Source organism: Diuraphis noxia, unplaced genomic scaffold, assembly GCF_037042655.1.
Source record: "Diuraphis noxia isolate RWA-SAM2 unplaced genomic scaffold, SU_Dnox_SAM2 contig0001, whole genome shotgun sequence".
NCBI classification, from domain to species: domain Eukaryota; kingdom Metazoa; phylum Arthropoda; class Insecta; order Hemiptera; family Aphididae; genus Diuraphis; species Diuraphis noxia.
Window position 1 is genome coordinate 18,331,466 of NW_028301711.1, and position 144,179 is coordinate 18,475,644.

A 144,179-nucleotide genomic window follows, 5' to 3' on the forward strand; every position below is an offset into this window, starting at 1 on the left:
TATTTGTCATGAAATATATTTATTTAAAACACAAATTTTTTTTTATTTATTTTTTTTTAGATTTGTATTGGTTGGTGGAATTGGATACAAAAATGATCATTATATAGCCTATGTTAAGAGAGCAAGCGGATGGGAAACACACAATGACTTAGTAGCTAAAATAAAACTAAATTCATCAACTATAAAAATTCACCCTCATGTATTGATGTATGTTAAGATGTAATCGTACATCATTACTATAATTATATTATATTATTAAAGTAATGTAGTATAAGGTAAATACTATAATACATATTAACTTATTTTTTATATATATAAAAAGTAATTTTCTTTCTTTATTATAATTTAGTTTTAGCAGTGATTTTTTAATATGCAATTTTAATTTTGTGTCCGCTGCCCAGCCACATTGAGTATTTTTTTTTTATTAAAATTTATTTTTTTTATATTAAAAATTGTTTAGTAGTTATTGAACATTGAATATTATACTTAATTGTATTCACGATTTTTATTCTTTTTATTATATATAAATTAACCATATGTATAATTTTTTGTTTATCAAAATCCTACAGTATACCTACCTAATCAATTACAATTGTATTACATACGATCATATACACAATATAATATTATAATGTAGTTTTTATACGCAAACGTTGAAGTAAGAGGTTGTATTTTGTATAGGTATACGCCGATTGCTTCCGACGCACGTAGGTACACCATTGAACACTCAAAATAATTAAAATATAACACTTTATTACTATAAGTGATCAAATGTAAGTTTTCATTTTTATTAGCAACATTTGTTACATTCATTTCTTCTATTAATGTCGGTATTTTATTTGGAATTACACCATAAGGATAAGTGAGTGGGTAGGCAGGTAAAATATCTATTATATGAGGTATATTATTTAACATTTTTTAAATAATACATTGTTATAATACGTATTATTACACGCATTATTCATAGTCTTCAATTCTGTGAAAAATATGACATAAAAAAATTTTGAAAACTAGTTTTTAATTAGGTTTCAAATTATTTCCAAATTATTGATTAATTCCGAATAAGTTCCAAAATATTAGCGAAGGATCAAGGTCGATACGACAGAGTGGGGGGGGGGGTAGGTTAGGTTAGGGGTGAAGTTGCCCCCCCCCCATCGAAAAAATTGTTTGCTGGTAAAAATTTTAGGTTCCAAATTTCGAAAACAAGGTTCCAATTAGTTCCAAATTAGTTCCAAAATATTGGCGCAGGTTTGAGGTCGATACGACAAAGTGGAGGGGCCGCGTGAAGTTGGCCCCCCCCAACCGAAAAAATTCTGTGCTGGTTAAAATTTGAGGTTCCAAATTTCGAAAACAAGGTTCCAATTAGTTCCAAATTAGTTCCAAAATATTGGCGAAGGTTTGAGGTCGATACGACAAAGTGGGGGGGCCGCGTGAAGTTGGCCCCCCCAACCGAAAAAATTCTGTGCTGGTTAAAATTTGAGGTTCCAAATTTCGAAAACAAGGTTCCAATTAGTTCCAAATTAGTTCCAAAATATTGGCGAAGGTTCGAGGTCGATACGACAAAGTGGGGGGGCCGCGTGAAGTTGGCCCCCCCAACCGAAAAAATTCTGTGCTGGTTAAAATTTGAGGTTCCAAATTTCGAAAACAAGGTTCCAATTAGTTCCAAATTGGTTCCAAAATATTGGCGAAGGTTCGAGGTCGATACGACAAAGTGGGGGGGCCAACTTCACGCAACTTGGAACATCAGCTGAAATGTTGCCACGTCATTTAATTGAGGCATGGTATCGATCTATCAACAGGCAAGATACAATTTTTTTAAAAATTTTAAGCGATGTACAAAAAGTGTATTGCCAAACATAATTTAATTTTATTCATTTTTTTTTTATATTGATATTCTGTAATAGTGAAATAACCTAATTATATAATTTTTAATTGTAACTATTTTTAAATTAATTTTGACTGATATTAAATATAATCCGTAATTTGTAATAATAATATATTTTGACTGATATTGAATATAATCCGTTATCTGTAATAATAAAATAACGTCTAGTTATATAATTTTTAATTTGTATGTTTTTAAATTAATTACCGGACCGGTAGGTCACGCATACAAAACGTTCACCCTATACGGTAGGTCACGCGACCAGTAGGTCACATACTAAACGAATACCGACTAATATTTTATAGCTAAAAATATAAAATAATTAAGTACATTTTAATTTAAAACTTCAATATCTGTTATTCATATTGTTTAGATAATAAAACCCATTTAAATTCATCATAATATTTACTTAAGATTAAATTAAATTATAATTTCATATTGAATTATAGCAGTGTTTCTCAACCTTTTTTAAGTTACCGCCCCCTTGAGTGTCAAAAATTTTTTTAACGGCCCCTACAATGTGAGAATTCTATAATAAGTGTTAGGTTAAGGGTATTTGGAAAATTTAAAAGAAAAAATTGAAATTATCTAATAACTCATGTTTTTATTTATTTTTTATATTTGATATATTTTTTATTTATAGTTCTAGTATTATGGTAATTAATTAAAAAAAATAAATATTGATAAATAAATAAATAAAAATTAAATTAATTATTTAAAAAAATATAAATATAAATACATTTTTATGCGCGGGTCAAAGCAAACGGTGTACTAAAAGGTTGGTTAATATAGGTACCTATAATAAAGTATAATGTCAACGCACAATCGCTAAAATAATTAAGATAATAAATTTGTAGATAAGTTATTGTGTATTGCATAGATTGAGTAGTGACTGATAGTTATTATATGGATTATCAAGTATGAATTATTTTTAGGTCACACCGACACCATCTACAACGTTTTTGCGTGAACCGTTTGCCGCCCCTCTACCACCAAAAATTAGTTCACCGCCCCCCTACCACCCAAAACTAGTTCATTGCCCCTCGGTGACACTTTACCGCCCACTGGGGGGCGATATTGCCCCCGTTGAGAACCACTGAATTATAGTTTAAAAACAACAACATTTCCACCTTTTCACTTTTGAGTCGACAACGACGATCGTTCAAAATAAGTCCTGCATTCGAAAAAATTCGCTCACAAGGAACTGAATTACCAAGACAACATAAAGTTTGCTTAGCCAAAATATGTAAGTATGGATAGTTATATGTTATATTTATGTTCTTTCCACCATTTAAGTGGATCCAAATTTCATTTTAGCATACCATCTTCTAAATACCTCCGAACCTCAATTATTGCATGTGACTTTGACGTACCTGAAGGTATTAATTTGGCTATGCTCGTGTCAATAGATTCCCAAATCTATGGACTATTTGATGTGGATGGAGTGTTTATACTTATATAATCAGGTTGGTCTTGATTTTGTTCATCAATTACTATATTGTAATTCTGATTCAACTTGTATCTTAAGTGTATGATCGAGTGTGCCTTTACCAAGTTTATCAGATCTCACAACCCAATCGCGAACGGCATTTAAATGGGAAATACTCTTTTCGTGTTCAGATACTTTTGAATGAACTTTTTTCCAATTGTTAAAACCTGTTTCGCTAAATTGCGAACGTATACTAGAAAAAATTCTACATGGGCCACAAAATAAACTAAATATTGATTTTGAATAGAGTAACCAATCATGAAATTTTACTTCATTATTTAAAAGTTTTCTTTCAAAAACATCAGGTGTAAGACGTCTCATTACTTGACCACATAAACGAGCAGTTTTTGAAAAATCAATATCGTTAATATTTGTTGAAACATTTTGTGATAATATTATGTCAATTGATCGATCATTCAATTTCCATAAATATGGGTCTAATGATATAGAATTAAGACATGAGTTATCTACAACATCTTTAAATAATTCAGTACATTTAGTGTTTGTAACTTGACTCACCGTATTATTTTGTTCTTCTATTTTTGTTTCATTAAAATCAACATTTTGTTCATGTTCTTGAAGAGAGGTGGTATCAATAGAAATGTTAGAAATTGTAGTAGGAGTAGAAGTGATATTGACATTGATCATAGGTAATGGAGGTTGAAGAGGTTTAATTAGAAAAAAATTATCCAATTTTTGTGTTTTTTTTTAAATTTCACTCTCGCGCTCTTCTTTTTCAAGTCTTATTTTCTTGAAAGCACTACCACTTAGTTTTTTCGCCATGGTATTAATATATTTCAAATATTATATTTTATATCGAATAAAAAAATACTAGTAAAATAAATAAAATATAGGAAAGAAAATCAATATGTTAGTACGAACGGTTGACAAAATAGCAGTTAAAAATAACAAAACTATGACATCGATCGACTTAATATTATTGTCTGCGCTCGACGAAACGAATGAAATGATTGTGGTCGAGATACGAACGAATTTAATCGTTCACTCGTACTGCGTTATCGCGTAAGCGGTAAGATGGATAATTCAATAATTTATAATCTATTTTTATACGTTTGAATAATTGGTCGCAGTTGTCGGTGGAAATGTTATCTATATCGAAGAGTCTCGCTAGAGACTCCTTTCTGTGCATAAGTAACACCGACCGATAAGAAACAGCACACCGACCGATAGCGTGACTATTATACATTAAGTTTCGTCTCGGCGCTCGGACCTCTCACTCGCACGCGTTGGTTGAATGTGGAGTGCGAGAGAGACAGAGCTAAAAACTGCAGTTTTGTGGGTCTTTTCTTTCGTTCCGTCGTACGGCGAGAGGAGGGCCGTAAAAACAGGAAATTATTTTTCAGGAAAATTAATATCAGAACGCTATTTTGTATGAACGATATTTTTCATGAACACTATTCAACAAGACTTTTATTTAATGGAATTATTTTTTATCAGAATGTTATTTTTTTGGAACAATAATACCATGGAATATATTTATCAGGAAATTATTTTCTCGAAAACCGTTTACAAAGGAATGGTATATAATAGTATTATACTACACAGAATCGTACGAATCGGGACAGTTTTTTATAGTACGGTAAAAACAAAAAATTATTTTCAACGATTTGTAATTACAATTTATTAATTAAAAAATAAAGTATTTTACAGAATCGTACGAATCGGGATGATATTAAAAACAATATACCAACAAACCATGGTCGTAGTAAATAGGTTATAACCATTATACTGTTATCACTTATCAATTAGTGTTAAATTTACCGGTTTAAATTAATTTGTGTTCTAATTTTAGTTTGAACATAGGTGCAATTAGGGAGTCAAAGCCACAGACAAAATATTATTAATATTGTGTTTTAATGTAGGTATTGTTAATAAAGTTGAGAACACCGAACAATACGCTCAATTTTTGGGAATTTTATATTGGAAGTCATACGATCTGATGTCAGTAAATAGTAATATTTAAGTGTTCAAAGTTCATTACCAGAAATTATTATTTTTCTCTCGCGCAAATAAGTTTTTGCAATGTTTTACATTTGTAAGACGGAGACAACACATGCGGGTATAGCGTTCTCTTAATATACGGTCCAAAAGACCGTGTGCCTGATCGCGAAAAATCAACTATAGGTTATATTTTTAAATTGTGTTTTCCAATAATTGCTGCTGAATAGACGATATCGATAATGGATCAATAAACTATTCAATAAAGAATATTATTCAGTCCTAATATGTCTAAATAAGTACTAACCTAACCGTAACTGTAACTGCTAATATATTATATGAGTTTAGTATTTATATTTTATTCAACGTATGAAGACTTTTAGATCAAGCTTTTCGATTAATTTTGTTTGAAATTAATAAAATATGAATAAAAACGGTTTTGTATATAAAAATAATGGAGGCATCCATAAAAACAAGAGTGTTCGGTAAGTTTAAATAAAATCATCTTATTATTGTATTCAATTTTTATGATTTTATATTTTAATATTAATCAGATATTTGATCTGCAAAACCAAATATTGCAAAGGCTCTGCTAAAATGTTAGCGAATGGGACAATTGTTGAGTTGGAGAAACATACGCATGACCCTGATGACCACAATCACGAAATTTTGAAAAAAGCATTCAGGCAAATACTGAAAGACCGTTCTAAAAACGAGACAACAAGACTCCGGACCATATATGATGAAGAAATGATTAGGTAAACATGAATTTAAATATTATTTATTAGTTATATTTTTGGCATAAAATATGCAATTAAGCTCCCTGCAAGCGTTTTTTGGAATTTTTTTTTTTCAAAGTGTGTGTTATTTCATGCCTAATTTGATGGTACTTTCAAAAAAAGCCGGTCAAACTTATTTTTGGAGTTATGGTAAAAAAACTTATTCAAAAATCGTGTTTTTGAATTTAAAATTAAATGTTTGTATTTACATGTTCAAAATTTTTGTGGAATCAGAATTTTCCTAATAGTTGCGAACTTGTGTCTTGTGTACTATGCCTATAATAACATGCCTCTCGATTTTATTGAAATTTACGAGCTTTTTGGGCGAAAACGTCAAAACGTCAAGGGGATGTTTCTATAGTAGTGATTGAAAAATTGCAGTCTTGGACATTAATTGCCAAAAACAATATATTAAAATGTGATCACGGGCATTATCTTAAATTCTTAAATTATGTTTGAGAGCATATTGTTTGAACGGATATGTATGGAGACATTGTAATCGTTCTATTAATTTACCCATGCCCCCACATCAGGGTTTTTTTTATATTACTTTGTAACGTACCTCGGGTCGCCCTTGTCAACCATACGTAATTTTGGCGCGGCGACGAATATGCAAATGTTTGAAATAACTTTATAATTCAGTTTTATGTGGTTTATTAACAATAACATAAAAAGTAAGTACGATAGGCAAATTCTGATTTCACTAAAATGTCGAACATATAAATAGGTACAAACATTTCTAAAAAAAAAAAATTCTAAAAACTTAAATTTTTGGTATTTTAAATTCAAAAACGCGATTTTTTTTACTATAACTTCCAAAATAAAAGTTTGACCGGCTTTTTTTGATTGGGAGCTAAATTGCATTTGTTCTCATACTATTTATATTTATTTGCACCCCTTATATAAAGAAAAGACATAAAATAAACAAATTAAAATATTGATCTAAAATTGTAAAATTATATAAATTAAGATTTAACTTTTAAATAATAATACATATTTAAAATAAATTTTATTAGAAATGCAGCTGCTGCAACCCTATACCCCTGGCCAGTGGCTGAGATCTCGATGAGAAAAGCTAGGAGAACAACTATGCCAGTTTTACCGTCATCATTGAGTGAATTAGCAAACTTCCTAGATTTCAATGTGCAACGTTATATGTGCTGTCAACAGCCCTTCTTTCAAGATAAGGTTACAGATACACATGGGAAATGTTCAATCATTTTTGCATGTAGTACACTCATTAGAAAAATTGTTATTCTTGGTAGTAATGAGTTGCATGCTGATGCAACTTTTAAAGTTGTGCCTTCAACTCCACCAAGCCGTCAACTTTTTATTATGCATTTAATATACCAAAACCACGTGAGTTTTGTTAATTAAAGCTAACCATTTTTTAGTAACTATACATTAATAATTTCTAATATTTTATTAGTCCATACCGATTGTTTATGCTTTGATGGAATCAAAAACTGAAGAGGCATATACTATATTATTAAGCAAATGCAAAGAGTTATTTCCGTTTATAATGCCAACAAATATAATGACTGATTTTGAATCTGGGTTGCTGAATGCTTTTAAATCTGTTTATCCAGATGCAGATCAGCATTCTTGTTTTTTCCATTATGTACAGGTATTTTAATGATAATTTAAACATGTAGTCATAATTTATTTATTTATTGAAATGCTCAGAAAAATATTTTGTTTTTGAAAATTAAATTAAAATTACATGTTGTCATTCAAAAAAGTAAAAAACTTAAAAATATAATTTTTTAATAAAAATGTTGTTTTTTAACAACTTGAAACTATGTAAAAAAATAATTTCTTAAACATTAATACATTTTGAAACAATAAGTGACAATGATAAAAAAATCACCTTGTATATTCATAATTACAATTTTTTTTTCCATATTTATTACTGGCATTTAATGGATAAATGGAAAAAAAAAATTGAATAAATAATCTATAAATAATTCATTGCCAAATGTTAAACTTCTTAATTAGATTATTTTTATTTTGTTTGTATGGTATATCTTAAACAATATTGTTTATTTTCACTTGTTATTTCAGGCACTAGTCAAAAATATCAGAACAAGAGGATTAACGCACTTTGTTAAATCTAATTTGAATGCACAATTTTGTGTGCAGATGTTTTGTGCATTGGCATTATTGCCTACAAATAAAATTGATGAAGGGTATACAGTAATTCGCCAATATGCCAGGGATAAGAACATATTCATGGATATGGCACCATTTTTTAGTTATTTTTCAAGGTGTGCCACCTATGTGTATAATAATATGTTAATAGATAAATTTTATATCTTAAATTAAATTGATGTTGTTTTGTTTTAGGTATTGGTTAAATAATCAAAATGGAGGTGAGTATTTGTTTTCAGTACACGGAATAGCAAGGCGTACCAATAATAATATTGAATCGTTTCATGGACGTCTAAAAGATAAATTTCAAGTGATGCATCCAAACCTTTGGACATTTTTGAGTAAGCATGACTAAATTCCAATTTTTAATTATGAAGTTTTTGTAAAATAATATAATTTACTCCATGAAATGTTTAGAATTTAATTAGTGCAACCTGAATTATATTAATAATACCTCTATTAATTGTTTTATTCGTCTATTTTAACCAGGGGCATCATTTGAGGGGGCCAAGGTGTGCAATGGCACCACTAACTTAAAAAATTTTAACAATTTGCCCACCATTAATACTCCAAGCGCCGTCATAATTAACTGATACATTATGTTTTCATATATAGGTAATATAAATAAAATATATATATTTTTTAAGTTTTTATATTCATTATAGGTACTTTATTTGCCTTTTTTTCCCAAATAATAGTGAAATTAGCTGGTTGCTTTAATTGCTTATAAGCTTTTAATTCTTTGAATTGATAGCTATTTAAAAGTTGCATTAGTCGTTATGAGTTTCAATTAGAATTATAAAAGGGAAGGAAAGAATATTTACATAGGTTTGCATAGGTTTCCTACATTTATATAAATAAGTTTATTTTTTTTTGATGGCCTGGTGAAATGTCAAAATTGGCCTGCCTAAAAGTTTGCACACCCAGAAAAAAAACTGAAACGACGCCCCTGATTTTAACATTAAAATATTTACTACTTTACTAATAAGAATCTAAGTTTGCATACTTTTATGAAATATGTTACCTAATATTTATTAAGTAATTTCTGTTTTGTTTATAGCACATTTAAATGAATTAAGTAAAAAATCACACATTATAATTGATCAATTGGAACAAGGGCGTTCAGTAACTCGGCCAATAAAAGTTAAATACATAGCGAATTCACAACGTATTAGAATTGCTTCATCTCAATTAGACCTAGGTATTTTAAAAGTGAATGAGTTCCTTTTCCAGTGCTGTCACACAACTGAAAGATACTTAAGAGAAGAGCTTAATTGGCAGATAAATGTGTTAGGAGGTATATTTAATTCAACAAATTTGAGAACAATGAAGGAAACTAACCTTGTTTATTACTTATTGGTATTGTAAATAATATATTATAAAATATGTATAGAAGTTACATCGGAAAATGATGACAATGACCATGATCCCAATACCCATTCATCAATTGAATAATTCAACAAGCATGGATAATAATGTGACAAATGAACATATCCCTAATAACATGGTGGACAGTGATGCAACGGGAGATGAGATTTTTGTAGTTGATTTTAATAATATTTCAATTTATAGCAATGGTACAATACAAAATTAAATAGTCTTATTTTATTTATATAACTGAATTTAGTAAATATGTAATATTACATAACATAATTTTATTAAACTTTAATTTTTTTAGATTCAGATGGTTCAGAAAGGTTGAGTCACGTATCAGGCCAGCAGAAACAAGAACCACTTGTTTTGTTAGGTATAGTTTTAATATACTTATTTTAAAACATAAAACTTATATTCAAGAAATGTATTGTATTATAGACAATGAAAATGACTATGCGATTCCAGAAGATATGGACCCAATTGAAACAGAATATGTGGAAATAATAGCTGCAGAAAGGGAGGAAGACAGACAGCATTTATCATATTATGCACAATACAATCATAATGAACCATTGCAACCAAACCACCAAACTTGCATAATTTGTAACCAAGCAAGTACACATGTTATAGTGCCTTGCGGACATAAAGTTGTATGTGGAAGTGAAGAATGTTTGGCTGGAATCCAAAATAACTGTCCAATTTGTGCAGTTCCTCTCACTCTAATTATGAAAGTATATGATTAATTAAGTTAATTAAATTAAGTTGGTAGGATTTTTTTTTGTATTACAGTGACAAATTATAGTACAATTTGTATTATGATGAGATTTTCAATGTAAAGTGGTAAACATATTTATATTTGTTGCATATTTGCCACTTAGTTAATAATTATTATTTAACAATTAATAACTATTATTGTTTATTAGTTTTTAGTAAATATGATTTATATTATGTGCTATCAGTATTTAATATACTGATAATGTACAGCAGCTGTTTTTTGATTATATTTTCCCGATTAATACCATTCTGTAATAGTAATTTCCTGAGAAAATCTGTCCTGGAAAGTACAGTTCCTTCCCAATATTAATCCCAACAATTTTGTATCCCAATTTATATAATTCATTTAAATGATACTTCCCACGACTTATCATTCATTCATCAAAGTTATTCCTATATAAATTCTGTCCAGAATAGTACGGGTCCCAGTAATTATTATCCTGATTTTTACGCGGGCCCCGGCGAGATGCGGCCGCCCAAACTTCCCCTTCCAACGCCGTAGCAAACGCCACGCGCAGTACCGCTACCGTACCGCGAACCTTATACACAACAACAGCTATTCACTCTGCGAACGCCGCGGAACATTCAACATACTACAACTGTGGACTCGTCGTCTCGTGCATTGTACATTATTTTACGCGGTTTATTGTTATACAAAACAACAGCTACATGCGGTGCAACTCCTTATGTTATAGGGAGCTATTATATGTACCTATTATAACTATTTTAATACTATAATAATAATAATTATTATTAAATAATTGTATTATTAATATAAAAAAATATTATATTCTGTGCATAAGTAACAACACACCGACCGATAACGTGACTATTATACATTAAGTTTCGTCTCGGCGCTCGGACCTCTCACTCGTATTATATATTATAAATTGTCCCGAGATATCAAAGTAAAACGTACTTCGAAAAAATAATTGAAATCCTCAAAAAATCTACTTCGGAGAAGTAAAAAAGGCTTTCTGTGCGTAAGTTGAAGAGATTGGGAGAAAAGATAGAACTTTGGTGTTAATAAAGATGTGAAATCAATCTCATAGTTCTGTGCCAAAAAGGGCCACGGTTGAAAAAATAGAATTTGGAGCTTATTAAAGAAGTGAAATCAATACCCAAATTATGTGCCTCAACTTGAAAAAATATCTTATTCAAAAAAATGTCAAGATGTTCAACTGTACAAACATTGAAAAAAAATATTAGCACAGAACGGCTTACAATAATAATGAATTACCCATAAATCGGAGTTGTTGACTTGTTTAGTTGTTTACGAGTTTAACTGTCTGACTAGAACTTTTGTTGATTATCTGTAATTCACGCCGTTCTGTTCTCCGAAGTAGATTTTTTGAGGATTATATAGACGTTAAATAATTATTATTATTACCTGGACACTGTGACTAGTTATTACTTGTAATTCAGATATCGGTAAATTTGTGGAAACGCTTATGTGAGTTTGCGCGCCGTGTACACTGTCGTAATCGCTAATAGTTTTTTCACTCTAAATCTACAATATTTCAAAACTTTGCGCCTTTAAAATCTTGCGCCCGGGGGCAGATGCCCCCTCTGCCCCCCCTTTAATCCGGCCCTGGGTCAGCAGTTCATCATACATAATGTTAAGTGTGTAGACGTGTAGTACATATATATATATTTAGGTATCATGTAACATATTATAATTGTTACATTACTCCCTCCCTTAAAAAAAATGAAAAAAAAAATGACTGAACATGGTGAAGTTTTTCGTGATTTTCCATGTTTTTTTTTTTTACATTTTTATACATCTATCTATATAGTACTCAAAAATGAACATTAAAAAAAAAAAAATTATAATTTAATACAATAACCTTAATCCATAAATAATTTGAATATTGTTGGTTCTTTTAGGTTGATTATCCCAGCTAAATTGGTGTTTGACATCTGCTATATCTGAAACTCGACTTTTATGTTAACATTATAAAGAGATAAACCGGCACCAAGTTGCACTGATTTTTACTATAATTTTTTGTTTATCAATTATCACGTAATATATTTAAGTTTCGACAATTTCTTCAACTGTTATATAGTTATCTTTTTGTATTTTATTCTTATCCACGTGATATACTACATTGACTTTATCCTTGGTTTTGCTATAAGTTTTTTTACCCCTATTTTTTACATACCTAATTATTTTATATGTTATTACCACTATTGTTATTATTATTAATGCTGTAATTCCGGTAGAGTGAATATTTGTTGTTTTTTCTTTAGCATTATCTCTTAAAAGATTTTCTATTTCTCTATTTAAAACTGAAAGTGATTTAGCATGAAGTTTTAAGTCATTGAATTTTCTGGGTATTTCAATCGTATCTACGTTATCGTGTGGTACATTTTGTTTCATGATTATCTTATTTAGGTTTTTGGTAAAGTTAGGTAGATGGAATGGAGGTAAGTAGTCTTTTGAAAAATGACTTTGGTTTTTATATTTTGAAATTATGAGGGTGTTTTTTGTAAATGCTTTGCAATTAGTTTTTAGGGACAATAGGCCTGTTTGATTAATAATCGTGTTTTCCGTTTCTTCTCCACAACTAATAACTATTTCCATCGGTCCGGGAGTGGCATATAACCATTGGTTATTATTTTTTAAGTGGTACCAAATATTGTGGACCATGTTGATCGTCTTAACCTCACAGTTGGATGGTATAATGTTACCCTTTTTAAACATTTGGAATTCACAATTCGGCTTAATTGCGTTAGATAACGGGATGCTTACACTGCAAATCGTATTCATTCTAATATATTTACACTTGTCCACCTGATCTTGAGAAAAAAATGTATAGTATTGTTTATTATTTTCTACGACTAAATATTCTTCAGGGGATTGTATAAAAATAAACCTATTCTTATTGATGTTTACCGGGAAGCTAATGATACGATATAAATTAAAATTTAGATTTTCTATTAGTGGTACATTTATTGAATAAATAATTAAATTATTCTGATAAAATATATTTAACTCTATAATTTTCATATAATCAAAGTAATTTTTAATGTTTATTTCAATTGGCATGTTTAAATTTGAAGGTAAATTTATTTTTACGTCTTTAAATTGATCTAATAACTCAGTTGGTTTATCTGCCCCCTGTGGGCTGTTATTACTGTGTTTAATAAAATTGAAGTTTCTTTTGAAAATTGAGTGATAAGCTCATTGTATATTGAGTTATATAACATAATATATTCCTTTATATTTACTATCTTTAATTCTTCCTTTTGACTATTTACTTCGAAATTTATTTTATTTATATAGCCATTCAAATTATTTTTGATTTTAATAAAATCTGATGAAATTGTTGTCACTGAATCAAGAGTACTTTCAAAAATTTTAATTTGATCTTTCTGTATTAAAAGTGTTTTTAATTGTTTTTCTTCCAAAATTCTAATTTTATTTTGGTATTCTTCACCCTCTTCCTCAGTCAAAACTCCAAATAGGGCTCGTTGTAATTTTCCAATCCCCCCGAAAAATGAGCTTCGTTTTGTTCTATAGTCCTTAGGGTTTACATAATATTTTTTATCGATATTTTAATATTGTTGTAGAACATATCTTTCCTCATTAATTGTGTCTAATAGTACTGCGTTAATTTTTTTTTTAAATTTATACATATACCATTAATGTCTGTAGATTTATTTTCAAATTTTTGGCAAATTAGTTTAAATCTATTAAAATATATATTTATGAACTCATAACTACTTTCGTAATTCGAAATATTATAAAACGTCAAAAAATTCCATTGAGAAATAGCTATGTGTAGTGGGGATATATTCTCGAAATAAATACCTGGGTTGGTAGTGAATTGTTTATTCTCAAAAAAATTTTGATCTCCCTTAGTTAACTCAAATACCATAAATGTAATTATTATTAATTTCATGTTAATTGCTTTAACTTTTTCTGGTCGGTAAATCATGCTTAACCGTAACAAAGAATAGATAGGTAAGTAACTAAATAAAACCCTGAATAAATAGAGAAATATACTAGTATTTATGATAAGCTATTTTACTCACCCAGTTATCGAAAAATGATTATTCTATGTTGCTTGTATGGGTGTGTAGTTTGAAGACTGTTGTATGACCGTTTCTATACTATTCATTATTAAGACTGATTCTTGTCTATACTATTAAAATGCTTCAGTAATCGGTAGTAAGTTTTTTTTGCTGTTTTAGATTCTGAACGAAGTGATGAATGTATTGATTTTACAATGATGTGTGTTTTTTTTTTTTTTTTTTTTGTGTCTGTGTACAGCATAACTAGTCGAAATAATGCTTCGATTTCAAACTTTGGGGGTGGTTTCCGATGTAAAATTGAAGATCCTTGGTGCATTACCAACAGTTTTCAAAAAAATCGAGAAAAACAAAAAAAAAATGACAGAAAAACGGGAATTTTTACGCAAAATCAGTTTTCGACCAAATCGATTTTTTTATATGGTTGTAATTCAAAAAATAATCACTTTAAATACTTGAAATTTTCACCAAATGTTTATGTTACTGTTCTCTATATACAGTTTAATTTTCAAAAATTTTTGACTTTTTTTGAGTTATTTATAGACCACTGAAATTTACACTTTTTTTGAGAATTTTTTTTTGAAGTGTCGGTAAAAAAATGTTGGACGACCAAAAAAACTTTAAAATTTAATACAAGGTTCCTTATGAGTTTTTCTTATTGTAGCTAAAAAAAATTAAAAATCGTAAGTCACAATTTTTTTTAATAAGCTTTTATAGTTCAAAATTTTACGAAATCTGTCGAAAACGCGAAAATTTGCAAGTAATTTTGAAGTTGAAAAATCATAAAATTTTTTGCGTTTATAACTAAGGATTAAAAATACAACACTAAGTTCTCCATAAGTTTTCCTTCAAGTAGCTATAGAGAAAACTCGAAGTATCATTATAGAAAAAATTTTAAGTGCGTTTGAATTTTAAATTTTTACGAAATAGCGTAACGATAACGATTTATCCTGAAACGATTTTAAATATTTGTTATTATTCAAAAAGTATAAGTCCTAGATACTTGAAAATTTTACCAGTTATTAGGATTGGTATTTTCTTTACATGATTAAATTTTCAAAATATTTTGACTTTTTTTGAGATATTTATAGACGACTGAAATTTTCAATTTGTCTGAAAATTTTTTTTTGAAGTGTCGATAAAATTTTTTTGGCCCTATCAAAATACTTGAAAATTTAATACAAAGTTCCTCATAAGTTATTCTTAAAGTGATTAAAAAATTATAAGAATACATAGGTACAATTTTTTTTTATAAGCGTTTATAGTTCAAATTTTTACGAAATCTGTCGAAAATGTGAAAATTTGCAAGTAATTTTGAAGCTGAAAAATCATAAAATTTTTTGTGTTTATAACTAAAGATTAAGAATACATCACTAAGTTTTCCATAAGTTTTACTTCAAGTAGCTATAGAGAAAACTCGAAGCGTCATTATAGGAAAAATTTTAATTGCGTTTGAATTTTAAATTTTTACGAAATAGCGTAACGATAACGATTTATCCTGAAACGGTTTTAAATATTTGTTATTATTCAAAAAGTGTGAGTCCTAGATACTTGAAAATTTTACCAGTTATTAAGATTGGCATTTTCTTTACATGATTTAATTTTCAAAATATTTTGACTTTTTTTGAGATATTTATAGACAACTGAAATTTTCAATATTTCTGAAAATTTTTTTGGAAGGGTCGATAAAATTTTTTTGGCCCTATCAAAATACTTGAAAATTGAATACAAAGTTCCTCATAAGTTATTCTTATAGTAATCAAAAAATTATAAAAATACATAGGCACAATTTTTTTTATTAGCATTTGAAGTTCAAATATTGACTTAATACGTAAAAATTACGGCAATGTTCAAATTATCTTAGATAGAAATTCATAAAAATTTTTCTTTTTTGATCTAAGATTTGAAAATTTAATACAAGGCTCCTATCATATTTTTACAATAGCAGTTGAATAATAAAAGAAATGCGTAGTCACAAATTTTTTTTATAAGCATTTAAAATTCAAATTTTGACTAAATACGTAAAAATTACGGCAATGTTCAAATTATCTTAGATAGAAATTCATAAAAGTTTTTCTTTTTAAATCTAAGATTTGTGAATTTAATACAAGGCTTATAATATATTTTTACAATTGCAGTTGAAAAATAAAAGAAATATATTGTCACAAATTTTTTTTATAAGATTTTACAGTTCAAATTTTGACCAAATACATAAAAATTACGGCAATGTTCAAATTATGTTAGATCGAAATTCATAAAAGTTTTTCTTTTTAATTCTAAGATTTGAGAATTTAATACAAGGCCCATAATATACTTTTGCAATATCAGTTGAAAAATAAAAGAAATATATAGCTACATTTTTTTTTTACATGCATTCAAATTTTAATTTTGACAACATACGTAAAAATCACGAAAATTCGTAAATTATTTTATTCTATAAATTCATAAAAAATTTTCCTTTTATACCTAAGATTTGAAAATTTAATACAAGGCTCCTTACAAGTTTTTCAATCTTTATCACAAAAAAAATGTCCATCGGAAATTCAAATTAAATTTTTATTAGCATTTGAATTTCAAATATTGACAAAAATTCGTCAAAACCATGAATATTTGCAAATTATTTTGTAGTTCAAAATTCATAATATTGTTTGTATTTATATCTAAGGTTATAAAATTTAACACCAAGTTTTCCATAAGTTTTGCTTCAAATAGCTATAGAGAAAATTTGAAGTGTCATTATAGGAAAAATGTTTTGAGCGTTTGAGTTTTAAATTTTTATGAAATCGCGTAATGATAACGATTTATCCTCAAACCAGGTATTCGTATATCTATGATAATATAAGGTATTATGAATTATGATAACTACACTAATTAATTAACCGTGCCTTATGCAAAATGCGTCTTAACACGTTAACCGCCATATGCCCGCCGGCGGTCATACTACAACGTTCAAATTCTATACTTTTATGCCCGCCGGCGCCCATAGTAAGTTGATCATTACTACCACGCCACATGACCCGCCGGCGACCATAAATTCATATTTGATCAAATGCTTATAGTTTTTGTGGCGTTACGGTAATGCATTTTGAAACATTACCATGGCGTAGAGAAGAACATGACGATTCTTTTGGTATAAAAAAACACAACATTTTTTTAATTTTAAAGATTATTATGTTATAACAAACATATCATTTGTATAGTTAAATTTGGAATTAAATTGGTGCTTATGAAACATTGACACAAGTAAAATACTGTCATTTTTTATAACCTGTTAATGTTTATTGTAAATAAATAAAATAATACTATTACAAAAGCAGTTTAGTTATTACTAAAAAGTATCATAAAAAATGTTTAAAAACAAATAATTGTCGATTAGCTGATAAATTAAACACAATTAAATTTTAGTTTAAATAAAACACATAATTATATTATATAAAATGAAGATAATAATTTTATCTAATAATTAATTCACATGATTTTTATTAAAACAATCAATGCATGTATACATTTTGCATGTTGAACAAAGCGTATTTACCTTTTTGGTTGCAAGTGCAGCTGACTTTGAACCTAAAGCTGTGGTTTTCTGTGAGTAGCAGTGAAAGCATCTTTTTCTTATTTTCCTGTTCCTATGGTCCCTTTCTACAGATTCTTCAAAAACATGTTTGACTCTTTTACGTTTATTATTTGAACTAGACGGCTCTTCAGATATGTCGGTTGATTGATTTAACCCTAACAGTTCATCTACCAACATTTCTCGAAATTTTGTAATATAAATTTTTTCGTTTGGAAGTTTCTTCATATTATACACAATTAAAGCATTAACCACCGATGTACCTAATAAAATTTCAGTGGCTACTTTATGGTACCATCGTATTGATTTACGTATCGGAGAACTATAACTTGATAGTTGGTCGGATAAGTCTATCCCTGCCTTTCCAGAGTTGTAGTCTATAATTATTTTTGGTTTTAAAATCGGTACATCATTTCGATTCTTTTTGCCTGTATCGATCATTTCAATACCATGTTTGGTAGACAACATTGCAACATCCCGTTTGTCGTGCCATTTCGCCACTACCACCCCATCTGTACTTTCTTTTCCAATTATTTGTCCTTTTTTCAATTTTGTTTTTAAAACTTCAGGTAACTTCACACGATTCGTTCTCAATGTTCCTACCAGATGTGTGTTGTTCTTCAATAGTTCACGAGCCAATGGCATGGATGTATAAAAATTATCTGTAACTACAGTGCGTCCTACATTTAAATAAGGTCTAATTAACTCCATTACAACTCTAAGTGCTAAACCTTTACAATCTACCTGATTTTTACCAGCATATACTTGTAAATCATGTGTATATCCATTTTTTTCACATATTTTAAATAGTTTCACTCCATATTTATGAGCCTTCCCCGGTATGTATTGCTTGAATTTCAATCTTCCACGGAATGGAACCATTGACTCATCTATTGCTAAGTACTCATCTGGTTCCATGACATTTTGAAAATTTTTTACAACACGTTCAAGCAAATCACGAACTTTATAGATACGATCATTGTCAAGGGTTTTCTCGTTATCCGCAAAGTGCCAAAATCTTAAGAGTAATTCAAATCGATTTCGGGACATTATTTTAGGAGCAACATTATTTTTGTATCTAATTTTGGTACTCCAATAACTTTCTAAACTCGGCATTTGTACTAAACCAAACCACAAGAGTAAGCCCATAAACTTTTCAATTTCATCTAAATTTGTTGGTGACCATTTAGAGAATCTACTGGACTTGGTTAGCCTGCTCTTTGATAGAAACTGTTCAGCGTTACGATTAGTTTCAACTACCATAAGCTCAAAAATATCTGTACTACAAAATAACTTAAAATAATTTAAAGCTGAGGCATTATCAGGAATATCAATTTTGAAACCTGGAGTCTTATTGAAGATAAGTGGTTTTTGGTATGTTCCTGATACATCGAACCAAACGGTAGCAGATGTATTATGATTATTTTCAATATTGACATCGTGATTATTCTCTAAAATTTTAAATAATATGTCAACTAGATTAAAATATTTGATTTAAAATTATGAATAAAAATTCCCGCGATAAAAAATGTGTCCCGGCCCAAATTATGATTATAAACGTCCGTATTGTAAAATACAATAAAATAAAATAAAGTAAAAATAATCATTTAAAATTTAAAAAAATTAAAGTAAAAATAAATAATAAGTATTAAATAAAAATAAATAAGGTTTTCTTACCTGTATTAGTCGAATCTGCTACTGAATTCTCTGATTCAGAAGGAAAATAATCACGATCAGCATCTGAATCGTCAATTTCACTTAAATCACTAAAATCACTCAATTCATCACCAAAAAGTTCATTAACTATCTCATCATCATTGATACGCTGCCTCTTTGGCCTACTCGAGCTAGCCATTTTGATTTAAAAATTAAATTAAAACAAACACAATTCAATTTGGAAAATAAAGTATGTTTGCCGTTTGGTCGCCGGCGGTCATATGGCGTCAGAAGTAAAATCATATTATCACCACGCCACATGGTCGCCGGCGACCATACAAAGTTATAACAATATTTAAAATTAGAACTTATCGCTGATAATTTTACTCTTGGAATCAATTTAATAGCTACACTAGAGCCAAAGATATAAATACATACAAATTAGTAATAACTTGGGAAAACACACTTGGCGTATCAATAAACGACCGCCGTATGACCGCCGTATAAAATATTTGTTTCAAAATAGAATATATGACAATATTTAAATATAATATATCCTAGACTGACAAATCATCTACGTTCAGAATCGTTTTTCGTATACAATGGTCAATGATAATAATCCCATCCATTACAGTAACCTACTGTACAGCAGAGCGACATCCACGACTTACCCGCTTTTTTTTTTTGTTTATTTTTTTATAAATATTGAGCCTACGTTTGTTAATTATTATTATTATTCTCATTCATTTACATATAACAGTTCATATTACTATATTAGTCATATTATTAAATATTAATTTGATATTTTATAGTCCTAAATTGTGACCTCTTTAGCATTATGATGTATTATGAATTCTTGGATATTACATTTCAAACAACAAAAAAAAATTATTAATATATCAAGTGCGATCTCCTTATATTCTAATCAATTTTGTGGTTATATATTATATATCTAATATTAATTACTATATACCCAAAATATATATTTATACTAATATGCAATATATCAAACTTAAAATATATATAATGCGTTTAACTGTTTTTCTTACCTATGTTATTTCTTTATTTTCTCGACTTTTAAATTTTTTTAGTTGACTAACGTGTTTATAGTAATGAACTAACTGTCCATTCTTGGTTATTTCCACTATATATGTAACCTCTGATATTTGTCGTATAATTTTGAATGGCCCCCCGTATCTATATGCAAATTTCGATCCTTTATTTTCTATCTTAACTAAGACTTTTTCATCTATTACAAATTTTATTTGTTTTTTATGTGAATCATAATGTTTTTTATTTTTTAGAAACTTTTCCTCCAGTAATTTTGGTAACTCGTCTCTTATGTTATTTAATTTTTCTAATTCGTTTAAAATTTCTGGTGCTGTATCTGTGCTAATAAGATTATAATCGAAAATTGATTTTGGGTGATAACCGTGCAATAGATAAAATGGAGACTGATTTGTTGTTTCATTGACCGATGTGTTGTATCCGAAGAGTACATATTTTAAATATTGATTCCAGTGATTTGTTTTTTCCTGTACAAAATGACTTATCATATCGATTAAAGTACCATTAAATTTTTTGGTTTGTCCCTGACTCTGGGGGCGGTAAGCTATGGAATTAGTACTTTGTATATTTAGTGATTTTAACAGGTCTTTTACCAATTTATTTGTAAAGTGAAGCCCTCTATCTGAATGTACTTCCCCTATCGCCCCAAATTGTAGTATTAATTCGCCGCGAATGTACAGCGGCCGCCCCTATGGGGCCATATGGCCGATGCTTAGTACGTTAATGCGGCAAAAGTAATGGCACAGAGAGGAGGGGACCCGCGTATGTCGTCGTCGTCGTCGTCGTGGTCGAAATTATAGAATAATTTGAGCAAGCACCCAGTTCTTTTCTTCGCGCGATGACGTCATAAACGGGCGGCCATGTAAAATAATGTGATATAATATCGACTGCCCCAACGAAAAAGGTCGTAACTCGATTTTTTTCAATTCCGAGTTATTACCGCCATCGGATAGCTGATTTTTTTCTGTATCCCCCACGAATACAGTCGTATCTTAATTCACCCAAAGACATTAGAAATAAAATAATTTTTATAACTCACTGAAACATTGATACCCGACGAAAACAGCTGTATGTATAGATACGACCATGGTTTATAATCACGGTCCCGCGAATAAAGTCTTATCTATTATTTTATTTTTACGTGATAAATTAATAATAATATTATGATAATAATTTTCATGATTATAAACGAAAATTACACCTGAAGACTTTTTACTTCGAAAACAGTTTTTTTGATTAAGTGTGAGACGTGTTAATTGTTTAACTTTAGTTATATAACACGGCTGTATTCACTGCTAAGAAATGAATAATGTAAGTACAAAATAATATTATTATCTATGATTATAAAAAGTACATAATAGTTCCAATATTTTAATCCAATTATATTATTACTTATTTAAGAGTGATGATGAATCAGTCGGTTCAAGTAGTGTTCTTGACTTTTATGAGTATGGGCAAATTAGTAGCTGTGACAATCTTAGTGACTTCTACGACAGCGATCAGGATCCGGAATATACAACTCATGATAATAGATCAGTAAATTATTCAAATGATATTTTATTAGATCCTAATCATAATGTAAGTTATGATTTAAGTATAAGATACTGAATTTTGTAATTATAAGATAAAGCAAACATTTTTAAAATATATACAATAATAATATTAATATTTTTATTTATTTGTATTATGTTATCACTTTTATAAATTTTTTAATGTAAAAATATTTCTTAAGACAATATAGTAATTATTAATACTTGTCTTATTTAATTTTAATTTAAGGATGCTTCAACAGCTAATGAGTTAGTAGAAAATATTACTGAAATTAATTCAAATGTTGATCTAGATAATTATGATATTGTATTAGTTCCCAATCATGAAGTAAGTATAAATTTAAGTATGAAATAATGAACTTAGTAATTATAATGTTAAATACAAATTACAAGACAAGTAATCAATTTGTAGTAAGGTACTCATATTGAAAACCCTAGTAATTAAAACTGTAGTCAAATTGTTGACTCAAAATTTGATTATACAATAATATTTATTGTGTAATATTATATTTTAACCAATCAATAATATTATATTTTTTAATTTGTTATTAAATTAAAATATAAATTACTATTGAATAAATTGAAAATGTATTATCATTATAAAAAGTCATGAGGAAATATTATATTATAATAATATCACTATGCACAATGGGACTTGTTCCATCAACATACCACGACTTCTATAAGTCTCTTGAATCAACATAACAATATTATATTATTATATTTTGTTTTAATTATTTACTATTTATTATTATAATTTTTTGAATATTATGTTGTAAAAAGTTTATTTTATTTTATTCTGTTATTAATCTCTGCTAAAAGTTATAACTTTTTTTTTATTATCATTATTTAACTATAAGTTTAATTGTTTTGTTATTAATCTGTGCTAAAAGTTATAACATTTTTTTTATTATCATTATTTAACTATAAGTTTAATTGTTTTGTTATTAATCTGTGCTAAAAGTTATAGCATTTTTTTTATTATCATTATTTAATTATGTTTAATTAAAAGTTTAATTGTTTTGTTATTAATCTATGCTAAAAGTTATAACATAATTTTTTATTATTTAATTTTGTTAAATAAAAAGTTAATAATATTGTGTGTATTGATTCCCTTAAAGAATAATAATATTATGATAAATATGTTTGTTTTCTTAATAATTAAAATTATTAAAATTCAAGTATTTCACGTCATTATTCCCAAAACATATTTTTATGTTTATTCTACTTTTTTTTATAGCTGTCCACCCACGATAAAGCTCGTAAGTATAGATACTACTTTTTTTTATATAGATACCAGGCCACGAAAAAGGTCGGAAGTATAGATACTACTTTTTTTTTATAGATGCCAGGCCACGAAAAAGGTCGTAAGTATAGTTACTACTTTTTTTTTTTGCTTGTCATCCGCGAAAAAGGTCGTAAGTATAGATACTACTTTTTTTTATAAGTAGTAAGTCTTAAAAAACCCTGAAGTCATAATTTTTTTTAAAAACATTAAATAATATGTTTATGACGTCATCGCGCGAAGAAAAGAACTGGGTGCTTGCTCAAATTATTCTATAATTTCGACCACGACGACGACGACGACGACATACGCGGGTCCCCTCCTCTCTGTGCCATTACTTTTGCCGCATTAACGTACTAAGCATCGGCCATATGGCCCCATAGGGGCGGCCGCTGTACATTCGCGGCAAAAGTAATGGCACAGAGAGGAGGGGACCCGCGTATGTCATCGTCGTCGTCGTCGTGGTCGAAATTATAGAATAATTTGAGCAAGCACCCAGTTCTTTTCTTCGCGCGATGACGTCATAAACGGGCGGCCATGTAAAATGATTATAAATTAATGAACCGGTGATATAAACGATCAGTGTGTTGTCCGCAATGGCATCTGCCGGTTTAACTATGTGTACCGGTCTTTTGGGTCAGGCACCCGTGGTTGGAAGTAAAAATGCAGAAACCTATGAAAAAATTCGTAATCAAGAGACGGCGTGCGATAATGGTGGTATCACGTGGTTTGGCAGTTCGTACACAGGACCGGGTAATAAGTTATATGACGCGAACAATAAATTTATCGGATGTTCGTTACCAAAAACTGAAATGGACAAGGTCACGTTCCAACACGATGTCGATTATAATAATATGACCAACCCGACAAAAGATCAAGTATGGGAGGCAGATAAAAAATCAATGTTGGCTGCAATGAATACTACAGATAAATACTATGGTAACGTTGCCACAATTGTCGGCCTTGGACTCAAAAACATAGCAGAACGTACACACGAAGCGATTACTGGCAGTAATAACGCAATATATCCACAGTGCGGTCGTGAACAACCAGGTAAGCATGCGTTATATTTCAGTAAACGTGTATAATATAATCTAACTCTGTGGCGTTTATTCGTAGAACAAAAGGACAACGACGCACAAGGAGCAGAGTCCAAGGGTAATGCAGAACCAGCTGATACAACAACAAAATCGACAAATAACATTGACTCGAGCCGACAACTGCGTACTGATCACCAGCACGTCGATAATTTCGATAATAATTTTTCAACTAGCGGTAATAATATGGAGACACCTACGTCGTCGTCCAAGAGGCCTGCTGATTCCCCAGCGGGGTTTTCATTTAGCAAGAAATCCAATATGGTTTTACCTGGTACTGCTAGCGCCACTGCTTCTGACAGTGATACGGGAAATCCCAGTCCTGAAAATGCTGTACTACCTAGACCCACACACATTACAACAGGCTATACTATGGTATTCAAAAAATGTCATTCATTTATATCATACGGATTGGCTTGGAAAATGTTGGACTTATCTTCTACGGTAAAAGGATTGCACGTAGTAACAACGTCGTTGAATCACATACCGGTTGAATATCCATTTTTGTATTTATCTCCCAGCGAATACAAGCTAGTGAGTAATACACCGGGTTCGTTGTGTAAACACGTAAAAGTAAATGTCGTAATGCGTAATCCGCGAACGGCATTCGAGACAAATGCAACAACGTCTAGTTTGGCAACGCTGAATCAAAATAAATTTGCCGTTGTCGCGCATAATTTAACTAACATTACTCGTGGTGTGAACTACAAATACGGTTTTGGAACTACAGATGCGATGAATCCGACATCGTGTACCGATGACAATGGTAAATATCAAGAAGAAACTATACAAGCGATGTACGGGTGTAAGTACGACGGAAAACCTATTTTTACCGGTGAATTTGACGGTATACCAAACACGCGACTTTATTCGCGGGACCGTGATTATAAACCATGGTCGTATCTATACATACAGCTGTTTTCGTCGGGTATCAATGTTTCAGTGAGTTATAAAAATTATTTTATTTCTAATGTCTTTGGGTGAATTAAGATACGACTGTATTCGTGGGGGATACAGAAAAAAATCAGCTATCCGATGGCGGTAATAACTCGGAATTGAAAAAAATCGAGTTACGACCTTTTTCGTTGGGGCAGTCGACATTATATCACATTATTTTACATGGCCGCCCGTTTATGACGTCATCGCGCGAAGAAAAGAACTGGGTGCTTGCTCAAATTATTCTATAATTTCGACGACGACGACATACGCGGGTCCCCTCCTCTCTGTGCCATTACTTTTGCCGCGAATGTACAGCGGCCGCCCTATGGGGCCATATGGCCGATGCTTAGTACGTTAATGCGGCAAAAGTAATGGCACAGAGAGGAGGGGACCCGCGTATGTCGTCGTCGTCGTCGTCGTGGTCGAAATTATAGAATAATTTGAGCAAGCACCCAGTTCTTTTCTTCGCGCGATGACGTCATAAACATATTATTTAATGTTTTTAAAAAAAATTATGACTTCAGGGTTTTTTAAGACTTACTACTTATAAAAAAAAGTAGTATCTATACTTACGACCTTTTTCGCGGATGACAAGCAAAAAAAAAAAGTAGTAACTATACTTACGACCTTTTTCGTGGCCTGGCATCTATAAAAAAAAAGTAGTATCTATACTTCCGACCTTTTTCGTGGCCTGGTATCTATATAAAAAAAAGTAGTATCTATACTTACGAGCTTTATCGTGGGTGGACAGCTATAAAAAAAAGTAGAATAAACATAAAAATATGTTTTGGGAATAATGACGTGAAATACTTGAATTTTAATAATTTTAATTATTAAGAAAACAAACATATTTATCATAATATTATTATTCTTTAAGGGAATCAATACACACAATATTATTAACTTTTTATTTAACAAAATTAAATAATAAAAAATTATGTTATAACTTTTAGCATAGATTAATAACAAAACAATTAAACTTTTAATGACTAGAATAATTTGAGCAAGCACCCAGTTCTTTTCTTCGCGCGATGACGTCATAAACGGGCGGCCATGTAAAATTAATTGCTCCACGTGGAGCCGTTATTGTGTGTTAGATTAATTAATAAACATCATAAATATATTATGATAAAAACATATCATAAAAATATCATTTTAAATCGACACTATTGACCTTGCATTAAATTGCAATATTATGCGTTTATAAAAAACATGATACGCTGGTCTTAGAATTGCATACGATACGGTGATAAAAATACGTATATTATGCATTTTATCTAATTTTTTTTATAAGTATTCTACTTAAATGAATTACTCGCGTCCGGTATGAACAGTAAAAACGCATATAAAATAGCGTAATGTTCAATGCATCTTCAGTACAACGTTGACACACTATACAGACCTACCCAGGCTGACTGTAAGTATGTTGGACGGAGACAAACCCGAATGTTCGGCAATGGAATCTACATGCAAGAAGAGGAAGGTGGAGAAACCTGTTGTACCGACGAAGAAGACCAAGACGACGTCAACATCGTTGACCAACATCCCACTATTACAGATTCGGACAGCCATGGAGACAGAGAAGTTGAGTGTGGACAATTTGGTTCACGTCACTCAACTTCTGACGGATTTCAAACTGAATGTGGGCACGCAATATCACATTTCAGTTTGGATAGTTTTGATATCGCTATGGCACCCAGAACATTTTGCAACAATGATGAACCCGAAGAAATGGATGACTACGAACCTGGCACGCGACGAGAGACTGGAGGAATGCAATATGGAGGATATTCCTATGAGGGAGAGAATCAAGGCCATGTTGCTCGTGGCTCGCCCATTTATGAGCACTTGCTTCGAAGAGTTGTCGATCGACTTTGTGACATCGATTTTCGAGGCAATGATCGATACATCAGCGACGTTATTGTCCCCCGTGGACCTGACAGAGTTGATGAAGTTGCTAAAGAGCTACAAACTATGTTGCGACAGTTCCCTCCAAAGCTCCCAGTCATCGTCACAGCCCATGGCGACCATGTCCATTGCGTCCACGTCTGCCGACAGTCAAACTCGGCTTGTCGGTGTATATGGTTGCAACGATCCGTCCTCTATCGCCAACATGGACGACGACGCCTTCGAAGACGCGTTTGGGCGATACGCCTCACGTCGTCGGACTGGGAAAGCATCCTGCGATATTTTTCTACAGACGGCCGGGAACCCAAACAAATTGACGGCGTCGGTTCCTATGGAGGATTACGTGATGGACGCAATTTTATACAAGTATGTGGTAAAAAGTTATTTGCAATATGTTCGTCATTCGTATCTAAAAGAAGTGTTCATGTCGACTATGGTTAAAAAATATGGGTCATCGTATTGCTTTAATGCCAATCATTTAAAAGAATATACATTTAGGACCACAGAAATTGACATTTTGTATAACAGACATTTGCCCAGTGTACGAAATTACGAAAATAAATTTCAAATTTTTCAAAATAATAAAAACTATTACGAACTGTTTGAAGCAACTCCTTTTTATATTCATTTCAATGACCTTGTTTATAGCATGTCAGATAAACTAAAAATTTACGAAGGTACTAGAAAAATACCTGCGCCGAAAAAATGTCAATTTTGTTTATACCAACACTATAGGGAAAATACACGTCATAATAGAAAATTGGTGAAATTATGCTATCCGTTATTAAACCAAGCTACTTATGACCACATATTCGACCACATGTACGATCCTAATTATATGGATAATATTGACTTTTCGTAAATTTAGGAAGTCGGATCTCGAAGGACTCAGGGACATGAAGGAAATGTGGAAATATGCGTCAATGAAATGCCGAACGACGTTCCCAGAGAACTCAGTGCATTTGCAGAACATCAAGACGGCAATGCGAACCACTCTCCCGTTGATGAAGAACTCGGATACGATGAGGGAAGTTCCAATATCAAATCAGTATGCGTGTACCCAACGTCGTTAAAAAATTTGCTGTACCAGTATCCTTGTTGTCCGCCCGACGCTTTCGCGAACATCAAAGAATTTTATTTGAATAGTCGATTAAATACTATATTAGAAGAAGACAAAAAATGTAAAGTAGCTCTTAGGAATTGGTGCGCTATTATACGGGACTGGAGTATTAATGAATTCGTTGAATATTATAACAAACCTAACGTACAACCGTATTTTAACGCGTACGCTAGAGGGCCTGGAACTGTTTATTACGATATCGATAAATCCGTTTCAATAGCTTCCGAGTTATTGATGTATCAATTTGAAAACAACGAGGGTCTTATTTGTCGATTTTTGCAAACTCTAGTCAACATATTGGATAAAAAAATTCCGAAAAGAAATAGCATGCTAATACATTCTCCTCCCAGCGCGGGCAAAAATTATTTTTTCGATGCCGTAGCCGCCTTTTTTTTGAATTACGGTATGTTCGGAACTGCCAACAAAACGAATAATTTCAGTTTTTCTGATGGTGCCGGCAAACGTCTCGTAATTTGGAACGAACCTAATTACGAGGTGTACCATTTGGAAAAAATGAAGGAATTATTAGGAGGGGATACCACTAGAGTGCATGTTAAATACAAAAACGATGTTCCACTACAAGGGCCTCCCATAATATTATTGACCAATCACTATTTGTCGATAATCAATGACCCGTCGTTCAAGGACCGTTTATCAGTGTACACGTGGATTAGCGCACCATTCCTAAAAATGTATAATAAAAAACTGTCTCCGTTATTTTTTTATCATTTATTAAATAAATACAATATTACATATTATTGAATCGTGTTTTATTATTTACTAATTATTCTATTGTTACAAATTGATTGTACATCGACGACAAATCGTCACGGAAAAAGTATTGCCCCTGTGTAGTAGATAAATTATGGTGCATCACACCGTCTTCGAATGGAATATGAATTTTCTCAAAGTGCGTGAATTGGAACGGTGCTCCGAATTCAACAACCATTTCAGTGTTGACCTCAAACACGACTTCAATGTCAGTGAAACTGCTAGGTTTTATTGCTTGACTAGTAGTAGTCAATCTGTGTACCGGATAGATGCCCACGTGCAGTGACGGTTGTTTTTCGACTGGGCTGTCATCACCGTGACGCCATATGTATTGACCGCATTCCAATGGTCTAAAATAACGTTTGCTATCGAACAATTTCGTGTAAGTATCATCGCGTAGTTCTTTGGTCTCCGTATCGTTTACTTTTTCCGTATTTTTACCAATTTTGATTTGTGTGAATCCAGCTCTTCGATTTTTTTTGTTCACCATAATAACGGTGTCATTCCCTGTAATCGATTTTCCGGAAATCCCGTTAAGCACTCCTTCTATCGGTTTTCCCAACAATCCCAATTTAGGGCTGTAAGAATACTCGGCAACAGTTTTGCCGGTTGTGAAACTAGCATCAATTTTCGTGATGAGTTCATTTAATAACGGCCAACCCAGTTTTGTGCTGTGTCCTTTGTCCGCGACCATCGTGTAATAATGATTGTTGTGAAACGGTAAGTGAAAAAAAGAATTTGGTATACCGTCAAATTCACCGGTAAAAATAGGTTTTCCGTCGTACTTACACCCGTACATCGCTTGTATAGTTTCTTCTTGATATTTACCATTGTCATCGGTACACGATGTCGGATTCATCGCATCTGTAGTTCCAAAACCGTATTTGTAGTTCACACCACGAGTAATGTTAGTTAAATTATGCGCGACAACGGCAAATTTATTTTGATTCAGCGTTGCCAAACTAGACGTTGTTGCATTTGTCTCGAATGCCGTTCGCGGATTACGCATTACGACATTTACTTTTACGTGTTTACACAACGAACCCGGTGTATTACTCACTAGCTTGTATTCGCTGGGAGATAAATACAAAAATGGATATTCAACCGGTATGTGATTCAACGACGTTGTTACTACGTGCAATCCTTTTACCGTAGAAGATAAGTCCAACATTTTCCAAGCCAATCCGTATGATATAAATGAATGACATTTTTTGAATACCATAGTATAGCCTGTTGTAATGTGTGTGGGTCTAGGTAGTACAGCATTTTCAGGACTGGGATTTCCCGTATCACTGTCAGAAGCAGTGGCGCTAGCAGTACCAGGTAAAACCATATTGGATTTCTTGCTAAATGAAAACCCCGCTGGGGAATCAGCAGGCCTCTTGGACGACGACGTAGGTGTCTCCATATTATTACCGCTAGTTGAAAAATTATTATCGAAATTATCGACGTGCTGGTGATCAGTACGCAGTTGTCGGCTCGAGTCAATGTTATTTGTCGATTTTGTTGTTGTATCAGCTGGTTCTGCATTACCCTTGGACTCTGCTCCTTGTGCGTCGTTGTCCTTTTGTTCTACGAATAAACGCCACAGAGTTAGATTATATTATACACGTTTACTGAAATATAACGCATGCTTACCTGGTTGTTCACGACCGCACTGTGGATATATTGCGTTATTACTGCCAGTAATCGCTTCGTGTGTACGTTCTGCTATGTTTTTGAGTCCAAGGCCGACAATTGTGGCAACGTTACCATAGTATTTATCTGTAGTATTCATTGCAGCCAACATTGATTTTTTATCTGCCTCCCATACTTGATCTTTTGTCGGGTTGGTCATATTATTATAATCGACATCGTGTTGGAACGTGACCTTGTCCATTTCAGTTTTTGGTAACGAACATCCGATAAATTTATTGTTCGCGTCATATAACTTATTACCCGGTCCTGTGTACGAACTGCCAAACCACGTGATACCACCATTATCGCACGCCGTCTCTTGATTACGAATTTTTTCATAGGTTTCTGCATTTTTACTTCCAACCACGGGTGCCTGACCCAAAAGACCGGTACACATAGTTAAACCGGCAGATGCCATTGCGGACAACACACTGATCGTTTATATCACCGGTTCATTAATTTATAATCATTTTACATGGCCGCCCGTTTAACGTGGTTACTTTTGCCGCATTAACGTACTAAGCATCGGCCATATGGCCCCATAGGGGCGGCCGCTGTACATTCGCGGCAAAAGTAATGGCACAGAGAGGAGGGGACCCGCGTATGTCGTCGTCGTCGTCGTCGTGGTCGAAATTATAGAATAATTTGAGCAAGCACCCAGTTCTTTTCTTCGCGCGATGACGTCATAAACGGGCGGCCATGTAAAATTAATTGCTCCACGTGGAGCCGTTATTGTGTGTTAGATTAATTAATAAACATCATAAATATATTATGATAAAAACATATCATAAAAATATCATTTTAAATCGACACTATTGACCTTGCATTAAATTGCAATATTATGCGTTTATAAAAAACATGATACGCTGGTCTTAGAATTGCATACGATACGGTGATAAAAATACGTATATTATGCATTTTATCTAATTTTTTTTATAAGTATTCTACTTAAATGAATTACTCGCGTCCGGTATGAACAGTAAAAACGCATATAAAATAGCGTAATGTTCAATGCATCTTCAGTACAACGTTGACACACTATACAGACCTACCCAGGCTGACTGTAAGTATGTTGGACGGAGACAACCCCGAATGTTCGGCAATGGAATCTACATGCAAGAAGAGGAAGGTGGAGAAACCTGTTGTACCGACGAAGAAGACCAAGACGACGTCAACATCGTTGACCAACATCTCACTATTACAGATTCGGACAGCCATGGAGACAGAGAAGTTGAGTGTGGACAATTTGGTTCACGTCACTCAACTTCTGACGGATTTCAAACTGAATGTGGGCACGCAATATCACATTTCAGTTTGGATAGTTTTGATATCGCTATGGCACCCAGAACATTTTGCAACAATGATGAACCCGAAGAAATGGATGACTACGAACCTGGCACGCGACGAGAGACTGGAGGAATGCAATATGGAGGATATTCCTATGAGGGAGAGAATCAAGGCCATGTTGCTCGTGGCTCGCCCATTTATGAGCACTTGCTTCGAAGAGTTGTCGATCGACTTTGTGACATCGATTTTCGAGGCAATGATCGATACATCAGCGACGTTATTGTCCCCCGTGGACCTGACAGAGTTGATGAAGTTGCTAAAGAGCTACAAACTATGTTGCGACAGTTCCCTCCAAAGCTCCCAGTCATCGTCACAGCCCATGGCGACCATGTCCATTGCGTCCACGTCTGCCGACAGTCAAACTCGGCTTGTCGGTGTATATGGTTGCAACGATCCGTCCTCTATCGCCAACATGGACGACGACGCCTTCGAAGACGCGTTTGGGCGATACGCCTCACGTCGTCGGACTGGGAAAGCATCCTGCGATATTTTTCTACAGACGGCCGGGAACCCAAACAAATTGACGGCGTCGGTTCCTATGGAGGATTACGTGATGGACGCAATTTTATACAAGTATGTGGTAAAAAGTTATTTGCAATATGTTCGTCATTCGTATCTAAAAGAAGTGTTCATGTCGACTATGGTTAAAAAATATGGGTCATCGTATTGCTTTAATGCCAATCATTTAAAAGAATATACATTTAGGACCACAGAAATTGACATTTTGTATAACAGACATTTGCCCAGTGTACGAAATTACGAAAATAAATTTCAAATTTTTCAAAATAATAAAAACTATTACGAACTGTTTGAAGCAACTCCTTTTTATATTCATTTCAATGACCTTGTTTATAGCATGTCAGATAAACTAAAAATTTACGAAGGTACTAGAAAAATACCTGCGCCGAAAAAATGTCAATTTTGTTTATACCAACACTATAGGGAAAATACACGTCATAATAGAAAATTGGTGAAATTATGCTATCCGTTATTAAACCAAGCTACTTATGACCACATATTCGACCACATGTACGATCCTAATTATATGGATAATATTGACTTTTCGTAAATTTAGGAAGTCGGATCTCGAAGGACTCAGGGACATGAAGGAAATGTGGAAATATGCGTCAATGAAATGCCGAACGACGTTCCCAGAGAACTCAGTGCATTTGCAGAACATCAAGACGGCAATGCGAACCACTCTCCCGTTGATGAAGAACTCGGATACGATGAGGGAAGTTCCAATATCAAATCAGTATGCGTGTACCCAACGTCGTTAAAAAATTTGCTGTACCAGTATCCTTGTTGTCCGCCCGACGCTTTCGCGAACATCAAAGAATTTTATTTGAATAGTCGATTAAATACTATATTAGAAGAAGACAAAAAATGTAAAGTAGCTCTTAGGAATTGGTGCGCTATTATACGGGACTGGAGTATTAATGAATTCGTTGAATATTATAACAAACCTAACGTACAACCGTATTTTAACGCGTACGCTAGAGGGCCTGGAACTGTTTATTACGATATCGATAAATCCGTTTCAATAGCTTCCGAGTTATTGATGTATCAATTTGAAAACAACGAGGGTCTTATTTGTCGATTTTTGCAAACTCTAGTCAACATATTGGATAAAAAAATTCCGAAAAGAAATAGCATGCTAATACATTCTCCTCCCAGCGCGGGCAAAAATTATTTTTTCGATGCCGTAGCCGCCTTTTTTTTGAATTACGGTATGTTCGGAACTGCCAACAAAACGAATAATTTCAGTTTTTCTGATGGTGCCGGCAAACGTCTCGTAATTTGGAACGAACCTAATTACGAGGTGTACCATTTGGAAAAAATGAAGGAATTATTAGGAGGGGATACCACTAGAGTGCATGTTAAATACAAAAACGATGTTCCACTACAAGGGCCTCCCATAATATTATTGACCAATCACTATTTGTCGATAATCAATGACCCGTCGTTCAAGGACCGTTTATCAGTGTACACGTGGATTAGCGCACCATTCCTAAAAATGTATAATAAAAAACTGTCTCCGTTATTTTTTTATCATTTATTAAATAAATACAATATTACATATTATTGAATCGTGTTTTATTATTTACTAATTATTCTATTGTTACAAATTGATTGTACATCGACGACAAATCGTCACGGAAAAAGTATTGCCCCTGTGTAGTAGATAAATTATGGTGCATCACACCGTCTTCGAATGGAATATGAATTTTCTCAAAGTGCGTGAATTGGAACGGTGCTCCGAATTCAACAACCATTTCAGTGTTGACCTCAAACACGACTTCAATGTCAGTGAAACTGCTAGGTTTTATTGCTTGACTAGTAGTAGTCAATCTGTGTACCGGATAGATGCCCACGTGCAGTGACGGTTGTTTTTCGACTGGGCTGTCATCACCGTGACGCCATATGTATTGACCGCATTCCAATGGTCTAAAATAACGTTTGCTATCGAACAATTTCGTGTAAGTATCATCGCGTAGTTCTTTGGTCTCCGTATCGTTTACTTTTTCCGTATTTTTACCAATTTTGATTTGTGTGAATCCAGCTCTTCGATTTTTTTTGTTCACCATAATAACGGTGTCATTCCCTGTAATCGATTTTCCGGAAATCCCGTTAAGCACTCCTTCTATCGGTTTTCCCAACAATCCCAATTTAGGGCTGTAAGAATACTCGGCAACAGTTTTGCCGGTTGTGAAACTAGCATCAATTTTCGTGATGAGTTCATTTAATAACGGCCAACCCAGTTTTGTGCTGTGTCCTTTGTCCGCGACCATCGTGTAATAATGATTGTTGTGAAACGGTAAGTGAAAAAAAGAATTTGGTATACCGTCAAATTCACCGGTAAAAATAGGTTTTCCGTCGTACTTACACCCGTACATCGCTTGTATAGTTTCTTCTTGATATTTACCATTGTCATCGGTACACGATGTCGGATTCATCGCATCTGTAGTTCCAAAACCGTATTTGTAGTTCACACCACGAGTAATGTTAGTTAAATTATGCGCGACAACGGCAAATTTATTTTGATTCAGCGTTGCCAAACTAGACGTTGTTGCATTTGTCTCGAATGCCGTTCGCGGATTACGCATTACGACATTTACTTTTACGTGTTTACACAACGAACCCGGTGTATTACTCACTAGCTTGTATTCGCTGGGAGATAAATACAAAAATGGATATTCAACCGGTATGTGATTCAACGACGTTGTTACTACGTGCAATCCTTTTACCGTAGAAGATAAGTCCAACATTTTCCAAGCCAATCCGTATGATATAAATGAATGACATTTTTTGAATACCATAGTATAGCCTGTTGTAATGTGTGTGGGTCTAGGTAGTACAGCATTTTCAGGACTGGGATTTCCCGTATCACTGTCAGAAGCAGTGGCGCTAGCAGTACCAGGTAAAACCATATTGGATTTCTTGCTAAATGAAAACCCCGCTGGGGAATCAGCAGGCCTCTTGGACGACGACGTAGGTGTCTCCATATTATTACCGCTAGTTGAAAAATTATTATCGAAATTATCGACGTGCTGGTGATCAGTACGCAGTTGTCGGCTCGAGTCAATGTTATTTGTCGATTTTGTTGTTGTATCAGCTGGTTCTGCATTACCCTTGGACTCTGCTCCTTGTGCGTCGTTGTCCTTTTGTTCTACGAATAAACGCCACAGAGTTAGATTATATTATACACGTTTACTGAAATATAACGCATGCTTACCTGGTTGTTCACGACCGCACTGTGGATATATTGCGTTATTACTGCCAGTAATCGCTTCGTGTGTACGTTCTGCTATGTTTTTGAGTCCAAGGCCGACAATTGTGGCAACGTTACCATAGTATTTATCTGTAGTATTCATTGCAGCCCCTCCCATACTTGATCTTTTGTCGGGTTGGTCATATTATTATAATCGACATCGTGTTGGAACGTGACCTTGTCCATTTCAGTTTTTGGTAACGAACATCCGATAAATTTATTGTTCGCGTCATATAACTTATTACCCGGTCCTGTGTACGAACTGCCAAACCACGTGATACCACCATTATCGCACGCCGTCTCTTGATTACGAATTTTTTCATAGGTTTCTGCATTTTTACTTCCAACCACGGGTGCCTGACCCAAAAGACCGGTACACATAGTTAAACCGGCAGATGCCATTGCGGACAACACACTGATCGTTTATATCACCGGTTCATTAATTTATAATCATTTTACATGGCCGCCCGTTTATGACGTCATCGCGCGAAGAAAAGAACTGGGTGCTGGCTCAAATTATTCTATAATTTCGATCACGACGACGACGACGACGACATACGCGGGTCCCCTCCTCTCTGTGCCATTACTTTTGCCGCATTAACGTACTAAGCATCGGCCATATGGCCCCATAGGGGCGGCCGCTGTACATTCGCGGCAAAAGTAATGGCACAGAGAGGAGGGGACCCGCGTATGTCGTCGTCGTCGTCGTCGTGGTCGAAATTATAGAATAATTTGAGCAAGCACCCAGTTCTTTTCTTCGCGCGATGACGTCATAAACGGGCGGCCATGTAAAATTAATTGCTCCACGTGGAGCCGTTATTGTGTGTTAGATTAATTAATAAACATCATAAATATATTATGATAAAAACATATCATAAAAATATCATTTTAAATCGACACTATTGACCTTGCATTAAATTGCAATATTATGCGTTTATAAAAAACATGATACGCTGGTCTTAGAATTGCATACGATACGGTGATAAAAATACGTATATTATGCATTTTATCTAATTTTTTTTATAAGTATTCTACTTAAATGAATTACTCGCGTCCGGTATGAACAGTAAAAACGCATATAAAATAGCGTAATGTTCAATGCATCTTCAGTACAACGTTGACACACTATACAGACCTACCCAGGCTGACTGTAAGTATGTTGGACGGAGACAACCCCGAATGTTCGGCAATGGAATCTACATGCAAGAAGAGGAAGGTGGAGAAACCTGTTGTACCGACGAAGAAGACCAAGACGACGTCAACATCGTTGACCAACATCCCACTATTACAGATTCGGACAGCCATGGAGACAGAGAAGTTGAGTGTGGACAATTTGGTTCACGTCACTCAACTTCTGACGGATTTCAAACTGAATGTGGGCACGCAATATCACATTTCAGTTTGGATAGTTTTGATATCGCTATGGCACCCAGAACATTTTGCAACAATGATGAACCCGAAGAAATGGATGACTACGAACCTGGCACGCGACGAGAGACTGGAGGAATGCAATATGGAGGATATTCCTATGAGGGAGAGAATCAAGGCCATGTTGCTCGTGGCTCGCCCATTTATGAGCACTTGCTTCGAAGAGTTGTCGATCGACTTTGTGACATCGATTTTCGAGGCAATGATCGATACATCAGCGACGTTATTGTCCCCCGTGGACCTGACAGAGTTGATGAAGTTGCTAAAGAGCTACAAACTATGTTGCGACAGTTCCCTCCAAAGCTCCCAGTCATCGTCACAGCCCATGGCGACCATGTCCATTGCGTCCACGTCTGCCGACAGTCAAACTCGGCTTGTCGGTGTATATGGTTGCAACGATCCGTCCTCTATCGCCAACATGGACGACGACGCCTTCGAAGACGCGTTTGGGCGATACGCCTCACGTCGTCGGACTGGGAAAGCATCCTGCGATATTTTTCTACAGACGGCCGGGAACCCAAACAAATTGACGGCGTCGGTTCCTATGGAGGATTACGTGATGGACGCAATTTTATACAAGTATGTGGTAAAAAGTTATTTGCAATATGTTCGTCATTCGTATCTAAAAGAAGTGTTCATGTCGACTATGGTTAAAAAATATGGGTCATCGTATTGCTTTAATGCCAATCATTTAAAAGAATATACATTTAGGACCACAGAAATTGACATTTTGTATAACAGACATTTGCCCAGTGTACGAAATTACGAAAATAAATTTCAAATTTTTCAAAATAATAAAAACTATTACGAACTGTTTGAAGCAACTCCTTTTTATATTCATTTCAATGACCTTGTTTATAGCATGTCAGATAAACTAAAAATTTACGAAGGTACTAGAAAAATACCTGCGCCGAAAAAATGTCAATTTTGTTTATACCAACACTATAGGGAAAATACACGTCATAATAGAAAATTGGTGAAATTATGCTATCCGTTATTAAACCAAGCTACTTATGACCACATATTCGACCACATGTACGATCCTAATTATATGGATAATATTGACTTTTCGTAAATTTAGGAAGTCGGATCTCGAAGGACTCAGGGACATGAAGGAAATGTGGAAATATGCGTCAATGAAATGCCGAACGACGTTCCCAGAGAACTCAGTGCATTTGCAGAACATCAAGACGGCAATGCGAACCACTCTCCCGTTGATGAAGAACTCGGATACGATGAGGGAAGTTCCAATATCAAATCAGTATGCGTGTACCCAACGTCGTTAAAAAATTTGCTGTACCAGTATCCTTGTTGTCCGCCCGACGCTTTCGCGAACATCAAAGAATTTTATTTGAATAGTCGATTAAATACTATATTAGAAGAAGACAAAAAATGTAAAGTAGCTCTTAGGAATTGGTGCGCTATTATACGGGACTGGAGTATTAATGAATTCGTTGAATATTATAACAAACCTAACGTACAACCGTATTTTAACGCGTACGCTAGAGGGCCTGGAACTGTTTATTACGATATCGATAAATCCGTTTCAATAGCTTCCGAGTTATTGATGTATCAATTTGAAAACAACGAGGGTCTTATTTGTCGATTTTTGCAAACTCTAGTCAACATATTGGATAAAAAAATTCCGAAAAGAAATAGCATGCTAATACATTCTCCTCCCAGCGCGGGCAAAAATTATTTTTTCGATGCCGTAGCCGCCTTTTTTTTGAATTACGGTATGTTCGGAACTGCCAACAAAACGAATAATTTCAGTTTTTCTGATGGTGCCGGCAAACGTCTCGTAATTTGGAACGAACCTAATTACGAGGTGTACCATTTGGAAAAAATGAAGGAATTATTAGGAGGGGATACCACTAGAGTGCATGTTAAATACAAAAACGATGTTCCACTACAAGGGCCTCCCATAATATTATTGACCAATCACTATTTGTCGATAATCAATGACCCGTCGTTCAAGGACCGTTTATCAGTGTACACGTGGATTAGCGCACCATTCCTAAAAATGTATAATAAAAAACTGTCTCCGTTATTTTTTTATCATTTATTAAATAAATACAATATTACATATTATTGAATCGTGTTTTATTATTTACTAATTATTCTATTGTTACAAATTGATTGTACATCGACGACAAATCGTCACGGAAAAAGTATTGCCCCTGTGTAGTAGATAAATTATGGTGCATCACACCGTCTTCGAATGGAATATGAATTTTCTCAAAGTGCGTGAATTGGAACGGTGCTCCGAATTCAACAACCATTTCAGTGTTGACCTCAAACACGACTTCAATGTCAGTGAAACTGCTAGGTTTTATTGCTTGACTAGTAGTAGTCAATCTGTGTACCGGATAGATGCCCACGTGCAGTGACGGTTGTTTTTCGACTGGGCTGTCATCACCGTGACGCCATATGTATTGACCGCATTCCAATGGTCTAAAATAACGTTTGCTATCGAACAATTTCGTGTAAGTATCATCGCGTAGTTCTTTGGTCTCCGTATCGTTTACTTTTTCCGTATTTTTACCAATTTTGATTTGTGTGAATCCAGCTCTTCGATTTTTTTTGTTCACCATAATAACGGTGTCATTCCCTGTAATCGATTTTCCGGAAATCCCGTTAAGCACTCCTTCTATCGGTTTTCCCAACAATCCCAATTTAGGGCTGTAAGAATACTCGGCAACAGTTTTGCCGGTTGTGAAACTAGCATCAATTTTCGTGATGAGTTCATTTAATAACGGCCAACCCAGTTTTGTGCTGTGTCCTTTGTCCGCGACCATCGTGTAATAATGATTGTTGTGAAACGGTAAGTGAAAAAAAGAATTTGGTATACCGTCAAATTCACCGGTAAAAATAGGTTTTCCGTCGTACTTACACCCGTACATCGCTTGTATAGTTTCTTCTTGATATTTACCATTGTCATCGGTACACGATGTCGGATTCATCGCATCTGTAGTTCCAAAACCGTATTTGTAGTTCACACCACGAGTAATGTTAGTTAAATTATGCGCGACAACGGCAAATTTATTTTGATTCAGCGTTGCCAAACTAGACGTTGTTGCATTTGTCTCGAATGCCGTTCGCGGATTACGCATTACGACATTTACTTTTACGTGTTTACACAACGAACCCGGTGTATTACTCACTAGCTTGTATTCGCTGGGAGATAAATACAAAAATGGATATTCAACCGGTATGTGATTCAACGACGTTGTTACTACGTGCAATCCTTTTACCGTAGAAGATAAGTCCAACATTTTCCAAGCCAATCCGTATGATATAAATGAATGACATTTTTTGAATACCATAGTATAGCCTGTTGTAATGTGTGTGGGTCTAGGTAGTACAGCATTTTCAGGACTGGGATTTCCCGTATCACTGTCAGAAGCAGTGGCGCTAGCAGTACCAGGTAAAACCATATTGGATTTCTTGCTAAATGAAAACCCCGCTGGGGAATCAGCAGGCCTCTTGGACGACGACGTAGGTGTCTCCATATTATTACCGCTAGTTGAAAAATTATTATCGAAATTATCGACGTGCTGGTGATCAGTACGCAGTTGTCGGCTCGAGTCAATGTTATTTGTCGATTTTGTTGTTGTATCAGCTGGTTCTGCATTACCCTTGGACTCTGCTCCTTGTGCGTCGTTGTCCTTTTGTTCTACGAATAAACGCCACAGAGTTAGATTATATTATACACGTTTACTGAAATATAACGCATGCTTACCTGGTTGTTCACGACCGCACTGTGGATATATTGCGTTATTACTGCCAGTAATCGCTTCGTGTGTACGTTCTGCTATGTTTTTGAGTCCAAGGCCGACAATTGTGGCAACGTTACCATAGTATTTATCTGTAGTATTCATTGCAGCCAACATTGATTTTTTATCTGCCTCCCATACTTGATCTTTTGTCGGGTTGGTCATATTATTATAATCGACATCGTGTTGGAACGTGACCTTGTCCATTTCAGTTTTTGGTAACGAACATCCGATAAATTTATTGTTCGCGTCATATAACTTATTACCCGGTCCTGTGTACGAACTGCCAAACCACGTGATACCACCATTATCGCACGCCGTCTCTTGATTACGAATTTTTTCATAGGTTTCTGCATTTTTACTTCCAACCACGGGTGCCTGACCCAAAAGACCGGTACACATAGTTAAACCGGCAGATGCCATTGCGGACAACACACTGATCGTTTATATCACCGGTTCATTAATTTATAATCATTTTACATGGCCGCCCGTTTATGACGTCATCGCGCGAAGAAAAGAACTGGGTGCTGGCTCAAATTATTCTATAATTTCGATCACGACGACGACGACGACGACATACGCGGGTCCCCTCCTCTCTGTGCCATTACTTTTGCCGCATTAACGTACTAAGCATCGGCCATATGGCCCCATAGGGGCGGCCGCTGTACATTCGCGGCAAAAGTAATGGCACAGAGAGGAGGGGACCCGCGTATGTCGTCGTCGTCGTCGTCGTGGTCGAAATTATAGAATAATTTGAGCAAGCACCCAGTTCTTTTCTTCGCGCGATGACGTCATAAACGGGCGGCCATGTAAAATTAATTGCTCCACGTGGAGCCGTTATTGTGTGTTAGATTAATTAATAAACATCATAAATATATTATGATAAAAACATATCATAAAAATATCATTTTAAATCGACACTATTGACCTTGCATTAAATTGCAATATTATGCGTTTATAAAAAACATGATACGCTGGTCTTAGAATTGCATACGATACGGTGATAAAAATACGTATATTATGCATTTTATCTAATTTTTTTTATAAGTATTCTACTTAAATGAATTACTCGCGTCCGGTATGAACAGTAAAAACGCATATAAAATAGCGTAATGTTCAATGCATCTTCAGTACAACGTTGACACACTATACAGACCTACCCAGGCTGACTGTAAGTATGTTGGACGGAGACAACCCCGAATGTTCGGCAATGGAATCTACATGCAAGAAGAGGAAGGTGGAGAAACCTGTTGTACCGACGAAGAAGACCAAGACGACGTCAACATCGTTGACCAACATCCCACTATTACAGATTCGGACAGCCATGGAGACAGAGAAGTTGAGTGTGGACAATTTGGTTCACGTCACTCAACTTCTGACGGATTTCAAACTGAATGTGGGCACGCAATATCACATTTCAGTTTGGATAGTTTTGATATCGCTATGGCACCCAGAACATTTTGCAACAATGATGAACCCGAAGAAATGGATGACTACGAACCTGGCACGCGACGAGAGACTGGAGGAATGCAATATGGAGGATATTCCTATGAGGGAGAGAATCAAGGCCATGTTGCTCGTGGCTCGCCCATTTATGAGCACTTGCTTCGAAGAGTTGTCGATCGACTTTGTGACATCGATTTTCGAGGCAATGATCGATACATCAGCGACGTTATTGTCCCCCGTGGACCTGACAGAGTTGATGAAGTTGCTAAAGAGCTACAAACTATGTTGCGACAGTTCCCTCCAAAGCTCCCAGTCATCGTCACAGCCCATGGCGACCATGTCCATTGCGTCCACGTCTGCCGACAGTCAAACTCGGCTTGTCGGTGTATATGGTTGCAACGATCCGTCCTCTATCGCCAACATGGACGACGACGCCTTCGAAGACGCGTTTGGGCGATACGCCTCACGTCGTCGGACTGGGAAAGCATCCTGCGATATTTTTCTACAGACGGCCGGGAACCCAAACAAATTGACGGCGTCGGTTCCTATGGAGGATTACGTGATGGACGCAATTTTATACAAGTATGTGGTAAAAAGTTATTTGCAATATGTTCGTCATTCGTATCTAAAAGAAGTGTTCATGTCGACTATGGTTAAAAAATATGGGTCATCGTATTGCTTTAATGCCAATCATTTAAAAGAATATACATTTAGGACCACAGAAATTGACATTTTGTATAACAGACATTTGCCCAGTGTACGAAATTACGAAAATAAATTTCAAATTTTTCAAAATAATAAAAACTATTACGAACTGTTTGAAGCAACTCCTTTTTATATTCATTTCAATGACCTTGTTTATAGCATGTCAGATAAACTAAAAATTTACGAAGGTACTAGAAAAATACCTGCGCCGAAAAAATGTCAATTTTGTTTATACCAACACTATAGGGAAAATACACGTCATAATAGAAAATTGGTGAAATTATGCTATCCGTTATTAAACCAAGCTACTTATGACCACATATTCGACCACATGTACGATCCTAATTATATGGATAATATTGACTTTTCGTAAATTTAGGAAGTCGGATCTCGAAGGACTCAGGGACATGAAGGAAATGTGGAAATATGCGTCAATGAAATGCCGAACGACGTTCCCAGAGAACTCAGTGCATTTGCAGAACATCAAGACGGCAATGCGAACCACTCTCCCGTTGATGAAGAACTCGGATACGATGAGGGAAGTTCCAATATCAAATCAGTATGCGTGTACCCAACGTCGTTAAAAAATTTGCTGTACCAGTATCCTTGTTGTCCGCCCGACGCTTTCGCGAACATCAAAGAATTTTATTTGAATAGTCGATTAAATACTATATTAGAAGAAGACAAAAAATGTAAAGTAGCTCTTAGGAATTGGTGCGCTATTATACGGGACTGGAGTATTAATGAATTCGTTGAATATTATAACAAACCTAACGTACAACCGTATTTTAACGCGTACGCTAGAGGGCCTGGAACTGTTTATTACGATATCGATAAATCCGTTTCAATAGCTTCCGAGTTATTGATGTATCAATTTGAAAACAACGAGGGTCTTATTTGTCGATTTTTGCAAACTCTAGTCAACATATTGGATAAAAAAATTCCGAAAAGAAATAGCATGCTAATACATTCTCCTCCCAGCGCGGGCAAAAATTATTTTTTCGATGCCGTAGCCGCCTTTTTTTTGAATTACGGTATGTTCGGAACTGCCAACAAAACGAATAATTTCAGTTTTTCTGATGGTGCCGGCAAACGTCTCGTAATTTGGAACGAACCTAATTACGAGGTGTACCATTTGGAAAAAATGAAGGAATTATTAGGAGGGGATACCACTAGAGTGCATGTTAAATACAAAAACGATGTTCCACTACAAGGGCCTCCCATAATATTATTGACCAATCACTATTTGTCGATAATCAATGACCCGTCGTTCAAGGACCGTTTATCAGTGTACACGTGGATTAGCGCACCATTCCTAAAAATGTATAATAAAAAACTGTCTCCGTTATTTTTTTATCATTTATTAAATAAATACAATATTACATATTATTGAATCGTGTTTTATTATTTACTAATTATTCTATTGTTACAAATTGATTGTACATCGACGACAAATCGTCACGGAAAAAGTATTGCCCCTGTGTAGTAGATAAATTATGGTGCATCACACCGTCTTCGAATGGAATATGAATTTTCTCAAAGTGCGTGAATTGGAACGGTGCTCCGAATTCAACAACCATTTCAGTGTTGACCTCAAACACGACTTCAATGTCAGTGAAACTGCTAGGTTTTATTGCTTGACTAGTAGTAGTCAATCTGTGTACCGGATAGATGCCCACGTGCAGTGACGGTTGTTTTTCGACTGGGCTGTCATCACCGTGACGCCATATGTATTGACCGCATTCCAATGGTCTAAAATAACGTTTGCTATCGAACAATTTCGTGTAAGTATCATCGCGTAGTTCTTTGGTCTCCGTATCGTTTACTTTTTCCGTATTTTTACCAATTTTGATTTGTGTGAATCCAGCTCTTCGATTTTTTTTGTTCACCATAATAACGGTGTCATTCCCTGTAATCGATTTTCCGGAAATCCCGTTAAGCACTCCTTCTATCGGTTTTCCCAACAATCCCAATTTAGGGCTGTAAGAATACTCGGCAACAGTTTTGCCGGTTGTGAAACTAGCATCAATTTTCGTGATGAGTTCATTTAATAACGGCCAACCCAGTTTTGTGCTGTGTCCTTTGTCCGCGACCATCGTGTAATAATGATTGTTGTGAAACGGTAAGTGAAAAAAAGAATTTGGTATACCGTCAAATTCACCGGTAAAAATAGGTTTTCCGTCGTACTTACACCCGTACATCGCTTGTATAGTTTCTTCTTGATATTTACCATTGTCATCGGTACACGATGTCGGATTCATCGCATCTGTAGTTCCAAAACCGTATTTGTAGTTCACACCACGAGTAATGTTAGTTAAATTATGCGCGACAACGGCAAATTTATTTTGATTCAGCGTTGCCAAACTAGACGTTGTTGCATTTGTCTCGAATGCCGTTCGCGGATTACGCATTACGACATTTACTTTTACGTGTTTACACAACGAACCCGGTGTATTACTCACTAGCTTGTATTCGCTGGGAGATAAATACAAAAATGGATATTCAACCGGTATGTGATTCAACGACGTTGTTACTACGTGCAATCCTTTTACCGTAGAAGATAAGTCCAACATTTTCCAAGCCAATCCGTATGATATAAATGAATGACATTTTTTGAATACCATAGTATAGCCTGTTGTAATGTGTGTGGGTCTAGGTAGTACAGCATTTTCAGGACTGGGATTTCCCGTATCACTGTCAGAAGCAGTGGCGCTAGCAGTACCAGGTAAAACCATATTGGATTTCTTGCTAAATGAAAACCCCGCTGGGGAATCAGCAGGCCTCTTGGACGACGACGTAGGTGTCTCCATATTATTACCGCTAGTTGAAAAATTATTATCGAAATTATCGACGTGCTGGTGATCAGTACGCAGTTGTCGGCTCGAGTCAATGTTATTTGTCGATTTTGTTGTTGTATCAGCTGGTTCTGCATTACCCTTGGACTCTGCTCCTTGTGCGTCGTTGTCCTTTTGTTCTACGAATAAACGCCACAGAGTTAGATTATATTATACACGTTTACTGAAATATAACGCATGCTTACCTGGTTGTTCACGACCGCACTGTGGATATATTGCGTTATTACTGCCAGTAATCGCTTCGTGTGTACGTTCTGCTATGTTTTTGAGTCCAAGGCCGACAATTGTGGCAACGTTACCATAGTATTTATCTGTAGTATTCATTGCAGCCAACATTGATTTTTTATCTGCCTCCCATACTTGATCTTTTGTCGGGTTGGTCATATTATTATAATCGACATCGTGTTGGAACGTGACCTTGTCCATTTCAGTTTTTGGTAACGAACATCCGATAAATTTATTGTTCGCGTCATATAACTTATTACCCGGTCCTGTGTACGAACTGCCAAACCACGTGATACCACCATTATCGCACGCCGTCTCTTGATTACGAATTTTTTCATAGGTTTCTGCATTTTTACTTCCAACCACGGGTGCCTGACCCAAAAGACCGGTACACATAGTTAAACCGGCAGATGCCATTGCGGACAACACACTGATCGTTTATATCACCGGTTCATTAATTTATAATCATTTTACATGGCCGCCCGTTTATGACGTCATCGCGCGAAGAAAAGAACTGGGTGCTGGCTCAAATTATTCTATAATTTCGATCACGACGACGACGACGACGACATACGCGGGTCCCCTCCTCTCTGTGCCATTACTTTTGCCGCATTAACGTACTAAGCATCGGCCATATGGCCCCATAGGGGCGGCCGCTGTACATTCGCGGCAAAAGTAATGGCACAGAGAGGAGGGGACCCGCGTATGTCGTCGTCGTCGTCGTCGTGGTCGAAATTATAGAATAATTTGAGCAAGCACCCAGTTCTTTTCTTCGCGCGATGACGTCATAAACGGGCGGCCATGTAAAATTAATTGCTCCACGTGGAGCCGTTATTGTGTGTTAGATTAATTAATAAACATCATAAATATATTATGATAAAAACATATCATAAAAATATCATTTTAAATCGACACTATTGACCTTGCATTAAATTGCAATATTATGCGTTTATAAAAAACATGATACGCTGGTCTTAGAATTGCATACGATACGGTGATAAAAATACGTATATTATGCATTTTATCTAATTTTTTTTATAAGTATTCTACTTAAATGAATTACTCGCGTCCGGTATGAACAGTAAAAACGCATATAAAATAGCGTAATGTTCAATGCATCTTCAGTACAACGTTGACACACTATACAGACCTACCCAGGCTGACTGTAAGTATGTTGGACGGAGACAACCCCGAATGTTCGGCAATGGAATCTACATGCAAGAAGAGGAAGGTGGAGAAACCTGTTGTACCGACGAAGAAGACCAAGACGACGTCAACATCGTTGACCAACATCCCACTATTACAGATTCGGACAGCCATGGAGACAGAGAAGTTGAGTGTGGACAATTTGGTTCACGTCACTCAACTTCTGACGGATTTCAAACTGAATGTGGGCACGCAATATCACATTTCAGTTTGGATAGTTTTGATATCGCTATGGCACCCAGAACATTTTGCAACAATGATGAACCCGAAGAAATGGATGACTACGAACCTGGCACGCGACGAGAGACTGGAGGAATGCAATATGGAGGATATTCCTATGAGGGAGAGAATCAAGGCCATGTTGCTCGTGGCTCGCCCATTTATGAGCACTTGCTTCGAAGAGTTGTCGATCGACTTTGTGACATCGATTTTCGAGGCAATGATCGATACATCAGCGACGTTATTGTCCCCCGTGGACCTGACAGAGTTGATGAAGTTGCTAAAGAGCTACAAACTATGTTGCGACAGTTCCCTCCAAAGCTCCCAGTCATCGTCACAGCCCATGGCGACCATGTCCATTGCGTCCACGTCTGCCGACAGTCAAACTCGGCTTGTCGGTGTATATGGTTGCAACGATCCGTCCTCTATCGCCAACATGGACGACGACGCCTTCGAAGACGCGTTTGGGCGATACGCCTCACGTCGTCGGACTGGGAAAGCATCCTGCGATATTTTTCTACAGACGGCCGGGAACCCAAACAAATTGACGGCGTCGGTTCCTATGGAGGATTACGTGATGGACGCAATTTTATACAAGTATGTGGTAAAAAGTTATTTGCAATATGTTCGTCATTCGTATCTAAAAGAAGTGTTCATGTCGACTATGGTTAAAAAATATGGGTCATCGTATTGCTTTAATGCCAATCATTTAAAAGAATATACATTTAGGACCACAGAAATTGACATTTTGTATAACAGACATTTGCCCAGTGTACGAAATTACGAAAATAAATTTCAAATTTTTCAAAATAATAAAAACTATTACGAACTGTTTGAAGCAACTCCTTTTTATATTCATTTCAATGACCTTGTTTATAGCATGTCAGATAAACTAAAAATTTACGAAGGTACTAGAAAAATACCTGCGCCGAAAAAATGTCAATTTTGTTTATACCAACACTATAGGGAAAATACACGTCATAATAGAAAATTGGTGAAATTATGCTATCCGTTATTAAACCAAGCTACTTATGACCACATATTCGACCACATGTACGATCCTAATTATATGGATAATATTGACTTTTCGTAAATTTAGGAAGTCGGATCTCGAAGGACTCAGGGACATGAAGGAAATGTGGAAATATGCGTCAATGAAATGCCGAACGACGTTCCCAGAGAACTCAGTGCATTTGCAGAACATCAAGACGGCAATGCGAACCACTCTCCCGTTGATGAAGAACTCGGATACGATGAGGGAAGTTCCAATATCAAATCAGTATGCGTGTACCCAACGTCGTTAAAAAATTTGCTGTACCAGTATCCTTGTTGTCCGCCCGACGCTTTCGCGAACATCAAAGAATTTTATTTGAATAGTCGATTAAATACTATATTAGAAGAAGACAAAAAATGTAAAGTAGCTCTTAGGAATTGGTGCGCTATTATACGGGACTGGAGTATTAATGAATTCGTTGAATATTATAACAAACCTAACGTACAACCGTATTTTAACGCGTACGCTAGAGGGCCTGGAACTGTTTATTACGATATCGATAAATCCGTTTCAATAGCTTCCGAGTTATTGATGTATCAATTTGAAAACAACGAGGGTCTTATTTGTCGATTTTTGCAAACTCTAGTCAACATATTGGATAAAAAAATTCCGAAAAGAAATAGCATGCTAATACATTCTCCTCCCAGCGCGGGCAAAAATTATTTTTTCGATGCCGTAGCCGCCTTTTTTTTGAATTACGGTATGTTCGGAACTGCCAACAAAACGAATAATTTCAGTTTTTCTGATGGTGCCGGCAAACGTCTCGTAATTTGGAACGAACCTAATTACGAGGTGTACCATTTGGAAAAAATGAAGGAATTATTAGGAGGGGATACCACTAGAGTGCATGTTAAATACAAAAACGATGTTCCACTACAAGGGCCTCCCATAATATTATTGACCAATCACTATTTGTCGATAATCAATGACCCGTCGTTCAAGGACCGTTTATCAGTGTACACGTGGATTAGCGCACCATTCCTAAAAATGTATAATAAAAAACTGTCTCCGTTATTTTTTTATCATTTATTAAATAAATACAATATTACATATTATTGAATCGTGTTTTATTATTTACTAATTATTCTATTGTTACAAATTGATTGTACATCGACGACAAATCGTCACGGAAAAAGTATTGCCCCTGTGTAGTAGATAAATTATGGTGCATCACACCGTCTTCGAATGGAATATGAATTTTCTCAAAGTGCGTGAATTGGAACGGTGCTCCGAATTCAACAACCATTTCAGTGTTGACCTCAAACACGACTTCAATGTCAGTGAAACTGCTAGGTTTTATTGCTTGACTAGTAGTAGTCAATCTGTGTACCGGATAGATGCCCACGTGCAGTGACGGTTGTTTTTCGACTGGGCTGTCATCACCGTGACGCCATATGTATTGACCGCATTCCAATGGTCTAAAATAACGTTTGCTATCGAACAATTTCGTGTAAGTATCATCGCGTAGTTCTTTGGTCTCCGTATCGTTTACTTTTTCCGTATTTTTACCAATTTTGATTTGTGTGAATCCAGCTCTTCGATTTTTTTTGTTCACCATAATAACGGTGTCATTCCCTGTAATCGATTTTCCGGAAATCCCGTTAAGCACTCCTTCTATCGGTTTTCCCAACAATCCCAATTTAGGGCTGTAAGAATACTCGGCAACAGTTTTGCCGGTTGTGAAACTAGCATCAATTTTCGTGATGAGTTCATTTAATAACGGCCAACCCAGTTTTGTGCTGTGTCCTTTGTCCGCGACCATCGTGTAATAATGATTGTTGTGAAACGGTAAGTGAAAAAAAGAATTTGGTATACCGTCAAATTCACCGGTAAAAATAGGTTTTCCGTCGTACTTACACCCGTACATCGCTTGTATAGTTTCTTCTTGATATTTACCATTGTCATCGGTACACGATGTCGGATTCATCGCATCTGTAGTTCCAAAACCGTATTTGTAGTTCACACCACGAGTAATGTTAGTTAAATTATGCGCGACAACGGCAAATTTATTTTGATTCAGCGTTGCCAAACTAGACGTTGTTGCATTTGTCTCGAATGCCGTTCGCGGATTACGCATTACGACATTTACTTTTACGTGTTTACACAACGAACCCGGTGTATTACTCACTAGCTTGTATTCGCTGGGAGATAAATACAAAAATGGATATTCAACCGGTATGTGATTCAACGACGTTGTTACTACGTGCAATCCTTTTACCGTAGAAGATAAGTCCAACATTTTCCAAGCCAATCCGTATGATATAAATGAATGACATTTTTTGAATACCATAGTATAGCCTGTTGTAATGTGTGTGGGTCTAGGTAGTACAGCATTTTCAGGACTGGGATTTCCCGTATCACTGTCAGAAGCAGTGGCGCTAGCAGTACCAGGTAAAACCATATTGGATTTCTTGCTAAATGAAAACCCCGCTGGGGAATCAGCAGGCCTCTTGGACGACGACGTAGGTGTCTCCATATTATTACCGCTAGTTGAAAAATTATTATCGAAATTATCGACGTGCTGGTGATCAGTACGCAGTTGTCGGCTCGAGTCAATGTTATTTGTCGATTTTGTTGTTGTATCAGCTGGTTCTGCATTACCCTTGGACTCTGCTCCTTGTGCGTCGTTGTCCTTTTGTTCTACGAATAAACGCCACAGAGTTAGATTATATTATACACGTTTACTGAAATATAACGCATGCTTACCTGGTTGTTCACGACCGCACTGTGGATATATTGCGTTATTACTGCCAGTAATCGCTTCGTGTGTACGTTCTGCTATGTTTTTGAGTCCAAGGCCGACAATTGTGGCAACGTTACCATAGTATTTATCTGTAGTATTCATTGCAGCCAACATTGATTTTTTATCTGCCTCCCATACTTGATCTTTTGTCGGGTTGGTCATATTATTATAATCGACATCGTGTTGGAACGTGACCTTGTCCATTTCAGTTTTTGGTAACGAACATCCGATAAATTTATTGTTCGCGTCATATAACTTATTACCCGGTCCTGTGTACGAACTGCCAAACCACGTGATACCACCATTATCGCACGCCGTCTCTTGATTACGAATTTTTTCATAGGTTTCTGCATTTTTACTTCCAACCACGGGTGCCTGACCCAAAAGACCGGTACACATAGTTAAACCGGCAGATGCCATTGCGGACAACACACTGATCGTTTATATCACCGGTTCATTAATTTATAATCATTTTACATGGCCGCCCGTTTATGACGTCATCGCGCGAAGAAAAGAACTGGGTGCTTGCTCAAATTATTATTATAGAAATTATCTAACGCGGCAATTATACTAAGTTAACGTTTTTAACGTTCATTATTTCATACTTAAATTTATACTTACTTCATGATTGGGAACTAATACAATATCATAATTATCTAGATCAACATTTGAATTAATTTCAGTAATATTTTCTACTAACTCATTAGCTGTTGAAGCATCCTTAAATTAAAATTAAATAAGACAAGTATTAATAATTACTATATTGTCTTAAGAAATATTTTTACATTAAAAAATTTATAAAAGTGATAACATAATACAAATAAATAAAAATATTAATATTATTATTGTATATATTTTAAAAATGTTTGCTTTATCTTATAATTACAAAATTCAGTATCTTATACTTAAATCATAACTTACATTATGATTAGGATCTAATAAAATATCATTTGAATAATTTACTGATCTATTATCATGAGTTGTATATTCCGGATCCTGATCGCTGTCGTAGAAGTCACTAAGATTGTCACAGCTACTAATTTGCCCATACTCATAAAAGTCAAGAACACTACTTGAACCGACTGATTCATCATCACTCTTAAATAAGTAATAATATAATTGGATTAAAATATTGGAACTATTATGTACTTTTTATAATCATAGATAATAATATTATTTTGTACTTACATTATTCATTTCTTAGCAGTGAATACAGCCGTGTTATATAACTAAAGTTAAACAATTAACACGTCTCACACTTAATCAAAAAAACTGTTTTCGAAGTAAAAAGTCTTCAGGTGTAATTTTCGTTTATAATCATGAAAATTATTATCATAATATTATTATTAATTTATCACGTAAAAATAAAATAATAGATAAGACTTTATTCGCGGGACCGTGATTATAAACCATGGTCGTATCTATACATACAGCTGTTTTCGTCGGGTATCAATGTTTCAGTGAGTTATAAAAATTATTTTATTTCTAATGTCTTTGGGTGAATTAAGATACGACTGTATTCGTGGGGGATACAGAAAAAAATCAGCTATCCGATGGCGGTAATAACTCGGAATTGAAAAAAATCGAGTTACGACCTTTTTCGTTGGGGCAGTCGACATTATATCACATTATTTTACATGGCCGCCCGTTTATGACGTCATCGCGCGAAGAAAAGAACTGGGTGCTTGCTCAAATTATTCTATAATTTCGACCACGACGACGACGACGACGACATACGCGGGTCCCCTCCTCTCTGTGCCATTACTTTTGCCGCGAATGTACAGCGGCCGCCCCTATGGGGCCATATGGCCGATGCTTAGTACGTTAATGCGGCAAAAGTAATGGCACAGAGAGGAGGGGACCCGCGTATGTCGTCGTCGTCGTCGTCGTGGTCGAAATTATAGAATAATTTGAGCAAGCACCCAGTTCTTTTCTTCGCGCGATGACGTCATAAACATATTATTTATTGTTTTTAAAAAAAATTATGACTTCAGGGTTTTTTAAGACTTACTACTTATAAAAAAAAGTAGTATCTATACTTACGACCTTTTTCGCGGATGACAAGCAAAAAAAAAAAGTAGTAACTATACTTACGACCTTTTTCGTGGCCTGGCATCTATAAAAAAAAAGTAGTATCTATACTTCCGACCTTTTTCGTGGCCTGGTATCTATATAAAAAAAAGTAGTATCTATACTTACGAGCTTTATCGTGGGTGGACAGCTATAAAAAAAAGTAGAATAAACATAAAAATATGTTTTGGGAATAATGACGTGAAATACTTGAATTTTAATAATTTTAATTATTAAGAAAACAAACATATTTATCATAATATTATTATTCTTTAAGGGAATCAATACACACAATATTATTAACTTTTTATTTAACAAAATTAAATAATAAAAAATTATGTTATAACTTTTAGCATAGATTAATAACAAAACAATTAAACTTTTAATTAAACATAATTAAATAATGATAATAAAAAAAATGCTATAACTTTTAGCGCAGATTAATAACAAAACAATTAAACTTATAGTTAAATAATGATAATAAAAAAAATGTTATAACTTTTAGCACAGATTAATAACAAAACAATTAAACTTATAGTTAAATAATGATAATAAAAAAAAAGTTATAACTTTTAGCAGAGATTAATAACAGAATAAAATAAAATAAACTTTTTACAACATAATATTCAAAAAATTATAATAATAAATAGTAAATAATTAAAACAAAATATAATAATATAATATTGTTATGTTGATTCAAGAGACTTATAGAAGTCGTGGTATGTTGATGGAACAAGTCCCATTGTGCATAGTGATATTATTATAATATAATATTTCCTCATGACTTTTTATAATGATAATACATTTTCAATTTATTCAATAGTAATTTATATTTTAATTTAATAACAAATTAAAAAATATAATATTATTGATTGGTTAAAATATAATATTACACAATAAATATTATTGTATAATCAAATTTTGAGTCAACAATTTGACTACAGTTTTAATTACTAGGGTTTTCAATATGAGTACCTTACTACAAATTGATTACTTGTCTTGTAATTTGTATTTAACATTATAATTACTAAGTTCATTATTTCATACTTAAATTTATACTTACTTCATGATTGGGAACTAATACAATATCATAATTATCTAGATCAACATTTGAATTAATTTCAGTAATATTTTCTACTAACTCATTAGCTGTTGAAGCATCCTTAAATTAAAATTAAATAAGACAAGTATTAATAATTACTATATTGTCTTAAGAAATATTTTTACATTAAAAAATTTATAAAAGTGATAACATAATACAAATAAATAAAAATATTAATATTATTATTGTATATATTTTAAAAATGTTTGCTTTATCTTATAATTACAAAATTCAGTATCTTATACTTAAATCATAACTTACATTATGATTAGGATCTAATAAAATATCATTTGAATAATTTACTGATCTATTATCATGAGTTGTATATTCCGGATCCTGATCGCTGTCGTAGAAGTCACTAAGATTGTCACAGCTACTAATTTGCCCATACTCATAAAAGTCAAGAACACTACTTGAACCGACTGATTCATCATCACTCTTAAATAAGTAATAATATAATTGGATTAAAATATTGGAACTATTATGTACTTTTTATAATCATAGATAATAATATTATTTTGTACTTACATTATTCATTTCTTAGCAGTGAATACAGCCGTGTTATATAACTAAAGTTAAACAATTAACACGTCTCACACTTAATCAAAAAAACTGTTTTCGAAGTAAAAAGTCTTCAGGTGTAATTTTCGTTTATAATCATGAAAATTATTATCATAATATTATTATTAATTTATCACGTAAAAATAAAATAATAGATAAGACTTTATTCGCGGGACCGTGATTATAAACCATGGTCGTATCTATACGTACAGCTGTTTTCGTCGGGTATCAATGTTTCAGTGAGTTATAAAAATTATTTTATTTCTAATGTCTTTGGGTGAATTAAGATACGACTGTATTCGTGGGGGATACAGAAAAAAATCAGCTATCCGATGGCGGTAATAACTCGGAATTGAAAAAAATCGAGTTACGACCTTTTTCGTTGGGGCAGTCGACATTATATCACATTATTTTACATGGCCGCCCGTTTATGACGTCATCGCGCGAAGAAAAGAACTGGGTGCTTGCTCAAATTATTCTATAATTTCGACCACGACGACGACGACGACGACATACGCGGGTCCCCTCCTCTCTGTGCCATTACTTTTGCCGCGAATGTACAGCGGCCGCCCCTATGGGGCCATATGGCCGATGCTTAGTACGTTAATGCGGCAAAAGTAATGGCACAGAGAGGAGGGGACCCGCGTATGTCGTCGTCGTCGTCGTCGTCGTGGTCGAAATTATAGAATAATTTGAGCAAGCACCCAGTTCTTTTCTTCGCGCGATGACGTCATAAACATATTATTTAATGTTTTTAAAAAAAATTATGACTTCAGGGTTTTTTAAGACTTACTACTTATAAAAAAAAGTAGTATCTATACTTACGACCTTTTTCGCGGATGACAAGCAAAAAAAAAAAGTAGTAACTATACTTACGACCTTTTTCGTGGCCTGGCATCTATAAAAAAAAAGTAGTATCTATACTTCCGACCTTTTTCGTGGCCTGGTATCTATATAAAAAAAAGTAGTATCTATACTTACGAGCTTTATCGTGGGTGGACAGCTATAAAAAAAAGTAGAATAAACATAAAAATATGTTTTGGGAATAATGACGTGAAATACTTGAATTTTAATAATTTTAATTATTAAGAAAACAAACATATTTATCATAATATTATTATTCTTTAAGGGAATCAATACACACAATATTATTAACTTTTTATTTAACAAAATTAAATAATAAAAAATTATGTTATAACTTTTAGCATAGATTAATAACAAAACAATTAAACTTTTAATGACTAGAATAATTTGAGCAAGCACCCAGTTCTTTTCTTCGCGCGATGACGTCATAAACGGGCGGCCATGTAAAATTAATTGCTCCACGTGGAGCCGTTATTGTGTGTTAGATTAATTAATAAACATCATAAATATATTATGATAAAAACATATCATAAAAATATCATTTTAAATCGACACTATTGACCTTGCATTAAATTGCAATATTATGCGTTTATAAAAAACATGATACGCTGGTCTTAGAATTGCATACGATACGGTGATAAAAATACGTATATTATGCATTTTATCTAATTTTTTTTATAAGTATTCTACTTAAATGAATTACTCGCGTCCGGTATGAACAGTAAAAACGCATATAAAATAGCGTAATGTTCAATGCATCTTCAGTACAACGTTGACACACTATACAGACCTACCCAGGCTGACTGTAAGTATGTTGGACGGAGACAAACCCGAATGTTCGGCAATGGAATCTACATGCAAGAAGAGGAAGGTGGAGAAACCTGTTGTACCGACGAAGAAGACCAAGACGACGTCAACATCGTTGACCAACATCCCACTATTACAGATTCGGACAGCCATGGAGACAGAGAAGTTGAGTGTGGACAATTTGGTTCACGTCACTCAACTTCTGACGGATTTCAAACTGAATGTGGGCACGCAATATCACATTTCAGTTTGGATAGTTTTGATATCGCTATGGCACCCAGAACATTTTGCAACAATGATGAACCCGAAGAAATGGATGACTACGAACCTGGCACGCGACGAGAGACTGGAGGAATGCAATATGGAGGATATTCCTATGAGGGAGAGAATCAAGGCCATGTTGCTCGTGGCTCGCCCATTTATGAGCACTTGCTTCGAAGAGTTGTCGATCGACTTTGTGACATCGATTTTCGAGGCAATGATCGATACATCAGCGACGTTATTGTCCCCCGTGGACCTGACAGAGTTGATGAAGTTGCTAAAGAGCTACAAACTATGTTGCGACAGTTCCCTCCAAAGCTCCCAGTCATCGTCACAGCCCATGGCGACCATGTCCATTGCGTCCACGTCTGCCGACAGTCAAACTCGGCTTGTCGGTGTATATGGTTGCAACGATCCGTCCTCTATCGCCAACATGGACGACGACGCCTTCGAAGACGCGTTTGGGCGATACGCCTCACGTCGTCGGACTGGGAAAGCATCCTGCGATATTTTTCTACAGACGGCCGGGAACCCAAACAAATTGACGGCGTCGGTTCCTATGGAGGATTACGTGATGGACGCAATTTTATACAAGTATGTGGTAAAAAGTTATTTGCAATATGTTCGTCATTCGTATCTAAAAGAAGTGTTCATGTCGACTATGGTTAAAAAATATGGGTCATCGTATTGCTTTAATGCCAATCATTTAAAAGAATATACATTTAGGACCACAGAAATTGACATTTTGTATAACAGACATTTGCCCAGTGTACGAAATTACGAAAATAAATTTCAAATTTTTCAAAATAATAAAAACTATTACGAACTGTTTGAAGCAACTCCTTTTTATATTCATTTCAATGACCTTGTTTATAGCATGTCAGATAAACTAAAAATTTACGAAGGTACTAGAAAAATACCTGCGCCGAAAAAATGTCAATTTTGTTTATACCAACACTATAGGGAAAATACACGTCATAATAGAAAATTGGTGAAATTATGCTATCCGTTATTAAACCAAGCTACTTATGACCACATATTCGACCACATGTACGATCCTAATTATATGGATAATATTGACTTTTCGTAAATTTAGGAAGTCGGATCTCGAAGGACTCAGGGACATGAAGGAAATGTGGAAATATGCGTCAATGAAATGCCGAACGACGTTCCCAGAGAACTCAGTGCATTTGCAGAACATCAAGACGGCAATGCGAACCACTCTCCCGTTGATGAAGAACTCGGATACGATGAGGGAAGTTCCAATATCAAATCAGTATGCGTGTACCCAACGTCGTTAAAAAATTTGCTGTACCAGTATCCTTGTTGTCCGCCCGACGCTTTCGCGAACATCAAAGAATTTTATTTGAATAGTCGATTAAATACTATATTAGAAGAAGACAAAAAATGTAAAGTAGCTCTTAGGAATTGGTGCGCTATTATACGGGACTGGAGTATTAATGAATTCGTTGAATATTATAACAAACCTAACGTACAACCGTATTTTAACGCGTACGCTAGAGGGCCTGGAACTGTTTATTACGATATCGATAAATCCGTTTCAATAGCTTCCGAGTTATTGATGTATCAATTTGAAAACAACGAGGGTCTTATTTGTCGATTTTTGCAAACTCTAGTCAACATATTGGATAAAAAAATTCCGAAAAGAAATAGCATGCTAATACATTCTCCTCCCAGCGCGGGCAAAAATTATTTTTTCGATGCCGTAGCCGCCTTTTTTTTGAATTACGGTATGTTCGGAACTGCCAACAAAACGAATAATTTCAGTTTTTCTGATGGTGCCGGCAAACGTCTCGTAATTTGGAACGAACCTAATTACGAGGTGTACCATTTGGAAAAAATGAAGGAATTATTAGGAGGGGATACCACTAGAGTGCATGTTAAATACAAAAACGATGTTCCACTACAAGGGCCTCCCATAATATTATTGACCAATCACTATTTGTCGATAATCAATGACCCGTCGTTCAAGGACCGTTTATCAGTGTACACGTGGATTAGCGCACCATTCCTAAAAATGTATAATAAAAAACTGTCTCCGTTATTTTTTTATCATTTATTAAATAAATACAATATTACATATTATTGAATCGTGTTTTATTATTTACTAATTATTCTATTGTTTCAAATTGATTGTACATCGACGACAAATCGTCACGGAAAAAGTATTGCCCCTGTGTAGTAGATAAATTATGGTGCATCACACCGTCTTCGAATGGAATATGAATTTTCTCAAAGTGCGTGAATTGGAACGGTGCTCCGAATTCAACAACCATTTCAGTGTTGACCTCAAACACGACTTCAATGTCAGTGAAACTGCTAGGTTTTATTGCTTGACTAGTAGTAGTCAATCTGTGTACCGGATAGATGCCCACGTGCAGTGACGGTTGTTTTTCGACTGGGCTGTCATCACCGTGACGCCATATGTATTGACCGCATTCCAATGGTCTAAAATAACGTTTGCTATCGAACAATTTCGTGTAAGTATCATCGCGTAGTTCTTTGGTCTCCGTATCGTTTACTTTTTCCGTATTTTTACCAATTTTGATTTGTGTGAATCCAGCTCTTCGATTTTTTTTGTTCACCATAATAACGGTGTCATTCCCTGTAATCGATTTTCCGGAAATCCCGTTAAAAACTCCTTCTATCGGTTTTCCCAACAATCCCAATTTAGGGCTGTAAGAATACTCGGCAACAGTTTTGCCGGTTGTGAAACTAGCATCAATTTTCGTGATGAGTTCATTTAATAACGGCCAACCCAGTTTTGTGCTGTGTCCTTTGTCCGCGACCATCGTGTAATAATGATTGTTGTGAAACGGTAAGTGAAAAAAAGAATTTGGTATACCGTCAAATTCACCGGTAAAAATAGGTTTTCCGTCGTACTTACACCCGTACATCGCTTGTATAGTTTCTTCTTGATATTTACCATTGTCATCGGTACACGATGTCGGATTCATCGCATCTGTAGTTCCAAAACCGTATTTGTAGTTCACACCACGAGTAATGTTAGTTAAATTATGCGCGACAACGGCAAATTTATTTTGATTCAGCGTTGCCAAACTAGACGTTGTTGCATTTGTCTCGAATGCCGTTCGCGGATTACGCATTACGACATTTACTTTTACGTGTTTACACAACGAACCCGGTGTATTACTCACTAGCTTGTATTCGCTGGGAGATAAATACAAAAATGGATATTCAACCGGTATGTGATTCAACGACGTTGTTACTACGTGCAATCCTTTTACCGTAGAAGATAAGTCCAACATTTTCCAAGCCAATCCGTATGATATAAATGAATGACATTTTTTGAATACCATAGTATAGCCTGTTGTAATGTGTGTGGGTCTAGGTAGTACAGCATTTTCAGGACTGGGATTTCCCGTATCACTGTCAGAAGCAGTGGCGCTAGCAGTACCAGGTAAAACCATATTGGATTTCTTGCTAAATGAAAACCCCGCTGGGGAATCAGCAGGCCTCTTGGACGACGACGTAGGTGTCTCCATATTATTACCGCTAGTTGAAAAATTATTATCGAAATTATCGACGTGCTGGTGATCAGTACGCAGTTGTCGGCTCGAGTCAATGTTATTTGTCGATTTTGTTGTTGTATCAGCTGGTTCTGCATTACCCTTGGACTCTGCTCCTTGTGCGTCGTTGTCCTTTTGTTCTACGAATAAACGCCACAGAGTTAGATTATATTATACACGTTTACTGAAATATAACGCATGCTTACCTGGTTGTTCACGACCGCACTGTGGATATATTGCGTTATTACTGCCAGTAATCGCTTCGTGTGTACGTTCTGCTATGTTTTTGAGTCCAAGGCCGACAATTGTGGCAACGTTACCATAGTATTTATCTGTAGTATTCATTGCAGCCAACATTGATTTTTTATCTGCCTCCCATACTTGATCTTTTGTCGGGTTGGTCATATTATTATAATCGACATCGTGTTGGAACGTGACCTTGTCCATTTCAGTTTTTGGTAACGAACATCCGATAAATTTATTGTTCGCGTCATATAACTTATTACCCGGTCCTGTGTACGAACTGCCAAACCACGTGATACCACCATTATCGCACGCCGTCTCTTGATTACGAATTTTTTCATAGGTTTCTGCATTTTTACTTCCAACCACGGGTGCCTGACCCAAAAGACCGGTACACATAGTTAAACCGGCAGATGCCATTGCGGACAACACACTGATCGTTTATATCACCGGTTCATTAATTTATAATCATTTTACATGGCCGCCCGTTTATGACGTCATCGCGCGAAGAAAAGAACTGGGTGCTTGCTCAAATTATTCTATAATTTCGACCACGACGACGACGACGACGACATACGCGGGTCCCCTCCTCTCTGTGCCATTACTTTTGCCGCATTAACGTACTAAGCATCGGCCATATGGCCCCATAGGGGCGGCCGCTGTACATTCGCGGCAAAAGTAATGGCACAGAGAGGAGGGGACCCGCGTATGTCGTCGTCGTCGTCGTCGTGGTCGAAATTATAGAATAATTTGAGCAAGCACCCAGTTCTTTTCTTCGCGCGATGACGTCATAAACGGGCGGCCATGTAAAATAATGTGATATAATGTCGACTGCCCCAACGAAAAAGGTCGTAACTCGATTTTTTTCAATTCCGAGTTATTACCGCCATCGGATAGCTGATTTTTTTCTGTATCCCCCACGAATACAGTCGTATCTTAATTCACCCAAAGACATTAGAAATAAAATAATTTTTATAACTCACTGAAACATTGATACCCGACGAAAACAGCTGTATGTATAGATACGACCATGGTTTATAATCACGGTCCCGCGAATAAAGTCTTATCTATTATTTTATTTTTACGTGATAAATTAATAATAATATTATGATAATAATTTTCATGATTATAAACGAAAATTACACCTGAAGACTTTTTACTTCGAAAACAGTTTTTTTGATTAAGTGTGAGACGTGTTAATTGTTTAACTTTAGTTATATAACACGGCTGTATTCACTGCTAAGAAATGAATAATGTAAGTACAAAATAATATTATTATCTATGATTATAAAAAGTACATAATAGTTCCAATATTTTAATCCAATTATATTATTACTTATTTAAGAGTGATGATGAATCAGTCGGTTCAAGTAGTGTTCTTGACTTTTATGAGTATGGGCAAATTAGTAGCTGTGACAATCTTAGTGACTTCTACGACAGCGATCAGGATCCGGAATATACAACTCATGATAATAGATCAGTAAATTATTCAAATGATATTTTATTAGATCCTAATCATAATGTAAGTTATGATTTAAGTATAAGATACTGAATTTTGTAATTATAAGATAAAGCAAACATTTTTAAAATATATACAATAATAATATTAATATTTTTATTTATTTGTATTATGTTATCACTTTTATAAATTTTTTAATGTAAAAATATTTCTTAAGACAATATAGTAATTATTAATACTTGTCTTATTTAATTTTAATTTAAGGATGCTTCAACAGCTAATGAGTTAGTAGAAAATATTACTGAAATTAATTCAAATGTTGATCTAGATAATTATGATATTGTATTAGTTCCCAATCATGAAGTAAGTATAAATTTAAGTATGAAATAATGAACTTAGTAATTATAATGTTAAATACAAATTACAAGACAAGTAATCAATTTGTAGTAAGGTACTCATATTGAAAACCCTAGTAATTAAAACTGTAGTCAAATTGTTGACTCAAAATTTGATTATACAATAATATTTATTGTGTAATATTATATTTTAACCAATCAATAATATTATATTTTTTAATTTGTTATTAAATTAAAATATAAATTACTATTGAATAAATTGAAAATGTATTATCATTATAAAAAGTCATGAGGAAATATTATATTATAATAATATCACTATGCACAATGGGACTTGTTCCATCAACATACCACGACTTCTATAAGTCTCTTGAATCAACATAACAATATTATATTATTATATTTTGTTTTAATTATTTACTATTTATTATTATAATTTTTTGAATATTATGTTGTAAAAAGTTTATTTTATTTTATTCTGTTATTAATCTCTGCTAAAAGTTATAACTTTTTTTTTATTATCATTATTTAACTATAAGTTTAATTGTTTTGTTATTAATCTGTGCTAAAAGTTATAACATTTTTTTTATTATCATTATTTAACTATAAGTTTAATTGTTTTGTTATTAATCTGTGCTAAAAGTTATAGCATTTTTTTTATTATCATTATTTAATTATGTTTAATTAAAAGTTTAATTGTTTTGTTATTAATCTATGCTAAAAGTTATAACATAATTTTTTATTATTTAATTTTGTTAAATAAAAAGTTAATAATATTGTGTGTATTGATTCCCTTAAAGAATAATAATATTATGATAAATATGTTTGTTTTCTTAATAATTAAAATTATTAAAATTCAAGTATTTCACGTCATTATTCCCAAAACATATTTTTATGTTTATTCTACTTTTTTTTATAGCTGTCCACCCACGATAAAGCTCGTAAGTATAGATACTACTTTTTTTTATATAGATACCAGGCCACGAAAAAGGTCGGAAGTATAGATACTACTTTTTTTTTATAGATGCCAGGCCACGAAAAAGGTCGTAAGTATAGTTACTACTTTTTTTTTTTGCTTGTCATCCGCGAAAAAGGTCGTAAGTATAGATACTACTTTTTTTTATAAGTAGTAAGTCTTAAAAAACCCTGAAGTCATAATTTTTTTTAAAAACATTAAATAATATGTTTATGACGTCATCGCAACCCAAACAAATTGACGGCGTCGGTTCCTATGGAGGATTACGTGATGGACGCAATTTTATACAAGTATGTGGTAAAAAGTTATTTGCAATATGTTCGTCATTCGTATCTAAAAGAAGTGTTCATGTCGACTATGGTTAAAAAATATGGGTCATCGTATTGCTTTAATGCCAATCATTTAAAAGAATATACATTTAGGACCACAGAAATTGACATTTTGTATAACAGACATTTGCCCAGTGTACGAAATTACGAAAATAAATTTCAAATTTTTCAAAATAATAAAAACTATTACGAACTGTTTGAAGCAACTCCTTTTTATATTCATTTCAATGACCTTGTTTATAGCATGTCAGATAAACTAAAAATTTACGAAGGTACTAGAAAAATACCTGCGCCGAAAAAATGTCAATTTTGTTTATACATTATTTGTATTATGTTATCACTTTTATAAATTTTTTAATGTAAAAATATTTCTTAAGACAATATAGTAATTATTAATACTTGTCTTATTTAATTTTAATTTAAGGATGCTTCAACAGCTAATGAGTTAGTAGAAAATATTACTGAAATTAATTCAAATGTTGATCTAGATAATTATGATATTGTATTAGTTCCCAATCATGAAGTAAGTATAAATTTAAGTATGAAATAATGAACTTAGTAATTATAATGTTAAATACAAATTACAAGACAAGTAATCAATTTGTAGTAAGGTACTCATATTGAAAACCCTAGTAATTAAAACTGTAGTCAAATTGTTGACTCAAAATTTGATTATACAATAATATTTATTGTGTAATATTATATTTTAACCAATCAATAATATTATATTTTTTAATTTGTTATTAAATTAAAATATAAATTACTATTGAATAAATTGAAAATGTATTATCATTATAAAAAGTCATGAGGAAATATTATATTATAATAATATCACTATGCACAATGGGACTTGTTCCATCAACATACCACGACTTCTATAAGTCTCTTGAATCAACATAACAATATTATATTATTATATTTTGTTTTAATTATTTACTATTTATTATTATAATCTTTTGAATATTATGTTGTAAAAAGTTTATTTTATTTTATTCTGTTATTAATCTCTGCTAAAAGTTATAACTTTTTTTTTATTATCATTATTTAACTATAAGTTTAATTGTTTTGTTATTAATCTGTGCTAAAAGTTATAACATTTTTTTTATTATCATTATTTAACTATAAGTTTTAATTAAGGTACATTAGTACGTCATTGTTTTTTTGTGTCTATCTAGTAATTTTTCTTCTTTTTCATTCATTGGTATATTACGATATTCTCTAATATAGCTTCCGCACACCTCGCAAAACATTACCTCTCCCCCCTCGGTCCAGTAAGGATGGTTCGTATATTCATGAGATTTTTATGCTGATTCAGATGTTGACAGATGTTCACAATCCTGGCAAAACTGAGTGTACCACATAATAGGTGTTTTGTTTACATCGTTATTTTTTATTTCTACGGGATTGTTTATGTTAATATTGTCTAATGAGTATTTTTTTTCATTAAGATTAGATAAATTTAATCGATTGTAGCATTCGTCTAAGTACCGATTTGTATGTTTTGTAATAATATTTACATCGGGTATAACTGTATACATGCATGTGTTATGTAAAGTGAGTGGTGATGACTCTTGATTTATTAATGCTGGAGTCCAATGATTATTTTCATGAATTACTCCTATCGTCGGTCGGTTTTTTTTCCAGTGTATTATAGCGGTGTTCAATACGTTATTATCTGTGTTTTTGTGTTTAGAGATTATTGTTAAATTTTTATTAAATTGGTCTGCTAAATATGCCAAGTCGTCTTCCGTCATATAATATCCCGATTTCGTATTTGGTATATTAATTTTTCTTAGTATTTCTATTGTGGATACCTCTAGCCCTTCTTCCCTCAAACATACACGTATTGCATGTGCACCACAATGTGCAACAAAATATTCAGTTGTACATTTTTTTGCGGATAACTCAGTCGAGGCTGTACCTAAATTTTGGTTTCGCAAAAACAGTGGGACATGTGCATGGCCAAAAAAAACAGCTAAATTTCATAAAATTGTTGAAAAAAACTGTATACCAAATGAAATTGAGAATGATTTCTTAGAAGCTATAGAGATGTGTTCAGATATAGGTAATTTAGGTTAATAAATAATGGAAATTTGTATACATTTTTTAATATAATTTTGGATATTCTTCATTATTTAGAGTCATTGATAAAAGCCAGAGAGAAAGCTAAAAAAGCAACATTTGTTACTGACATCTCTGATGATGATGATAAAGCTAATCGAAAGTTCAAATATAAGAAAAATCCATATTCTACAGAATCTTTCAGTTCATGTCCAGTTTATTTAGGTAATATAAGTGCTATATTTATATCTTCCTAATCAATGATAAGTTTTTTTTATATTATACCTATATATGTATATAAATATTTATAGATTCTGAAGTTATTGAGAATCATGCAGCAGATAATACATCAATAAAACCAAACACTAAAATTTTTAATCATGTTGCACAATTTCTGTCACATTCTCCAAAGAAATTTAAATCAACTTAAAGCAAACCTAATGGATGGTATCCATCTCCTCTTAAAGCATCAGCTTCAGGTAATTATATTATGTACTATTATAGTAATAAAAGTTATGTATTATTCATGTCGGTGATCTTAAAAAGCAGTTTTCCATAAACAATATAAAATATTATAAAATTGAATGCCATTACCAATATATATTTTATAATTTAAAATTTATCTATTATTATAATATATTTGCTAATTGCGTTATAATAAAATTAAATATTTGGTGATGATATTTCATTAAACTTACAAATTATATACATAGGTACTTATAACATTATCATTATATCTCATTTTATAGACGTAAGAAGAAAACTATCTTATGATAAAAGTTCTAAGCCAACATCTATTAAAAAACCAGGTAAGTTACCAACCAATAAAGCCAATAATAATATATATAATAATTAACCATAATTTAATAAATTTAAATTATTTTACTTGATACTAAAACAATTGGATATTTTTGATAAATTATTATCAGTTGGAGAAGAAAACATGCCTGCGGATGGTTATATGACGAAAATGAATACTCCCATTTCATCGAAAGTTGACCGCATTTCAGTTACTGATAAAAGTCAAGATAATGGTATGTATATTTCTTAAAAGCATTATAAACTATTACCCGGGGCGTATTTAGAAATTTCTTAAGGGGGGGGCCCACTAACAAAAAGTTCAAATTTGCGTACACGGGGCGCAGAGTTGTAAAATTTCTCATATAATAAAAATAAGTATAAAATACGGCGAATGGGGGGGGCACGGGCCCCATGTGCCCCTCCCTTAAATACGCCCCTGAGTCTATTACCTATAATATATTTTAATTTGTGGCTTGGCGTGGCTCGTTGGCTGCTACTAGTCGCGGAATGTGACTGGGAGTAAGCAATTGCCACAGCTACTAGCTCCCGGATGGGTGACCATCCGGGTTCATAGTAGTTAAAAACCTTGCTACACATACACGAGTTTGAAACCTATTGTATCAACCGTAAACAATTGTAAAACACAAACTACCGTACCAACCCTTCTCCTACATTACAGTTCATGACCCTTATAACAGCTAATGGCCTTAGTCGCCGGGCTTAAGTTCAATAAAAAAAAAAATATATATATATATATATAAACCCATTTCACCAACACTTCCACTCTTAAATTACCAGGCTATAAATGCTTTCACACCTGCCACCCTGACAACACAGTCCACGCTGGAGCAGCAATAATCGTCAGATCCACACTCCAATTCTACCCTCTACCTAATTACCAAACACCACATATACTAGCTTGTACCATATCTTTAACACTGAACCATCAACCTATTATAATACCAGCAGCATACTGTCCACCACGTCACAATATAACACCAAATCAATTTAACGACTATGTTAATTATCTCGGATCAAAATTTATAATAGGGGGAGACATAAATGCTAAGCATACTCAATGGGGATGCCATACAAACAACCCCCGTGGTAGCCTCCTACACCGCATCATAACACTCCAGCAATATAAAATACTATTAAAGCATTTTTCCCTCCATACTTGCATTTACTTATTAAGTCATATCTTAGCGATCGCCACTTCTCTGTGCGCTATATTACACATCTAATAATTTAGCTAACTTTTTTTTTTTTTTGTGCAACTTTTTCTCTTCTATTCATTTGAACGGCGAAGTGGCGCATACGCATTATTAAATAATTATTAATTATATAAGTAGTAATATTGATTTTGTGAATTGTACATGGAAAAGTGAATTTGTGTTGATCAAAAATGTCATCAATAACTAAATCAAAAACATTTCTTTTGTTGCAGTGTTTGGAAAATGATGCTTCTACTTTGTTAATTAAATAAAATAAATAGATATTTGGATAGGTTAAGCCCCCTTTAGTTTTTAAATTTACGAGTTTAGCTTCAGGTATGTCAACATACGTTTTGGTAGATTTCAAAGCATTAAGGCAGCTAAAGCAAGCAGTAGTTTTTGATATTTTGTTAGATATGTACCCACAAGCATAATAGACAATGCAGTCAATTGCTTCAGAACTGTTATAGTTGTGTTCTTCAAAAATATCGTCTGCTTCCCACTGGCCTTCTTCAACAAGCATGTCAGCTTATGATCGTAAATGTATCAGCTTCTTTTCTCTATCACTAATTTCGCTGCCTTAGAAAATTTCTTTGACCTCAGTTACTGAAATTTTAGGTGAGTGTCTATCTAGTATAGTACAATTTCCGTACTTCGGGGTTTTTAATACAGAATATAGTGATAAAATTCGATAGAGATGAAGAAAAGTTGGACCAGTAGGATGATCATTTGGGCCGGCTGCCTGGCGAATCATACCAAAAAATTTCTGAAAAAATAAATTACAGTACTTAGTAGGTACAAAAAATACAAACATAGTTGAAATGAAAATATTAAGAAATGCATAATAACTTCTATGGGATCTTGGTTCATTTTTCCAGTTAACACATATTCAAAACCACAATCCCATAGTAAATAATTTGTTAATTCAATTGTCGATCTCAATGTCACTCTAAGTCCTTCTGCAGTTGTCATGGTTAAAAATTCATTTGGGTGAATGTGTTGTTCATGCATACTTGTTACCCAAGTGTTCAACCAAATCTCCGCGTCTTCCATTACCTATACAATTAAAATGTTATAAGGTAGATAAATAAACTATAACTCATAATTTTTTAATAAATTACTTTTAAATCATGACTAGATTTTTTAATGCCTTCTGCTGTGTACCGTCTATTCATGACATCAAACAGATCGTTCAAAAACTTTGTCCACTTTTGAGTTTCATCGCTGTCAGCCAAAGTTTGAACTTTTCTATGTCTATAGAACTCTAATCCGCATGCCATAGAATGACTAAAAACCTACAATTCAATATTCAATAACAACTAAAGTTTTGATAATCAATTTCTCAATATAAAACAAAACTTTTAGATTACTTGAGTCATTAAACGCACACGCATTTTCATAATGTTGGATAAGAATAAGTGGTCTTAAGTAACTTTGGGTACTGCTCTTGCAACACCAGCATGCACTGTATCCGCATTTAAAACATCAATATAATGTGACCATCTAATTGGGTTACAATCTGCATTCATCTGGTATTCAGAAAAAAAATTTATATGACATTTATTAAATTAGAAACTATATTTACCCAGAGAATTTTTTTATCGTGCAATCTGTTTCTAATATTTTTAAAAATATCAGAAAATGCGAAGACTTTTCTACTTTCGTCCAGAGGATGGGTAAAATAATTTTTCATAGATTCCATAGCTCCACTAATACCAAACTCCTTCCACATTTTACGATTAGTCGATGACCCATCGCAAATTAGTCCATCGATTATAAAATTTGAATTTTCTAAGCACACAATTGCCTTTAAAACAAGCTGTGCCAGGACAGTTCCTAAAGAAATAAAACAACAAAATCATTAATTTGTATAAATACTTTGTAAATAATAATAACTCACCAGAAACTACACCAGATGAGGCAAATACAGCAATTGGCTGTGAAAATTTCTCCGCTAAACTTTGGAACATTAAGACCAAACCGTGATCAGCTTTTTTATTATCTGAACTAACAACTTCACCACCCATATCCTCCAAACCAGTATATGTCAAGTTCCTGGTGTTCACATATACTCCTTTTCGTAGCTGGACTTCGTCAAGTAAAAGAACGCCATGACGTTGTTTATCAGTTTTCTTAGACATTCTTTTTTTTAACAATTTGAAAAATTGATCATCAAAACCACAATCAGTTTTTATAATGCTTACATATTTTCTTATTGTTGTAGTACAAGGCAATGGTCCCTTAAAATTTGTAAGCACCAGAAGATCTTATGTGAAATAATAAACACAAAAGTAACCAGTCCTCAGAGTAGCGTCGATTTTTGGGATTTGTATATTTACTTGCAGCTATAACTTCTCTTAACATTATTGATTGAGAATCATTCAACTGATGTTTATTAATTATATCTTCTATTCAATTGCATGGTATTTTACTTAATTCATCTTTTGCAGCACTTAGTTCACTCTCTAATATTTTCACTCTAAATTTGGCCCTTAATACCTTTTTTTGAATTCTATGCTTATCCTGTCTAACAGTGTTAAGTTGCTCCTTCTTAAGCCGCGCATACACTAGACCCGAACCGGCCGAACTAAAAAATATTCGGTCCGAATTTTTTCGGGTATAGCTGCATTGAGTGTCCCCGAATTTTCGTTCTGAACTAAAATAAGTTTAATAGCTAAATAGCCTAAATAGATGATTAAATAATCATAAATATGTTGTGACTTGTGATAATAACTACAGTAAACCACGGATTGTATTTTCTACAATCATTTTTCGACAGTTGATGAATGCAGTGCATGGTGTGCAGTTGTATTTAATAGTAATATTTTATAAAAATAAAAAAATATGGAATATAATAGTTCTTCAGATGATGAATGGGATTCATTTTTATTAGAGAGCCCCATCTTTAAATCGCGGAAAAGATATTGGGTGCATAAACTTTGGCAACAACGAGATGATAGTGGTGAATTTCAAAATGTGTGCACTGTTTTAAAAAATTACCCATCCAAATTTTATAATTACTTTCGTATGGATATATCAACGTTTGAATAAATTTTAAATGCCATAAAAAACGATTTGAAAAAATATTCAAATTTTAGACGCTGCACTGAGCCCGAAGAAAAATTAGCTGTTACTCTCAGGTAAAGTTATTTTAATTTTATTAATTTAAAATATAAAAATTTATTAAATATGTAATTTTTAAATAAAATATAGGTATTTAAATGTTCAAAATCAAAAAAAATATTGTAACTTACTGTAACTAGTAACTACTATTATTAGAACTATAGACTATTAACTTTTATCATAACTTATTATTTAAAGTACTATTATTATTAAAAATATTGTACATTTACATAATTTTATATTAATTAAGACACTCATTTGTAACTGTTATTTATAAATTGGTGTACGAATATAATTGCGGCTGTTGCGTGTAATCTGAATAGCCAGATGCACTGGAACTTCTACTAGGTGTCATTTCTTCCGATTCAAGCGTTTTAGTGATAATACTGAGTACTTCCATTCTAACTTTCATTTTTTTTAATGAATCCATTTTTTTAAAACTTGGCAATAAACTCATTAAAAAGTGGTAATCTTCATAACTATCAGCATTTGAATTATTTTTCATTTTAAGACGTTCTTCAAACAGTTTTATTTTTTTACGTTCGATTTCTATTGCTTCTGTTTGATACGATTTATGTTTCGAATGTTTCCTATATTGAGGTGTTCTACTTTGCACGTTAGGAATATTATTCAACCCAACTTCTTCATCTTCTTGTTCGTTTTGTTCAACATGTTCATCTTCATCAGTTAAATCAAGTTCACTGTTATTATCAGAATCGTCAAGTGTGGGAGTTATAGGATCTCGAGGTATATTGGTTGCTGTATTTCTAGGTGTCATATTATCTTTAAAAAATAATAACTGATTAAAATATGGCCATTTTGAGGATTGTGGTGTGAATCCTTGTCCAGATTTAGGTTTAGGCACTTTCTTAAACTCTTTTCTAAACGTGTCTCTTAAACCTTCCCATTTTTTCTTCGCTTCTTCGGCTAAAATGCATTACATATTATATATATTAAATTTCAGAAATTATACTTAATTAATTAAATTGTTTGGTTAATTTGATTAAGTATGTTTATGAGTACACAAGAATTTTTATTTATCATTCAAGTAATTTAATAATATTTAGGTTTTTGTTTTTGTTATATTAAACTTTCTGGAGCTTACTATGTATTAGTGTATATCCATTAATATGCACTATATTGTAAAAGCCGTATGGCGTTTAAAATAAATAAATAAATTCTTAGTTAAGTTTGTATAACATAAAAAAATATATCAACACATTCAAATAATGTTTAATATATGTTTAGTTAAGAATTTATTTTATTTTAAATTATTTTTCAGGTATTTATCAACCGGTATGTCATTTCGAGCATTAGCACTTTGCTTTAAAATGCATAATACTACGGTTGGTGCAATTATATATGAAGTATGTGACGCAATATGGAATAGACTATCGACAACACATTTATCTATTCCAACTCCAGAAGATTTTTTAAGTATAGCAAATGAATTTAATGAGAAATGGAACTTCCCACACTGTATTGGCTGTATAGACGGCAAACATATACGTTTACGAAGTCCTACTCACTCTGGGACAATGTATTATAATTATAAACATTTTTTTTCCATCGTACTACAAGGTGTATCCGATGCCAATTATAAATTTATATTTGTTGATGTTGGAGCGTACGGAAAACAAAGCGATGGAGGAACATATGCATCATCAACTTTGTCAACTTTTATAAATAATGAAAATAATCTACCAAAATCATCTAATTTGGAGGGAACATCTGTAGAAATACCATTTTTTATGCTAGGTGATGACGCTTATCCATTAAAACATAATATTATGAAACCTTTTTCTAAACGAATATTATCAAAAGAAGAACGTATTTATAATTATCGTCATGCTCGTGCCCGTAGATGTGTAGAAAATGCTTTTGGAATAATGGTATCAAAATGGAGACTCTTGCATAAGCCGGTCGAAACAACAGTAGACAATGCAATTAAAATAGTTCAGTGTATTCGTCTTTTACATAACCTTATAATAGATAAAGAAGGGCACCCATGTGCACAAACACTAATATCTGCTGCGGGTTCGTATGAAAACGATAGAAATAACAAAAATGTAAGGACAAATGTAATAAGACCATTTAATCGAAGTTCAAACTTGGCAACTTTCGTAAGAGATACATTAAAAAATTATTTTATTAGTCCTATAGGATCGATTCCATTTCAAGAACAGTATGCAAACGTTCAAAAATAGTTTAGTTTAATTGTAGGTATAATAACTTAAGTATTATGTTAAAATTAATTGTGATTTTATTTGTGTAATGACATGTATACTTATTTAAATATTTTAAGTATTATTGTATTATTATTTTTTTTTGATCATTCAGCTACATTTATTAATTATTATAATTTTATATCTTTAAATTACAAAACAAATTTCTTTTTATTATTAATATTAATATAAGTTTAAATAATGCATTACCTGTTGTACCCAGATTTGTAGCAATACGTGTCCATATTAAAAATTTTTCATCTCTATTATGGTATTTGTCATGTTTTTGATTCCAAATTTGGTTTTCCGAAAATACTAAACTTATAAGTCTTTCTTTTTCAAATTTTAAAGATGACATCTTTGCAACTCTTGCGTGCGACGTATTTACAACTACTAAAATACTTACGAGTTAGTACGATTACATTATCGAAAAACCAATGTGAAACGGTCGATAAAATTGTAGATAAAACGCACGTTTTCAAAACATTTATACTAAAATACCACGATTTAAGATATATCTAAAGTACTTAATACTATATAGGACATAGTAGGTACACATTAACGATATTATCAAAACACCAAATATTAAAAATTAATCACAATATTTCATTTATTGATCAGTGTCTCAAATCAATAATATCCCGAATATCTACCTATACATAGAATAGTACCGCTAATTTTCGGCCGAAAAATTCAAACATGTTTGAACGGTTGAAATCCGAACCGACCCGAATTTCGGTTCGGGCTATCGGATCGGTACAAGTGTATGCACTCACTTATAAAATCGGCGTTTTGATTTTTTTCGGTTCGGTCGGTTCGGCCGGTTCGGGTCTAGTGTATGCGCGGCTTTAGGCTGCACCTACACTGAGAACGTATTTGATCTGATTGTCGTCCGACACCGTGTCGGACGACATACGCGGTAAGGTAATCTCCTACACTCTACAAGGTTGTCGTCCGACGTCGGTCGACTGCGACGACCGCGCTCATTGTATCGCATAGGGACCTGTTGTAAATATTTTATTACAGTTGTCATTTGGCCATCATTTGTTAAGTGTTAATTAAAAATGAGTGACTCCGAGGATGATATTGCTCTTTGGTTTCTAACTGAAACAGTTAGGCCATTAAAAAAAAAGAAAATTTGGGTGCACGAATTTAATAAAGAAAGGCAAGACGGTGAATACTTTAGGACCTGTCTGCCACCTCATAATTATCCAGACAAATTCTTTAACTACTTTAGGACGAATATGGACACGTTTAATTATAATATATATTGGAGGCAATTCAAGAAGATATCAGGAAACAGAGCAACTTTAGGGAAGTTGTAACTCCAGCGGAAAAACTATCAATAACGTTAAGGTAAGGTTAATTTTCTAGTATAGACTTAGGCTTGGATAGTATTCCGAATAATTTCTAAATACTTTGTTTCGAAGTATTTAATATAGTTAGTACTTCGAATACTTTTTTAACGTTCTACAACATTTTCTAAGTAATTATATTATTTTTCCGTATAAAAAGAGTAATAAATTAATCATTATATATTTTTAAATAAAATACTTTTAGTTAGGTTACGTGTTAGATTACACTACAGTAGTTAGTGACATGAAATCGTATATAGGTACCCATCTATATAAATATATGATACTAATTATTACAAACAAATTATTGCAGTATTAGTTATAATTAAATATATTTTAATATATACTATATAATACAGTCTACTGTATATACTGTATAATACAGTCACTTATAGTTTAAGAGAAAAGTTTAAAAAACTAGGTACTTTAGCCGAACAAATTATGAAAAATTACAAATGTACAAATTATTAAAATACAATGCAATGCAAGATTAATATTAATATTGTATTATATTCTTAATTAATCATAAAATAATTAACTTTGAAAAATTTTAATTTTAATAAGCTGGACATTTTGTTTGTTCTTGGTATTAAAAATGTAAGGAACTGTTATTAGTTATTACACTTGACGTTGATTGAAAAACCCCATATGATGGTTATATTGGTTTTCTGAATTTGTAGGAAACTGGTTATGGTGGAAAGGCATGAAACTTTGTGCAAAGTTATCACCACGGGTGACGGGTGGTATCATCCATTGGACCTATGGATTCGACTGATGTCCCTGAATAGTTACAGACAACGGCGATGACACTAGAAATCCGGCTGATGGCCGCTGGTTAGACTTTTTTTCTAAAGCTCTAGTTAACAAGTTCATTGTGTCACTCTTAACCCTCATTTTTTCCAAAGACGACAACTCTTTCATAGGCTCTAGTAAACTAAGTACAAAATGAGTGTCTGCATCGTCTTCTTTTTTTTCCGTTTTTTTAGAAAACCTTTCTGACAGAATTTGCAATTTCTTCGATTCGATTTCTAGAAATTTATCATTGTCACTAAATCCACGTTTATTACCTTTCTTTTCGGTAGGCTTATTTGGTTTCTGGTTTCTATTTTTGGTGGTCTGCGAAATATCTAAAACTTCATCCGATGAATCATTTTCAAAATTTGCTCTAAGTGTACTTGGTTCTGCAGTGACATTACAAACATCTACAATGTTATTGACTTCATCATTTGAGATGTCAGTCAGTGAATCAGCAGTTGACTTGTCCCCTAGGTTTTCAAAGTTAACACTTGGAATATTACCAGAACTTTCCCGTGGAGTCAATACGTTTCGAAGGAAGTCCATGGCTTCAAAGTACGGCCAGTTGTCATCTCTTTTAGCGCCATCACCACTATTTTTCTCTAATCGCGTCTTCAATTTTCGCCGGTAGGAATCTCGCAAATTTCGCCAAATTTTCTGCGCTGTAGTTCCTGCGTGCGAAAGAAATAAAAACAAAATAGTTAGTAGAACGGGTAGAAAAAAAGAAAATAGGAGTCGAAAAGGTTAGAGAATTGGTACAACCATATTTCACGGTGTCACATTTTATTTAATTTGTAATTTTATCATTTAAACTAAAAAAAGGTGGAAAAGCGGGTGTTGCTCTGCTTTACAGTAGGTTACAAGTGGGTCACCGTAATTGATAAATAATCTATATAAATAAATTAATAAAAATGATTTATAAACAATAAACAATAATAAATACAAATAAATACAAAACATACCTGTTTTTTTTAAATGTATTTAGTATTTAGTATTTACACATTTATATATTTATTTTTTTTATAATTGTTTTTTTTTAGTAATTGTATTTATTAATAATAATAATTATTATTATGTTTATGAGTTTACTTTTCTAAAAAATGATCAAAAAAGATTTCTAAAATTAATTAAGTGAAATAATGCTAAATAAAAAATCTTGAATGATATACTTATAAATTAAAATAATTAATAAAAAAGATTAGTTAAGATTGTAACTAAAAAATAGTAAATTACTTGATGTAATTTTTCGGTTGTTTTACAAGGAATAGCAGATGCTGATTGCAAGTTCATTTTTATTGACGTTGGTGGATATGGGAAACAAAGTGACGCAGGCACTTTTGCCGAGTCACAAACTTTTCAGTTTTTGGAGGACTTTGAGAAGAACCTACCAAAACCATGTCCATTTGAGGGAAGTGATGGCCCAATGCCATTTGTTTTTGTAGGAGACGACGCATACCCTCTGAAAGTGTATCTGATGGAACCATAATTCGGGAATAATCTAAGTCAAGAACAAAGGGTGAGTGTATAAATTTAATTATTATGATAAAGACTATACTTAAAACTTCTACGACTTTTTCTCGATTTTTTAGATTTTCAACTATCGACTATCTAGATTTAGACGTTGCGTCGAGTGCACTTTTGGAATAATAACATCTAAATGGGCATTATTAAAGAAAGCTATTGAGACAAAGGTAGAAAAAGCAGAAACAATTATTAAATGTATCTGCTTGCTACACAATATTATTATTGATAGAGAAGGTAAGTAAATAGAAACTTAAATTTGTATGTACGTAAGTGAGATAGTCAAAATCTGAAATTTACCGTACCTTGTATTTCCCATACCCCCTCGAAAATACTTTACAAAATCTATAATCAAAGTTTAAAATAAATATTGAATACAATTTATTTACTGTAATATTTATATTGTAATTTTCAAACATTAACAATGATTTTTATTTTTTTTTACCACGGCTGCTCTGACCATTGGTCTGACAGTGACTTAAATTATACAATATATAACATAATATATTATCCATATAATCTTAACTTAGGTTAACATAGGGTGGTTCATATTTCTTTATACAAATTTGATTTTTTTTTTAAATAAATAGATTGTGAGTTCCAATTAGATGTGTGGAGCAGAGGGTTATATTTAGTTTTATACGAGGTTTTATGTGATACTATGTATAATTCTGTAAAAATTTAATCCCCGAAACAAAACATTACGTGTCCTATAATATTTTCACAATTATATAAAATATATATTATTATAAGGACGCTTTTTTATAAGTTATACTTTATATACAAAATAAAAAATAATTAATATTTTTATTTTTATATTTCCAATGACTGATACGTCTAATACTACAAATAATAATTATATAGTTATGAAACAATCGTTAATGAATGAAGTAATTTTATATTTTAAGACTGGTGTAATAAAATATTATTTACTTTATAATCTGTTAAATACCTATTTAATATTAATACATTTTATTTTGTGTCTCAAATGTAGGACCAGTAAGAATAAAACAACACCAAAATCAACAGTCATCATGGCGCACATTACTGAAGACCGACGAAAAGAACGGGAGCGCTTAGCTAAAGCAAGACAACAACCAGTGGAAAAAGAAAACATATATGGATTGCTATCCATACGAGCAGAAAAAATACATTAAACACCTATAGATATGGAGCAGAGAGCCAACAAGGAAAAACTTTTATCAATTATTCAATGGGTCACAGAGGTGAATAATACAAGGAGAGAACAAAATTCTGAGTGGAATCAACCAATAGACTGGATAATGGTGACGGCCAGTACACTACACAAATATATTCCATTCGAAAAGAAAAATAAAAACATTGCTCAGGCAGTTGATTATATCAAAGAATAGTTAGGGCAGATTTCATCAACTCAGTTAATCACGGTTAGCTCACCTTAATCACAATTAACAGTGATTCTGGATTTTACCAAACTCGGTTAAGCGAAACCGCCGCGTAATTGCGATTAAGAACTAACCGACCAATTTCGGCCGATTAGCATTGTTGATCACGGTTAGAAGTTTCTACTTCAGTACTTATCAGTTATCAGTTGTTTATTATTGTTTATTGTTTTTAATATTTTTGAATGTGCATAAAAAAACCGTTTTAAATTTTTAACTAAACTGGTACTCGGAGATCGAAATAATCAGTTGTGTTGTAGTGTCTGCAGTTATTTCATATTCAAATATTCAATATTTCAATGCATCGTACTAGGCAACGAGTTATAAATATTGCTTTTGAAGATGACGATGACGATGATAACGAAGACGAGTTCGTCATCTTCGCAATCCGTCGTCCTAGATGGATTCGAGAAAGGGCCGAAGACTTTGACAATCTAGATGACATCGATTTTGTTACCAGGTACAGCTAGGCTTAGTAAGCCAACAGTTCTGTCGATCCTAGAAAAAATAGAAGATGCACTCGAATTTGAAACTGATAGGTTAATAAATGTGTTGTTAGAAGATACTTATGTGAGAAATACATAGGTTAGGTACCAGTACCACAATTTATTTGCAGATGATGCTAAGATATTCCACACAGTCTCGTCCATGGAAGACTGTCAAATACTTCAAAGAATTCTGGTAAAACTAACAATCTGGTGCGACATTGTTGGGCTCTCCCTAAATATTACCAAATGCAAAGTTATGTTATTCTATCGTATTAGAAATATTATAATGTTTGACTATTCTCTCAATGGTCTACACCTGGTTTGTGTTGACAAAATTATTGACTTAGGTTTCTTTTTTGTCCCATCTTTAGATTTTCGTCCTCACATTGATCACATAGTAGGCAAAGCTGTGCGCATACTTGGTTTTATTAGACGACATTCTGCGAGTTTCAATTCTCCAAAATGTCTCTCAGTGCTCTATTGTGCGCTAGTACGCTCGGTACTAGAGTATGGTTCTATTGTCTGGTATCCGTATACCGTTGGTGATATACTTAGACTTGATAAAGTGCAGAACAGGTTTTTGAATAATGCTGGGTACTGCCTAAATATTTCTCATCCACCCCATGACTATCAACCAATAAATGATATTTTATGTCTCGAGTCACTATCAGTTAGACGTCAGACACATAGTTACCGATTTATTTCTGGGCTATTAAATGGGAAAATTTATGCACCTCGATTATTAGAGAAACTTAATATCCATGTTCCTAGCAACACTAGATACCAGGGCACGTTCTACCTACAAACAGATCAGTCCAACTATGATGCCAATGCACCCCTCCCTAGACTGATGCGTGTATACAATTTATATAATTTGTGACAATTTCGTGCCTGGGCCCTTTATTTTTGTTACACCATATTATTGGTTTTTGCTGTCTTACTATTTTTAATACTGTTATTATGTCTTACTATTTTAATATTGTTACTTAAATTTGTTATTATTTTGTATGTCTATAAAAGCCGATTGGCGTTAACCCTTTGAGGCCCAATGATTACTTTAAGAATCATGTAATATATGTATTTTTATTATTTTTTCAACGTTATCAAGGCTTATATGTTTATAATTAAAATTATGGGAATTATATGTTCTTTCTAGTGGTAGTACTGTTTATTGTCATGGTGATTGTTATCATAATGATATTATACATTTTCTAACAGTTGTTTGAGATTACTAACACTCACAAAATATATACATCTTTGAACACGACTTTTGGTAAGTTGACTTACGTTTTTGAATTTAAAAAAAATACTGTACGATAGAGTATTACCTAATAAACATAAATATTATACATTTCAAACAATTGCTAAAGTTGTACTCTAAAAAGTAATGTAAATATGATGACTCCTAAAATTATCATTGGGCAATAATGTGTTGATAATAATATAACACTATTACTCCATGAATGCCCAATGATAATTTTAGTCATCATGCAAATTTATTTTGTTTTTAATTTGTTATTATATATTTTTACTTAGTTTATTTAAAAAAATGGTATTTCAATCAAAAGATGAAGAGATTGCTGATATTTTAAATGGTGATACTTCAGATATTGAAGAATTTTATGAGGATGATATTAATTTAGACAATTTGGATGAATTATTAATGAATGTGAATGACGATTATGAAGTTAGTTTTTATTTTATTTATTTTTTGGATATAATTATTTATTAAAAGTTAACTTTAGGACATAAATGATGTAAATGATGTGACAGAAATTAATGATATTGATGAAATTGTACCTGCCAACAATGTTGAAACAGAAAATAGAAATAATAATAAAGAAATAATTTATGAAGTTGCCAATGGTAACAAGACAATAATTACTGAACCAAATTGGATTTCTGAACAATGGAAGGAACCAGAAACTGATTGGCAAGGTAAATTACCAGATCCAGATCACTATACATGATTGTATAACTGGACAACCTTACTGCTATATGTGGCATGAAGCGGTTGCAGGTAGGGGTGCTAATCAAATAGCATCTTGCTTATATCATTTTTTAAATGAACAAATTCCTGATAATATTGAAGAGATTACATTTTACAGTGACACTTGTGGGGGCCAAAATAAAAATAACCATGTTGCCTGTATGTTCCAAGTTGTTCTTCTAAACCACCCTACACTAAAAACAATAAACCATAAATTTCTCACACCAGGCCATACACACATGGAGTGTGACAATGACCATGCAGCTATAGAAAAAAGGAAGAAGAAGGGTGGTATGGTGATATCAATTCCAAATGATTGGTATCAACTAGTAAGAACCACTGGCAAAAAAAAAAAATTTGAAGTTATAGTTATGTCTCAGGATAATTTTATTGATTTTGCTTCCCTTTTAAAAACAAACTTACAAATTTAAAAAAAAAATACAAAAGGTGACCAAGTTATTTGGCAAGAAATTCAGTGGCTACAATATAGTAAAAATTTTGGTTACAAAAATGTTATACTGGTCCTCTACCTATAAGCAATGAAAAAAAAAAGATCTGCTATCTCTACTTCCTTTGATAGACCCTATTTATCATGCATTTTATGAAAATTTATTCACAGCTCAATAACAATGTGATATTGATCCAGATCTGGAAGAATTTAATTTTGAAACTGACTGATAATTAATTTGTTTTTATTTTACTATTTAATGTTATGTTGTAAAATGTATTTATTTTTTGTTTAGAAGTTGTAATAATTATAACTTAAAAGTGTTATTATTTTTTTTGTTAGGAAGTTGTGATAATTATAACTGAAAAGTGTAATTATTTTATTTTCTGAATTATTATTAAATTGTTTTGTTCTAGTTCTATTGTACTAATTTGTTGTTTATAGTTACATATTTTAAATTGAGACTGAAGTTTTATTTTTTTTAATTTGTTCTAGGAATTTTATTGCTATAATGTTATACTTATACTATTTTTATCAAACTGTTTAGCTTTTCATTAAATTTACAAGTTATACACAATTATGATAGGTACTCACTAGACTCGATTTATTATTTTAATTTGAAACTTAAGTTAAACATTGAGATTTCTTTGTTTCTATTGTTTTTATTTTACTATTTAATACTATGTTGTAAAATTAATTTATTTTTTTGTTAGGAAGTTGTAATAATTATAACTGAAAAGTGTTATTATTTTATTTTCTGAATTATTATTAAATTGTTTTATTCTAGTTCTTTTGTAATAATTTGAATGTATTATTTGTCTTCCTGAAAATTTGCTATTTATAACTTATGTACATTTACCCTAATGCCACAGATTTATTCTACTGAAAAAAGTGGGAAGTGCATTGCTGTCTCTGCGTCAGAAATGGAACAATTTTAAAATGTATGGATTAAGAAAATAAAAAAATAATTTATGAATGTTAGCACTAAAAAAAGTTCCAAAAAAAAAAATGTAATTGTTTTGATTATTATTTTATTCTAAAGACTTTTCCTTCGGTTAATTATTTATTTTATATTTAAATATATTTTGTACGTATTATGTTATATTTATGTATTTTATATAATTTTAAGATAAAAGTTTATTTAATGAGGATGTGTACAAAAGATGTAGTAAGCATGTTATGTTAAAAAATTGTATTTGTTTTATACCATTTCAAAAGAAATTAATTTGTGATATTATCTATGAAGGCTCTAAAGAAAGTTCCTGCAATTAATTATTTTATATTTAAATGTATTTTAAGCTTGTGCTGTTATCTATTTTGTATAATATTAAAAGAAATTTACTTTGTGTTATATTTTGTTTGAATAATAAAGAATTAAAGTGAAAGTTGCAAAACATTAAATACATTTTCTAAAACCATTATTATAACCTTAAATTCCCAATGATAACTTTAGGCATTATGTTTTTCCTGGCTAGGAAAATTCATCAAACATTTTGAAAACATATTTTTTCTCTTAATTTAGATGTAATTAAAAAAACTAAGCAAAAAAAAAAATTTTGGTTTTAAAACTCTACTGTTGGGCCTGAAAGGGTTAATCATTATAAATAAAATATAGAAATATGTATTATAATATTATAATATTCTTTTATTCCATAATAATTTATAGTCATCAGACACCAATAAAAATCAATGTAAATTTGCATTAATTTCTGGTCAAATTGAGCTGTCTAGTCATATAGTTTAATGTTATATTTGATTAATTACACCAATTCTACGAATTGCCACTGAAATAAAATTAAAATATTTGAATCATGGTTATTATTTGTCAACAATATGTTGGTATAAATCATTTGATAAAAAAATATAAATTCTAATATATTAGTTTTAGATTGAACTTACCAATAAATTATACAAATAAAGTTGTCGGCGAAGTATGAATTCTGATTCCCATATTATACATAATAATATTGGTGATTGGATTGGAGAAGTGTATTTTTAATTAAATTCAAATTTGCTAACCGAAATGCAACATTAAAACACAATCAAAAAATATAATAGGTATGCATTGGAATAATTGGCTTAAACTTTAAATTTATATTTTAAATAATACACATAATTTAGTACTTACTTAAAACGTATTCTTTGGTTAAACATTCAAAGAAATAATTAATAATTAATATTCCATATTTGATAATGGGAAACTAATACATTAACGATTAAGCAACAACCACATGTTTTCAGAAACAGTTTACCGGCATTTATTATCGTTTATCTACTAATACGTGATAAGACCGTATACCAGAAATCAGTAACCAGTAGGTACTATATTTTGTAACCATGATAGTAAATTGTAAAATGTTATTTTTATACTTTATAGTTGATACAGTCGCGCTGCTGCTGGCTAGTGGCTAGTTGTTCACTGACACTCGGTGTTCCGGCGGGAGTGGCGATAGGACACTTTTTTTTTTTTCTAATAGTATTGTTTATCTAATATCTTATTATTATCGATTATGACCGTTATGGGTATTGTTAAATTGAGATAAAATTTCGTTTTGACTTTGGTTTTTTATTGTTGGGTTTATAAAATTGCCCAGTAGCAGTAAATTGAATGAATATTTAAGCATTAATAAGTCGCAAACGGATTACTCAAATTAAATTCTGTAAACGTTAAAATTATTTTTTTCAATATGTTTACAGATTTTCGTTATTGAAAATAGGTATTGCCATTTGAAAATCGAAAGTTGATAGTGTTTTATAAAATAAGGGAGGAAGTTAAAAATATCAAAATTGTAACACAGTGTAAAATAGTAAAACCTAGAAAGTTTAAAAAAAAATTATTTTAAAATTCCTTATACTTCCCGAGATAACTGGTTCACGATAAAAAAATCACCCTCTATTATCACCCTATAGTAAAATACACCATGTCAGGGCGACGTTTTGAACAGCTTATCGCGTACTTCAGCGTTGAATATTCAGGTCTATCCACAGATACTGGCCCAATGAGCAAATTAAATCCATTGTTGAAAATACTAATTGCAAATTTCCAAAAAGCATTTTACCCGGGAGAAGATTTATCTTTAGATGAGTCACTACTGTTACATCGCGGAAGATTAAGCTTAAGGCAGTATATAAAGGACAAGAAGACAAAATATGGGATAAAGTTTTTTGAACTATGTGATCCTGACGGATACGTGTTAAATATTGAAGTTTATAAGGGTAAAAATAATTATTTATTGCCGTCAACAAATTTTAAAACAGATAGCCTAGTCCTTAGGCTTATGGATCCATATTTATGCAAAGGCCACAGTTTATTCATGGACAATTATTATAACAGCGCTACTCTTTCCGAATTATTATTTAAAAAAAACACACATAGTACGGGAACTCTGAGAAGCAATAGGAAAGGAAATCCTGAAGAGGTAACTAAAAAGAAATTGCAAAAGGGTGATCACGTATAGCAGAGAAAAAATGAAATTTACATTTCAAAATGGAAAGACAAACGAGACGTCACAATTATCACTACCAAATATCATCCACAAATCGTCACATCAACCAAAAATATGAGCAACAAAAGTTAAAACCTATAGAAATTGTAAAATATTATCAAAAAATGAGTGGAGTTGATAGATGTGACCAAATGGTTAACTATTACAGTTCACCCAGAAAAACATGTAAATGGTATAAGAAAGTTATACTTAATTTATTAGACCTTGCTGATGGAACACTTATTATATAAACAAAAAAAAAAAATTAATGATTAAAATAAAAATTTCAAGGATTTTAGGGACATGATAATCAAGGATTTAATTTCGCTGCCTCCAAATATTACAAGTTATGAAATTTCTACAGCAAATAAAAATAAAAAAGGAAGAAAAAAACCTACAAACGTTGCTGACAGTTCTCATTTTTAAGAGAATATACCAATTCCATCGGGTTACAAAAGAAAAAAATATTATAAAAATTGTCTATAGTGTTACAGCCTGAACATCAAACGCAGAAGACAAACATATCTGCAATGTAAACAATGTGTTGTTCCATTATGTCCAGCAAAATGTTTTGAAATGTACCATTCCTTGAAAAAATAATCTAATATTTAAATTTTTGTTTTTAGAACAACTAAACCAGAGTGTAATGTTATTTTATTAAGTTTAATGTATTATTTTATTATTCATCATATTAACCTCGATATTAACAAAGTACTAATGTAATTAAATTAAGATTTATTTTGACATGTTTTGATAAAAATAAGGGGCAAAAATCGAAAAAAATGTATCATTTTATTATTTATCATATCAACAACGTACTAATGTAATTAAATTAAAGATTTATTTTGACATGTTTTGATAAAAATAAAGGGCAAAAATCGAAAAAATTACAATACTGCTATAGCAGTAATTTAATGATTTTGGCATATGTACATCAAAATTTAGGCGTATAAAGGCATTACTGCTATAGCAGTAACATTAATTTCACTGCTATAGCAGTAATGAAAAAGTGACATTTTAAAGTATGGCTGTAGAACAAAATGGTAGTTCTGAGTGTCCGTCAACGTGTTAAATGGCAATAAATAAAATATAAATGTACATACCAAACTCAAATATTATAATAATTAATAGGACAAAACAATTACACATATACAAAAGCTTTCTGTTAATACATAGATGTCTGATGAATACATTTATAGTAACTAGTGAAATATAAGTTCCTATTAAAGTTAGTAGTTTCACACAATAAAACAATCTACTTAAATTAATAAAATCTATACATGAAGGAAAACACCTTTTCACAAACACATACCTAGGTACTAGCTTACACAAACAAATTTTAATTTAAATAATATAATACACAAACCACGGACTAAGATATCTTAGACCGTGACACAAACATATTATCATAGGATATAATTTTAAACCTGAAACAGTTCCTTTTGAAGGGTACATTTCTACGGGCCCCCGATTTGGAATTTCGAAATTCTGTTTGGACAGATCGTTTGTGCATGAATGTGCACCAAGTCCGGTCGTTTGTGCACAAAAACTGTGGCGATTATCCCTAAATCAAATTCGGGGGGCCGAAGAAACGACAGCCCCCCCAATTTGGAATTTTGAAATTCTGTTTGGACAGATCGTTTGTGCATGAATGTGCACCAAGTCCGGTCGTTTGTGCACAATTATTCCCGGAGATATCGCAAAAACAAAATCGGGGGGGGGGGGGCGTAGAAACGACAGCCCCCCCCCCGATTTGGAATTTTGAAATTCTGTTTGGACAGATCGTTTGTGCATGAATGTGCACCAAGTCCGGTCGTTTGTGCACAATTATTCCTGGAGATATCGCAAAAACAAAATCCGGGGGGCATAGAAACGGCAGCCCCCTGATTTGGGATTTTGAAATTCTGTTTGGGCAAAGTTTTGATGAAAATGTCAATTATGTTTGGCTCGACAAAAATATATGCAAACAACAAAATCTAATCGAACAAAATATTACCATGGATGAAACATACAAAATTTAATCATATATAGATTGCAACTTATGGAACACCTTTATGCAGTTTTTGAAAAATGACTACTGAATTTCAATCAGATTTTTCATTATTAGTAAACAAAACACAAGCTCAAATTTCACATTATAAATAATTTATTGTAAAGTATTTTTATTATTATTATACTATTATTATTGTACTTTTGGAATATTTAAAAGAATTCACAAATTAATAAAAATAAATGTAATAATATTAATTTTTTTTTTAAATATTTTGTTATATTTAAAAAATTTGTGACGGGCCACATGAAATAGAGGCCGTAGGTTGGGCATCAGTGCATCACTGTTGTAGAATCTCCTTATTATGATTTATGATTCTTTACAAATTCAATAAATCATAGAAAACTCTTCTTATTTGTCTAATGTAGTATAGTGACTTTTCTTGCATATAAATTATGTTTAAAAATTATATTGTACTTATTATTTCAGTATTAAATTTTCATCTGCACAATCTTTTGTATTGTACATTCTCATTAAAATTAGGTTTATAATACAGTTCTCATCTTATCGGCGTCGCCGTTGTCGTCGGTGCTCCGGTAAAAAGGCAAAATTCCTAGAACAGTATATCGTGTAATCGTACCGTACACGAGCGGTATAGAGACTCAGGTAGGTTTTATCATAATGAGTCTATATGGTAAACCGGTATCCAACGTCCAAAAGTTTTCAAATAATCAGTTTTGTAAAAATCTATACATTGTAAAATAACGATTTTGTATAATTGGTCATTTGTGATTTTGTGAGGTCACAGTTAACACCTAGTGTCATAGTGTTGTTTAGTTTGTGTGCTACAGTAAGTATGTATAAGTACATTGAAGATTTATGGATGGATTTTCTATGGTTTTCTATTAGTGAATTTGAAGAAGTATCAAGTAAGTATCTTTTGAATTAATAATTCATTCAAATGAATATCTAAGTGTATATATTATCGAAGAGTCTCGCTAGAGACTCCTTTCTGTGCATAAAGGTGGGAACAGACTATTGTCACGTCACGTGAGCTCACGTGCTGTCACGTTGGCACATTTAATCCGTGATATCACGCTTAGAAATAAACTATCGTCACATTATCATGTCACAATTTAGTACCAAGTCAGTAGTCACTGTGTTGGTGTGAACTTACACAGTTTTTTTTTCTTAAGAAAAATTATAATGGAAATATTAACTTCAAGTAGTTCAGAGTGGGAAGAGGAATTAGAAACTGCAGCTGTTTTTGCAGTTTTGGACGAAGAAAATAAAAAATCCACCCGATCGTGATGGGTACACGATATTAATAAAAAAAGGTCAAAATTGGAAGAATTCCATCGTCTAGTTCAAGAACTACGAAACGATCCAAGACGATTTCATATGTATTTCCGTATGACGAAAGAAGAATTTGATTATGTACACAACCTTATTAAAAAAAGACATACAAAAACAAAGCACACAATTTCGAAAACCTATTAGTACCGAAGAAAGGTTAGCTTATTTATGTCCTTGGCTTAACTTTTCTTCATACTGACGTTTTCTACGAATAGAATTTTCTTTTAGAATTTCAACTAGCTGTTGTGATGGATTGTTAGTTTTTTGTTTTTGTTTTTTGTTACGTTTTATATCTTCGTAATATGTTTCATCTGCAGCAGCATTGCTGAATGTTGCCTCATCTTGATTATCTTCAATATTTCGTTCATTTTGCGTTTCTCTGTGTTTCTGTGCTTTTTCGGACTGTATATTTTCTTCTTCAGACCCCTCTGACAAATTATCTGGTTCACTGAACAAATTTGCAGATGTCTGAGATTCGTTTAAGTTACTATGCGTCCTTTAATTGAATAAAAAAACATTAGGAATAAAATAAGATATAAAATAATAATTTAATAATTTAATTTTTACTTTCTGCTTTCTAAATATGGTATAATAAATGACATTTGTGGTTCGTATTTCCACACAGACTTCTTTTTGGAAGCCATGCCACTTTTTGTTTCTTCTCTACGTCTGTTCCGAGCATTGCAGAAACATCTCCTTAAATTTTCCCATTTTTGTTTAGCAATATTCCCTAAAAAGGAAATTAACATTAAAATTTTTTTTTTTATTTTAGATTTTTAGCGTCAGGAAACTCCTTTAGAAGTATTGGTTTCAATTACAGAATGGGTTTCAGTACAGTTAGAGAAATAGTTAAAGAAGTTTGTGAGGCAATATGGGACAATTTAGGGCCACTTGTTATGCCAGAACCCACAGAGGAAATGTGGAAAAAAGTTGCAGAAAGATATAAAACCATGTGGCATTTTCCAAATTGTATAGGGGCTATAGACGGTAAGCACATCAATATACAGTGCCCTATTAATGCCGGATCCACGTATTACAATTACAAGGGAAGCCACTCTATTGTACTATTAGCGATAGTAGATGCAGACTACAAGTTCATTACAATTGATGTCGGATCTTGCGGAAGAAACAGTGACGGAGGAATTTTTTCTAACTCAATTATTGGTAAAAAGTTGCACAACAATACACTCAATATACCGAAACCTAATCCTTTGTTAGAAAATGGAGATCCGTTACCATATGTCTTTGTCGGAGATGAAGCGTTTCCATTAAAACCGTATTTGCTGCGTCCATACAGCAGAAATAGTTTAGGAGACAATGAACCTAATAAAATATTTAATTATAGATTATCGCGGGCACGACGTGTCGTTGAAAATGCCTTTGGAATTCTAGCTGCAAGATGGAGATGTTTCCGAGGTCACATTGAAGTACAACCAGAATTCGTTGATAAAATTGTTCTCGCATCTTGCTGTTTACATAATATGTTGTGCACAGACAATGAATTTGAACCCGACTTAGAATCAAATCAAGTTCCAGAAAATGCTTTTTTAAATATAGATGCTCTGCGAAGAAATAGCACTCGAGAAGCAACTCAAATTCGAGACGCATTTAAAGATTATTTCAATTCTGATGCTGGTAGTGTAGTATGGCAAGTCGATAGTGTTAGAAAAGGCAGAATACATACTTAGTTTAATTCTTACTACTTATATTTTTATTATAAATTGTAGGTATGCAATATGCATATTAATTAACGACTTTGTTTATTTATTAATTTTAAAATTTAAATAAAATGAAAAGTTTTGAATATATTGTATTGTAATTTGTAGTTTGTATTTGAAGATTTGTATATTAGAAAAAAATACGTATAAAAATGTGTGTCTACTGATAGGTGAAAGTTAATAATATTGTTATTATTAATATTGTTAATATAAAAAGTAAATACAAATATTAGTAACGATTACCACATAATAGTTGAACTACTAGGAGGTACGAGATATCTATTTTAGTTATTTGGTTATCGCATTTATGAGTGGACTGTGAATTTTTCCTAAATAAAAATAATCTAATAGCATAGTAAATGGTATTGCTATTTTTATTTTACAAATAAAACAAATCATCTTATTCATTAGGTTAGGTTACATCTTACTCATTAGTAAATTCAAAACATTTTTTTCTTTGTTCGGAATCTAAAATAATAGTAAAAATAATAATTTAATTACCTGTTATTTTAAGCTCCTTTCCGATTTCTTCCCATGCATTCTGTCTTATTTGTTGGTCTCTATAATCGGTGGAACCATGGTCATATAAAGCCTTATGTTCACGAACTTTTTCGATTAAAAGTTCATCCATTTTAACATTAATTAATTTAAATTAGGTAAATGAAATTTTAATTTTAATATTTTATATATATTTTTCCAAATAGACCAAATGCGTGATGACACGTGAGTCGAAAATGTGTGTGATGTTAGAAAATAAAAACGTGCTATTACGCGTGAGCTAGGAAATGTGACGTGACACGCGTGAGGTGACATAAGTGTGGCGCTGATACATTAAAATACTGTATAAATCTATATCCCACACTTTTTTCCCGTGACGTGATAACACGTGACAGCACGTGAGCTCACGTGACGTGACAATAGTCTGTTCCCACCTTAAGTAACACCGACCGATAAGAAACAGCACACCGACCGATAGCGTGACTATTATACATTAAGTTTCGTCTCGGCGCTCGGACCGTGAGAACTCGTATTATATATTATTATATTATTATAAACATAGGTACTTATCGGTTATCGGTTATTATTAGCATTGCTGTGGGATTTCTTTCCAACATTTCTACTTTACGATAAGTACCATACATTTCAAAAAAATATAAGCAATGCTAATAATAACCACCATTCAATACGTCTCGCTAGGTATTCGCGGTAACCGATAAGTACCCATTTATATTTTATTTTGACAGTTATTGTGATCAACGAGAATAATCTTAAATCTGGCAGATACAGCATAATGATCAGGGAGAACAAAACTAACTGGGTACGAATAAAAAACCAAATCACAAAAATACATAAGTGGCCCCAGAATTCCAAAAACGCCCACATTTTAGTATTCGAAGCAAAATAATTAAATTGTCCCGAGATATCAAAGTAAAACGTACTTCGAAAAAATAATTGAAATCCTCAAAAAATCTACTTCGGAGAAGTAAAAAAGGCTTTCTGTGCGTAAGTTGAAGAGATTGGGAGAAAAGATAGAACTTTGGTGTTAATAAAGATGTGAAACCAATCTCAAAGTTCTGTGCCAAAAAGGGCCACGGTTGAAAAAATAGAATTTGGAGCTTATTAAAGAAGTGAAATCAATACCCAAATTATGTGCCTCAACTTGAAAAAATATCTTATTCAAAAAAATGTCAAGATGTTCAACTGTACAAACTATATAGTAATATAGTATTAAAATAGTTATAATAGGTACATATAATAGCTCCCTATAACATAAGGAGTTGCACCGCATGTAGCTGTTGTTTTGTATAACAATAAACCGCGTAAAATAATGTACAATGCACGAGACGACGAGACCACGGTAGTATGTTGGATGTTCCGCGGCGTTCACAGTGTTGCCATTAAGTAAAACCAATAATAAGCAAATAGGTGATAAAAAATATGCTAGATAATGCTAGATAAAAACTCTTCCAAAAAATCTAGAAAAAGCTTTAAATTTTAATGTTGTTATAAAAATAAAATAATTCATTTATATATTATTATATATAAATATATTTTAATATAATATATCCCTAACCTATCCAATAACCAATTGTAAAATTCATAATAAAAATCATTTATTACTTCATAAATATAGGTAATTGTATTAAAGTATTAATAACAACATTTTAAATTAAAAAAATTAAAATAACACTTAGCTACTTAGGTATATATTACTGTTAGTATTACAGGTCCACCTAAATGTATGAAATCAGCCTTCCTTGACTAAATAATAAATAATAAATAATAAAATAACAAAGATTAAGGTAACATTTAGAGTATTATAGGTCAATCTAAATGTATTAAATCAGCCTTCCTTGACTAAATAATAAAATAACAAAAATTAAAGTAACATTAAGAGTATAACATGTCAATCTAAATGTATTAAATCAGCCTTCCTTGACTAAATAATAAAATAACAAAAATTAAAGTAACATTAAGAGTATTACATGTCAATCTAAATATATTAAATCAGCCTTCCTTGTCTAAATAATAAATAATAAATAATAAAATAACAAAAATTAAGGTAACATTAAGAGTATAACATGTCAATCTAAATGTATTAAATCAGCCTTCCTTGACTAAATAATAAAAACTAAGGTAACATTTAGAGTATTATAGGTTGATCTAAATCTATCAAATTAGTTACATCTTCGAGTAGTCTGTCAGTCTCTTCGGTTACTTTTGCAGGATAATAATTTGAGTTGGAAATATCTTTTAATAAATCTTTTGATAGCTCATAATCAGCACAGCACTTGCCATTTCTTTTAAGACCATATCTTACAGTTAAAATAGAATCCAATAACTTTGGTCCCATACGATTCCTTAACTTTGTCTTTACTATATTCATTTGACTAAATAGTCGCTCAACATCTGCGTTGAACCAGGGAAGAACAAGAATGCGTTGACTGAGATCACACAGCTCAGAAAATGGATTTATGTTGGAAGCATCTCTGTAATCACTTACTTCTTTCCAAAATTTTGTTGTGTTGGAAGTTTCTAGCCATTTAATATTAGTTATATTTTTCCATTGTTGATTTACTTTATCAACTGTAGATTTTTCATACATGAAAAGTTCTGTTAAGGGTGATAATGGATCTTTAATAACATGTAAAGCATTCTTCACTGAAATAAGAGAAACTTTTTCTAAGATGTGAATGTTTTTTGGTAATCTTTGTTGAAATTGTTTTAATAAAACTTTTAAAAATTGCAAACATCTACTTTTCAATATATCTTTCTCATTACTATCTTTTACTAGATCTTCAAACTCTTGACTAAAATACATTACTGGTACAACATAGCTGTCCAAGTTATTAGTCAGTGGGTCTAACCGGCAGTGGGGATTGATAAAACGGTTTGCAATTGAACGCACCAACAAAGATAAATCGCTTAGCAATTTACTAGGATCAGCATTGTTGGATTCAAAAGATTTATTAACCAACTGAATCTCTAGCAATATTGGGTGTAAAAATTTTAGATATGCAAAATTATTATTATCATTGTACATTTGATATAAAATTTCAGCATTGTAACACTTCTCTTTATTCCTAGCAATACTAAAAAGTGTTTTTAGCTCAATCCATTGGTTTATAATACGACCTACAGCGGTCTCAATAGACAACCATCTGGTGTTGCAAGACTTGACAATTTTTAATGGACTGTGATTGACGTTGATTGCCTTGTACAAGTTCTTATATTCAGCTTGGCGCAACGACGAATGAGCAAACCAATTGTACGTTTCCTTTATGAGGTATTCAATGTTTCTGGGAATGGTGTCATTAGCTGCTGCTGAAACAGCTAGCTGAAGTGAATGACATACACATGGTATGTGTATTAATGTAGGGACTTCAGATAATATTTTTTTATACACACCATTATTGATGCCTACCATAACTGACGCGTTATCACTCCCTAAACCAACCATATTTTTTACGTTAAGATTTTTCTTCTTTAAGGTAGTTAGGACTGCATGAGTGATTGCATCAGCATCACAAGCTTCTAATTCAACCAGAGATAAGTATGTGGAAACTATTTTACCCATATCTTGGTTAAAGTACATTATACTTATACCCAGAAATTTTAAAACACTGATATCCGTAGATTCGTCAATCAACAAACTGAATGGTTGATTACCGATTTCATTTATTAAACTTTTTTCGAAGTGTGGTGCTAACGAATTACATATTATATATGTGCACTTCTATGCATTTTTATCCCTTTGCCAGCTTCTGAATCGTTGAACTGAGATTTACATAAGACGCCAAGGTGGTCACAACTAAGTATAGAGCAGTGAGCCGCAATATATAAGCACAATTTACCTTCTGCACAAGCTGTCTTAACTGATGTAGGTTTTACATAGTTGGAAATGGTTCTAGATAAAGAAAAGTCTTTCGAAGATATAATGTGTTTTTTTGTCTTGGCATGCTGAATTAAATCAAACCGTTTTGCATTGACATCACATTTACAAAATCGGCATCTTCCTTTAGAGGTATCATCGTTCTTTACCAACCAATCTTTGAAAAGACTGTCTTTCAGCCAGTCATCTTTAAACTTTTGAGGATATTGAACTTTCCCCATATTCTTGATAGTCACGATTAAAATAATATACTTAATTAATTTGTGGTCTACAATATAGTGAATAAGTAAAAAAGTGATAATGAAACTATTAAAAATGTATAAGTTGTATTGTTGTAACATGTAACACATTGCCAGCATTAATTATGCCCACGGCTATGAATGGTCAATGCCCAATGGATTATGGATACACTAATATACTATAATATTATATTATCTACTATCTAGTTATGACTTATGTTACCGTGCCCCCGCAGGTTTAAATACCTAGGTATTAGTCTATCTATAAATACGAGCTTTAATTTGCCTTCTGTGAATATTAATAAACACGATTTATCAATAATTATCATAGATCATAGGCCATGATAGCACAATCAAGGTGTATTGATATCAATTTTATTATGACCGTAGCCAAGACAGAAATGATTTGTGAAAATATTATTTTTAATTTTTATACTGATATATTAATAATAATAAAAAAAAATTTAATTTAATTTAATTATTTAAATAAACCGCAACAGGAAAAACAGTTACATAAAAATGCTAAATAATCAAAATTATTTAATGAATAATGCTATGTTTAAAGCCACTTGCAAAACGATATTTTTGATAGCTAGACGACACTTGAAAAATGCTAGAACTAGCTATAAAATAGCTAGAATGGCAACACTGGGCGTTCGCAGAGTGAATAGCTGTTGTTGTGTATGAAGTTCGCGGTACGGTAGCGGTACTGCGCGTGGCGGTTGCTACGGCGTTGGAAGGGGAAGTTTGGGCGGCCGCATCTCGCCGTACGACGGAACGAAAGAAAAGACCCACAAAACTGCAGTTTTTAACTCTGTCTCTCTCGCACTCCGCATTCAACCAACGCGTGCGAGTGAGAGGTCCGAGCGCCGAGACGAAACTTAATGTATAATAGTCACGCTATCGGTCGGTGTGCTGTTTCTTATCGGTCGGTGTTACTTATGCACAGAAAGGAGTCTCTAGCGAGACTCTTCGATTATTGTGATATCTTATTTGTATAACGACACTACTGAATAAAATAACAGTTTTATATGGACTGTATAGTAGGATCATTCACTGTTCACTTAGAATAACTACAGAAATGTTAATAAAAGAAATGATTTTTTTTTTTACTTCAGTGGTAAAAACTTTATACTAGATATAAGTTTTGAATGAATTTAATAGTTTTTCTTGGTGTTTAAAAATATTTGTAAAACTTTTAAAAAAATGATTACTCATAGGCATATTATGGATTAAACCAAAAAAAAAATCATTTTATTTAGCATACGCTTCTTTTTAACAAATTTAAATATATAATATACCTAAGGATATTGTTAGGTGATTTACAGTTTAAAGTACCTTATTGTAATCCAGACTTACTTTAGCATGATTCCGGGACAGAATTTTTTTGGTGGCAGTTGCGGTGATTTACGCGTTGTTTATGACGAAGCATGAAAGATATATACAAAATATTTTGTTTTGGGTTCTTGAATAAATTATTCATAAATGAACATATCATTATATCAATAGTATGGAAAATTTGAGGTTTTCAGCTAAAATAAAAATGTATTTTTATTTATCATTAGCTATTGACAACTAAAAACAAAATATATTTTATTCAAATAATGTTATTTGAAATATTGTACACATATCTACAACAACAAGATTGTTTCTGTTGGCCATATAGTGAGTAAAAGTGGCATGTGCAAATTTAGTCTTTATTTTTTATTGGATTCCAATAAATTTTCCACACATCACATTCGAAGTCATAATAGATATATGTTATTCAATATTAATGAACAACTGGCACAAAATTTGTATAATATTATAATTTTATTCTGTTATCTGTTTAAAAGTATGATATTGTCGGTTTAATATTTTTAGATGGCTATTTATTGTAAAATTATTTATTTTAGAGGGGGTTGGTGGGTTAGCACTCTCCGATCTTCGCCTATGTGATTAATCCTTGTTGATTTCACAGTTACGTGAGTTACGAGATAGCATACTTACTATTCATTTGAAACCAAGAAAGAACTTTTATTTATCAAAATATAATAGTGAAAAAATAAATAATTATAATAAAAATGTTAAGTAGGTAAATGAATAAAGTTTTGCACAGTAAGTGAATAGGTAGTAGTAAAATATGTTTAATAAAAGTTTTTACTAGGCATCATATACTATTATAGAATAACATAAAAATGTACCTACAACAGATGTTTAAATATTTTAAATGGTATAGTACTAAAAATTAAGTTAACACAAAAAAAAAACAATCAGCCAATAAATAATTTCAAAAATTTTTTTGGGATAAGTTATAGTTATACCTACCTATTATATAGCAAACTTTGTTTTTGAGATGTATCCGGAAATAATTGTGCACAAATGACCGGACTTGGTGCACATTCATGCAAAAACAATACACAAATGATTGGCAAGATCAGTTATTCAAAATTGTAAAATGGGGAAGTGTCGTTTCTACGAACCCCCTAATTAGTTTTTATGATATCTCCGAGAATAATTGTGCACAAACGACCGGACTTGGTGCACATTCATGCACAAACGATGCACAAACGATCTGTCTAAACAGAATTTCAAAATTCCAAATCGGGGGGGCTGTCGTTTCTACGGCCCCCCGATTTTGTTTTTGTGATATCTCCGGGAATAATTGTGCACAAACGACCGGACTTCGTGCACAAACAATGCACAAACGATCTGCAGAAACAGAATTCAAAAATTCCAAATCGGGGGGGCTGCCGTTTCTACGGCCCCCCGAATTTGATTTAGGGATAATCCCCCTGTATTTGTGCACAAACGACGGAACTTCGTGCACATTCGTGCACAAACGATCTGCCCAAACAGAATTCAAAAAATCCAAATCGGGGGGCTGCCGTTTCTACGGCCCCCCGAATTTGATTTAGGGATAATCCCCCCTGTATTTGTGCACAAACGACGGGACTTGGTGCACATTCGTGCACAAACGATGCACAAACGATCTGTCAAAACAGAATTCAAAAATTCCAAATCGGGTGGGGGGGCCGTAGAAATGGACCCCCTTTTGAAGCAAATACCCCAATTGGTTGACAAAAATTTGCTGATAGACTTTGAAACATAAACACAAGACCATGATTTGCTTTTAAGCTTGTATTTGGTCTTGTGGATAATCTTTTCCAAGATTTTCTAACCCAGAGTATGTCTGAGTATTCGAGTTAACATGAATACTTTCACGAAGTATAATTTCGTCAAATAAAATTCCGTGTTTTTGTTCATTGCTTAAAATAGATTTTTTTTTTTAATAATTGAAAAAATTTCTCATCAAACCCACATTCTGATTTGACCTGTGAAAGGTATCTTCTTACAGTACGAAAACAAAGCAATGGAAGAATTTGCTGTGTTCTTAGGAATTCATATGCAGACGGTGATCTAATAAAAATGAAAAATACATCCATATGATCTCTTTTTTTTTAATACTTACTCAAAGGAACGGTTTTATACCTAATACGAAAAAGAATGCATAACAAAATCCAATTCTCGGAGTATTTTCTATTTTTAGAGTTTGAAATAATGGTAAGTGTCCACTTGAAATTAAAAAGTCTCGAGAGCAGTCTCGAGACTTAAGTCACAAATGTATATGAACCTGAGAGTACTCGCAGAGACAAGTCATTACTAATCACCGAGACTTCATGTGTCGCGAGTCGACACGTTCATTCCTGCTCTTGCGATCTAGTCTCCAGTCTTCCGACAGTGTTTGAATAGCTGAGAGCACCCGTGTTAATATATAAATACCGGAATACCATAATATATAATTTTTTTTAATTATTATTTATTTAAATTAAATTAAAATGAGTGCACGACAATGGACAGATGACGACATTTTTGAGTTAATTAATCTTTACGAGGAAAAGGAATTTTTGTGGAATGTTAATCACAAGTTGTATAGGAATCGTGACAAGAAAATGAGTGCGTTTGAAGAAATCGCGACAAAATTTAATTGTGATGTAAATGAGGTACAAAGAAAGATACATAACTTACGTAATCAGGTGTGTATATTAATTGTTAAATTGTATATTTGATATAAAATAATTTAAAAATAATTAATAATATTATATAATAGTTTATTATAGTAGTTTAATATTTTTTTTATTCAATTGAACTTTTCAGGTTTCACACGAACTTCAAAAGATGAAAAAGGGTAAGAGTGGTGATGGTGCAGATGACAGATATGAAAGTAAATGGAAGTTTTTCTCTGCATTGAAGTTCATTGTACCCTGCTTTATACCAACAAAAACTACGTCAAACATGGTTAGTATAATATTTAAATAATTTGTATTTATGTCAATAAAATTGTATGTACTTATAATTATTCAACTTATGAATTTATATTGCCTTTGAACCTCACCAGCAGTTGTCATAAAATATTCTCTAAATTCGTCTCTCACATATTTTTGAGATATTGAATAATTCCGCTGCCGTCCCCTTTCTAGTGGAAACAATGTTCCTTCTGGTTGAAGTTCATTTCGCCATTCGCCATTTACAATTTCACGAGTAATAGCATTTTCCGAATCAACCGAACCCGGGCACAAATAATAATTTGATGTAGAAATCAAAAAGTTATGCAATGCACATATTGCCAGCGTAACATATTTTACTTTGTGAGGCGCTAAATGTATTGGTTTATGGAGGACTCTGAATTTACTGGACATAATGCCAAATACATTTTCTATAATACGACGAGCCCTGCTTAGTCTATAGTTAAAAATTCGGTTCGGCGCAGGTTGATTTCGGAACCCATAGGGCTTTAAAATGTATGACGTCATAGCAAAGGCATCATCTGCTACCATTATGTATGGACTGGCAAATGTCTTTGAGGTAGTGCTTCTGGTTCGGGAAGAGTTAACTGTTTGCTTTCCAAAGCATCGTGTAGGGAGTAGTTATTGAACACCCCTCCGTCAGAAATTCTACCATTGCAACCAACATCAACATAAATTAATTTATAATTGGCATCTGCAACTCCCATCAAAACAATGCTGTGTGTGTTCTTATAGTTATAGTAAAGGCTTCCACTATTTTGTGGAGCCACTATTGTAATATGTTTGCCGTCAATTGCTCCAAAGCAATGTGGGAATTGCCATTTTAATGCAAATTGATCTGCATATTTCTTCAACTCTTCTGTGCTAGAAGGACACTGAAATAAAAATACATTATTGCTTAAAATAATTATAAAAACAAATATAGCTTAAGTCAATAAAAAAATTTTACGAGCGTCTAAGTTTTAAATTTTTAAGATTATAGAAATTTTAAAATTTTAAATTCAAGTGTAAAATAACGATTTACTATAAAATGGTTTTAGATATAACGCTAGACTGACAACTCGTGTCCATTCAAAATCGTTTTTCTTCGTATATAATGATTTATTATTGAATTCAAATTTTTTTTTTTTATTAATATATTATATTGGCCCAGGTCATTTACTTGTTTGTTGTTACCACAACACACATTCTTTATTTTTTAGTTTCTTACTTTTCAGAGTATCCAGAAAAACTTGGAAAGTTCGCAGAGTGAGCCAACCCTAAATGAACCAACACCGAGTAAAAAAAAAGTTTCCAACAAAAGGCAGTCCCAAACTAACGATGATGAAGATACATATTTAAAGGAAGCCATTGACATTATGAAAAAGCCTAAAACCGATTTTGATCGCTTTGGAGATTACGTCGCTTTGGAATTAAAATCTTTAGAATCAGATTACTACAGAGGGCAACTGAAAAGTGAGATTCGTAAATCAATAGCAAATATTGCTGAAATGGACGAAAGAAGCCACTGGTCTACCTATTCAAGTACAAATTCTTCATCATGCTCCACTCCAATGCCTATGCCATCACCTACTTTCGCTGAGAACATTCCTCCGTCAACAAGTAAAGAGCCTCAGACAACCCAAGAATATTATGATTCATTCACTGATTTGTTTTAAGTAAATATAATTATTTAAATTTGTACTCTAGTTACGAAAAACAGTGATAATAAGTGTTAATATTTAATAAAATACGAGTATAAAGTTAAAAATGTTAAGTTCAAATCAAAATTAATTAAGAAATTGTTCAATAAAAAAAAAAATAATAATACATGTTTATACATACCTTTAAATATTTTTCCTTTAAATTATCATAAATAGCTTGGTATACTTCGAAAACTATTCTTCCAATTGTACAAGGTGGAATGCGGAAAAGGTATTGCAAACTACTGTAAGCATCTCCTAAAAGAGAAAATGATACTTGAAACAAAAAAATCCAAAAACATATAGATAGGTAGGTATATATATATGCAGGGTGTCCCACGGAGATTTACACAGAGCGATATTATCTCCCGTGTTAATAGAGATAATCGAATTCTGTTTTTATTTATTTTACTTATAGAGCTAAAATATTTATTTGATCTTCATTTTTAACACGCTGTATATACCATATACAACATACTTTATATATAAAACCACATACGTACCTGAAGCCAAAAAACGGAGGGTGACCATTAATCTGTCATGAACAGGAATCGCTTCACGCAATTGTGTATCTTGCTTGACAATCTGGTGTTTTATTAAATCCAAAAGCATTTCAAATTGCACTGCAGACATCCGAATAAAATTTTTAAACTGCTGTGCATCCTCCAACCGAAGCTCATTTACAAGATTTGAAGCGGCTCCCAAGTCACTTCGACGGTCCACCCATTTCCTAACCCAACATTTCTTTTTTCTTTTTTCTTTTAGCTTCCGTTTTTGTATAATATTATGCGCAATTACAAAAGCTAGGGCCTGATGCGAATCCATTTTGTAAAAAAAGAAAGAAAAAACATTCAAATTTGTAAAAAAACACGTGTACTCGCGGTCAAGTCACACACAAGACTGTGTGTGTTAACTCTCTAGTCGACACGAAATTGTCTTGGTCTCGAGATTAATGTCACTTTCAAGTCTCTAAAACCTATCTCGAGACCGTGATTGATCTCAAATGGATAACATCCCGAGATCAATCTCGAGACTTTCTCTCGAGCTATAATCTCAAGTGGACACTTACCATAATATGAACTCTACAAATTCATTTTAGCGATCGTAACAAATAATAGAATATATTACTACCTAGTTATTTGCTATAAAATAATATTCTACAAATTAGTATAGTCAATCATAACGAACAATAGAATACATCACATATAAATAACAGCCTTAGCCTCACAAAACGTATATTTGTATAAAGTGTCGGAATTGTAACAAGTAACTGTTGACCAGGTCACGAATTAGCATAAAAATTAGATATTAGTATTCAAAAAGGAAATCCGCAGCATACGCAACCCGTACAAATCAAAGGAAGTGACATGATTTATAAGGAAGCTTAGAGGACAACAAAGACAGAGTGTACCATAGCAATTAACACCATTATATGCCACTCATATCAAAACTTATTGTACATTTTGTGTAATTTACTAGAAATAAACTATCACTAAATAATTTTTTCCCTGTTAAAAGTTGTCGTTCAACCATTATTTAAAAAAATTCCAACATCTTGATCGCTGGCATCTCACATGCAATATTTTATAGATTTTAGATTAGTGCTAGTAATTCCGGTGGCCAACAAAGGTAACCGACCACCAGTACCGAGTCAATAGAATAAAACCCTCTAGCGAGTTATTATTATACTTAATATAAAACCTATATAGATTTGACTACCTATAAAATATTATTATTTTTATTATTTACAACTTATTTATTATTGTGGTTCAGAATATTACATGTAATAATTATTTATTATTACATTATAATACAAATTAATTAAAGCTATGTACAGTACAAATTATTAATTTGTCATGTTAATTTAATTTCAAAAAAGCGGGTAAGTCGTGGATGTCGCTCTGCTGTACAGTAGGTTACTGTAATGGATGGGATTAAATTTGAATGCAATGATAGGTATCATTGTATACGAAAAACGATTCTGAACGGAGATGATTTGTCAGTCTAAGATATAATATATTTAAATATTGTCATATATTCTATTTTGAAACAAATATTTTATTTTTCAATTAGGACACATTTTGCATAAGGCATAATAGTTAATCATTTTTTCCAAAAACATTGCATGTAGTTATCACAATTCATAATACCATCATATCATATCATAGATATACATATACCTGGTTTGAGGATACATTGTTATCGTTACGCGATTTCATAAAAATCTAAAACTCAAACGTTCAAAACATTTTTCCTATAATGATGCTTCTAGTTTTCTCTATAGCTACTTGAAGGATAACTTATGGAAAACTTAGTGTTGCATTTGTAATACTTAGTTATAAACACAAAAATTTTATGATTTTTCAATTTCAAAATTACTTGCAAATGTTCGCATTTTCGACAGATTTCGACAGAAACTTTGTATTAAATTTTTAAGTATTTTGATAGGGCCAAAAAAATTTTATCGACACTTCAAAAAAAAATTTTCAGTAAAATTGAAAATTTAAGTTGTCTATAAATATCTCAAAAAAAAAATCAAAATATTTTGAAAATTAAATCATGTAAAGAAAATGCCAATCTAAATAACTGGTAAAATTTTCAAGTATCTACGACTTATACTTTTTGAATAATAACAAATATTTAAAATCGTTTGAGGATAAATCGTTATCGTTACGCTATTTCGTAAAAATTTAAAATTCAAACGCACTTAAAATTTTTCCTATAATGATGCTTCGAGTTTTCTCTATAGCTACTTGAAGTAAAACTTATGGAAAACTTAGTGTTGTATTTGTAATCCTTAGTTATAAACGCAAAAAAAATTTATGATTTTTCAACTTCAAAATTACTTGCAAACATTTATATGTAATGCGAATGTATTCTTGGCAATTATCATTTGCCAAAATTACGACTAGAGCCATCGAATTAAATGTTTTATAGCGTTTAAACTTTTCTATAATTGCCAGGTACGGGGATTAATGCTATCAATCATAAAATCAGAATCTCGGCGATAATTTATATTTTGTAAACAACCAATGCCTATTATTTATACAAATGGTTAGAGCTGTTTTTAAAATCTATTTTAAAAAAAAACGGGTAAGTGGATGTTGCTCTGTAGAGCCTCTGCTATAAGTTAGGTAAATTTTGTAAGAAATGGAAAAAAAAATCATATACATTTTTACTAGGTACATTTTTTTTTTATGGTAGGTGCGGGATATATAAAAAGGCTTAGGGCCTAGGGCGGCACCCGTTTTAAATCTGCCACTTATAGTATCGTGTCACTTAAATCTAGTTCTTAAACTGATATATAGGGCTATAAATTTGTAGGAAAGTGTATTTTAGTTTCTGAACGGAGTGATGAAGGTATTGATTTAGGTATCATTTTACAATGATGTGTTTTTTTTTTGTGTCTGTGTACAGCATAACTAGTCGAAATAATGCTTCGATTTCAAACTTTGGGGGAGGTTTCCGATGGCAAAGTGAATATACTTGGTGCATTATAGAGGTCAAAAGTAAACATTTTCCAACAGTTTACAAAAAAATCGAGAAAAACAAAAAAAAAGTGACGAAAAAACGGGAATTTTTACGCATAACCAGTTTTCGACCAAATCGATTTTTTTTATATGGTTCTAACTCAAAAATTAATCATTATAAATACTTTAAATTTTCACCACATGTTTATATTATAGTTATTAATAAATGGCTAAATCTATCATCAAAATATTTTAATTTTTGTTTAGCCTATTTATAGATCACTGAAATTTTCGATTTTTCTGAGAATTTTTTTTTGAATTGTCGATAAAAATTTTAGGATGGCCAAAAAAACTTGAAAATTTAACACAAGTTTGCTAAATCGTAGGTATAATTCATAAAAATGTTTGTATAAGTAAGAGTTGAAAAATAAATACGAGATTTTCCATAAATTTAGCTTATAATAATTATAAAAGAACTTAAATTTTGGTGTATTCATCAGGCCATTAAAACATAAACCAGTTTTTTCACCAACTACCTATTCGAAATTATATCATAGGCTGACAAATCATCTTCGTTCAAAATTATTTTTCGTATACATTTAAAATAATCTGTATACCTATTTTGATTATTTTTATAAATAAATCTGATTATGTAAATTATTAATAAACAAATTCATTAAAATATAATAAACTTGGTTATTTTTTCACTATAGGTGATAATTAGAAAAATTGTAAGTGTGTATGGTTAGTGGGTTGTGGGATATATATAATTAGGTACCTATCTATGAAGTATTAATTTAAATAAATATGCAATCAATTATGTATTTTTTTAATTCATTAATACAATTTTAAAATTAGTTTAAAATTTACCTTTCTTAAATCATAAACATTTTATTAATTCAGTCATTTAAAATTATTAAACTAAATATATTTTAATTAAATTTAACAGTGGCGGCTCGTGGCTTGGACGACGGGACGATCGCACCCCCTACTAAAATTAATTAAAAGAAGAAAATTTATTTATTTTTTTAATTCTATAATTTAAAAAAAATAATTTTTATTAAGACCTAACTTAAATTTCTAGTATATTTTGTCGTATGCGAACATTAAATTTGTTTCCCTTAGATACCAGGAGCATATGGGTACGCTGGTACGCATGCACACACGAGCAGTGTCTGGACGACCGGCAGCGTCGTCCAGACGTAATATTCTGAATACGTACATTTTAACCATAGACATAATAATATATGGACTGCGCTTTCTTCACCCCCAGTCTATCATGTCAGGTCGTCGAAATTGTTTGAGAGAGATGGCGATAGTTGGGGGCAGTCATGGAAGAAATACGTCTATATTTTATACACCATGAATATGTTTATTATTAATAAATGTGTAATAATCATAGACATAATTATAATTATTATATAGGTATTATAATAGTTATAAATTATAATAGTCACTCCATGTTTTTACATCGACAAACGATTATATAATCCATATATATACGCGAACAAGCGACTTATTGTGTTATTATAGTGTTATTTACTGTTATTTAACTTAAAAAATAATAATAATTATTTTTTAAACAATATTTTAAAAATAATAATGAAAACTTGTTCTATTAAAAATTGTAAAACAACAATAAAAGAACTAGGCATTAAAATGCATAGGTAAGTACCAAGTTAAAATTCATTATTCTTTTTGAATAATAACCTACCCTTGTATTATACCTAAATATTTAGCATACCTAAAGGAAGTCTTGGTGAACAATGGATTCATCAGATCAAACAGCACAATCCTGATTTTCAGCCAACAAAGTATAGTGTTATTTGTAGCAAGCATTTTATTGAAACTGCATATTATATAGGTGGAATACATGGCAACCCAATATTGAAGAAAACTGCTATACCAAGTTTATTTAAAAAAAGTTAGTATTTTTTCTTTATTTTCTAATATCAATATCAAATTAATATTATCTATTTACAGGTGTTAATAAAAATCTGTTTCCTGTTGAAGATATGGATATTATTGAAGTATTTGATGATAATTGTACTGAAGAAATTAGTTCACTATCTTCCAATGATTTAAGTGCTAAATGTTTGTACCTATTTAAACAAATTTTTTATTACTATTTTTCTAAATTTTCAACTAATTAGTTTTATTAATTTAAGGTAATTTACCAGTAAAAATCAGTCTTAATGAATCAAAACCTACAGAAACATTTTCTAACCCTAGTAATACACCAACCTGCACAAAAATAAGCTCCAATATTATTAATACACCTATATCGAGAAAAAACAGGTAAATGTGTATTTTTTACTATGTTTTATTATTTAATTAAAAAAGTACTAATATTATAATATAATACAATATTTTAATTTAAAGATTTAAACATGTATATTTTACTTGTTTTTAGGAAGCGCAAATGTTTTGTGGGTGATTTCAAAGACATTTCTGAGATAGATAGTCCAAATAGTAGGCTGAAATATTGGATTGCTACTAAAAATGAGCATGTAAAACATACGAAAAAAATCAAATTATTAAGAAAAGAAAATTATAGACTTGAACATAAAATAAAAACAATGAATAACTTGATAACTCACTTAAAAGATGAAAAAAGACTGATCTCAGATAATTGTTTTTCTGTACTTAAGGTTAGATTATTTTATAATATGATCTTCTATACTGTCTTGTGGTGCATGTTAAAAATAATATTTAATTTTTTTTTTCGGTTGGTTGAGGAACAACCGGCGTTTATGTAAGCCAAGAACCCAGTTGGTCACTTATCCGTGAGGCAGAAATACAAGATGGTGTTTGACTGCAATACATATCAGTGACTGTGGTCATTGATTAAATATACATTCTTATATATTTAAACAATTCTGCAGTCAACCACTTTGCCATACCAAGCTCCATGCTAAATACATTTTGTAAAGATTTAGTCATGTTAAATAAATATTAGTGTTTTAAATTTGCTTAATTTCTTTTGTGGTGCATGTTTGTAGGTACTAGATTTTATGTGTTGTGTTTTGTTTTTAAATATATTTATAGAAATTTGATTAATTAAATTACAGGAGTCTTTGCCAAGTTTTGAAAGTGATATTATTATGAAACAATTAAAAATTGCCACTTGTAAAATAATAACTCCTGAAATTCGAAAATTTGCGCTCACTTTAAATTTTTATTCCCCAGCTGCATATAATTATGTACGTGATGCTTTTAATAAAAACCTTCCTCATCCAAGCACATTAAGAAATTGGTACTCTACTGTAGACGGCACTCCTGGATTCACATCTGAATCATTAAATGTTTTAAAAATTAAATGTAAGGAAATGGAAACAAAAAACAAAAAATTAATATGTGGATTGATAATGGATGAAATTTATATTAACGATCAAATACATTATAATGGTGAAAGGCAACAAGGATTTATTAATTACGGAGCTGGTAAACTGGATTATGACGGATTACCTAGGGCCAAAGAAGCATTAGTTTTCATGTTGGTAGCTATAAATTCCAATTGGAAAATTCCAGTAGCATACTTTTTAGTCAATGGTTTAAACTCACAGGAGAAAGCAAATTTAGTATGTACAGTTTTATCATTTGTTCATGATACTGGAACTTGTGTAAAAACACTGACTTTTGATGGTACAGCAGCTAATATGTCCATGGCCACAAACTTGGGTGCCCAACTTTCATTTCCTGACCTTAAACCTTACTTCAAACATCCTGAAACGAAACAAAATGTCCATATATTTATTGACCCAGCCCATATGATTAAACTATGTCGGAATACCTTAGGTGATAAGAAGGTACTCTATGATGAAAATAAATGTCCAATTAAGTGGGATTATTTTGTGAAGCTCGTTGATTTACAAGAAAAAACTGGTGTACATGCAGGAACTAAAATTCGTACTCGTCACATTCATTATCAAAAAGAGAAAATGAAAGTAAAACTTGCGGCACAAACATTTAGCTCCAGCGTTGCCGATGCATTTGATTATTGTTGTAATATTTTGAAGTTAGATGAGTTTAAAGATGTTGAGCCGACATCAACATTTTGTAAAAATATTAACAATATTTTTGATGTCTTAAATTCCAGAAATTTTTTAAGTAAATCCGAATTCAAAAAACCTTTGTGGCCAAATAGTGAAAATCATATAAAAAATTTTATTAAGAAGTCAATTACATATATAAAAAACTTAAAAGTACCTGAAAAAAATTCCCCAAATACGTTTCAGTCATTAATTACTTCCAATAGAAAAACTGGGTTTATTGGCATAATTATTTGTCTAACAAGTATTGAAAATTTATTTGACGATGTTATTAAAAATGGAATCCTTGACTTTTTTTTATCGTATAAAATTTCACAGGATCATCTTGAGATGTTTTTTTCTGCGATAAGGGCAAAGGGTGGGTTTAATAACAACCCCACAGCAACACAATTTGAAGCTGCATATAAGCGTCTTATTATACATAATGAAATTAAATTATCTTCCTTTGCAAACTGTGAACCTCAAGATTTAACTTCAATACTATTTGTAACTTCATCTAAAAAAAATCAAGCAACTAATTACTTAGATCTGTTATGTATAGAAGAAGAAGTGCCAGAAGAAAATTTAATTACAGATGATGAAATGTTTTTTTTAAATACTAGTGAAATTAAATATGTTAATGATGTTATAGAATATATCTCTGGATATGTGGTGAGGAAAATTATTAAGAAAATGTCTTGTTCAATTTGTGTGATGGCAATTATTGAAAAACATGTAGAAGTTGGGTTGGAATTAATACACGTGAAGAATAGAGGTGGATTAATAAAACCATCGTATGACATAATAGTTTTATGCAAAGCAGCTGAACAAGTTTTTAAAACTTATCAATATCAACTATCAACCATTAAAAATAACCCAATTAATTATCTTATTATAAAAGCAACATCCAGAATACAAATTTATAATATGTTTAAAAGTTTATCAGATCATATATTAAACCAATCACCACTCAATAATCACCTGCTGCAAATAATTCACCTAACTTTAAAAACATATTTTACAGTGAGATTACATCATTTTAACAAAACTATAAGTGAACCCAAAGAAAGAATAAGATCTTTTTTAACAAAAACTGTACATTTTAAAAACCAGTAATTTTAAACATTATTATTATATACCTACTAATTATTTATATAGGTATTATACTTGTACTTTCAAAAGGGAAAATTATTATTTATTTTTAAATTATTATAAAGATATCAAATAATTTAGGTACTCACAGTTAAAATACTATTAAAAATGTAATCCATGTCCCATATTGTATCACACCCTATTAATTATTTTAATGATATTTCAGTTATTTTTTATTGTATATAAATTTGTATTTTTTTATTCTTTATTAGTATCATCTGGTTAATAAGGTATGTTTAATTTTTAAATATTATGTTAAATTATTTTACAAAGTATACGTACCTACTTATTGCTTAATATTTTTATTACTTGATTTTCATGCATCATATAATTTAATAATAATTTAAAATATTATGTTCTTGCCGTTCTTACTTTTTAGTTTTTACTTGTTGACACTTGACTGTTGTTTTGGACATTGGTGATACTAGAAACTAGATAATGATTATTTCATGGCTTAAATAAAAATATTCAATAGTTTCTTCCATGCTTGCCCCCAACAATCGCTATCTCTCTCAGTTTATATCGGTCCCGGTTTTCTCTCTCTGAGCGCAGTCCATATATTATTATGTCTATGATTTTAACCGATAGCACTGCAATCGTGTGCGTGCGGGTACGTTTTAGCTGCGAATTTATTGCGGGGTCTGGACGACCGGCAGCGTCGTCCATAAAGAAAAATATTGGTGTTTATTTTTAAAATTAACCGTATACGCTCGTTGTTATCGGTTGCTAATCGCTATTGTTATTGTCGATTATTATCTTGAAACATTTTTATTATTTATGACACTTTAATAATAAAATAATATATACATGTATACATGCGTGTACATTTGAACTGCGGTCTTATATACGCGTTTTTGACGACTGGTAGCGTCGTCCGTGATATAATTATATATAATTATAATATTATTTTCATTTCTATTTTCTTCTGCGGCCTGCGAGGCTGCGACTAGTAGGAAGCGGCTAAGATTGTCGTCATTGCATACATCTTATAACTTGTAAGTGAACAATTTATTATTTTTTTATTTTAATTACCTATTTCAACATGTCAAATAATGTTATAATAAATGTTTCATTTTATTATTTTCATTATACTTAATTTGACAATTTGTTATATCTATGACTAGGGGGCAGGGCATTAATGTATTATATTTAAAGTCGCACCCCCATCACCAGCACCCACGAGCCGCCACTGAAATTTAATAATAACCATTTTGTAAAAATAATTTAGTTTTTGTAAGTCCAACAATATTTTTGCGTTAAATTAATATTGTATTTAATAAAATTAACAAAATTACAAGTTATTTTAACAAAATTTTGATCAACGTAGGTATCATGTAAATATTAGTTATAATAAACAAAAAAATTATTAAATCAAATAATTTGTGAATTCTTATTTTAACAAATATCTAATCTTAATATCAATAATCATTTTTTTGACCCAATATTAACAATGATATTATTAATTTAATCTATATTTGTGTTAAAATTACCGGTATATTTATATATTTATATATTTATATCAGTGATACTTATTAATATAAGTAAATAACCATAAAGGTTATTCGTTTTTCATTCTGAAATTACGGCAAATAAACCTGGAGTCGTATTTTTATATTATATTTCTGATGATTGTTGAAAACAAAATTTTGAATTTAAAAACACCACCCTAACACAGATAATAAGACCGGAGAACTCTTGAATTTAATTGACGTAGAAAATAGTTCGCGGCGAATTATAGTTCGACGGCGAAATGATAGCGGCGAAACGATCGCGGAGAATGATCAGAGGCGAATAGTTTGGCGGCGAAATGGACGGCGGCGAAATAAACGGTGGCGAAACGATCGCGGCGAAAAGACCGGCTTCGATATTCCACAAGACTTCATATTTTTGGACCTCACTAATTAACAGTAAATAATAAATGTCAAGAACAGACTGGCGTGAAGGTGCTCTGGCTAGTCTGTTCAAGTCGCGTCTGAATACAGGCCGTTTCGGGGTCCCTTATATAGCTCTACTCTCTACTCCCCATAGTCTACTTGCTCTTGTCGCTGTTCTCACGGATGTGGTATAATTATCTAGACTGACGGAAATGTTACTCACCCACATGCAAGCCAAATGTGCATCCCGTGCAGCTGCAGACCTCGATGATTGATATAATAATTAACATTAAGAATATATATTATTATATTACATGTGAACACTTGGTTCTTAGAACTTTTGTAATGATGCATAAAATTACGTCCTGTGCACCCTTAATGAAAACATTTTTTTAGTCGTCTGCTCACATGATTTAGTATGTTCCTAATGTTAATGATTTCCAGAAATGCTTTCTCTCCTACCATTACAAAGTTGGTCGCACACTACCCTAGCTTGGTGTGGCTGGTACTTAGTTGATCGTGAACTACACAATGCGGGACGCTAGTCCATAGCAATATCACCATATTGCTATATACTATATAGTGATAATTATAATGATTTGAATAAAAAAACAAATTCTCTATTATATTGTATTAAAGTATGGTTAGATAATCATATTTTGATGCTCAGTATATCTAAATCTAAATATTTGTTTTTTTAAATCTAAGAACACTCTTTAAATTAGAACTTTAAACTAAAATTACATCTCTTTGATTGTAACTTTAGTTCTTGGGGTAGCATCAGTTGTAAATGTGATGTTTTGGAATATGTAGTACTATATACATTTTTGGAAATTACATTAGATTATAAATTAAAATGTGGGTGTAATATTTATAATTTTATCTCCAATCTACGTTTTTCCTTTTTTTTTTTAAGATGTTAAACGATACCTTGATATAAATATAAAGAAAATAATTTACATTGCTTTGGTACAATCTATTTATAACTATGGAATAATGTTCTGGGATTGTGCTTGTAAATCACATCTTGAAAAACTAAAAGTTATTATTGTAGCGAGCCCTTCTAGGATTGTCAAGAAGTTGAATGGAATAATCAACACTTGATGTTTGTTTAATAATTTTGAAAGAAAGAAGAATAATTATGTAAAAATTAATACCCAATAGAAGTATTTTAATCTATTTATTGTAACCTAACATATTTTATATTTTGAATTCATAAATACATGAGTAGGTACATTACAATTTTAACAAGTTTAATTTTTTTTTTTTTTAAGTCGGCAATTTTACATAACACCCCCCCCCCCTTGTTATTTATTCATGCCAGCCATGCCAATAATTAATAATATGGAAACAATGACTAAGTTCAATTAATTTATTTAATGGCAATAACGAGATGTGACTTCTAGTGTGTTCAGCTTCCAGTCGCTAGTTGTTGGTAAGTTCGTCTGACTATAGTATCCTCTTCCCCAGTCCCTATTCGAGTCATTTTACCTATTCTACGTAATTCCCACGGTCATATACGGCGCGTGTGGCTGTCGTGCGTCACACAACAGGATGTCTTTTACGCGGTTATGGATAGTGCAATATTCATTGAACATAAATCACACAATTCTTGCTTGACCTACTTTAAGAGGACGTGATACCCGCATGTGTTGTAAGATTATTATCTAGACAACCCCTTATTCTTTTTATTTTATATCAAATTTAAAGCGAGTTATGAGTATTTTAAAATTGTAAATTTTTTGTGCATCTTAAAATACTCATAACTTCCTTTAAAATTTAAATATAATAAAAAGCATATGAGGTTGACTAGATAACGATCATACCTTTAAATTTTATAAGAGGTCAATTCACTCTAATTTTTAAGCAAACGGAGCTACATGTGTTCTACTGAACGTACAATTTACTATATAATGCACTTGTAAGACTGAGACAACACATGCGGGTATCACGTCCTCTTAACTCCAAATAATGATTGGTCGTCATATGCCATTAAAGTGATTTGTACAAGAATGTTTTCTAATTATAATGAAGCCTCTAAATTTGCTAACCAAACTCTTGTGGAAACTTCTTCAGAATCTGACACACCAAAATTCTTAACTATTTCCAAAAACCGTAAACGTACAAATACAAACAATAACAATGTATTGAAATTGAATAAAAAAACATACACGCCGGGTAATGACGAAAGTAGTGATGAAGAACATTCTACATCATATGATGTACCACCATATCCAAAATGTTCAAGTATGTTTTATATTTATATCTTAATGTAATAGTCTCCTAAACAACATTTTTATTCTATAATCTGTTTATTTCATTTAGATTTAGAAAAAATCGTAGAAAAAACAAACAACACAGATGAAATTAATCATTGTGATGAAGATGACGTTAGGTAGGTACTAATGATATATTACTAATTGATGATGAGTTTAATGTTTTTGAAGGAGGATTAAATATGTCTGATTTATATAATTAATATATACTAAAATACATTCATATTACATACAAATTGTGTTATCTATTTATATGCATTTTAAAATATACCAATTATATATTATTTTATATATAATGGTTTGAAAGTAAATTAATTATTACATATTTTGTTAAAATTACATCAAAGGACACTGAATATTTTAAACCTTAAATTAACTATGTATAAATTATCATAGTTTTATTTAATTCATAATTAATTTAATAATTTAATGATATTTATTTATAGTTTACAGAAAATAACTTAGCAGATTTGGAAAAATCTTCCAACTGTTGAATTACCGCCTGAAGTAACAAAGAAGCTATAATCAATTCATCATTATCATCTACAAATAACTGTAGTGATTCAGGTACAAAAACAACACATAATTCATTTAAACACTTCAATGCAAAGTTTTTGGACTTACCTATGTCAAATGTATATTTTGTTTAATTTTAATATAGGTAAAATTCTATTAATTCTAATTATTGTATGCATAATTAACCCTTTCAGGCCCAAATTAATGTTTGAAAAACATTTTTTTTCTTCATAATATGATTTAATATGATATAATTAAGTTTTTTTTGCAAGTTTCATAACTTTTGAATTTTTTTTCAGCAAGTTACAGGTAAATACACCACAGTGTACCTTGGGCCTCTTGGGATACCTATTAACGGAAATCTATTTTTCGAAAAATTTTGATATTCAAGTTATGTACCTACACAATTTTAAACACATAATCATATTTTTTTTATTGTATAGATACGTAAACAACATAATATAATTAATATGATATAAATAAAATCAGTAAAATATAAAATACATTTTTGACGTTGTATTATATAATAAAATTAAAACATATTGCGTGTATAAAAACAAATGAAAACTAAAAACAAAAAATTAAAACTAAATAAAATAGCAGTCCTTTTTAGTTACCTAGGTAAATTCGTAACAAAAAAATAATACCAAAGAATTAAAAATTAATAATTAAAAATAGGTTTTATCATAACTACATTATTACTTTGTATGATATTTTTTTGTCAAAACAGTTGCTTGTCCTATCTAAGCATAGATGAAGATTGCATTTGCTACAAAACGTATGTGTTCTTCTTTTGCAAGTTGGATGTTTACACTTCGTTGCATATTTTCTTTCGTCGACTAATGCACGATGATATGTTCCATCTAAACGTACATAAATATTTGGAGGCGGTGAATCTACCACGTTTCTTTTCGTGTATGTTTGTTCTGGTACTGGTTCCGCCTGTGCTGATGGACGTCCTATATTTCTATTTGGCGTGTTTGGTTTATTTACGCGTATCAAACTTTCTGCGATATCCATACGAAAATCCATCGAATCCATAATTTTTTTTTTTGGAATTTTCAAAATTTCTGCGTGTTTTTTATATTGGATCCAAGAATTACATACCTATAGCCAAATCAAAAAAATGCATGGCCATTCTTAATGTCCATTTGTTTGATCTGATAAAAATCCTATAATAACTAACCATCTGGTCCATTTTGTCCACTCCTCCCATTGATTGATTATAAATACGAACAATTTCAGGTCTTTCTATGTCAACATATTTTTTTTCCTTTTTAGACCATCTTCGAACCACATCAAGTTCTCCAGATGTAACAAAGTTTGAACCTAAATGCACTGGCTTGTTATCATACCATTTGAGTAAGCCTATACATATTATAGTTGTTCGGTTGGTCTGTGGTTATTTCAAACGATGTTCCTCTTCCCAATTCTCGCATAAATTTATCAGACAAAAAAGGTGGTTTGGCAAACCAATTGGCCCTGATTGTACCAATAGCATATATTTTATCGTGCAGTAGTTTTTCAAAAAGCCCGAGAAATAATTATCAAAAAATAGAAAATGACGATTTGGTTTTATGTTTTCGGTTAGACGTAAAACAACTGAGCCTCCAGAACCATACGTTTTAATATTTTCAGGGTCTAATTCGGAAAATCCTTGAAAAAGAAACAAATTGTAAGCCAAACCACTTTCTGTACATAATCTTTTTCATTCCATAGATAGTTAATTCATAACGCAACATGTCAATAGAGAGCGTATAGTGTCATGATTGTAAATAAAATTATTATGATGGAAATGAAATACTAAAAATAAACAGTAACGTCGAAAATCGTCGTCGTCTGCTGTTCATTCTTGGAAATTTGAGATAAGAAATAATGTAAAATCGTATTCGTATAGCATAATATTATTTAATACTATTAAAATTGCACTATATGGATATACGTCTTATACTATAAAAAAAGATATTAAAGATATTAAAAAGAATTAATACCTAGGAAAAAAACAAAAGCTGGTAAAAAAAAAATTGAAATTCGATTGAACATGTTATGTCAACGTTTTGATGAAGACAAATCTCCAGATATTCCTATTTTTGTAAAACAAATAGGTCAAAATATAAGAAATAGATCTTTTATATCTGAATAATTACATTTATATATTTTTTAAATAATATTATTATATGTTTAAGATATTATATTATTATCAATAAATTTAAAATGTACCTAATTATGTATATACATAAATACTTATCTACGATAAAATATTAATTTGGAGACTTTTTCCGTGGGACTTTCTAACCGGGGACTTTTTTTCCTAATATCTAATGCAATAGGTACACAATATACACAATATGCACCTCTTTCTTATATCATGATCTTAGCCCCTTTTATTAGGGCTGAAATTTTAATTACCTAAATCATACTTTTCGAGGCCTAGCTACATAATAATATGTATGCATGTGTGGTATAATAAAATAATATAAGAATACATTATAGCCAATAGGTATATAACGGCTATAATTTGAGTGGAAAGGCTATGATAGCTATGATAAAATTATTCGATTACTATTATACAACGAACCAGAAATTGTAAATTCTGGTGTTTCATTTCACTTGTAAGTTGATATTTTAGAACTATTATATTATATCATTTAACCAACAATATGCCAAAAATTGTCTTTTTAGATTTCCTAAAAAACAAGGACTATAAAGGTCGCACAATATAATTATTTTATTAACTTTTTAATGTACAAACATAATATAATATATCCAAGGCCCACAATGATATTTAATTACCTTGTGGCGACGTAAACAACGCACCACGAGTCGTCCAAGTTGTTTACAATATTGTCAGTGAATAATGGGAAATCCCATGTTCTAGAATATAAGATTATTATTTCGTGAGGGTAATTTCGAAAAAGTTCTAGAACAATCGACGCATATATATACTGACGGGTCAGACGCTCAGCCCGAGAGTACCCTCCGCAGCACACCGTGAATTAGTGTGATGGGCACTATCGAATAGTTTGTACTATCGAATGATGGTCGATAGTCCATGTGAACTATAGAATAATTATTCGATAGTTTTATTCATAGCCCGAATAGTAAAAACTATCGAATATTTATTCGATAGTTTTATTCATGTACCGAATAGTAAAAACTATCGAATACACAACCGATAGTTTGTGAAGCAAATAGTAAAAACTATCGAATAATCATTTGAATTAAAAAAAATTGCAGTTCAGAAATTTAAAGTATAATATATTAAAATGATGTATTTGAAACTGTCGTATCACTCCCCCTTTTTTATTAAACAACCGCACACATTGGCGTCATTTGGGGGGATGGACAGATGGGCATTGCTCCTCTCTGATTTTAAAAGCATCTCAGTTGGCCAGTATCTGGTTGCTATGGTTTTAACTATTATTGTCAAAAAAAAACATGTCTATTTTTTAAAAACATTTTTAGGAGGTATTGTATTGTGTATTTTAGATTTATAGCCTATAGGTGATTTTCTCAATGGAAAATGGGTTATTTATTTTAATACAGTTGGATTAAAATGTAAAGATTATTTCAATTTTCAAACTTTATGTGACAGCAGATTTTGCTATGAAATATTAAAATAAGGGGAAAAAATTTTCTATCATGTGAAAATGTTTTTGAATCATATTAAAACAATCTAAAATAATTTGATAATTTGATATAAAACATTTTTTTTTATGTGAATGTTGAGGTTCAAGGGGTATCTTTTAAAATTCAAATTAGAACCTATATTTTTGAGATATGCAACGCTTAGTTTTTAATGAATTTTGACAGGTCGTTAACATTAATGTGATGAATGATAATAATAGATGGAGCTCATTTAAATATTAGTGTCAACTTATAAAATTCTACAGTGGATAGTACCAAAGTGTTACCATTGTACATTGTACGAGTACAACCTTAATAAATAATAATCTAAGTTTTATCTAATATTCAATTATCAATTTATTAGTTGTACACAGTACCTACTACCTAGTCAGTATGTTGTGTAAAATGTATATCCTTATTATCTTTACTTGTTATTATTATTATTATTATTATAACTATAAACCAACTGCAGATCATTTTTATTTATGAGGTTCAAATAACCTAATTCAGTAGGTTTATTTTTTCCTTAATAATGCTAAGCACAATATTTTACAATAATAAATATTATGCATTTATGCTTTTGATATCTATCTACAATTATTTGGAGGGACATATTGATATTAAAATACATAAAACAAACTTCAAATAATTCATAAACTTTTTAATGAATAGCTGACATTACATGCAATTATTTTAGAATAATAAGTAATATATAATTATAAGAGAACCATAGGTATTGAAAAGATATAAATGTAATGATATGCTAACAAATGATTACATTAATTTACATATTTTTGCTTAAAAATATTAAGGTATCCAAATTGTCAGGTAATAACCTGTTGCGTCGTACACTTAAAATCTGACCAGCCTTGGAGAAAATCCGTTCAGATGGCACCGAGGTTGCTGGAATAATTGCATATTTTTCAGCAATGTTTCCAAGTGGATATAACACAGACTTGTGTTGATCCCAGAATGTAAAAATATTACATTTTAAGTCTTGATGGGGAATATTTAGGTATTGTCTCATCAAGGCATTAGCACTGCTTGTTACTGTACTTTGGGATTGTATGCTAGAAACCTTGGATTGTAGGAATTCCCAAACATTATCCTCTTGTTCATTAATGACTTCTTCATTAACTGCTTGTTCTGAAAGAAAAAAAATAATATTTTATAGAAACACCTTAAACCCAAAAATTTAGTACATTTAGCATCAGCACTACTGTTACATTTGTTAGATAGTAATTTTTCAACACAAGGAATTTATTAGGTATATTTACCATTTACAACATTTTGTGTATCTAATAGATCAGCTATTTCTAAAATGATATACTTTTCAGCCTCATTAGCATTTTCTTCAACTCCAAATCCAACTTTTTTGAACCTGGGGTCTAACAGGGTTGCTCTTGAAAAACTCGGTGTTAACGTTTGTTTTTCAAACCCATCAAAACGTTTCATTGTATTATTAATTAAATTTGTTTTTAAAGCTTGTCCAATTAGCGTTCTTTTGGCATTTTTGTAACCAACGAACCTTGTAAACCTAAAAATAATTATTTACTCTTAAGTTATGTACTTATAAAAATAGTTAATTTAATATATTTAATTTAATTTATAATCAAGTCTGTCTTAGAATTATAAAATTATTTTTATTTGTTAGCAAATAATTTTTAGTGGGATTAGTTTGTAGTTTTATATTTCTTATTTGTTAAAAACAAATTATATGTCCATTGAAAGATTGTTAAATAATTATGTAATAAAATATATAGTACCTACACTGTGTTGAAATAATTACCTCTTATCAATGGTATCACTTTGGAAATGGTTGGATACTGTTCTGCGGAAAGTTCTACTGTTAAATTATTGAAGGGTTTTAATAAAGGTATTATGTCTTGAATTGTATTCCATTCATCATGGTTAAGGAAAATTGGAGCTTCTGTTAAAGAAATCGTCGCAATTGTAAGAGGTTCTTTTAGTTGTACCTACTAGTCTCTCCAACATGAATAAAGTACTGTTCCAACGCGTACGGACGTCTTGCTTCACTTTTAATATTTGGGTGATACCTAGCTGTTTCTGTTTTTCTACCAATATCCTATTACCAACTTCACTACGTTTAAAAAAAGCAACAATGTTACGACATTTCTTCAAAATCATTTTTAATCCACCTGTATCAGTTGTATCGTGTTCATCTTCCTCTGAGAGTTCCAGTGAATGCTGCACAATTAAATTTAATTTGTGAGCTGTGCACGGAATCTGTGGAATATCCATTAATCTCACGGCTAATTTAATATTTGCACCACCATCCGTTACAATTGCAACTACTTTATTTAAAATATTCCAATCACTCAGTTCTTTTGACATTATTTGCGAGAGATAAACACCTGTATGGTTAGACTCCAATTTTTTGGTACAAAGAACTACAGTTCTTAGCTCTCTCAAATTTGAGTCAACAAAGTGAGCGGTTAATGTCATAAAGGAGTCGGTATTCATGGAAGTCCAAATATCTGTAGTTATTGCAACATGACTTGCTGCATTTAACAAACTTTGAACGTCGCCTTTTACCTTTTCCATTATTTGTGGTATAATTGTCCTACCGAGAGTCCTTCTGCTAGGTATTTCATATCTGAAATAAGTTAGAATATGCATCTAGTTAAATATCTTTAATCTTTATAATAAACAACAGTTAAAGCATAAGAAGTCATTTTATTTTCGATGCAGCGCTAATAATGCACTATTATAATAGATATTACAATGTGTAAAATCTATGATTATCACCTGGAATCTAAGAGCTTTATCATACGACGAAAGCCTGAGTTCTCTACAATTGACAAAGGTTGAAGATCCTCAGCAATCATCCGAACAATCGCTTCGTGAAATTCATTTATTTGATGATCGACACAGTTCCATATCTAAAAAAGTAAAAACATATTTGAAATGTTTAATTTTAGGATTAAGACTATACATTGAAATAATTAAGAAAATATTAAAATGTAGTATAATACTATAGATACTGTTATCCTTTTAACTTTGTGATTAAAGTTTCCTTCCTGAGGCATCACTGAAAAGTTAAAATGTGTCCAAACCAGTTGGATAATAAATAACTTACATCTATAAAAATTATGAATCAAATAACTTTTTCTAAATACAAGACTAGAAAATACTCAATAATATACTAATATGAAAAGTAAAACTGTTTTTAATAGATAATTTTTAAGACTTATAAATAAATAAAATAATAATTAAAAAATATTAAAATATATGATACTTATATCCTTTTAATTAAAAGTTTCCTTCCAGAGGCATAACTTAAAATTTTTCCAAACCAGTTGGATAATGACAAATAATGATTAAACCTGAAAATTAAAATTAAAACCATTAAATATCTTTCCAATTAAATGTGCACAATATATGATACTTATATCCTTTTAATTAAAAGTTTCCTTCCAGAGGAATAACTTAAAATATTTCCAAACCAGTTGGATAATGATTAACTCTGAAAATTAAAATTAAAAATCATTAAATATCTTTCTAATGAAATGTGCACAATATTAAGAATTAAGATGTGTTGATCTATGCAAATATTTATAAATAAGCAAACAATATTAAAAATATTACCTGTTGGACAAAACCAGTTGTTTTTGTCTTGTCACTATAGGCCCACTGGTTACTAGCTCTGCCCTAGGAACCGTAGCACTAGTATTGACTTGTTGTCTTTGATTTACTTCCGATGTTCCTATTCAAAATTAAGTTTATAATTTGTTTATTAAAATATTTTTTATACAAAAACTATCATCTGTTATATTATCTGATCAAATTCAATGAACTTTAAGTTACCTGGTGTATTAACAATATTAACATCATCTTCACGTTCTTCATTTACAAGCATTTGATCTCGGTTTAATATTGTAAAATGTTTTCGTCTTAAATGATCTAATAAATTAGATGTACTATTAGATCTTTTGTAGGAGGTTTTGCATAATTTGCAAACCGCTATATTTGGCTTATTGAAGTCCTTATTGAAGTATTTCCAAACGATGGAAGAATTTTTTTTAGGATACGGCATCTTTAATAATCAGTAATCACTAATCGCACAATTATAACAGTGGTTTTGTTATGAAAGAGTAAATACTAAGTAAAGCGTTAATTTGAAATTCGAAAAACGACACTACAAGTTACAACACACAATAACAATGATTGACAAATGTCAAATATCGTCGGCTTCGTGGCAAAACCTCCTAAGTCGAAAAAATTGATTTTTTTTTTTTGTTGGATGCACTGTATTTTTGTGCTCATTTTGATACCGCGAAAACTAATTTATGATAAATATTTCATATGATAACATACAAAATATAAAACTCGTATCTCAATAGACAAAAGTAAAACCACGTAAGTCAACTTACGAGGTTTTGCTTTTGCCAGCTTTATCAAAATACAGAATAATAAAATATTCTGAATTTTTAATTCTCCCTAACCTAACCAGAGTCCAGAATATTGTTTTAATAACGTAACTTATTAAATGTGAAGTTTTTATTTAAAATATTCATGTACTTAGCATATTAATTATATTTAATAATACATTAGTATTCAGTCATGTCTTTACTGGGAGATGATGATATTTTAGATCTCTTAAATGAATTTGATGATACTATTAATGACTTAAGTGTTGAAGAAACAGGTGATCTGAATAACTGTGATTTGTTAAGTGTTTCTGATGTTCCTATTACTGAAGGTAATAATTGACAAGATCAATATAATATTAATATAATTTATAAACTAAAATATTCAGTGTTCTAATATTAATTGTATTATACTTAATTAAATAATAATATAGGATTAGAAACTAACTGCAGTGAAAATGTTTTGGTTGATAATGGTGATGAAATAGGTACTCTGAATAACTGTGGTTTGTTAAATTTATCTGATGGTCCTATTGCTGAAGGTAATTACTAGATTAATAATATTAATATATTTTATAAGCTAAAATATTCATTGTTTTAATATTAGTTATAAAATTATAAATTAAATAATAATATTATATGATTAGAAACTGACTGTAGTGAAAACGTTTCGGATGGTAAAAATGCTGATGAAATAAGTACTCTGAATAACTTGTTAAGTTTATCTGATGTTCCCATTATTGAAGGTAATATATTTTTGTAAATTAAAATATTTAGTTTTCTAATTAGGTATTTATAATGTTATTAATTAAATACATAGGGTTAGAAACTGAAATTAGTGATAATAACCCTCACCCTGTCAAGGCAAAAAGAAAATTACATTTTCAAACTGGTGATGAATTAGACTGGATGAAAAACAAGAACAAACTTTTAAGAATGAAAGGAAAAGATTATAAGGGATTGAAGAAAAATAAAGACAATAAATTTGTATTATCTGATAATAAATCTGCCAGAAAAATGGGGCCAAGGTGTGATTCCACATTCTGTAAAAAAAATGTAGTTAAGAGAAAATGTTTTACTATCAAAGACGATGATAGGGAACAATTATTTAAATCATTTTGGGATAATATGACATGGTGTGAATGTAAAACTTATGTGTCAGCTCTATGTCAGATACACCCTACTAAAGTTAATAAAACAGGAACTAATATTTCTAGACGGGCAGATACAATTTCATATTTTTTAAACATTAATAATGAAAAATTACAAGTCAGTAAAAAAATGTTCCTACAAACACTTTGTTTGAATGAGTGGTCAGTCAGGAATTGGATTACTAAATCTTCATCTGGTACAGGAATACATATAAGTCCTGAAATTATAAAAAAGAAAAAGGAAGTTGGAAGATTATCTGGTGGAAAAGAGGAATTGATGAATTTTTTCAATAAATTGCCAATATTACCATCTCACTATTGTAGATCCAGTTCTAATAAAGTTTATCTAGAATCATTGTTTGAATCAAAGACTGCCTTGTATAATGCCTATAAATCTGAATTAGCCCAAACCAGAAAGAAGGTAATTTGTAAAACTGACTTTTTTCAAGAATTTGATAAAAGGAATCTTGCTTTATATTCACCCAAGAAAGATTGTTGTGATCTTTGTGAGGGGTTTAAATATGGTCACATCTCTCAAGCTGATTATGATATTCACCAAAATCGAAAAACCTAAGCAAGAGATGCTAAAAATTTAAGTAAAGAGTTTGCCATAAATAACCCTAATAAATATGCTTCATTAACAATGGATGTCCAAGCTGTCAAATTAGCACCCTTTATTAGAGCCTCACCTATGTACTATAAAGACAAAACTTTGTGTGCATAATTTTACTGTTTTTAATCAGGCTACTGCAGACGTTTGTTGTTATTTGTGGGATGAAACAAATGGTGGTCTAGAGGCATCTGTTTTTGCTACTATGGTTTTAGATTATCTAAGCAATATGATTGAGAATACTCCCACTTTATGTAATATCTCACTATTTAGCGATGGTTGTGGATATCAAAATAGAAATACTATACTTTCAAATGCCTTGTTAAAGTTTGCAATTGACCAAAATGTTACAGTTACACAAAACTTTCTTGAAAAAGGACACACACAGATGGAAGTTGATAGTGTTCATCATACCATAGAAATGAAATTAAAAAAAAGAGAAATTCATTTACCGACAGATTATATCAATGTTTGTAAGGATGCCCGTATTAAGATTCCTTATAGGGTTAAATATTTAGAATTTTCATGTTTTAATGATTATTCACTAGTTAAATACTATACCTCAATTAGACCAGGTTCATCTAAAGGTGATCCTACAGTTACAGATATCAGATGTCTTAAATATAAACCTGACTCATTTATACAGTACAAATTAATGTATGATGATGAATGGAAGGATTTACCCCACAGAAACAAAAAAGTTGGCACATTCCAAGTAAAAAGGTTGTATAAGGATACCTAGGATAAAAATTAAAAATGAGAAATTTGAACACCTACAACAGCTCAAGAGTGTCCTACCGAAACATACCTGGCAATATTATGATAATGTACCTCATAATATTACAAGCAGTAAAACTAAAAAATTCTGAAGTTATAATTTGATCTAGTTTTTAAGTAATTAAAGATTTTTAAATTGTATTATTAATAACATACTAAAGGGTTAAAAATTATTTTATTTGTTGAATTTGCTAAGATTTGTTGAATATTTTATTTTATTTAAATGTGATAATTATTATAATCAAGTATGACACTTTTTTTTATCTTTAAACATTAAAAGTTGCTTTTTTTAATATAATTTGTTTGAGATTTTAAAATAGTGATATTACAATGGTCTGAAATTAGGCATGTTATGTTCTTGAATAAGCTTACAGTTGTGATTTATTTTTTAATAAAGTGATATTATGATAAAATATGAATTATTTGTGTGAATTATAAAAATATTTTCCTTAAAAAAGTTACGGTAAAACCTCGTATCTCAAAATTTCGTAAAATCAAAAACTCGTAAGTCAAATTTCTATTACACAAAATAAAAAAACAATCTTTTTCTTCATTGAATTAAATCGACAATATAATTAATTAACATAATATAAAAAAAAAATATACAATTGTGAAATATATAACCCTACCACAGTTTTTTGCTCCTCCTGAAAAGTTTGATAAAAGTGACTTAGGAGGTTTTGCCACGAAGCCGACGATATTATATTAATATAATAATTAATATCAGATAACGATAAGTGTGATAAGGCGTAGTGATCTATGGAACTATTAATGTTTTTATTCGAATGGAAATGTTGGTAGTTTTTATTCGGTTGAATGTCGATAGTTTTCAATAGAATGACATCGTAGATACCTAGTTTTATTGGAATGGAAATGTCGGTAGTTTTTATTCGAATGAAAATGTCAAAATGTCGATAGTTTTTATTCAAATGCAAATGTCGGTTGTTTTTATTCGGATGAAAATGTCGATAGTTTTCAATCGAATGAAAAAGTCGATAGTTTTTATTCGAATGAATAAGTCGATAGTTTCAATCGAATGAAAACTATTGGATAGTATTGTAAAACAATCGAATGAATAGATAGTTACAAACAATCGAATATGTCGATAGTTTCATTCGATAGTGCCCATCACTCAGAATTACACACCGCCACATTCTCCGCGAGATATTCCGCGTTTTCTCCGTCATTGTAACATATATTGATATTTGTTTTTCACATTTATATTCACACATATTTATGTAATATAGTGGAGTAGGATGTTCCGTCTATAAGTATAAGGTCTATGGAAACACTAGAAAAAAAATATGATAAAATTCCAAAATTTTCTTATCAAACTTATTCAATTTTTTTGTGATAAAACAAACGTATTAATAGTTATAACACATTGAGTTGACATATGATTATATTTTTCGTTATCTACACAAGTTCTACTTGAAATTAAGACAATGACCGCCAATATATTTTAATGTTATCAGATGTCGTAATTATTAATAGTTACGGTACACTACAGTGTACTTTGGGTCTGAAAGGGTTTTAAAAAGAACCTTTATTATCATATTATCAAGCTTATTAACAGTTTACTATTAATAAATAAGGCTCACTTTATATAATTCTGGTTTTTAACGGTTCATTATTTAACACTCACTTAGATCTTTTAGTATTTTTTATCGTTTTATAAAATGTTTATAAATGTCTTATTTTTTCATTTTAAAACATGTATATAATATTTCATAGTTTTATTTCTTAAGTAAATAACCACTATAATTGTCTTTATAATAAATTGTTCAGGGAAAATTTGTTGATATTAATATATAATAATACCTACCTTATTTTAAACTATATATTTAACTTTATATTAAACAATTTGTTAATATTATTAAATCCTAAATTAAATTCCAAAGGCAAGTCATGAGACAACTTGTTACTCTGAACGCTAGATTTGAGGAACATACAAAGTATCTCGATGTTATTATGGTTATGGTTAACGACCTCAAAGATAAGTTATAACTAGAGACCGGATTTTTATGTTTTTACATCTTTTTACTGAGAGTATGCAGCTCCGATTGGATAAGCTTTCTGGACGATTCATTTACCTATGATCTGATATAAAAAAGTTTTTAGAGCATAAAAAAGAATATTTCAAGGTTAGAGAATATTTTGTGCAAAAAACATGTTTTAAGAATATATTGGTATATTGGGGTTTAATTTGAATATTTTATTAAAAATCTAATAGTTTATAAAAAAAAATCCAAAACAATTTTTATTGTAGTATCATATTATTTATCTTGACGAAAGGAATATTGAAAAGAACATAAAATTGATAAGAAAATCAATTATAATAATAATTATTATTTCCTATACTATATTCTCTTATCTTCTTTTTATAGATGGACCATGGTAGTTGCATAGAATAATATAGTACAATAGAATAGTATTCTATGGTAGTAGTTCCCGCGTTCTACGTGGGTAGCACTGATCGTGTTCCGCACACTTCATTGTCCTATACTTCTGCGCATGTGCACATGGAGCAGTTTATTGTTATAAATTGTTTGAACACCTAATATTATTCTGTTAATCAACTATATGCAATTATGTTTTATTTTTATTATTTAAAACTTGTAATTATTATTTTTTGAGTTCAAAAGGCTGAATTATTTAAGTTAAAATTGATTTAGTAGGTACATAATATTATTCTGTTATTAAACTATTTTATGCAATATTATTTTATTTTTTTAATTCAAAAGACTGAATTATTTAAGTTCCTTTTAAATTGTTTTGATACATAATATTATTTTGTTATTGAACTATTTTATGCAATATTATTTTATTTTTTAAATTCAAAAGACTGAATTATTTAAGTTCCTTTTAAATTGTTTTGATACATAATATTATTTTGTTATTTAACTATATTATGAAATAAATTTTTATTTTTTGAATTCATAAGCCTGAATTATTTTTTTTTTTTGATTTGTTTTAATACATAATATTATTCTGTTATTCAACAATACACAATACATTTATGTTTTTATTATTTAAAACTTGTAATTATTATTGGTTGTAAACTCACACATCTAAAATACAATTAAACATATAGTTACACTAGTATATCATCATATTATAGGTTAAATTATGACTGTTTGAATATTTTTTAACAATTAGGATTAATTTATCTATCTTATACATTTTGTAAACTATTACTGTTATTTATTTTATCAGTAATCAATACATTTTTACGAAAAAGAATATTTTTGCATATTAAAGAATATTTTGATGAAATTATAGAGCATAGAAACATCTTATTTCTATGGTTTTAAGTGCATATAAATCCGGTCTCTAGTTATAACATACAAATCCTCTAGGTGAAACATCAATAAATGGCCGTCATGAAGTAGAGAATATTTTTTCCGAATTTCCTGTAACTGATGAAAATTCACTTAACGAAATAGCTAATGACTTGAATAATAATTCTTTACTCTATGATAAAATTGTAAGTTATGTCAATATATATAGGTTATATATCCTTGTAAAGCTTAGTATTACAATACATTAAGTATTGTTGACGCCTATACTCCGCATATCGTCAACAAAAATTATTTATGATTGATAATATTTTTGAAAAATATTATTGTAATAGCCAGTAATAGGTATCAGATAAGGCACGGCGTACCTACTATCGCAGTGACAAAAACCAAATGCGCGAGGTATATTACATAACATATAATATGATAATGAATACCGTAACTCACACACACGCACTGGCGCACACACATAAAATAGTTAGTGCGTACAAAAATGTCTCAACATACGCGTCGCCTCTTACTGTGCGTTTTTTATATACAGCCAAGTCATATTAATTTCGTTTTGGTTTAAATCGTGCGCTCTGCCTTAAAGCGAGCAATATATTATTATCGTCTGTGCGAAAAAAAAAATAAAAGCTTTTAAATTGTATAACTTGCAAAACAACGAATAGTGTGCTCTGCCTAATAGCGAGCGAAGAAAATCGGCGTATTAAGTATTGATGTATAAAATATCGCATGTCATGTATTCTTTTATTGTTATGTAACTAGCTAGGTACGTTTTGTTGAATTGTGCACTCTGCACTATAGCAACGTATGTTCCGCTAGCAATATTTGATAAGCGTGAGCAGGGTTCTCAAACACGTCCATAAAACCATTGATTATAAATACTATTTATTATAATTTACTAATATACTATTTATAATCAATGATAAAACTCAATTTAGCAATAAAACACTATTCACCGGTAGATAGCACAGTTTTCCGAAAAAAATAACAATTTAACAATAGAACACATATTATTTGGCAAATTTTATAAAATACTTACAAATCCGTCGCCACTTTTTAAGTGGTATGCAAATTTTCGTAATGATGTAGTACAGCGGCTGTTGTTGCGGCTGTGACTGCATTATAAACTGCAGTTGCTGTTGTTGCGGCTGTGGCTGGTAACAAAATTGCTCAACAAACTCCACGAGAGGAGCCGTCGGCATATTGCTGTGATTGTACATCTAAAATAATTTATTTTATTTTACCTAGTTTTAAAAAAAAATCCAGGAAGCAGATATCGAGTGGGAATGTTCTAACCAAAGTCCGGCGAAAGAAATTCCGGTTTATTTATTATACACAGACGAGTCGCGATAACTCGAAGTAGGAGGGAGATAAAAATTTGCTTTTAAATGTCTAACTCGAATTTATATTAATTTATATATAATTTTTCTAGGGGAATAAAAAAAAAATCCGAGTTTTCAATTTACTAAGAATATACATAATATATTATGCAATAATTATTTTAAGCGCATATATATTAGAATATATAATATGTTGCATATTCAGCATTTATATTATATGATATTTACACCTAGGGGAAAGGTGGGTAAAATGGGGTAGTCGGGTAAAACAGGGTATAGGTGTTATTATTCACACTGGAATCGATTGATGATAACTAAATCGTAAATTGTCAATACAAGGCTTATCAAAACATGTGATGTTTAAATATTTGTTCTAAATCAAATATTCTTATCAAAAAAAAAAATTAAACTTTTAGCGTGTAGTGTAGAAACTATTTCTCTGTCAGTGATTCACGTTTTTATGGTCTCCTTTCGGATATTAGTAAAAGTTAATTATTATTATTAATTTAGTACTTTATAAGCTTTGTTTAAAAAAAAAACTCCAAGTTAAATCGTCAAATATAAATGTTCATAGAAAATATTTTGTGTGACTTGTTAGTTTTGTTTAAAATGGGGTACACCATTTTTAACTACTTTATTTTAAGCTTTGTTTTCATAACTCTTAAGACAGTCATTTTTTATGTATGATGTGTTTACTAATTAAAACTAAATATAAGAATATAATGAAAAGAAATATTAATTTTAAGGACATTTTAACTATTCCCCATTTTACCCAACCAAGTACCCCATTTTAACCTACCATTCGGCTAAAATGGGGCAAAATACAATTTTTTTTTTAAAATAAAAAAACTATTAGATGACTATACAATTTAATTACATAGATGTTTAGTGTACATATTAAAGAAAGTTCTTTGGTTTAGAAAAGTTCATAAAGTTCAACAGTTTAATGGGTGAAGGCTATTTTCCCTTATGGTCCCCATTTTACCCACCTTTCCCCTATACTGTTTATACTAACAATAATCATAATATCATATTACGATCGATGGGGATTGTCCATCGGTTATTAGCGAGTAGAAATAGATTGTACGTCATTACGATTTATACTGTTAACAATAAATGTCTATAAAATACGTTTATGTTATTATTTATATTAATAATACATAACAAATTGGCGACGAAGAAAATAATAATTTAATCGTAATCACTAGTGCATTAGAAGTTTCAAGTATTGTATTCATACTAATACAAAATGGCAACTCCTAAGATAGAATCCATAACGAACTTCAATCAAGTTATTGGGTCACCTGGAAACTTTGAAACAGGTATGGATATCACAATTTTTGAGTTAAAATTGACAAATTTTTTTTTGACAAATGCAACGAAAATAATATTCAAAAAAGAGCCATTCTATTATCATCAGTTAGTGAGGAAATTCACAAAGTACTTTTTAGTTTATATGTTCCTAGCACGCCAAACGATGTTGAGTATGAAACTCTAATGAATAGTTTGAAAAAATATTTCAAACCAATAAAATCGTACTTCGTGGCTAGGTATACATTTTATCAAGCTAAACAAAGACAAGATGAATCGGTGTGCCAATGGGGTGCACGTGTCAAAAATCTTGCTTCAAAATGTGGGTTTTCGTCGGAACTAACAACAGTCATTAGAGACATGTTTGTTGTCGGAATGGGTTCAGGACAAATCCAAGATCGTCTGTTAGAAGAGGATGCCTTAAAAATTGGAGTTACATATTCAAATCTAATGGAAATCGCGACAGCCAAAGAAGCTGCAATAAATGACAAGAGTGGCTGGAAAAAAGAAGAATACGCAGACTTGAAGTACCAAAAAAAAAATAATGGACATACTGCCAAGCAGAGTTTCAACACATACAAGAAATCAAAAATCAAATGCGTGATTTGTGGCTGTTCCAATCACTTTCAAAAAGACTGCAGATACAAGGACTTCGAGTGCAACAATTGTGGTGAAAAAGGTCATTTGTCCACCGTATGTAAAAAGGGTAAGAAAGAAAAGAAAAATATCAAAACACAAAATAAATTTTTGTATGATAATGTGATGATGTATAGACAAATAAATGAAAATACTGAAAATATCGAAACCGTAGGTGCAAAACAAAATCCTGATACTATAATAATAAATAAAACACCCAGACCAATTAGATCTAGAAAACCACCTCAGCGATATTCTCCAAGTGATTATAATTAATGTAATTAAACTTACTAACTCACTAACATAGCGACCTAAGTCCGGGATTTTGAGTCCGTCCAGCAATGAAATGCACTCACTAAATACGCAAGTGAAATTACTCAGTTCTGCCAACGACTCCTGAGTATACGAAGGGAACTCTAATAATTTGTCCACCAACGCTGTGGCGACATTCGAGACCGATGAAACCTGTTCTCCAAAGTTGACCAAGCTAACTCATAATTGTCAGACGAAATTGGTATCCTATTAATATTATCTTCGGGTATTTTTTATGTTTTAAAGTATTGTTAGGAACCCCTTGCAAACACTTTAGATTATTAAGCATTTATTAAGCATATTAAATAATAATATAATAGTGTAAACAATATGTTTTTTTTTTTTGTAAGCGACTGCGTCGCCAAGGCAAGAACGTAGAATAAGCAAGAGTTAGTCGTGAACAAGTAGTCGATTCGTATAACACTGTGTCATTAAAATATTCTTATAATAAAATATTTTCTTTGAAGTTAAACAGATTTTATGTAGTGTTCTGAATTACAACCCGTAAGTGAACGAACTCTCTTTACAACTAAATAAATATACCTTTCGGAAGTAGTTTTTTTTTCTATGAATGTCAACAGTATTAACATGAAAAAACCATGAAATACAAGTTAATACAAGGCACAAGGCTCCTAGTACATTGATTATTGTTACTATAGCCGTTGAAAAATATTAAAAATACATAGGGCACAATTTTTTTTATAAGAATTTTAAGTTCAAATCTAAAATTATTTTGTAGGTAGTTGAAAATGTTCAACTTTTATAGCAAAGGATTGAAAATTTAAAGCAAGGTTACACGCAAAAAGGTTATAGTATATAAATTACTTTATTCACAATAATATTATCAAATTAATATACTTAGTAATATCATAGGTAGGCTAACGGACCATCTTCGCTCGGCATCGTTTTTCTTATACAATGAAATTATACCATTGAATTCAAATTTAACACATTCCAATTTCAGTCATTTACTTGTAACCTATTATACAGCAGAGTGACATCCACTTGCCCACCTTTTTTTAATAATATTTTTTTTTTTTTTTTTTTTTATTAAAAGAAACTTTGTAAACAATTAGCTTCGACAATTATGATTATAAATATTACATATGAAAGCAAGATTAACAACAAAAATAATATTACAGATAAATTAAATTTTTAAACCAGTCTGGTTGAAGAAGGATAAAAGTGAGGTAATAATTGGTACATTTGGTGAAGAGAGAATGGATTGAGTGTCGAGTTTGATATTAAAGGAGTGAATTAGGGTGAAGAGGGTATTGCGTTGGGGAACCAGAGAGGGACAGTGAAAAAGTATGTGTGAGATATCACAAATCATAGGATCGTGAACGTGGAACATACATAAAGGAGAGTCATTGAGAGAAAGTTTATAAGAGTGAGAAGGTAGTAAGGTGTGTCCAAATCTTAGACGTGAAAAAGAGGTAATTATTTTACGATTTAATTTGAGGTTTTGAAACCAAGGATGAGAGGGGATAGATGGTGAGATATTTTTGTACCAAGAGGCATAATTGGGGGCTAGAATGTTCCATTGGTTGCGCCATAAATTATAAATATGGTATTTTAATAAGGGACAAAAATCGGTCCAGGGAATTAGAGTTGGAGAAGGACAGCAGAACGAGGAGGTGGATTTTGCAATGGAGTCCGCTATTTCATTTCCTTTTATACCAGAATGGCCGGGCACCCAAAGGAATTCAACTATAAAATCTGAAAGGGTAAGTTCATATAGAAGTTGCCTGATCCTGATGGAAATAGGAGAAGGACGGGAATTGAAAAAATCGGAGGAGAGGCTGAGAAGACATGATAAGGAATCGGAGACGATAAGATAACTGCTGGGGGGGAGGGCAGAGATGGTTGAAAGTGCTTCTAATATTGCAAAGCATTCCGTGGTGAATGATGAGGCAGAAGAGGGTAGATTATTAGACATGGAGATGTGTAAGTCAGGAATGAAAAAAGCGTAACCAGCCGAAAGAGGGCAAACTGAACCATCTGTATAAAATAGGGTGGAATTTGGAAAATTATTTTGAATGTAGTCTAAGAAAAGATTGTTGACGATGATGGGTGATATAGATTTAAGTGCCTTGGAAGTAAAGTTTAGAAAATGTCTGTTGGTGTGAACTATAGGTGAGTACGAGAGAGCCAAATAATTAATTTCATATAAGGGTAATTTTTTGGAATTGATAACAAAATCGCGGATTGAAGATAAGGAGTACGCCGTGGAGGCAAGAATTGGGAGAGATTTTTTAACGTAACGCCAGGAGAAGTATATGTCAAGAAAGGAATTAAATATTGAGGGATGACGAAGGGAGAAATTTTTCAGTAGAAATTTACCAGCCAACCATCTGTTTCTGATATTAAAGGGGGGGCATGCCGTCTCGATCTCAACGGCCGCATTAGGGGTAGATTTAAGGGCACCAATAATTGACTTAAGGCAGGAGTTTTGGAGATTATTTATTTTTTTCCAATGTGAATAGGAAGCGGAACCTGATAAAAAACATCCATAGTCAAGTTTGGACCTTATAACAGCTTTGTAAATGATTAAAAGTGTGGAGGGGTGTGATCCCCACCACGTATTGGAAATTGATCTAAGGAAGTTGGCCCAAAGAGAGGTAAATTTAATGAGATGTTGAAGATGTGGAGCCCAGCGTAGTTTGGAGTCTAGTGTTAGTCCTTAGTACTTTATGTTCTGGACAATTGGGATTGGAAAATCGTTTATAGTGATATCTGAAGAGAGAAGATAACGTCTTCTGGTGAAAATCATGGCCTTACATTTTTCGGGAGCTACAGAGAAAAAGGAAGAAGATAGGAGGTTTTGTAGGAGATTGAGCGAATTGTTTAAGAAGTCAATAGCGAGATCGATATTTGATTTGTAGGAGAATATGACAAGATCATCAGCATACACTAGGCACTCATGTCCAAGTGTATTTAGTTGTTTAATAATGAAATTCATATACAAATTAAAAAGAATGGGACTTAGGCAGCTACCTTGGGGTAGACCTGTGTAAGTGGAGCGTATGTTTGTAGAGCCGTATGGGGATGTGAATTGTAGAGTTCTATGTGAAAACAAGAGGGAGATAAGGTTAATGAATATAGGGGGTAGTTGGAGTGAATTAAGGTGAGATAGGAGAGTTGGTATATGGACAGAATCAAAGGCACCACGAATGTCGATAAAGGCTGCAGGTAAGAAATGTTTGTTGTTAAAAGATTGGTAAATTTTACTCGAAAAATTTGCGAGGCAATCAAGTGTGCCTCTTCCTTTTCTGAAAGCATATAGGTTGTCAGAGAGAATAGAGTTATGTTCAAGCCACCAATCTAGGCGGTTTTTAAGAATAAATTCCATAGTTTTGCATAACGCTGAGGATAGGGCGATGGGCCTAAATGCAGTGGTAGAGTTGACTTTGGAAGGTATGACTAAAAATTAATAATATTTATAATAATATTAAGTCAGGGGCCCAATCATGAGGCAGATTGACATTGCATGGAAACATAATTTTACTAAAGTAAGTAAAGCCATTCTACAACACAATAGTGTTACATTAAACATATTATGTAAAAATACTACAGTGTTACAATAAAAAATAACCAATAAATATATTCTAAAAATGTCAGTTATTTAGTAAATGATTACATTAAAAATATTACTTTAACAAAAACAATACTACATTGGTCAAATTGTTTATATAAATATCAAAATAGAAAAATCTTGATAGAAATCGTAGAAACTAAATAAAAAAATATAAAATAAAAATAAAATAAAAAATAATATACAAATAAAAATATATAAAAATAATTGTATATTTATCTTTACTTTTTCCTGTGTTATTAATTTTTCAATATTAAAAACAAATATATGTTTTTAAAGGTACCTATTTGAATATTATAGCCCTTGTAAAAACATATATTTGTATTTTCAATTGAGGGTTTCTTCAGTGAGATGATATTTGAACTTAAATGTAAATTTAAAAAAGCAAAACACAAAAAATATTAAACACAATTATTGATAATGGACTATATTAATTACTACCAAAAAAGTTTAGGAAGAAAATTTTAAAATTTTAAAAGTTACTTTTGAAGAAACTTATTAGTTAAAATATCAGAAAAATGATCCTTTATGTACATATTATTGTATACATTTTTTCATCACTAAGTTGTGATATAGGAAACACCACTACGAAGGCGATCAGACATCATGAAGTGTTTTATATAAAATATTTACATATAAACAAATAAGTGGGACAATGTAATGGATACTAGGAGTTAATACGTTTAAATATTATTAGTGTAAAATTTTTTTGAAAATCATTAATACCTAATTTGCTATACATTTTATATTTGTATCTAAAAAAGCGGGTAAGTGGGTATCGCTATGCTGTACATTGGGGGTGAGGTGGACCTCTGACTAGGGTAGATTAAATTTGAATGCAATGATACCTATCATTGTATACGAAAAGCGATTCTGAACAGAGACGGTTTATCTGTCTAGGATATATTATAGATTATTAAAAATTTTCAAATCTTAGATTTAAAAAGAAATTTTTTTATGAATTTCTAGCTTAAAATAATTTGCGAATTTTCGTGATTTTTAGGTATGTTGTAAAAATTTAAATTTAAATGCTTGCAAAAGAAAAAAAAATGTGACTATGCATTTCTTTTATTTTTCAACTGCTATTGTAAAAATATGATAGGAGCCTTGTATTCAATTTTCAAATCTTAGAATTAAAAATAAAAACTTTTATGAATTTCTATTTAAGATAATTTGAACATTGCCGTAATTTTTATGTCTTTAGTCAAAATTTGAACTTCAAATGCTAATAAAAAAAAATCGTGCATATGTATTTTTGTAATTTTTTATTTACTATATGAATAACTTATGAGGAACATTGTATTAAATTTTCAAGTATTTTGATAGGGCCAAAAAATTTTTATCGACACTTTAAAAAAAAATTTTCAGACAAATTGAAAATTTCCGTCGTCTATAAATATCTCAAAAAAGTCAAAATATTTTTAAAATTAAATCATGTAAAGAAAATGCCAATCTAAATAACTGATAAAATTTTCAAGTATATATGACTTATACTTTTTGAATAATAACAAATATTTAAAATCGTTTCAGGATAAATCGTTATCGTTATGCTATTTCGAAAAAATTTAAAATTCAAACGCACTTAAAATTTTTCCTATAATGTTGTTTCGAGTTTCCTCTATAGCTACTTGAAGGAAAACTTAGTGTTGTATTTTTAATCCTTAGTTATAAACAGAAACAATTTTATGATTTTTAAACTTCAAAATTATTTGCAAATTTTCGCGTTTTTGACATATTTCGTAAAAATTTGAACTATAAACGCATATAAAAAAAAATTGTGACCAACGATTTCTAATTTTTTTTAGCTACAATAAGAACAATTTATAAGGAACCTTGTATTAAATTTTCAAGTTTTTTTGGTTGTCCAACATGTTTTTACCGACACTTCAAAAAAAAATTCTCATAAAAATCGAAAATTTCAGTGGTCTATAAATAACTCAAAAAAAGTCAAAACTCTTAAACTGTATATATATAACACTAACATAAACATTTGGTGAAAATTTCAAGTATTTACAATGATTAGTTTTTGAATTACAACCATAAAAAAATCAATTTGGTCTAAAACTGGTTTTGCGTAATAATTCCAGTTTTTCTGTCATTTTTTTTTTGGTTTTTCTCGATTTTTTTGAAAACTGTTGGAAAATGTTTACTTTTGACCTCTATAATGCACCAAGGATCTTCACTTTTACATCGGAAACCACCCCCAAAGTTTGAAATCGAAGCATTATTTCGACTAGTTATGCTGTACACAGACACAAAAACAAAAAAAAAAAAAAAAAACACACACATCATTGTAAAATCAATACATTCATCACTTCGTTCAGAATCTAATATTCTATTTTTATAAAAAATGCTAAAAAATATATATTTATAAAAATCAATTTCGTAAAATATTTTTTAAATATATTACTAAATATATATATTTTTTTTAATTTTTATTTTGCTTCATTTTTTATGATTACAGTGTTTATTACAACATTTTTTTGATTTCTTATCAAATATTGATTATTTATTCAATTCATTTTTTTTTATAAAATATGGATTGTATATTAAATACATTTTTTATCAAATATAATTTTTTTTATTTGATATATATTTTTTAGCATTTTTTATAAAAATTGAATATTTTTTATTCATCTTTAACCTTCAATTTATACCTCATAAAAAATTAACTGATTCAAAAATCAATATTTGATAAGAAATCAAAAATTTTGCCACGATTATTATATAGATAATTAACTATAGTGGATTTCCGTTATATTTTTGTTAGTTATACGAAATAATAAGAATAAGAAAATAGAAAAAAAAATATAATAATATAATACGTTCCTTTATGTACAGAAATTTTTAAATTTTAAAAATAAATATTAGTTATAAAGAATATTAATTTTAATTTTAATTAATTTCTAATATTGAAAGTAGGTATTCTAAAAAATCAGTCTTTTAATCATGACATTATACTATGTAAAATATGTATTATAATAAATATATTATATTACATCACATTATGAATTAGACCTACATAAAATAATTAAATGTTCATGGATTGAGATTTTTATATTTCTTCAATAGTGATAATAAACTTTAATATGTTTAGTCTATACTATCATATATGTTCTTATGCGAAAAAAAAGACACGGAATTCCTATGAATGTGTTTTGCGGTTCATTAAAGATAATTTCCTGCCTACATTATGACCAGAAGTTATTATTACTGATTAGTGATTACGAAACTCCTCTAAGATATGTTTTAGCATCCACATTTCCAGGAGCCCGATCTATTGGTTGTTGGTTCCATCATAACATTCATAGCCAAGTAAACATTACTTATTAATTATTAATTATGTATCTACTTACCATGACTTCCTAATTTGATTTTTTATTTTTGCAAAGGCCGTGTGGAAGAAAATGAAGAACTTCAACTACTTAAATTATATTAACACTAACGAAAATGCTTTAAAATCTATACGATTGTTGATGCCTTCCACAATTACCAGCTCATAATATTGAAAATGGATTTCTATAAATTATGGCATTTGCCCGAAACCATGGAGTTAATTTGGACCATTTGTTTAATTATTATCATAGGTAATTAGTACATTTAACTTTAATATATAATATATATTTAATATATCTACACTCAAATTACTAAAAATTATACATAGGTATATAGTACATACATACATGTGTCGTATATTATATGGAATAAAATACAAAGAAAAAAATGATTATATAATTTAAACTGATCTTAAACTACTACCAAAGCTGGACAATAACTAGTTAAAAAAAGTGAAAAGCTATTTTTTTGATAACTTTTAACTTAACTATTTAAAAATTAAAAATAGAATGTAGAAAATAACTTGGTTAGTAACTAAGTTATTTCTTTTTATAAATACTTGTAACTTAACTTAATTATGTAGTTAAAATTAAAGTTATTTGTAAAAAGTTATTTATAAAAATTTTCCTAATATGATTTATATAAATGAAATAATATATAAGAATTAATTGTTTTCAATTTATAAGTTTTATAAAACATAAGAAAAGAGGTTTATGAGTAATTTAAAGATACTTTAAAAAAAATAACTGAACTTCGTTATTATTTTCATGAAAATTTGTAACTTAGTTACTCAAATTCAGTAAGTTTTTAAAACTAACTGTAACTTAGCTTAGTTATTTTTTATTTTAGGATAACTTAACCTTAACTAGTTAAAAAAAATGGTTAACTTGCCCAGCTTTGACTACTACTACTACTACTATCTAAAACTATAAAAATTATATCCTTAAAACTAACAATATAATATTTCAAACTAGTTTATTTTATTTTATATACCTACTTATATATATTGGTTAAGGAATGTTGGTCCAGAAATTGTTTCTGTGTATGGACAACCACACAGAACCAACAACAATATAGAAAGCTTTCATAATGCTTTAAAAATGAAATTTTCTGTTAACCACCCAAGCTTATGGAGATTTTTGGATGAGAAGAGTTATGTATAGTGATTGAATTAGATACAGTTTTATAAACTACAGGTATAATGATGCTTTTAGTTTTTTTATTTCAGACCATTTAACTCACTTGAACAAAAATTACCATTTATTGTAAATCAACTAAATAATAACCTAATTCCAACAAGACATTTATAAGTTAAGTTTTTGGTAAATTCAAGAAAAATAAAAACTTCTTCTGAGCAATTAGATTTAGGACTAATATCTATTTGGCAATTCCTTCAATGCAAGTGCAGCATATGAACAAAGACAGAGGAATTGGGATATAAATAATAATAAAGATGCAGAGGAACCAATTGTGGGTGATCCACAAATCAATATACCACTAGAAATACCACATCAACCAATGGAAAACATTCCTATGCCAGTACCACAGGAGAGGGAAGTAGCTGAATTGCCTTTAGATGTTAATAATCCACAAGCTGCAGAATATAGATCATTATGTATGGTGTGTATTGAGGCAACGCTGGGACACAACGAAACAAAATATATAGTTCTTCCATGCGGAATGCCACAACAACGATTCAGTTATCAACAGAACATAACGCTGTTTGTCCTATGTGTCGCAATGATCAGGTGTCTTCAGCGTATTTTTTTTTTCTTAAATTTTTTCCCGCTGTTTTTGTTGTTTTTTTTAAATTTTATTTTAAATGCAGGATCTAGATCAGGCATGTCAAACACGCGGCTCATTTTTTTTTGGCCCTCGGCTACCAATATTAATGGAAAAAATATTTATTTATTTTCAATAATATCATTTGTGTCACGACTGGTCAGCATTTCAGAATGGTTCATTTGGTATACATTATTATACTGTCTTATCATCTGATAAACTATTATCGAATAGGGATTATTGATGGTTTATATATATTTATATCTATATTCATTATACATTATAGATTAATAATTTATATCGTCATTTTGCGACATGCGTGCCTCTTCCACTGTTAACATCTATACGACTAGTCGTTCGATAACCACCGTGTGTTCGAGTTTAAATTTAGTTACGTGTATTCTACTGTAAATTTAATCATTAAAAATGTCTGTATCAAAACCAAGTGGTAGTAATAAACGAAAAATTACCGATGAACATCGTCAGTTTCAAGAAAATTGGAAATTACAATATTTTTGCAGTGACATTAATAATAAAATACTTTGCTTAATATGTAAAAGTGTTATTAGTGTTCCAAAGTTGAACAACATTAAGCGACATTATGAACAACATAAGTCAAAATACGACCAGTATGAAGGGTTATTGAGGCAAGAAAAACTGAATTTTTTTAAACGATTTAGAAAGCGAGTATTCAGGTTTACCATACTTTACAGAAGTACGATGGTTATCGTGTTCCACTGTACTGGAAAGATTCTGGAAATTAAGAGATGCCATACAAATATTTTTAGAGTCTAAAGAACAAGACGTCAGCGTTTTATCGGATCCAATGTGGGTACAAGACCTATCCTTCGTGGTCGATATAACGAAGCATTTATCGAATTTAAATTTAAAATTAAAAGGGAAAAATCAAATTGTAACAGCCATTAATGACCATGTTAAGGCTATCAAATGTAAATTAGATCTATTTAAAACACAATTACAAAACGAAGACTTAACGCATTTCCCAGGACTTACACAAAAATTAATAATGATCCAATTTCCTACAAAAAATATTCAGAAAAAATTATGTGTTTGAAGACTGAATTCGAAAATAGGTTTCAAGATTTCCAATATTTAGAAAACGATTTTGCCTTACTTACCTCTCCTTTTTCAATAGACACAGTAAATGTTTCAACACATATACAAATGGAACTGATCGAGATTCAAAATGATTCAAATTTAAAAAATAAATTCAATGATGTTGGTGTTCCTGATTTTTACAGTTTTGTGCCAACACGATATGTAGAAATTCGTAGATTTGCAAGTAAAATTATTTCTTTCTTTAGTAGTACTAATCAATGCGAGCAACTTTTTTCATTAATGAACAGTAATAAATCACCCGTTAGATCCAGATTAACCGACACATATCTAAATGCAGTATTAAAAGTGGCTTCGTCAAATAATATTTCTCCCGAAATTGAAAAGTTGGTGGGAGAAAAGAGATGTCAAATATCGTCTAAAAAGAATTATTAATATGTTTTTTTTTTTTTGTAATTTATACAACACCTATTTTCATAAATAATTAGTAGGTATGATTTATATTTTATTTAAATGTTAATGTTAATTTTTTTTTTTTTTTTTAGTTGTTATCAGGGCTTGAATCACAAATAACGTACAACGGAATTTTTTTTTGAAATGCAAACCATGGTTGTAATATTGCTGTATTCATGAACATATAAAGAATAAAATTGAAAAATTTGTACAAAACATTTATTTTTTCGCTAAATTTTTATGTGCGGCCCACGTAGTAAACTATTCAATATATTTGGCCCACTTGATACTTTGAGTTTGACATGCCTGATCTAGATGCTTATTTAATCTCTTACATTCCATTATATGTATAAAATACATTATATTATTCAACTGTGTGAAATGTAAAAGCTACAAAATAAGTATGCGATATGAATTTCCATTAAAAGCTGGTCAAATTCAACTGTCGAGTGCCTATCATATTATAAATCACTGTTACTTTTGATTAATTATACCAATTCTACTAATTACCACTGAAATCAAATCAAAATGTTTGGTGTGATCACCAATTATTCTTATCAAAAATCTGTTAAAAGTTACGTTATAGTGCTATCTAGTAACTAGTTGCTTACATAAACATCATAAAAATATTATATTCTTATTTTGCATTTTCGTATTCACAAAAGTACAATATTACTACAATTATTTACAAATTATATGTGTTAGCGGCAATGTGTATAATATTGGTATTTTATAAAATGTCTAGGAATTATATATAACACCAACTACAGCTGGCAATTTATAAAATTTTTTAAATTACCTAAGCATTATATTAAATCCATATTATCAGTACCTATTGATATTTGACAATGTAACTTCACCTAAAATAAATCCATTAGTAATCTGTAATATCAATCAGGGACGGCCTGGCCCACCGGGATACCGGGAGGTTCCCGGTGGCCTGACCTATTGGGATTTATTATTGGCCTGATGGCTCAACGGCTGAATTACATTATTTTTAACTTTTTTATACTATTATATTTGTAAACTATACTACAATAGAAAAATCTCGATTCGAACACCGTAAATTGTAAATATTTTATAACTAATTACAAATAAGTAATAACTAGAATTGTCCATTTAACATGGATATTTTATTTTGGGATGCATAAACGCATTATAGTATTGTATATTATGTTTTGTTGGAGGGCTTCCCGCTCACGCACACGAATGCATGCGGGTCCGGGGTGCGCGGGGTTGTATTCACCATACGCCACCCATCTACTCTATTTATAGTCCAATCCAACTATATTGATAACCGATAGCAATTATTACATTATTATAATATTATGAGACTTGTTTACACGTCATCAGCTATTTCCCTACATTATTAATTTTGCTTAAACGGTCTTTAGTCGTATGGATACATTTGCGTTTTGAGCTCTTCATCATGAATAGACTCCGTAATAGACTGTAAATTGTAATAGGAACTAGGAAACGTGCGTTACATTTGTGCTTTGTGCAATAATACATTAGTACTTATTTGATAAAAATATTAAAAATTTACGTTTACAAATAACAAATTACGTTGTTATATTATAATATTATATTATACAATACCTTTTGTTTGATCGTTTTTATTTAATATGAAACCTGTAAAAAGAAAAGGAGGAGCTACTCGAGAAAAAGAAAAAAGGAAAAAACAGTTATTGGAAGTCGGGAAAAAATGTGCGAAATTAAATTCATTTTTTTCAATGAATACTACAGGTAGGTATCTATTTATTTAACTATTACATTTTAAAAGTACTCTAGTTTGTAATCTAGTCATCTAAATAGTTATGTAATAATTAGTTAACTGTTTGAGATTAGTTAACTAAATAAATAGTGTATAGCCAAGTTCTCAAGTAGGTGGACGGTGGTGTGTAGATCATTTTTTAAATAGGAGACAGGTGTCAAAGCAAAATATAATGATCTAGTATATGAACCTAGTACTGTATCTAGAACTTAGAAGTACCTACATAAGTACTTTTATATTTATTTGTTTATCTTTATATTTATGTATCATATATGGCCAACGATTGGATGATGTAGAAAGTTTTAACAATGATTCACCCAATTTAAATCAAATTGTACCAAGTATTTTA

General features: G+C 31.5%; 19 protein-coding genes and 2 pseudogenes across 20 annotated transcripts; 12 read left to right on the forward strand and 9 right to left on the reverse strand.

Annotated features, from left to right (window-relative positions):
- The first annotated feature begins 4,722 nt into the window (after positions 1-4,722).
- LOC149060116 (uncharacterized) lies at positions 4,723-9,718 on the forward strand. The gene is made up of 8 exons (XM_089227789.1): positions 4,723-5,818; positions 5,888-6,091; positions 7,129-7,471; positions 7,542-7,739; positions 8,177-8,379; positions 8,459-8,604; positions 9,324-9,560; positions 9,657-9,718. Exons 1-8 carry the CDS (start codon positions 5,757-5,759, stop codon positions 9,716-9,718), a joined length of 1,455 nt encoding a protein of 484 aa, XP_089083915.1. The 5' UTR covers positions 4,723-5,756.
- On the forward strand, positions 9,708-10,577 carry LOC149060117 (uncharacterized). The gene is made up of 3 exons (XM_089216454.1): positions 9,708-9,840; positions 9,942-10,010; positions 10,076-10,577. The coding sequence occupies exons 1-3, from the start codon at positions 9,729-9,731 to the stop codon at positions 10,378-10,380; spliced, it is 486 nt and encodes a 161-aa protein (XP_089072580.1). The 5' UTR covers positions 9,708-9,728; the 3' UTR covers positions 10,381-10,577.
- Positions 10,578-24,151: 13,574 nt separating this feature from the next.
- Positions 24,152-25,657, forward strand: LOC149060118 (uncharacterized; the record flags this gene model as incomplete). The annotated part of the gene is made up of 2 exons (XM_089227794.1): positions 24,152-24,629; positions 24,696-25,657. Coding segments are annotated over 2 exons (1,440 nt in total), but the record flags the coding sequence as incomplete, so codon positions are not given.
- Positions 25,658-27,029: 1,372 nt separating this feature from the next.
- On the forward strand, positions 27,030-28,724 carry LOC149060119 (uncharacterized). The gene is made up of 2 exons (XM_089216101.1): positions 27,030-27,886; positions 28,389-28,724. Exons 1-2 carry the CDS (start codon positions 27,036-27,038, stop codon positions 28,591-28,593), a joined length of 1,056 nt encoding a protein of 351 aa, XP_089072227.1. The 5' UTR covers positions 27,030-27,035; the 3' UTR covers positions 28,594-28,724.
- Positions 28,725-29,424: 700 nt separating this feature from the next.
- Positions 29,425-31,527, reverse strand: LOC149060120 (uncharacterized; the record flags this gene model as incomplete). Its single annotated transcript, XM_089227802.1, has 2 exons — positions 29,425-30,983; positions 31,050-31,527. Coding segments are annotated over 2 exons (2,037 nt in total), but the record flags the coding sequence as incomplete, so codon positions are not given.
- Positions 31,528-32,122: 595 nt separating this feature from the next.
- LOC149060121 (uncharacterized) lies at positions 32,123-33,846 on the forward strand. The gene is made up of 2 exons (XM_089216135.1): positions 32,123-33,008; positions 33,511-33,846. Exons 1-2 carry the CDS (start codon positions 32,158-32,160, stop codon positions 33,713-33,715), a joined length of 1,056 nt encoding a protein of 351 aa, XP_089072261.1. The 5' UTR covers positions 32,123-32,157; the 3' UTR covers positions 33,716-33,846.
- A 700-nt stretch (positions 33,847-34,546) lies between these two features.
- Positions 34,547-36,630, reverse strand: LOC149060122 (uncharacterized; annotated as a pseudogene).
- A 695-nt stretch (positions 36,631-37,325) lies between these two features.
- On the forward strand, positions 37,326-39,052 carry LOC149060123 (uncharacterized). The gene is made up of 2 exons (XM_089216050.1): positions 37,326-38,214; positions 38,717-39,052. The coding sequence occupies exons 1-2, from the start codon at positions 37,364-37,366 to the stop codon at positions 38,919-38,921; spliced, it is 1,056 nt and encodes a 351-aa protein (XP_089072176.1). The 5' UTR covers positions 37,326-37,363; the 3' UTR covers positions 38,922-39,052.
- A 700-nt stretch (positions 39,053-39,752) lies between these two features.
- LOC149060124 (uncharacterized) lies at positions 39,753-41,855 on the reverse strand (the record flags this gene model as incomplete). Its single annotated transcript, XM_089227813.1, has 2 exons — positions 39,753-41,311; positions 41,378-41,855. Coding segments are annotated over 2 exons (2,037 nt in total), but the record flags the coding sequence as incomplete, so codon positions are not given.
- A 695-nt stretch (positions 41,856-42,550) lies between these two features.
- Positions 42,551-44,277, forward strand: LOC149060125 (uncharacterized). The gene is made up of 2 exons (XM_089216051.1): positions 42,551-43,439; positions 43,942-44,277. Exons 1-2 carry the CDS (start codon positions 42,589-42,591, stop codon positions 44,144-44,146), a joined length of 1,056 nt encoding a protein of 351 aa, XP_089072177.1. The 5' UTR covers positions 42,551-42,588; the 3' UTR covers positions 44,147-44,277.
- Positions 44,278-44,977: 700 nt separating this feature from the next.
- LOC149060126 (uncharacterized) lies at positions 44,978-47,080 on the reverse strand (the record flags this gene model as incomplete). Its single annotated transcript, XM_089227823.1, has 2 exons — positions 44,978-46,536; positions 46,603-47,080. Coding segments are annotated over 2 exons (2,037 nt in total), but the record flags the coding sequence as incomplete, so codon positions are not given.
- Positions 47,081-47,775: 695 nt separating this feature from the next.
- On the forward strand, positions 47,776-49,502 carry LOC149060127 (uncharacterized). The gene is made up of 2 exons (XM_089216052.1): positions 47,776-48,664; positions 49,167-49,502. Exons 1-2 carry the CDS (start codon positions 47,814-47,816, stop codon positions 49,369-49,371), a joined length of 1,056 nt encoding a protein of 351 aa, XP_089072178.1. The 5' UTR covers positions 47,776-47,813; the 3' UTR covers positions 49,372-49,502.
- Positions 49,503-50,202: 700 nt separating this feature from the next.
- On the reverse strand, positions 50,203-52,305 carry LOC149060128 (uncharacterized; the record flags this gene model as incomplete). Its single annotated transcript, XM_089227829.1, has 2 exons — positions 50,203-51,761; positions 51,828-52,305. Coding segments are annotated over 2 exons (2,037 nt in total), but the record flags the coding sequence as incomplete, so codon positions are not given.
- Positions 52,306-57,266: 4,961 nt separating this feature from the next.
- Positions 57,267-58,961, forward strand: LOC149060129 (uncharacterized). The gene is made up of 2 exons (XM_089216130.1): positions 57,267-58,123; positions 58,626-58,961. Exons 1-2 carry the CDS (start codon positions 57,273-57,275, stop codon positions 58,828-58,830), a joined length of 1,056 nt encoding a protein of 351 aa, XP_089072256.1. The 5' UTR covers positions 57,267-57,272; the 3' UTR covers positions 58,831-58,961.
- A 700-nt stretch (positions 58,962-59,661) lies between these two features.
- LOC149060130 (uncharacterized) lies at positions 59,662-61,764 on the reverse strand (the record flags this gene model as incomplete). The annotated part of the gene is made up of 2 exons (XM_089227832.1): positions 59,662-61,220; positions 61,287-61,764. Coding segments are annotated over 2 exons (2,037 nt in total), but the record flags the coding sequence as incomplete, so codon positions are not given.
- A 3,197-nt stretch (positions 61,765-64,961) lies between these two features.
- LOC149060131 (uncharacterized) lies at positions 64,962-66,973 on the forward strand. The gene is made up of 4 exons (XM_089227836.1): positions 64,962-64,966; positions 66,240-66,508; positions 66,583-66,729; positions 66,816-66,973. Exons 1-4 carry the CDS (start codon positions 64,962-64,964, stop codon positions 66,932-66,934), a joined length of 540 nt encoding a protein of 179 aa, XP_089083962.1. The 3' UTR covers positions 66,935-66,973.
- A 5,967-nt stretch (positions 66,974-72,940) lies between these two features.
- Positions 72,941-73,849, forward strand: LOC149060132 (uncharacterized). The gene has a single exon (XM_089227850.1). The coding sequence runs from the start codon at positions 72,941-72,943 to the stop codon at positions 73,847-73,849; it is 909 nt and encodes a 302-aa protein (XP_089083976.1).
- A 19,229-nt stretch (positions 73,850-93,078) lies between these two features.
- On the reverse strand, positions 93,079-95,048 carry LOC149060133 (E3 SUMO-protein ligase KIAA1586-like). Its single transcript, XM_089227856.1, has 2 exons — positions 94,790-95,048; positions 93,079-94,640 (listed from the first exon to the last, which is right to left on the reverse strand). Exons 1-2 carry the CDS (start codon positions 95,046-95,048, stop codon positions 93,079-93,081), a joined length of 1,821 nt encoding a protein of 606 aa, XP_089083982.1.
- Positions 95,049-98,884: 3,836 nt separating this feature from the next.
- Positions 98,885-101,010, forward strand: LOC107169989 (uncharacterized). The gene is made up of 3 exons (XM_015519969.2): positions 98,885-99,082; positions 99,204-99,344; positions 100,570-101,010. Exons 1-3 carry the CDS (start codon positions 98,885-98,887, stop codon positions 101,008-101,010), a joined length of 780 nt encoding a protein of 259 aa, XP_015375455.2.
- Positions 101,011-118,764: 17,754 nt separating this feature from the next.
- On the reverse strand, positions 118,765-120,242 carry LOC149060134 (E3 SUMO-protein ligase ZBED1-like; annotated as a pseudogene). Its single transcript, XR_016189527.1, has 3 exons — positions 119,770-120,242; positions 119,258-119,517; positions 118,765-119,108 (listed from the first exon to the last, which is right to left on the reverse strand). The product of XR_016189527.1 is annotated as an E3 SUMO-protein ligase ZBED1-like (transcript).
- A 1,188-nt stretch (positions 120,243-121,430) lies between these two features.
- On the reverse strand, positions 121,431-122,126 carry LOC149060135 (uncharacterized). Its single transcript, XM_089216462.1, has 3 exons — positions 121,809-122,126; positions 121,590-121,707; positions 121,431-121,467 (listed from the first exon to the last, which is right to left on the reverse strand). Exons 1-3 carry the CDS (start codon positions 122,035-122,037, stop codon positions 121,431-121,433), a joined length of 384 nt encoding a protein of 127 aa, XP_089072588.1. The 5' UTR covers positions 122,038-122,126.
- Between the last annotated feature and the right edge of the window lie 22,053 nt (positions 122,127-144,179).

Coding starts and splice junctions, on each gene's coding strand:
- LOC149060116 (XM_089227789.1), top strand. CDS start 5,757: ATGAATAAAAACGGTTTTGTATATAAAAATAATGGAGGCATCCATAAA. Junction 6,092..7,128: donor TATGATGAAGAAATGATTAG/GTAAACATGAAT, acceptor AAATTTTATTAG/AAATGCAGCTGCTGCAACCC. Junction 8,380..8,458: donor TTTTTTAGTTATTTTTCAAG/GTGTGCCACCTA, acceptor GTTTTGTTTTAG/GTATTGGTTAAATAATCAAA.
- LOC149060117 (XM_089216454.1), top strand. CDS start 9,729: ATGGATAATAATGTGACAAATGAACATATCCCTAATAACATGGTGGAC. Junction 9,841..9,941: donor TATTTCAATTTATAGCAATG/GTACAATACAAA, acceptor TAATTTTTTTAG/ATTCAGATGGTTCAGAAAGG. Junction 10,011..10,075: donor AGAACCACTTGTTTTGTTAG/GTATAGTTTTAA, acceptor ATTGTATTATAG/ACAATGAAAATGACTATGCG.
- LOC149060119 (XM_089216101.1), top strand. CDS start 27,036: ATGTTGGACGGAGACAAACCCGAATGTTCGGCAATGGAATCTACATGC. Junction 27,887..28,388: donor ATGGACGCAATTTTATACAA/GTATGTGGTAAA, acceptor TCGTAAATTTAG/GAAGTCGGATCTCGAAGGAC.
- LOC149060121 (XM_089216135.1), top strand. CDS start 32,158: ATGTTGGACGGAGACAACCCCGAATGTTCGGCAATGGAATCTACATGC. Junction 33,009..33,510: donor ATGGACGCAATTTTATACAA/GTATGTGGTAAA, acceptor TCGTAAATTTAG/GAAGTCGGATCTCGAAGGAC.
- LOC149060123 (XM_089216050.1), top strand. CDS start 37,364: ATGTTGGACGGAGACAACCCCGAATGTTCGGCAATGGAATCTACATGC. Junction 38,215..38,716: donor ATGGACGCAATTTTATACAA/GTATGTGGTAAA, acceptor TCGTAAATTTAG/GAAGTCGGATCTCGAAGGAC.
- LOC149060125 (XM_089216051.1), top strand. CDS start 42,589: ATGTTGGACGGAGACAACCCCGAATGTTCGGCAATGGAATCTACATGC. Junction 43,440..43,941: donor ATGGACGCAATTTTATACAA/GTATGTGGTAAA, acceptor TCGTAAATTTAG/GAAGTCGGATCTCGAAGGAC.
- LOC149060127 (XM_089216052.1), top strand. CDS start 47,814: ATGTTGGACGGAGACAACCCCGAATGTTCGGCAATGGAATCTACATGC. Junction 48,665..49,166: donor ATGGACGCAATTTTATACAA/GTATGTGGTAAA, acceptor TCGTAAATTTAG/GAAGTCGGATCTCGAAGGAC.
- LOC149060129 (XM_089216130.1), top strand. CDS start 57,273: ATGTTGGACGGAGACAAACCCGAATGTTCGGCAATGGAATCTACATGC. Junction 58,124..58,625: donor ATGGACGCAATTTTATACAA/GTATGTGGTAAA, acceptor TCGTAAATTTAG/GAAGTCGGATCTCGAAGGAC.
- LOC149060131 (XM_089227836.1), top strand. Junction 66,509..66,582: donor AGAGATGTGTTCAGATATAG/GTAATTTAGGTT, acceptor TTCATTATTTAG/AGTCATTGATAAAAGCCAGA. Junction 66,730..66,815: donor TTCATGTCCAGTTTATTTAG/GTAATATAAGTG, acceptor AAATATTTATAG/ATTCTGAAGTTATTGAGAAT.
- LOC149060132 (XM_089227850.1), top strand. CDS start 72,941: ATGTCATTTCGAGCATTAGCACTTTGCTTTAAAATGCATAATACTACG.
- LOC149060133 (XM_089227856.1), bottom strand. CDS start 95,048: ATGGGGAAAGTTCAATATCCTCAAAAGTTTAAAGATGACTGGCTGAAA. Junction 94,641..94,789: donor TAAGACAGCTTGTGCAGAAG/GTAAATTGTGCT, acceptor GTAATTCGTTAG/CACCACACTTCGAAAAAAGT.
- LOC107169989 (XM_015519969.2), top strand. CDS start 98,885: ATGAGTGCACGACAATGGACAGATGACGACATTTTTGAGTTAATTAAT. Junction 99,083..99,203: donor TACATAACTTACGTAATCAG/GTGTGTATATTA, acceptor TGAACTTTTCAG/GTTTCACACGAACTTCAAAA. Junction 99,345..100,569: donor CAAAAACTACGTCAAACATG/GTTAGTATAATA, acceptor CTTACTTTTCAG/AGTATCCAGAAAAACTTGGA.
- LOC149060135 (XM_089216462.1), bottom strand. CDS start 122,037: ATGCCGTATCCTAAAAAAAATTCTTCCATCGTTTGGAAATACTTCAAT. Junction 121,708..121,808: donor TAATATTGTTAATACACCAG/GTAACTTAAAGT, acceptor AATTTTGAATAG/GAACATCGGAAGTAAATCAA. Junction 121,468..121,589: donor CAACTGGTTTTGTCCAACAG/GTAATATTTTTA, acceptor TTTAATTTTCAG/AGTTAATCATTATCCAACTG.